The sequence below is a fragment of the Pantherophis guttatus genome, chromosome 1 (assembly GCF_059756535.1).
Source record: "Pantherophis guttatus breed Tessera chromosome 1, ASM5975653v1, whole genome shotgun sequence".
NCBI classification, from domain to species: Eukaryota; Metazoa; Chordata; class Lepidosauria; order Squamata; family Colubridae; genus Pantherophis; species Pantherophis guttatus.
In genome coordinates this window covers 309,889,906-310,034,084 of record NC_142063.1, presented here as the reverse complement: position 1 = coordinate 310,034,084, position 144,179 = coordinate 309,889,906, and the positions used below count along the sequence as shown (strand labels likewise).

The window sequence follows — 144,179 nt, the reverse complement described above, 5'->3', positions numbered from 1 at the left end:
CAATATCCAATCAGCGCTTTTAAGCTCTTTCTTTCTGTGGGGTGCCTTCATTTAAATCTTAGCTTCCTGCAGCCCTAGAAAATTAAAAAAAGACCTCTACATTTAATACTTATAAAAGCACCCACAGTGCAGTTGGTACTCATTATATTCTAAACAAGCATACATTGGTTTGTACCTGAAGGCTCATTACCTAACAAAGATGCCAATTGCTGATTCAGCTTGAGTTCACTCAATAGCAGGAGTGAGCATGACCACAAGATTCAAATCAGACTTTGCTTCTATGATTCTGGAAACAGCCTGATTCATAATCTATCTAATTAGGATAAAATCAAAAGCAGTATTGAAAACCCCTGTAGCTTTGCCTTTAATGCCTATGGGGAAAATCTACAGAGATGTGCCATAAAGCAGATCTTGCTGAGGGAATGAACTCTGCCAAATTTCAGAGATATAGTTGTAGTCATCGTGATGATAAGCTCCTAAAATGTTAATTCAGAGAGAAAGAGAATGAATGTGTTTCAGACAGATAGGTGAAGAGGAATTAAGACAGGATTGAAGTGGATTAAAAAAAAATCTCAGATCTCCCCAATTATTTAAAAGATATTTTCTGTTAAAATTTCAGAGCTGTGCTTCATAAATCAACCTGCCCCATCACAGAATGAGAGATACAGAGGTTTTTACAGTAGTACGGTCAATGTTCATTTTAGGATGAGAAGGGAGAAAGCAAGAAGGGATCTCTGCTTCATATTCTCTTGTCAGAGACAATGGAGAGCAAAAAAAAGGGGGGGGGATGGAGCCTAATGTCAAGCACTACAGCCTGGATAGTCCAACAATAACCAACAACTGAGCATTCAATTGTGACTTCCCCAGGCTGCTTACAGCCTAAGAAATCCTGCCTAAGCACATTGTTTCATGTCATCATATGTCTTGTTTGGGCACAGCAAAGGATGTCCACTGGAGAGGGTGTCAAACAAAAGTGAAGATGACAACCATGATGGCACAATAACTGCATTGTCTGCCTAGTCTTTGTCTGAACACACCCAGTGAGGGGGAACAACCATCTCTCTATTATTTTATTGCAGCACTGCTTTTCCTATAAAGAAGCTATTCTCTAGCATACACTTGTGACATAGGAGATCTCTTGTGCACTAAACAAAATATATATCTTCGTATATAATTAAGTTATTAAATCAGATTACTTAATGCTAGGAAAAAGACAGGAAATTAAGCAGAAATACAACCCAAATTTCCACACAAACTTCAGGTGTAAAGTAAAATATGAGTTTTTCAGATCATGTTCAACTTAAAGGAGTTTTTTTTAAAGGAGTGTGGGGTTTTTTTATTTATTGTATTGTATTTTATTTTATTTGCTTTCCTTTCATTTTATCAGTCAGACAATCCTCGGAAATGTCTTTGCTTTTTTGCATACAATACATGCCAAAATGTTCTTCCATTAAATATCATGCTCTCCGATTCTTTCAAAACCTTTAATATTTTAAATAATGTAATACAAAACAGAAATTCAGAGGGTGGGGGAAGTAGAAGCATAGAGAACAGAATCAACACATTTGGACTCCTAGATAAGGAGTGTTTTAGGCTGTTCTTTTAACATGTTTATTGCTCATTGAAATTTTTTAAAAATGTGACTGTTTAGCCCAATAATCTGGTTAGGAAAATTTGTTCCTCTTCCATGACCTCACTTGCTCTCCTGTAATATTCAATTTCTTAAGTCCCCATGTCTAGTTTGCTTGGGAATGTTTCTTTGGCTTATGGCACTGTATCAATAATAAACAGGACACTTTGGAAGGAAGTAATGAATAAGATATTTCCAGGTTTTTTGGCAGGTAAATTGTTTCCAGTCATGGATTTAATGGAATGGCTTTTCCTGCTTATGCAGCTGATTTATATAAAGCTATCTAACTTCCTACTGAATCTTGTTAATTATTTTCTGTAAACCTAACAGATTCTCCCCAGAAGAGATGCAGGGATATCACAAAAGCCAGCAAAAACCTCAGGGCTGAAAAAAGAAAACAAATCAAGAAATATTTGTTTACAAAATTTACAAGATTATTAGCAGAAAGATAACCCTCTAAAAGTAAATTAAATTGAGGATCTGGTTTCTTAAAAAACCAAAAGCATGGCATGAAGAGGAGAGGGAGACTTTTATTGATGAAATGTAAATTTTTATTTGCAGTGAGTCACAAATAAAACACTTTTAATAAACTTTTCTCCCCTTAGGGGAAAAATGAGGGGGGAAGGATTTGAATACCATATGCTGAGCTGACAAAACAGAGGAGGAGAGAATCCCAGTTGATAAACTGCTTGCTTACAAGGACACAGAATGCATGCCAAATGAAAGATTTTTATGTGTATGTGTACTACTACTACTACTACTACTACTACTACTACTACTACTACACACACACACACACACACACACACACCACTCTTGTGGCAGACATATTTCATGAATTATGAAGGCCGTTTTTTAAAAAAACATTAGATCAGATGGAATCCTCAGGGTCATTTCTTAGCTCCGCAGCTCCTCCTGGCTACTCATTAATAGCCAGGAGGAAAATTGGAAGAATAGCAAAGCATTTGCAACCAGAAATTGCAAAGTGGGACAAACATCTAGCAGGAGTGCAGGGTGGGTGAAGAAACTGACTAATACAGATCATACCTGACTTGACTTCCATTGCTCCCCATTTTATGCACTGATTTCTTTTCAGGTCTAAGCTGCAGATTATAAAATTGTAGAGTTGAAAGGGACTATAAAGGACTTCCAGTCTGACCCTCCACAAGTGGATGCTAGCTGTCACTTTGTGATCCCTTTCTCATAGGTATCCAGTTTCAGTTTGAATAGGTAGCCCATTAGTTCCACCAAAAAAATTATCCTTATCTCTCATTTATCTTCAGATTTTCTATACCTGATTCTTCAACAGTTCCACCAATGATTCATTGTCCAGGACCCAAAGTACCTGATCTGTCCTTCCCTACATACAGTCAAGTTTGTCAGAGACAAATAGCTCAAGCTTAACCAATAAAACTCAGTGCTGCCTAGACTTAGCCAATTAACTTGCGCACACCACAGTGGTATGCTTGTTCCTGTTAGCATTTTTTCATTCATCTAGTCTGCTGAGGGAATTGGTTTCTTCTATTTATTGTTTCTTCCCATCTATACCACTGGTCTCCAACCTTGGCAACTTTAAGACTTGTGGACTTCAACTCTCAGAGTTCCTCAGCCAGTTTGCTGGCTGAGGAACTCTGGGAGTTGAAGTCCACAAGTCTTAAAGTTGCCAAGGTTGGAGATCCCTGATCTATACCATATGTTCATTCCCCCTTTTCTATGTGAAGTTTTGAAAAAATCCATTTAAAATGGTAACCAAAAAAGTGCCCTGATCTTCATAATCTTCATGGTCTTCACTACATCTGAGGCAAGATAAGATCCATAAATTGTCTATGGGGTTTAAAAGGCACTTTCACTGATCCATCTTCATTGTCTTGCAAAATACTTTTACTCAGTGACCGTGACCAGCTTGCTCTGCAGCTAATTTTTCCTTGAGGACTTTGTACTGAATTTACAGAACTAAGCATGTACTTTAGTTATGAGTGACTCAATAGCCACATTTATGAATATATAGTTTTCCTGATTGTTTCTGTACAAAATAATGTAGCTCTTAAAGACAGTGTTATATTGTCTTCAAATATATTTAAGCCATTAGAGTTTCAAAGGTTTTGTTTAATAAGTCCCATCTCTACCACTTATAGTTTAGTATCTTTATTCCAATCGTGTTTTACCATTAGTCAAGGAGTAAAGAAAAATTACTCCTTTAAAAATATCATTTTATTGGATTTTTTAAAAATATATAATTGATGTGGATTAATTCAACCCTTTTAAGTTTGTAAGATTTTATACATAAAAAGCAATTGCACTGAGATTTGCTGTAAATTAAAAAGGCTTTGTAACTAAATGCAATTTAAGTAATTAAATTTTATCAAGAAACTGGCTACAATCAAGGACAGGTAAACCTCACTTAATGGTTGTCCTATTTACCAACCCTTCAAAGTTACAACAGCACTGAAAAAATAACTTGCAACCAGTCCTTGCATTTATGACCATTGCAGATTCCCACAATCACATGATCCACTTCACAACCACCTTCCAACAAAAGCAGAGTCAGTGAAGAAGCCAGCAGTAAAATCACAAATCATGGTGATGTGATGTTTCATTTAACAACCTATGGTGATTTGCTAAACAAACAAATAAATGGGAAGTGATATAAGATTATGATGATCAAGTGATGTGTCACTTAGTGGCCACATCACTTTAGCAATGGAGTTGCCAGTCCCAACTGTGGTTGTTAAGTGAGGGCTCTCTTTATATCAAACCTTTTACTGCAAAAACAATGCAGGATAGATAGAACTATTACCAGATGCATTCATAGCCAGTAATGGATCCCTATCTATGTAAAGGAAAGTTTGCAATGTGGGTATCCTAGGGATCTGTCCTTGAGATGTTTGGGGGGGGGGGAGAGAGAATGGGAGGGAGAGAGACTGGCTCAATGTCACCCAGCTGGCTTTCATGCCTAAAACTGGACAAGAACAAGGTCTCCTGCCCTCTAGCCTGGTGCCTTAATCACTAGATCAAACTTGCTCTCATTAAATCTGCAGACAACACAAATCTGGTGGAGGGGATTGATAGCATCTCAGAAAACAGATTTAAAGCATCATGATAAGCTTGAACATTGGACCTTATCTGACAATATACAGTCCAGTGGAGAGAAATGTAAGACTCTATATTTAGATAAATTTTGATAAAACCAGATATGCAGGCATAAAATAAGTGGCACCTGGCTTGACAGTAGCACTTGCGAGTAAAATCTAGGCATCCTGGTAGACTACAGGTAAAGCATGAGCTACAGGGTAGCAGTTAACAAAAGAGTCAATACAATCTTGAGCTGCATCTAGAGAGCTGTAACATTGAGATCATGGAAAGTAATAATTTCACTCCATCCGGGTCAGACCACATTGTGACTACTATGTCCAATTTTGGTTGCCACAAAAAAGAATGCTGTGGAACTAGAAAGAAAGCAGAGAATAATGAGAAATGTGGAGAAGGGCTTGGAAGCTAAATGTAATACTTGAAGGACCATCACAGGAGAAAGATACGAATTAATTCTCCATAGCATGCAAGGGTAGGACAAGAACCAATAGATGGAAGCTTTACAGAAGAAAATAAGGGATTTTCTGATCAATGGAACAGCCTGCATCTTGAGTATGAGCCATGGTGGTGCAATGTTGAAGGCTAACACTGCTCACATTGCCAGGACTTTGATTCCTTCGATTCTAACCGGCTCAAGATTGACTCAGCCTTCCATCCTTCCAAAGTCGGTAAAATGAGAACCCAGATTGTTGGGGGCAATATGCTGACTCTATAAACCGCTTAGAGAGGGCTGAGAAGTGGTATATAATCCTAAATGCTATTGCTATCTGGCAGCTATGAGTGCTTCATCACTGGAGGTTTTCAATCCAAAATTGTTCAGCTGTTTGTCTGGGATAATATAGGGGATTCCTGCCCTGGAGAAGGGATGGGACTAGAAGACTTCTAAAGTCCCTTCCAGGTTTATACTACTACAAACTTATTGTAGAGCAATGTAGTGAAATATCAAAGAAAAGCATACTCTAATTGCAAAGGCAGCATTTCTTTTCTCTCAGATTAAATTATTCATTTAGGTCTTGGTGAATTCCGCTTAACAGTTGTTGTTAAAGCTTATCCCTTATCCAAATCAAAAGACCAGCAGCAAAGGTATCATGGCAAAAATGTGAGCATTTCCCTTCACATGAAATTATCCCCATAGGAGGTTATCTCTGATTAAATAATTACTTAAAATCTTGCTTTGATACAATTAAAAGGAGGAGCAATGACACTTAATTGAGGGAAATTGGATGTGAACACTTGAGATAAGCTACTTCAGAAGAGGCTCAGATTATTACCTGCCTCAGGCTCCAGTCCCCCCACCCCACCCCCATGTTTACACTAAGACAACTCACACTGATAACAATGGAATTTAATACAAAGCAAGAATGGTTTAGGCAGAGCTGCCAACTGTCCCCATATATCTGATTAGGCATTTACCAGACACTGGTATGTCCTGTGCCCTTACCAACTGCAATAAGGCCAATGGCTAGAAACAAATGCTCTTACAGGTGGCCATGAATGCCACTCCAGAGGTGACCTCTACCTGTGTCCTGGCCTTTGCAGCAATGAAGGTCAATTTCTTATTTCTTTTACAATACCTTCCTGTTTCTAGTTTTATATTGTTCTTAATAATATATTTTTCCACTTTTATATTCTGCATGCATTTATATTTTATTGAAAAAAAATGCATTGTAAACTGTTCAGAGAACTTGTTATGAGTGACAAAACTTCAGAAAATAAAAACAAATATATAAAGGAGCATTAAGAAAATAAAAGCAAATATGTAAAGGAGCATTACTGAATATGAAAGTGTGCGAAAGCCACTAAGCATTTCCTCTTATTTTTCTGCTGCTTGTTTCCTGCCTCCCTGTTCTTTAATTCTTTTTCTATAATCGCTTTAACAGAATTTCCCTCCTTTTTGTTGGCCCTAGTAAGCATGAGAGGAGATTAGGAGTTTTGGGGAACTACTTTCCCTGACAAATTAATCTTTCCATGGACATATAAATGATAATATCAGTTGTTCAATCTCCTGCCTTTGTTTAATCAGTAGAGTAACACCCAGTTTCTCTTGAAAATTAATGTCACGCAACAGGCTTGATTGTGCATACTAATACAGTGAAATGGCTACTAATATCAGAAAACTGATGACTTATTGGAACTAGAAACTGGAATTAGACACAAATTGTTCAGACACTTAAATTTGTAATTGTTATTTAGACACTTTCCCCCCAGTATGTACATATGTAGAACTGAGTTCCAAGAATCACCTGCCAGCACAACTGTCATTGAGAATTGTGGGAAACAATGTGGAGGATACCAGATTAGAGAAAGCTGACTCCCTTGCAACATCATCATACTATCATTTTTGTCAGCTGAAATAGTCTATCCAATCATTGTTTAATATTCAGTTATATCTCATTGCCTGGTTTTTGTTTGTTTGTTTGTTTGTTTTGTTGTTGTTGTTTATTACACATCAGGTGAATGAAGCTCATTGACTATGATCATAGCTAGCCTGGAGCTCCACAAATCTGCTGGTTTCTTTCCTGAGTGGAAGGTTACTGTGTTTCTGACAGGGCAGAATATATGGCAGCTAGATTGTGTGCAGCTAAACAGCTGCACACAGCAAAATGTCTCCTCCTCCCATCCAGCACCCTAGTTTCCTGATATATTTGCAGGTGGAAAATGAAGATAGGTTATTGAGCTGGACATTAAATTACCCTGGGAGTTTACCAATAACAAAAACGAAAGCAGCAGCCTCCCAACCTACCTTAGCATTTATTTGTTTTCAGATCTCTGCCGCTCCTTTTATATCTGAATGGTAATCCTAAATATACGTCTTACAAATTAACATGTAATCCAGGGTACATCTCTTCTGAAATAAACCTCCTTCAGTTCACTAGGTTTTATTCCCCGGATAAATGAGTACAAGACCAAGAGCTGTGAATGGTAATCCTATACCTATGTACCTGAGCTTCAATCCTATTAAGTTCAATGGAGCTTCCTTCTGAGGAGAGATTTATGGGATTCTACTGCTGTGCTGATTTAAGTGGTTTATTGTTCTGAGTGCCTCAAGAATAGCATACTGCTTCAGTATTGTAGAAGTTCCATTTATTTATTGCATCTAGCATTAACAGATCCATCTTAAAGGAATATAAATAAATCCCATGGGAGGGTAGCATAGATATATCTACGAAGGCACTACCAATCAGTGTAAATGGAATTATAGTCCAGAATCAAGTAAAACTCCTGCCTTCTTCAATTGGATCTTCTCTATTTTCAAAAGTTCTGGGCTGCCCAGCCTTTATAAACTGTGCCCTTACATTGACTATTCTTGCTTTGAAAAAGATATATACATATCTCCTATTGCTTTTCTACTCTAGTTTCTCTTTTTTTTCTAATTATTATTCAGGAACAATAACTTAAGATAAAACAAGATACTCAAAAACAATAGATTTCCTAAATTTTCAGCTGTGCAGTCTGTAAAATATTTTCCCACTCAACCTGCAGGAATAGAAGGTCAAATAGTCCACTAGTGATAGACTTGATAATGACATAGACAATGAGCGACCTTGGTGCATTTGCACAGACTAGTTACAAAAATTTAAGAGCATTTTAAAAAGTCAGGAAAAGGAGAAACATTTGCCATTATAAATAGAAATGCAAAACTGACTAGTAGCCACTAAATTAGTGGAGTAAGCTGGCTTTTGGATTTTTTCCCCCATTATAGAAAATGGTTCATTGCATGGCTGTTGGTGAGGAGTCAATACCTTTGAGTCATTGTTGACTCCTGGAGACTGCCATGACAATCCCTGCAGTTTTCTTGGCAAGGTTTTTCAGAAGTGCTTTGCCATTGCCTACTACACAGGGCTAAGAAAGACTGACTGGTCCACGGTCTCCCAAGTAGAATTCACAATGTCCCAGTTTCTAGCTTGATGCCTGAACCTCTACACCAAACTGGCTCTCATTATATGTACCTGATATCAAATAATAATAACAATGAATTATATTGGGGGCCATCCGAGTTCATATCATCTGTACATTCTGTATGGATATCTAGGGAGGGCCTATTGAAAAACTGCTTCCGGCAAAAGGAAAAAAAGACATTGGCCTTCTGTGTGATGATTCCCGCTTTTACAGAATATGAGGCTCCCTGAAGGGCTCATGGGCTCTAGATTGACATTTGACATGATTTTTAAAAATTACCTTTATACAGCCATTAATGCCTATTAATGTTGTTAGGAAATGGTTTTACCTAACTTGTTGGGTTGGCAATATATAAACTATCAATATTGCTTTAAGACTGCTGTATTGCTGTATTGCATCATACTGTGTCCTGATTGGTTAGCTCTGTAGCCAATGTCCTTAAGAGGGAGCTAGAAACATGGTTTGTTCTCTTTGCTGTTCGTGCTCTCTGATATCTCTGTATGCTACTGTTTGCAAATCCAGAAGAACTGTTAATGTGTATGACTACGACAACTGGTAAGAAGACTTTGTTATTGGATTATCCCTGGATTATTGTTTAACCATCTACTGCTTTATATGTGAATGACCTGGACTGTTTATTGAACTGTGCCTTATTACTATTTCCTGAAAGTAAACACAACTCAGTGTATCTGTGTGTTGGCTGTGTTATTTCCTACCTACTCTCAATCACTTTTCATGTGCACACCCTTGCTACTCAAGGGTTGCTCTGTGAATTCCTTAACCAATGTTTTCAATTAATTTTTTATTATTATTTACTTTTACAATTCAGAGAAACAATTTAAGTGTTTTACAGATGGATACTGCTCTGAGTCTTATGAATAGGCTATATAAAAATCTTGCTAATAAAACAACAGAAACAATTATGGCATAGAATTCTGGCTTTCAGTCTTCTTTCCTTCAGGACATCTTACCCATAGAGATCTTTAAACTGGGAAACATGACAGGGATAATCACAGTAGATGATTACATTCTAACCCCCACATTAAGCCAAGAAGGGTAGATGAGGCCAATTCATATTGGAATTCGTGAAGATTGATTTCTCAAGAGCTCTAAGACTAATTGGGCTTTTCTCTCATTTTGAATTCTGTGTAAAATGTCCTAGAAAAGAAATGCTGGATGTGGTACCTAATCTGATTAGCAAAGCTGTGATTTTTTTTTTTTTTAAAGAAATAAAGATAGGCCATATTTAGCGTTTCCAGTGAAACTATATAATGTTATGGAAAACAAGAAAGTAAAAATCAATCAATACCACTTCCATTCTTTTTCATTTTACCTCCAGTCATGTAAGCAAGACCCCATTATAACCAGGCCAATTAAAAGGTCATTTGAAGAAGCCAAGCTGCAGTAAGAAATAGTTTCCTATATAATCTAAATTACGTTTTGTATCAGGTAAATTAAACTACAAATCCAAATCAAATGTCAGTTCAAGAAGATTCCTATGTTCTGTTGGAAAATTACGATAGGTAATTTCCAGTTTAGTTTGCACCTAACACACTCCCAGCCAATCTCTGTATCCAGAATAGAGAAAGCTACCACACTACTCAATTAAGCCAGCAAATATGTATAGCATGATGTTTATCAATTAAACATCAACAAACATCAAAAATAAATAATTGGCAAAAATGAGATAAAAGGCAGCCAAAAGTAGAGAAAGTAAGAGAGATTCTACAGGCAAGAATCTACATTATCTACATATCTTTATATTTATAGGCAATTAAACAATTTTTGGATCATTAGCATGGGAAGTCCCGAAGGGAGGGGGCTTTGATTATTCTAGCCTCTATCTTTTAATTCTGCTGCTGTTATGCAGTAGAAGAGAGATGGGAAGTAAGACATCAGGTGATCTCTTTTATATTCGCATGCGCATGCGCCAAGATGGCAGCTCTCGCGTAATCTCTGTCTGATGGTGGGCAGCTTTGGGTCATTTGGAGGTCCACCGGGGCTGATTTAACTCCCTACAGCCCCAGCACCAACTAGGGGAGCCTTTTCCCAGCTCAACGAGGTTTCTCTCACCCTTTGGATCATCGGAGCTGGGCAGATATTGGCATGTGAAGGCACCATGGGAGGCTAACTCTAGCAGTTCCGTTAATGGCAGTTACATCAGTTCCTCCATTCTTAAAGCAATGGCAGTTGGAACGACAATGGCGGCAGGCGGCAGCGACGAATGGCACCATGGCAGTCCCTGTCGAGCCCTAGACACCCTGTGGGCTCCAAATTGGTTTGGGAACTTGCCGGGAAACCTGAAGCTGCCCTCACCGACGATAGCTGCTGGGGCGGTAATGACTACCTCTTTGAGAGGCCTTAGCTAAGGCCAGTGACAGCTTGCAATGTCATTAGAGGGAATCTAAAAACTATTAACCCCTGGAGTGCCTTGAGTGCCCTGAATCACGCAAAGTGTTTAGACCCTTGCTGGAATTGGGAGACATCATTATAATCTAAAGTCTGGAGCCTGGCAATATATGCAGAGGACTATTCAATATGCCAAGAGTAGGAGAGGCCAGAGGTTGAAAAAGACTATCTACCTGGTCACCTTGGAGGCCTCCCCCACCTTTCTCAATTCTCTGCCTCGGCCAGTCCCTAACCCAGCCACCTCCAGCTTATACATTACCACCTTGATTTGACACTGACCTAGCTGCCTCCAGACTATACTTTCACCACCTAGACAACCTTCCCTCTTTATATACCCCCCCATGGAGCTATTATCATTCTACCTTCACTGTTTGGCTTTATTTCCAACTGAGCCACCCTCTTGTCATATGTTATCTGGGCAGCTACTAATGTGGATGCTGAGGGAGTTTCGAATTACTGACATCATTTGAGCAGCAACAAATTTATTACGACCATCTCATTCAGTACGAGCCGCCGTGAGAGGATGACTAGATTTTTATCCTCTGTCCATCCTGAGATAGCACTAAACTCCTTCCCCCTGCCGTGAGAGGGCAAGGGAGACCAGTTTCTTACCCACACTGAATTTATTACTCGTCTGCCTCAAGACTCTTACATCAGACTGTGGACCAGACCCAAATGCTATACCCATCTGACTTACTAGATGTATTTGGCGACCGAACTCTTGGCATTGCGAGATTCCCCCCTCTCACAAATTTGGCCCTCCACATTATCGAGGGCCTAGCTTGATGACAGATTTTAGAATCCCGAGAGGTGGCACGGTGCTAAGAGGGGATTAAGGGCTTTCTTATTTAATTTTCTAACCAAAATTTTAATGGCTTCTGAAAGGGGGGTGGGTATAAACAGGGTGGATCATGTGGATTTGGGGGGCAATCCACAGAGGGAGGGATTAGCAAATAATTTTCCAAAAGTGAAGCCAAAGTCAACACAAAATTATATCATAGGAAACTCGGAACTGGGAATAGGCAGACTTAATACTGGCATGGAAATGGGCTGTTCCATCAAGGTTATGGTTGGGAGGGGCAGATATGGTGGGAGCAGGAGGCCACATCATGTCAGGGGGGTACGCACCCACTATCTTCAAGCAGTGGCATGCTCCGGCCTCCAAAGCTCTTCTCGTTCCTTGGGTTGCTCAAGGTCTCAGAGCCCGAGTCTTAGACTGATGTTATGCAATGCCAGGTCTGTGGCTAACAAAGCCCCCCTCATTTGTGACCTAATTCAGGAGGACAAAGCGGACCTGGCAGGTATTACAGAGACCTGGTTGGGCAATGAAGGGGGGGTCCCCCTCGTAGAAATGTGCCCACCAGGTTTCCACGCATTCCATCAGCCAAGGACTCAGGGCAGGGGTGGAGGTGTGGCAGTCATTATAAAGGAAGGTCTTGACCCTAGGGAAGTACTGTCTCACAGACAACCGGATGTGAGTCCCTCCTCATGAAGTCGGGTTATGGGTTACAGATGGGCCTGTTGATTGCGTACCTGGCTCCCTGCCACATATCAGCAGCCCTGCCTGAGCTCCTCAATGTAATAGCTGAGGTGGCAGTTGAGACTCCTAAGCTACTGGTTATGGGAGATTTCAACCTGCCATCCATTGGTGAAATGTCTGAAGGGGCTCAGGAGTTTATGGCTTCCATGACGGCCATGGACCTGACCCAATTACACGGGGGGACACACTCTGGATTTGATCTTTATCTCTGACCAGTGGCTGAATGGTCTAGATATAGGGGATATAGTCATCGAACCCTTGTCATGGTCAGACAATTCTCTCCTTAAGCTTGACCTTCTGACCGCTACAACCCACCGCAGGGAGGCGGAATCAATTAAATGGTTCTGCCCCAGGCGCCTGATGGATCCTGATAGGTTCCGGATGGAGCTTGGGCCATTTCCTGAGACCTTGGCTCATGACTCAGCTGAATACCTACTGGCGTCCTGGGATAGGATGGCCGCTGGTGCTTTAGACCGGGTCGTGCCTTTGCGGCCTCTGACCCGGCATCGAACCTACCCAACACCTTGGTTCTCTGATGAGCTGAGGGGGATGAAAGGTCGGAAAAGATGCCTAGAGGGCAGTTGGAGGACCAGCCGTTCCAAATCCGACCGAAACACTAGTGAGATCTTATATTAAGACCTACTTAGTGACGATAAAAGCAGCAAAATGCAACTATTTTTCCGCTCTTATTGCATCGGCAGATAATCGCCCAGCCGCCTTGTTTAGGGTTATCTGCTCTCTACTCCAGCTGAGAACCCGGGAAGACCCTCTGCAAGGACGAGCTGAGGATTTTGCACAATATCTGCATGATAAAATCACTCAGATTCAGGAAGGCTTGGACTCTAACTGGGTTAATTTGGATGAAATGACGAGGGCAGATCTTGAGGACATTATCTGGGATGAGTTTGATACTGTGACTCCTGAGGACATGGACAGGTTACTGGGGAAGCTGAATGCGACCACATGTTTATTGGACCCGTGCCCTTCCTGGCTAGTGCTGGTTACCCGGGAGGTTAATGTAGCTGGCTCCAGAGAATTATTAACGCTTCTCTGAGTGAGGGATTCTTACCTCCCGCCTTGAAAGAGGCGGTGGTGAGACCCCTCCTTAAGAAGCCCTCTCTGGATCCGGCTGTTTTAGCAAACTACCGTCCAGTCTCCAACCTTCACTTTTTAGTGAAGGTTGTCAAAAGTGTGGTGGCACGACAGCTCCCACAGTACCTGGATGAAGCTGTCTATCTAGACTCGTTCCAGTCTGGCTTCAGGCCTGGATACAGCACAGAAACAGCATTGGTCGCGTTGGTTGATGATCTCTGGAGGGCTCAGGATAAGGGATGTTCCTCTATCCTGGTCCTATTAGATCTCTCAGCAGCTTTTGATACCATTGATCATGGTATCATGCTGCATTGGTTGGAGGGGCTGGGAGTGGGAGGCACTGTATTACGGTGGTTCTCATCCTACCTCTCTGACAGGTCACAGTCAGTGTTGACAGGTGGACAGAGATCGACCTCAAGGCACCTTACTTGTGGGGTGCCACAGGGGTTGGTCCTCTCGCCTCTCCTGTTCAATATTTATGTGAAGCCATTGAGGGAGATCATCCGTGGTTTTGGGGTGCGATGTCATCTGTACGCTGATGACACTCAGCTGTACATCTCCACCACAAACCACCCCAATGATGCCCTTGAAGTGATGTCCCAGTGCCTTGAGGCCATACGGGTCTGGATGGGGAGAAACAGGCTTCGACTCAACCCTTCCAAGACTGAGTGGCTGTGGCTGCCGACGTCCCAGTACAGCCAGTTAGTCCACATCACTAATTTTGGGGACGAGTCATTGACCCCCGCAGAGAAAGCTCGCAATTTAGGCATCCTCCTGGATGCACGACTGTCTTTAGAAGATCATATAACAGCCATGGCCAGAGGAGCTTTCTATCAGGTTCGCCTGATTCACCAATTGCATCTCTTTCTAGACTGGGACTCATTACGCACAGTCACTCAAGCCCTCGTCATTTCCCGACTTGACTACTGCAATGCTCTCTACATGGGGCTCTCCTTGAAGTGCACGCGGAAGCTCCAACTGATCCAGAATGCGGCCGCGCGAGTAACTATGGGAGCAACATGGCGCTCACATGTAACACCTCTTCTACACGAGCTGCACTGGCTTCCGGTGGCCTTCCGAGTGCGCTTCAAGGTGTTGGTTCTTACCTTTAAAGTGCTCCATGGCTTAGGACCTGAGTACTTACGTGACCACCTGCTGCAACCGATAACCTCCCACCAACCAATACGCTCTCACAGAGTAGGCCTACTCATAGTACCATCATTAAAACAATGTTGTCTAGTAGTTCCAAGGGAAAGAGCCTTCTCTGTGGGGGCACCTACTCTTTGGAACAAAATACCCCCTGGAATACGAATAATCCCAGATCTTCGCAATTTCCGATGTGCCCTGAAGATCTTTCTGTTTCAACAAGCAGGGCTAGCATAAACATCTAAATTCTATGCCAAGGTCTTAGCAGATACACTAAGTTGACTCAATTTATTATTTACTGTTTATTTTTAAAAAATTATTATATGTGTATGAAATCTTATTCTGTTCACCGCCCTTCTTCGGGAGAAGGGCGTATAGAAATTCAATAAATAATAATAATAATAATAATAATAATAATAATAATAATAATAATAATATTCTGCACCATGAAAGAGACAATTGAGTGGATGGGGAGAATGTATCCAATAAATTTATTTTTTGGATAACAGTAACAATAGAAACATGAACAAGAAAACAAAACTGAAACTGAAAAACAATAACCAAAATCAACTAACAGATCAAGCTCATGGCACAAAACCTCTTTGGAAAAGCCACGTCTCCAGTGCCTTTCTAATATGGACACTCCCAGAGGGGATTGTTCTGACCTCAGCTGAGAGGCTGTTCCAAACAGTAGACACTGCCAATGAAAAGAAGAGACTTTGTACCTCAATGGCCCTCATTTTGTGAATGTGGACTACTAACAATAGCTACAACTGGTATGTTGAAGTCAGTTAGATTGATTCTGGGAATACAGTCTGGAGTTATCTAGTCCCAAACCATAACGGACTAAATAAACCAAAAACAACATTTTGAATTGCATTCAAATATCCACTGGAAACCTAGGGAGAGTCTGCACCAGGGGTGAAATGTTCCGGGTTCGGACCGGATCCCCTGATCCGGTAGCAATGGCAGCGGGTGGTTCAGAGAAACGGTAGCAAACACCCCTGCATCTGCCATGCCCAGCTGAGCCGCACAATCATCAGAGGCTTTTTTTTATTTTTAAAAGCATTTTTTCTACAACCTCTTCCGCCCAAAAAATGCTTTTAAAAGTTTTTTTAAAAAGCCTCTGATGATCACACAGCTCAGCTGGGATAGTCAGAGGCTTTTAAAAGCATATTTTTTTACAACCTCTTCTGCCAAAAAGGTTGTAGAAAAAATGTTTTTAAAAGAAAAAAAAAGCCTCTGCCGATCAGGCAACTCATCTGGGATCGTCAGAAGCTTTTAAAAGCTTTTTTTTTTAACAACCTCTTTGGCCAAAGAGGTTGTAGAAAAAATGTTTTTAAAAGAAAAAAAAACCTCTGCCAATCAGGCAACTCATCTGGGATCGTCAGAGGCTTTTAAAAGCTTTTTTTTTACAACCTCTTCGGCCAAAGAGGTTGTAGAAAAAATGTTTTTAAAAGGCTCTGACGATCCCAGATGAGTTGCCTGATCAGCAGAGGCTTTTAAAAGCATTTTTTTAGAACCACTTCAGCTGAAGAGGTTGTAGAAAAAATGGTTTTAAAAGTTAAAAAAAAAAGTTGGCCACCCCCACCCAGTCACATTACTCCCCCACCAAGCCACGCCCACAGAACCGGTAGTAACAAATTTTACATTTCACCACTGTCTACATCATAGGTGATATGAACTAATTAATAAGCGAGCCACTGAAATTTGAACAACCTGCAACTTCTTGATGGTCTTCAGAGGCAGCCCTTATATTGCAGTAATCCAAACAGATGGTAATGACAGGATGAATTACTGTGACTGAATTCTTTTGCTTCTTATAGGACCACAAGAACACCCATTGTTCAGCAAAGTCATTCCTAGATTCAGTCTTCATACACTCAGCTAATAGTAGCTGTGGGTTTAGGAGAACCCATAAGTTGTAGACCTACTGTTTCAAGGGATAGTGCTACCCTGTGTAGGCACAACACTGAGACAAACAGCAAGCCCATTTTATAAAAATGGACAGGCAAAAATAGCATATAAAAGCACTAATGAGTACTATGTTTTGTCTTCAAATGCAGAACACTGGGTTAGAGCCATTTTTTAAAAGAAGATTAGCCTTATTTATTTCAGTGGATCTATTTTCATTTACCGTAAGTCTGATTCCAACCCACTCACTTTAAGTTTCAGGTATACAATGACTATAGGATCATAGTAGGTTTAGACCTGCGGTCACCAACTTGTGGTCCGTGAGAAAATTTTGGTGGTCCACAGAAAAAATATTTGCATTTTTTATATTGCACTAAATCAGGAGTCCTCAAACTACTGCCCCTGGGCCAGATATGTGCAATAAACGTTTGTGTTGCTGTAGAGAGTCCCCCACCTTCAGGGTCTTTTTGTCCGGGTCGGAGGGGGGGAGAAATTCCAACTTGGGGTCTGCTTCAGCCTCCTGGTGCAGGGCTTTGGCCGAAGGCTGGAGGGAAGTGCTGCTGGTGGCAAAAATCTGGAGGGCCTTGTTCCAGTGAGACTGCATCATAGCCTGGAACTGGCTGACCAGCCTGCTGAGCCTCCAGGCGCCAGTACCTGGCCTTGCACTCCTGCAGGTCTTCCCTCTGCTTGGAAAGCCTATGCTCATAATCCTCAGTGAGGTGCTTCTGCTGAGCCTCCTTCTCAGTCAGATCCAATTTGAATTGAGCTGTTTTTCCAACTCTTTCTTGTGGTGGCTGCTTAGCTCCAACAACTGCTTCCTGTTGGGGCCCTAAGGAGCCTAGGCGGGCAGGCCAGGAGTAGCTGGGATGGGAGTGGCAAGTAGAGGCCGGCGATGCACCCCTTGACGTGGGTGGTCACACCCACCCAGTCACGACCACCTAGCCATGCCTACCGTCATTAGGGAGATCATATTAGTGGTCTGTGGGATTTAAAATTATGAACTTAGTGATCCCTGAGGTCTGAAAGGTTAGTGACCCCTGGTTTAGACCACTGTTTGGATGATCAAACTGAAAGAGGAGATAACAACTCCCCCCAATCTTGAGAGCATGCCAAAGCTCCATGAATGTAAAAAAATGGATCATAGATCAGGTTCTTCCTGCTGTATCTATCTATCTATCTATCTATCTATCTATCTATCATCTCCCTCCCTCCCTCTCTCCCTCCCTCCCTCTCTCTCATATCTTACTCTCCTCAAAACAGTGCTGGAACTTTGTATTCTGTTTGGAGACTTCTGTAGATGTTATATTTCTTTCCCATTTCCCCTTTATGTTTTCTGTTTTAATGAACCATCCAGATTGGCCGCATTTCCCAGAAGGATTCTCTGAATATTTTATGTCTTGGTTCATTTGGAGCAGTTCTTTTTCATATGCAGATCTGGTTTGTCTGAAACCATGCAAGGTCAAGTACAAAGGAGATGTATGTTATTTTTAGACATTACAGAGTGCATGGCATGTGAATGTAGGGAGTACAAACATACAGCAAGATATCAGAAGAAAATATGTGTTTCTTCATACCTACTGCTTTTGCATGATGCAGTAGAAGGGACTGGCTTTATTGCTTTCTTCCTTCTAATCATGTCCCCTCACAATGTTCTGCGAGTACCCCAGAGCAAGGCACTGAGGAGCAAAAGAATCCAGATGGCCTGAGGTTGCATTGAAGAAGCATTGTTCTTTTGCTGCAATGTTAAATTCTGTTAATGGTTGCCCATGTTAAAAGCAATAACAGGAACAATCCTATGGCTGGGTCCAGTTAGGATATTCACATATCCATTCCATAGGGTATTTGTTTAAGGAAGGTATGTTGAAGTTATCAGAATAAGAGCAGACACAGATCAGAATGCTACAGATTGCAATTCCAATGCATCTGGACAGCCTCCCAGGAACAGACATCGTAGGGTATAATAACAATAACAGAACATCTCATCTTCTCTTTTCTACCAAAGTGATTCAAAGTAGGGCGATCTTGAATTTCTTTGTCATGCACCCCTTGTCCTTTTAGATGTCAGCATTTTAAGATATATCAGATAAGAAACAGTATTATGAAAGCTAAACCTATTTTTATCATACAGACTCTTGCAAGTCTGAATGTACTTACCCCTCTCCACCTTCTTATCTTCATGATATCTAGGAAGGGTCATGTCGGAGACACTTTTCAAATTATATTTATGGGTAGGAAGCAGCTTTATTTTGTCTATCTGTTGTTTTGGTAGCAGTTCTTCCTCCTGTTCTTCAAGGTTATTCCTACTGTCCACTACACATCAAACATCAGGCTAAGCTCATGTTTGCATAATGACTCTTGCATTCCTTCTTCAAGGCCATCTCAAGTGGTCTAAGTCCCTCAGTTGCTGTTCTTGTTTGAATTTTCCTATCAAACTAATTATCAGATGATTGGTGGCACAAGCTTGAAGCTCCATTACTAAATTTAAAAAATGCCTACACAAAGATACCTTGGCTCTTAATCTGTCCAAGAGATGATACTATCTTAGTTTTCTAGGACATCACTCTATTGGCTAAAAACATTAGGTTTTTAGTTATATGAGGTTAGTATAAGGTTAGTTAGTTTGTAGTCAATGCTGTATTTCTTACTGGATTAGTCTATGGACCAATCCAGTCCAGCATTTTCCATTATACAGTGGGCACCTGGATAACTTGGGAAATTCAGAAGCGTGCACAGGAGGTTGAATATATTCTTATCACATTTAATTCAAGATTTATCTTTCTCATCTGACATTTTCTCTCACAGATGTTTAGAAAAAATATGCAATGCCAATCTTATAAATTCTCAAAACAAAAAAAAAACTCAAAATAACATAGCCTACATCTTAATGACTATCAACTGATATTTCCATTTCTCCATTAAGCTTCCATAAGCCAAATATTTTCTCACAATGGGTAGCAGCTGATTGTGCCTCTATGTTTTGTTGTTGTTGTTTTATTTCCAATTTCAACCAACAATGAAGCTTGCTACTTCAATTGCCCTCACTAACATCTTCCCATACTTGCCAAGTAATTATGCTTCTTTCACTGCCTTCTGTCAATAGAAATAGTCTTCAATAACGCTGCAACACTTTCATTGTTCTTTTTAAGCAACCAGCAACTGGGATTCCTAATTTACATAGTTTTGAGGAGAATGTAACAAATTTTAATTTGCCATTTCTTTTACTAAGCTTCAAAGGAAGATATAATTGAGGGAAACCTGCTTGGGTCTCCTTCAAGCTCAGATTTTCCCTGTCTTTAATAAACAGTATATATTTAAAGTTCAAAATATGATACAAACTGGAGAAAGATCAGTTATGGCAAAGAATTTTACAAGTCATAGTGAAGAGGGAGATGGGTTGAATTTGTTTCCGCAGCTAAGGTGAGTGATTAGCCTGATTTTTTTTTCTTCCCCATAAGCAGGTAGAAATGGCATGTTTTGATCATATCACATTCAGAAAAGCCCTATTAGATCAAACCAAAAGCCTAACTACTAAAACATCATGGATTCCTCAATAAACAGCTAGACATCTCAAAGAACTAGACATGAGAGCAATAATCTTCCTTGTTCTTGATCCATGTCAGAAACAGGCATTCTATGGTCATAGGATAGCAAGTGACCCTTACTAAAGATTACAAAGATTCATTCTTTCCAAGAAACAAAATACGTAGTATTATCAAATAGAATAACAATACATTTAGAATACATGAGGTAACTGGGGTATGTTGGGGCAGGGGTTAGGTTCAGGGTTGGTATTCACTTACCTTCGCTACCGGTTCACAAATGTAAGCGTGCATACCTCCACACATGTGCAGGGTTTTCTGCGCATGTGCTGATCATCAAAAACGGGACATGATGTCCAGGCGGGTGGGCGGAACCTCCCGCAACCACCGCTACTGGTTCGCCCAAGCTGGGTAGAACCAGCTGAATACCACGACTGGGTTGGTTGCTTATACTAACACTGGATTCTTTGAGAATAAGAAGCTATACGAATGGTCATATAGTATCTCAGGAAGTTCTGAGGAAGAAAATCTCTAACCTTTTTTTAAAATACATTTTTATTAGGTTATAAAGTATTATAAAATACAATATATAAATAAGAAGACAGGGAGAAGGAAGGAGAAAGGACAAAGAAAAGTGAGGAAGGGTAGGGAAAGAAAAAGAAGCATTGACTTCCGACTCTGTTACAGTAGAATAAGGCATTAACAACAATCACAACTTTTTGTTTTACCATAATAGTATGAACCAGTTATTTCTACAAAAGTCTATCAGTCTAATCTGTAATACCCAGAATCAAAGTTTCATTCTTTTCCACCATCAGAAGTGCTTTCCATGTGGAAACAAAAGTACTTATGTTCTTTTCTTTGAGCAGAGTAGTCTATTTTGCCATTTCAGCCAACTCCATCAGCTTCTGCAACCATTCTTCTATAGTAGGAATCGAAGTGTCCTTCCATTTTTGTGTATACAATAATCTTGCTGCTGTCAACATATATAGTAACAAAGTTCCAAACTTTTTCTCCAATTCTTTTTCCATTAGACCCAAGAGGAAAAGTTCTGGTTTCATCTTTATCTCCATTTTCAAGATTTTCTGTATTAAAATATGGATCATAGTCCAAAAATTTTTGCTTTATCACATGTCCACCATAGATGGTAAAAGGTCCCTTCTTTGTTTTTACACTTCCAACATATATTTGACATACCTTTACACATCTTAGATAACTTATCTGGTGTTAAATACCAATGGTGTTAAATCTCTAATCTTGAAGGAGTCCCATGTTATTGTGAGCATGTCAAATTTTTTAACAATTAGGCAGTGATAGAGGAAACAAATGTGCCATCCAGGTCTTGAGTTAGGCTGCATGGAGCCCCACTTTGTCCTGTATTGCATTTTTATTGCTTCTTATATTGTGACCTATTAATTCAGTCTGGACGCAGGTGGCACCTAAACTGAATGAAATAAATAAAATAAATAAGCATATATTTTAAATGCAACTTTCATCTGATACCCAACCCCACAAACACACACAATTTGATCTCATAAACTTTTCACAGCTTTTAATTTAAACTTTGCAATTATTATTATTGTTTGTTTGTTTGTTTAAATTATGTCCCACCCATCTCACTCTTCAAAGTGAGTCTTAATTATAAATCAATGGCTCAAAAACCTGTTTATGATTTAAAAAGAGTCCATCTTCCCTGTTCCATTACCCCAGCTTCTAATATATGCCTATAGCCTATCTATCATTCAACTTCCAAGTGATTTAACTAGAAACATTGCAGAATCTAAATTGCTCCCTGTTTGAATAAACAATGAAAATCCCAATGGTCCAAGATGACCTTCAAACCTATGACCCACAATTGCATTTCAGCCCTGAAAAAATATTTCCTGATTTAATATCTGTTAATCACAGTTGCATCATAACTCCACTCTCTCTTTCTTCAGCCTCAAGTTTCTTTGAATACCACTATGGATTAAATCTTAACTAAACAATCCTTCTTAGCACTTAAGCAACATGAAAGTACTTTTGCCAAGAGTGTACTTTCTTTGTCTAAGAGGAACTAGACCACTTTCAGGTCAGAGAGAAAGAAGGAATTTATTATGTGCCTACAAATTGTTTGTTTATACACATTATCAAAAAACTTGGCAAACTTTGAAATGAATGGCAAACCACATTGTGTCAAAGAATATTTATGGAGCATTTTTCAGTAAGTATGACCTGAAAGCTTCTGTTCCTCAACAAGGGACATCCCACAAATGAAGTATGAGATGATAAACCAGTATGAGTTTGGACTGAATGAATTAAATATAAGGGCAGGTGATAACGAGATGCTTCACATATTTCAGTGTAAACTTATCATACTTTTTAAAAAAAAATAGATTCCAAGGTGATGAATTTCAACCTAGCCCTCTCCTTAACATATTAGTTGTCTACTCCAGTGAATGTTTATTTAATTTCCTTGTTTGGTTCAGAAAAAAACATTCAGTCACAACAGCTCCAAAGTTCCCTATCTTAGCATATTTATGAGAGGCCTGAAGAAACAAGGCCCTCTGGCTTAGATACTTACAGAATAACAGAGTTGGAAGGGACCTTGGAGGTCTTTTAGTCCAACGTCCTGCCCAAGCCCACCAGCTATACCAAGCTATACCATTCTGCACAAATGGCTGTCCAATCTCTTAAAAACCTCCAGTAATGCAGCACCCTCAATTTCTGAAAGCAAGCTGTTCCTTGGCTTTAAAAAATCTGTATCTCCTGATAAAAAGTTTTTTTTTTAATGGTGACAAGAAAAATTTCTGCATGAGATTTGGAGGGGGGGCTTCTACAAATCATAAAATATTGAAATAAATCAGCCTTCCTCAACCTTCCAGATGAATTGGATTACAACTCTCATGGGGGACTGGTGGCCCCTAGGGGAAGAGCCTTCTCTGTGGGGGCACCTACTATCTGGAATGAGCTCCCCCCGGAGATACGGAGGATCCCGGATCTGTGCACCTTCTGCCGCGTTTGAAGACCTTTTTATTCTACCAGGCGGGCCTGGCCTAATCTTTTCCCTCTTTTCTTTTTAATATGCAAATTTTAATCTGTTTTTTAAATAATTGGGGTGTTTTAATTTGTCTGGGCCAAATTGTTTAATTCGATTTTATCCTGTTTTTAAATTTTGTATTTATGTATTTTACTGTTTGGCTGTTCACCGCCCTGAGTCCTTCGGGAGTAGGGCGGTATACAAATCAAATAAAGATAAAGATAAAGAGATGATTCCTGGTTGGATAGGACTAAATAAGTGTAAGGAAGCTTAATAAATTTACAGTACATGAAAAGTAGTTGTTCTTTGTTATTTTCCTTCCTCAATGGCTTTGCTTTGCTTTCTCTTTCACCGTGCTTCTGAGTCCATTGTCTGTTATCATGTCCATAATTTTTTTTTTAGGCTCCTTTTTATTTTCTCTCCTGACATTCATTTTCTTTTGTAGATTTTAAAAACATGAGAAAAACAGAGATGCTTCCATATTCCTTTACAGGACAGAAATCTGACAGCTCACAATAACCTGGTCAGGAAATATGGTGCTCCCATAAAGCAGAGGAGTTCATCCTGGGATCCTAGGGCAACGTGCGGCCCCCATGAGGACTTGGCTGCTCCAAGCTATGAGCATCATCAAAGGTTCCTACTGAATTTTAATTGGTAATGTGACAGCAGGATTCTATATTTAACTCCGTGGGGAATAATCAAATGTACTGCAATTAATTACATGTGGATTTAAATTTAATCAAATTTAATTTTTCGTAAGACCCTACCCACCTTGGAGAGTGTACTTGTGGCAATTCACTTGGCTTAAAAATTGTTTCCTAGTCCTGCCATAAAGAAAGTCAGTCTATACTGGATTATAGGGAGTAAGTACAAATGAATGTCAGCAAACAAAACTACTCTGAATATTGCAGTGTGCTAAGTTCTCTCACTGATGCCAAATACCCAGATCTAGAGTGCAAAAAGTACATGATGAGCACATGAAGCAGAGGCAGACACATCGTAACTCCACCTTTCCTGAAACCCTGATAGACTGAAAACCCTGATGCACAGAGATGTTCTTCCTTGAGCATCACATGACTCACCACAAATCTTGAAGGCGGATCCTCAGGGAAGAGAGTGATGGTGGGAGGCAGGAGGAGCTTATTTCCCAGTTGCTCAGGGAGGCATGGGCAACGTAGAAGCAAGCATGGCTCTGTTTTTCCTCAGCCTGTGGCTCCTCTTGGGGGCTTGCTTTGGGTGCCAGCATCCCCTCTGTCAGTGCTCGGACAGAATGGCATTCATCTGTCAGGAGAGTGAGGTGACCTATGTACCACGGGACATCCCCAGGAATTCCACTGAACTGTGAGTAAAAAAAGAGAAGCAGACAAAAAACAGCCAAGTCAACAGCAGCTTTTGTTCTTGCCTTTCTGGGTCAGCTTCTCATCTGATAGGTCCGGTGAACATTTTCAATGTGTTTGTGTGGGGTGGAAGCTTTCGGGGATTGATGATTCTTCCAGAGCACTGCAGCCCTTGAAGTTCATTCCCATGGTATTTTGCAGCTGCAGAGCAAAGATAAGCCACCTCAGACAGAAGTTTAAAACAAAGTTTCTTTTGATAGCGGTGAATGCTTCCAAAATAATTTATATTAAAACACCCAGTACTTCCTCTCTAAAGCTTGAATTTTAGCGCAGTTGAAACTGAACAGAGCACATCTGCTTGCTAAGAAGCTAGAAATCTGGCAATGGTCACTTCTTCAGGAAGAAGGTATGGGTTTCTTGGCATAAACTTGGTGGTTTGTGTTAGGATCACACAGTACTTTCCAGAGTTTTGTAAAGAGGCAGGGTGACTCTTAAGAAAGTCAGTGGAGCAAATGGTCCTTGTGAAGAACAGCTAATGAGAATAAATGAGACAGTTTCTCCAGCGGAAGAGTTTCTTAAAGTTTTCATTCATTTTCCACAGACCTGAAGCAATTTACAAATTGCTCCCATCCTCTCCTGGAGCACCAATGCTGTGTTGTTACTACATTAAAAACAATGGTATTTTTCCCATCTCAAAAATAAAACAGTTTCTCCATCTGCCTGCTAAAGATGCAGAATACAAAAATGTGCCCATATCTGTGAAGATACAAAATGAGTTCATAGCATTAAATCTTGCTTGATAGAGCTGAAGCCTTTAGATGTCTCAGAGTTCAGTGGAGCTTAGTCCCAAGAAAGTGGGTCTAATGTGACAGTCTTAATGAACCTCATGACATAGCTGTAACTTCAGAAGAGCTGCATTACATCAGTAAAGTTTTTCAGGATTATTGGGATCTTTACAAAGAAGAGACTTTGTAAGTGAATTTGCAGTTTCTTTTTATGAGCAAAGATCAATGCAACCATGTACCAAAAGCAAGAATGTACAAAATTTAGACATGAAGATTTCTTCTCTAAATAAAGATGTAATTTAAAAAAATATTGTATTTCCATGCAAGTAATAGCAAAAAAGTAAATAGCCTGAGAGAGAACTGAAGGTGACTGAGTAGTGAGATCATCTACTAGTAAATTTGTGTCTGGCTAGTGTGCAAGTTGGACTCACCCCTCAAAATGAAAATCCATTTTTATAAAAGTAATATATCAAGGCAAAGGGCAGGCTAGATATTATCTATCATATATATCTTTCTATGTAATGAATAGCATTATTGGAGAAATGTGATACTGGACAGCTCAAATACATTTTCAGTGTATTTCACTTCTTCGTAACCATGGCACAAACATTTCCCAGCAACTTTTGTTTCTAGTGTGTCCTCATAATATTGCCTTTATCTTATCCCACTCTCCATTCTTCATAACTGACACAGTTTAGAGTCAAATATTTATTTATTTAATTGTCAAATTTATATGGCTGCCCATTTGACACAAAAGTAGCAAAGAATAAAATCACCAATTAAAACATTCTACAAAAGCAGTTAGAAATAATAAACACACATACGATCAGGTAAGGGAATGCATCGTTGGGGACCCTCCATAGTTAAGCACAGTCCAAAACAAGCCCATCAGGCAGCTAATATGGACAAGCTCTCCTTTAAAACAGCATTGACTTTTGTGAGGACTGTGAAAAAAAGCAAAAGAGTGGTTAGAATATCCTGAGGAAAGGGCAGGGCTCATGAGTTGATTAACAAAAGTTCCCCAGATTTCAGTGTTTCATTTCAGACCATCTGTATCTATTAACATTTATTTTGTTTTTATGTCACTCTTTTAGACCGTTAGGCAGGAACATTGAAAAAATATCATGGAGGAAGGCACTGCCAAATACCTTGCACTACTGCCAAACTGGATAGTTGTGTTCATGTAAACACTAGGAGTCAGCTTGACAAGGAGTCAGTTTGGCATCTTTACCTTTTCATTTTTTGGCAGTAAACCAATGTCCTGGTTCTATCTCTTAAAAAGTATGTATGTATGTATGTATGTATGTATGTATGTATGTATGTATGTATGTATCCAAAAATTCATATTCTGCTTGACAGAAAATCTTAGTCATATTGTAGAAATAGGCAAAAAAACCCCACCCATTTCTATCCTTGTAGAAATTATGCTATCAATTGCATTTTTAATCTTCCTGCATCTTTTTACCTGAGGAATAATCACAACTCTGCTTTAGATTTTGTTTGAGACTAAATTTCAACAGCAGTGTGCAGTCTGTCTCTTTTATAACATTTATTCTTCTCAGCTGTTCCTCTCAGCTGTTCTTATGCGAAAGTATTCACTCAACAATCCAAATTTGGAAGAAAAGCAGATGGATGAAAGGAAAAGATAAAAAAGTGTCCATTAATCAAACACTTAATAGGCGTTGAACCAAATATTGATTCAGTGTCTTCTTTTGAGAGTTCAAGAACACTGTGAAAAGTCATAATGGCAATGCCTAGATGAGCATGTTAGGCCTAGGGATTTAATAGAAAGATAGGCCATATTCAATATAAAATCAAGAGGTTCAAAAGAATTATTTAATTCAATCAAATCCAATCCCCACTCAATGCAGGAATCAAATAATCATGCAGGGAGGTAGTAGGATTTCTTTCTCTCTTTTCTCCTGAATCACAGAAAATGTTCCCCATAAATATTTTCTAGTTGGGCTCCTTAGTCTCTTGAGCTGAGTCAGATGGCCAGGATGGGCTACAGGAGGCCCCCTTTCTATTTTCAATAATTGTTCCATTTGTGCATGAATATCGATGAAAGCAATTCTTTCCCTGGATTTGTATGATGTGATTAATTATATCATTGAAAGATCTAGCTGGTCCTTTTGTACAACATACTAAGATTGATTAGTTGCAATTGAGGTTGTGGTATTGTGTGTGTCTATGTATATGTGCTTTATAAAATGGGTTCATTTACTAAACAAGTATATTAACCAAATTAAGCAAGTCCAATAATCATATACAGGCTTGCACAGATTTACCTTGGAAAAAATCCCACTGAAGGCAACACTTAAATTAGAGTTCACACACTTCCTTACTCATCAAAGTGTTTAGGTATTCAAAGAATAATGTGGAAATGTAGCAAAAATCTACAACCCCCCATTTTACTCTGATCATTAAATAAGACTTTACTTCTATTAAAGATCAATATGAAGATACTGCTCAAAATATGTATTTCAGAAATTCTATAAATGAAGCAGTTCATTCAGTAACTTTGTGCAGAGTATAACAGAATAACAGAAAAGGAGAGTAGATTATTACAAAATGGGTAGATTAATTTATAGAATACTACCATCTCTTTTAGTGACTTGAGTTTACACATTTGCTAAAATGTAATATGGTCTGATTTTGGCTTACAGTTCTGCAATATTCAGATACATCTATACTCTGATGTGTTTTTATAGATCTCATAACTTGGGTATTCAGATAAAGGAATAATTTCTAATACAGAAACAAGCTCATTTGAAATCATTGCCAGATCACTGCTATCTAGGCATGCTATAAAGTAAAATTTAGATGACCTAGCATTATTATTGCAAAGCTATCGCTTGAGAATATCCACAAGTACAGTGTGCTGTAAATATGATAGTGTATGCATACAAGAGAGAGAATATCGTCGATGTAATAGAGTAATATAATGATAGCATGCCAGATGTTGAATATTAGATATTCAGAAATGCCTTCTGAGCCAAGGAGTTCACTAGATAATCTAAATGAGGCACTATTCTTACTATAGTGAGGATAAAATGAAAAAGGAGATCAAAAGAACATGGGAATCTCTGAGGGTTCCCTTTCAAGAAAAAAATGGGTGAAAAATAAGTAGTAAGAGAAGATAAATAATATATTAAATCTCCCCAACAAAATGCCCTACAAAGGTCCAAGGCAATGCTTCTCAATGTTGGCAACTTTAAGATGTGTGGATTTCCCCAGTCAGCAAATTTTAGCCTTTCATGCAGTCCCCAGAAATGTTTCGTATCTTTCTGGCTGCTCCCCCACACCTCCAATGTCATTAGCTTGTTTTCATTGCTAATAACAAGTACATATGTTAGAACCTTGCTTTTTGGCCAAGATTTACAGGACAGCTTGAGCTAAGTACACTATTTTCACACTGGAAACAATAAAGATAGAGATTACAGAAGTTTCCTGCTCTCACTAGTTTGAAATATTCCTATGAATTTTGCAAGCAATCAAGGTTGCAGAAGATTGTTGCTGCTCTTTGTCTGCTAACTATTGAGTCTAGACAGGGAGGATGAGGAGCCTAAACAAAAAGTTGGAATATAGACATCCAATGCTGATTTGCTCACTCAGTTTTATCTTTGAGAAACAATTCTTTTAAAAATTACTGTCTTTCTGATGACACGTCCTTAAAGTAGATTACACACTGAAAGATCTGAATTTATCTGCCAGGAATTTTCAATCATTTCTGCTGTCTGATCTATGAAATATAAAAATAGGGATGGGGTATATTTAATGTAATTACATTCATCAATAGACTTCTCTACCAACCAAAGGCTTGTAATGCATCGCAGACATCAATAGTAAAACCTTCAGATTAAACAAATGCATGTAGTTTTGAACCCGGAACATTCTATAAATAAACGTACTTAAAAGGTCATCTCCCTAGTCTGCTCCTTGAAACAGCAGTGTTTGGAAGTCACGTATAAGGAGATTTATTACTGGGAAGTTGTACCAACTGTCTCTATTAAGTTCAGGTTGGGACATTTCCTTCCAAAAGACTGAACCTATGAGGAACCCAGCACTTCTTTGGTGAAAGGTGGAAGACTGTCTTGAGTTCTGCTTCAAAAAACCTTGTGTCCTGATTTTTTTTCCCTCCACACTGCTGGCCATTGATAACTATGCTTGGATTTACAGCATCTGCATTGCATTATTTCTAAAATTCACCCTTTATCTTTACTTAATGGTAGAAGATAATTTATGGAGAAAACTAGCTTGCCATTCATTTAGCACCTGCTTCCTATTATTTACTTCAAAACAGAGCAACATATCTGCTAAAATGCATTGCCTAAGCCAGAGGTGTCAAACTCAAATTGTCACATAGTCATGTGACATATCGTGACTTTTCCCTCTTCGCTAAACCGGGGTGGGCGTGGCCAGTGCGTGACACATCCAGCATGCAGGCCGCAAATTTGACACCCCTGGTCTAAGCCAACTGCCTCTCTGTCCAGCTTCTTAATCAGGACTAGTCCATTAGCACTAGGTCAGTCATTCCAGATTACCAGGTATATTTTTTATTATTGAATTTATAAGCCACTTCTCTGTGTATTCCAACATCCAAGTGAGTTTGCAATAGTAACAAAACTGAAGTTTCTTTCTCACATACCTAATAGTCTAACTTCTAAGAGCCAAATCTTCAGAAAGATCTTTTCTGTTGACTGATAGTGGACAGGCTCATAGCAGGTGAGGTAACCCTGGAGATTACCAGAGTCTAAGCCATTTGGGGCTTTAAAGGTCAACAACTTTAAACTGTGCAGGCAGTTATTATCACTTAGTGGTTGCAGGTTTTTTGCTTAGGTAAAGATAGTGAAAATAAGGTGCAACTAACTGATGGTAACTTTAGCCAGCTCAGGTATTCACCTTTGGCACAATAGCAATAGTATTTTGGGAAAATGCAACCTAAGCCTGAGCAAATTTCAAAAGTCCCAAAATTCATTTTTTTCCTAACTCATAGCACCTCTATTTTATCTGTATTGAGTTTCAGCTTGTTCTCCCTCTCCCAGCTCATTTTCAAGTAGGCAACATTCAAGTGTACTAAAAAGCTGGGTATCATCAGCATTCCGACAGTATCCGAAACCAAACTCCAAATGACTTCCTTGTGGTTTCGTGTATATGTTAAACAGCATAAGAAATAACTCAGAGCTTTGTGGAATGGCATGAAATCTTGAGTGATTCTGGACTGGATAGCCTCAGCATGGACTCTGAACTCCTGCAAAAAGTCTAAGACTTAATACTATGGCAAAGAAGAATAGTACACTAAATAGCATTCCTATATTTCCCTGGTCACCCAAATGCAGCAGCATTCAAACTTGGCCGGCTGATGGGTGGCAATCCTGTATAGTCTTGCCACCTCTCTAGGTTAAAGTTGCAGTATACACAAGGAAGTTAGATGAAAGATAAGTTAGACCTCCAATTTTAATTTCTGCTTTTTATGCCACATCAGTTGCTAATAATATTTCTATAGTTGTTGTTTTAACCATTTGGCCATGTCTGACTCTTAGCTCCTTGTCAAGCACAGCTTCTTTCAGTTGTTGGATGTTCATCTTTGTATCAGTTTTGATGTTATCAGGTCGGCATGTACTTTGCTTGCCCCTTCTTGTTCCCCTAACCATTCCCAGCATCACTGATTTCTCCAATGAAGTTGCATGCATGACATGGCCAAAGTAAATTAGACATAGTCTTGTGATTTTGGCTTCTAATGATGTGTCTGGTTTTATATGATTCAGCATCTCTCTGTTGGTTGCTCTGCAAGTCCATGGCATGCATAATAATTTACGCCAGCACCACAGTTCAAAGGTGTCAATTCTTCTTCAATCAGCCATCCTTAGTGTCCAATTCTCATACCCAAACATCATTGTAGGGAAGACTATTCTCTAACTAACCTGCTTTTTATATTTATTTCAATATCTCTGCTTTTCCAGACCTTATACATGTTAACCATTGCACTGTGGCCTAAGGTTATCCTGCATTTGACTTCAGGAGCAGAAGTACCATCGTGAACAATTTTTGATCCAAGGAAAATAAATTCTCGAACTAATTCAATTTCTTCTTTATTGATTTTAAACATTGCATGTCTATGTCATTAACTTTGTTTTCATTACGTTAAAACTCAAACATTTAAATATTCAAATATTTCTATTATCAAGCATTTAATCCTAAATTAAATTGCTAATCTAGTAACTATCACAGGGAAAGAAAGAACCAGCTTCTTCCAGTTTTTCTACCAGGATATTCTGTAATACAGCAGGCTAGGGACTGACAATGAAGAAGTAGCCAAGTTGCAGCTTCCCATCATATTCCCACTTTGACTTGCTGTTTTAATCTTTGACCTCTAGCATTTAATATTCCTGGCCCTTGGCTGCAGTAAATATAATGATGCATGTTTTTTCATTCAACTGTTTTTCCCACCATTTCCCCAATACATTTACTAATGCCAAACAAAGATCAAATAACAAAAAAAGCAGTTCCTGCTGTATTAGAATCTCAAGACACTAGTTATGTAGATGAACATGTTGATTCCACTCAAGGAGCTCTCATCCCCTTTGATGATGACACCATCAGCAGGGAGTGAGGTCTTGTTTAGCCTAAGGAGCAAGCTGAGGAAATCTTTAGGCAGGAAAGCTCCTTATCAGGAATTCTTCAACACCATAATTCTGCAAAGAAAACTGGAAGCAGGAAATAGCTGTTCCCTTCTGCAGAGTCTCCCCCAATGTGTGCTGGAGTAGGACTTCACAAGGAAAGAAAGTGACCTGCTATTAGTGGTTCTTAACCTTGCTGCCTAAGGTAGCTTCTCACTACATTGGTCCTTTGGTAAATTAGTCCTTTGCTAAAGGTTGCCAGGAGACCAACCTCAAAACATTTGTTGTGGCTTGAAGACTATCAGAATGGTCAAAAGAAGAGAACAGTTTAGGGGAAGAGAAAGATTTCAAGTGAAGTCCATAAAACCTGAGAACATATTGAATGCAAGAATCTCACTGCAGTCACCCCATTCCTATTTTTCTCATCTCTCCTTATCATCTTTTTCATATGAGAGGCCACAGAATGATTCAAAGTCTATTACTGAACATTAGAAATGAGATCTAGTTGCCAAGGCAGTTGTTATCATTGGGTAAAGCCATCAAAAAGGTTTTACTGCCAGCATATCCCTGAGGAATATAGAAGATTTACTGCTATTCCTAGAGAAATTTGGTAAGATGTTTTGCCAGGGAAATAACTTGCCAGGGAAATAATTTCAAGAGGTCATTTGTGCACAGCTTTAATAAACCTTATATAAGCTAGATGTCATTACCACTATGCAGATGATTTATTGCTTATATCCCATTCTCAGATAGGCTTGTACAGACAGTTAAGAGCTTTAGTTAGCTATTGCTCTTTAAATTATCTAACTGAATGCAGAAAAATCAAAGGTGTTCCTTTCCCCCCACCCCCCAGCTAGAAAAAAAGGAAAAGATACAAATGGAGAATTGGGGCACATAGAAGTAGAGCAAGTTTTCACTTGCATTAGCACTGTCCACAAGAGTTATTATCACCTGTATAAGTGGTAATCATAATACTTACACATTAAGGGGGGGGTGTTTATTGTGAGTCTATAATTTTACTTGTAAGGCAGGTTTAATGTGAAAGTGTATTCCAATACAGTGAATTATACTGTTCAACTTTAGCAACTCCTGAAATAGCACAATTCCATTCTACAATTGCTCTTATCACAATGAAACACAGGGCTTCTTGAGTTAGTGTCTCTCATGGGTAAACAAACAAGGACTCTGTGTACTTCTGGAAATTCCTTGAAAGAAATACTTAAGGCCAATGGCAAAAAAGGGGAACAAACCGTTATTAAAACACCGATAAAAATGTCTCTACAAACAAAAGTCTGCTTTCATTCTCAGGAATGAAGGGCTATGTTTACTTATTTACACAGTTAACATGAACATTGTTATTTAACATCTTTGTTAAATAGTTAAAACCAGGGATTTGGAGATGTTTTGGCACTTGGTTGTTGTTTCAGTAAGTCAGACATGTTTTCCTTTATTATAAACTGGACTACGCCTCTCTAGTCATTTTCAGAACTCTCCCATAAAAACATTTCTTGGATTTCTCCACTGATTTTATTGATTTATTTAAAGCATTTTATGACCAGGCAAATCAGACAACATGGCAATTGATTTTGATAGGCAATAAATTCTTTCAACTTCATTGATTCATTCAAGAACTTACACACCCAGATGATAAGTGGCTCTCTCTTTCTATTTGTTTAGTTTATACATGTCACATGCTACCTAGCAACCTTATTATATGATCAAAAAATTGTTCTCTTTCTAGAGAGAGAGAGAAAAAAAAGATATTGAGAAAGAGACTGATATATATTCCTATATATTTCTTCACCTCTCCTTCATCAACTCCCTGCTCCATCTTTCTGGAATTGTTCGGGTCTCCCTAGAACCTTTTATTTTTCTATTTCCTATTCCATTTATTATTGTGACTCTCAGCATTATTCTCCATTTGTCAGTGCATAGATGACATGGATGTTGCTGTTTTGGCAACTTAAACCCAGAGACTGACGATCAGAAACAGAATATAAAGAAAAGTTCCCATTTTATATCCCTTCGGAATGCTATGAATTATCTCTGCCTCTCATTCTGTTTTGGGTTTAATTAGAAAAAAATCTGGAATTAGTTTCAGGATTAAAATTAATCCCATCCTGAATTTATTATGCTTCCATGAAAACATGAAAATGTTTACTTTTGAGTAGCCTGTATATGATTTTGCTGGTAATTTGTAGCAACTTTTAGAGCCTTCATTATGTATGCATTCATGTATGTATGTATGTATGTATGTATGTATGTATGTATGTATGTATATGACCGAAGGTGAAGTCTATGCAAAGAGGCTTCAGAGGCACATAGTGGCAAGGTGTAACACGCAGGCAGGAACAACAGACACTGAATGGCACAATAAAATAGCTGACATTATAGCTGACGTATAAAGGAACATCTGTACAGTATGGGACCTTGACCTTCCCAAGTCCAGATGAGAGATCCCAAAAATGTCAGGGGGTATAAGAGGGCTAAGATACTGTGGGACTTTCAGATCCAGGCAGGCAGGCAATTACTTGCCAAATGACCAGTTATTGTGGTAGTAGACAAGGATCAGAGGACAGCAGTGGTGATAGATGTAATAGTGCCAAGAGATAGCAACATCAAGAAGGAGTATGAGAAATTAGAGAAATACCAGAGCGAGAAGGAGAGGATGTGGAAAGTAAAGGCCAAAGTGGCCTTAGTGGTGGTAGGAGCACTTGGAGCTGTGGCTCCAGTAGATCCCAGAAACAACATTAGAGCTATCTGTCCAAAAGAGTGCAGTGTTAGGAATAGCTAAGATACAGTGCAAAACCCTTATTCTCTCATGCCTTTACTAAAAGAACTGAGACTGAGAAAAATACACACCACCCATAGGGGTAAGAACTAAGAAGGGTTGTTGTTGTTGCTGCTGTTGTTGTTGTTGCAAAAGAGCAACCTTCCTTCATATAATCACACTGAGTTTCTTCATATTATATGCATAATCATATTAAGATAATACAAGATAATGCTCATATACATTGGGAATGCTCCTGTATATTGACAAAGCATAAGACGTTCCTGGTATCTTGGCCCATAATTGATCATATCATCACTGCAGTGTCATCCAGTTACACAAAACCATATGCATATCAATAAAATCAATTAATAAATAAATAAAATAAATTAAGAAAGAAATCTTAATGAGGCATTGTATCTGATTTCATAAAATCGTGATCAAGAGGATCCTTTGTGAAAAGGAAAATGCAAATGAGTGAAGAACTCTCTGCACAACATTTAGATATAAAAGAAAAATAAGAGAGGATTTCTAATGCTCTTATGTGATTATGCTTCAAAAATAAAATCAAGTAATTTGGAACATAAAATGTGAATTATTAATTATAGGATAAGAGCATTCATTGGGATAGTTTCAGCTTCCAGAAAAAAAAAAGGAAAGCTAAGTTGTATTCTTTTTTTTATTTCATTAATACCAGAATCAGTGCACTGTTTAATTTCCTATCCAGACCAAGCTCACATTAACATCAACTAGATCAGAGGTAAGCACTGTTTGAAGAGGCGAGAGAGAGTTGCAACATAAACTTCTGATATTCTCGAAGGCTATAGGACAGGGCTGTCAAATTGCCGGCCAGCGGGTCAGATGTATCACACAGTGGCTATGCCCACACCCAGTTTACCGAAGGGGAAAAAAGTCCCAATACATCACGTGACAACACTGTGATGATGTGACTTTGACACCTCTGCTACAGGACATCACCAGCAGGAACATGAACTGTTGGGAGGGAGATTTTTTAAAAGAAAATGTTAAAGAATTAAGAGTAGTTAGAAATAGGAAGCCCACCAATATTAAATCATTTGCCTTCTCAACTATCCAGAGAACAGAAAGAAGCAACAATTCCAAAATTTGGCCATTTTCTACCAGATGTCAGTGGTATAATCTTGAGTTGCCAGGGATGCTGTTTACTTTTTACTATTTGCTATCTTTGAGCTCTACCAACTGTAAATTAGATCCATAGTAGAAAGGAAAATAATATATGAGCAATTATATGAAACAAAATGGCAGCTTGAAAGTATAATCATAGTTGGATAGAAATGAATAGCATCAAATTCCAACAAACAAAAGTCCTTCACTGAATTCATAATCTGCGAATTAAATTCTACTGCTGTGTGAGGGAATGACAGTCACTGGCTTAGATGGCTTTAAAAAGAAATAAGAAATTAATGGAGGTCTACAAAAGGCTATTAGCTAGCTAAATAAATGGTTCACCTCCTGAATGCAATTACATATTAATTGATGCAGGGCAAAAAGGCATTTGCTTGGTCACAATTAGACTCAGGAATAAAGAATTAAATAAGGACAGGATTATATCTCATGGATAGAAATTGCAAGACAGTGTATTTCAGGTAACCTTTTGGGGAAACTTCTTAATGATAAGTGCTATACAGAATGGAAATAGGGTTTCTTGAGAAATGATGGTAATATTTCATTTATATATGAGTATAAACCCAACTTGTTATTCCCTTTTGGGATAAACAATGTTGCACAAAATCAAAAGTACTAACAAATAAAAAATATAGTTAAATGTAGTTACAGCAACACCAGTCTTCTTAACACTCCATATTTTTCTATTCTTCTTTTAAAAAATTCTCACTTCTATCTTTTTTGAGGATCCCATTAACTTCATTCAACCTTGACTTTCTTGGGCACTCCCTTCTTCTGGAGCCATCCATCCTTCATATATTTATGACTATTAAATAATATTTGAATATTTTTGTTATGTGGTCCTCATTCATAATCTCTCTGTAGGAGTAAACTAACTCAATGTGCTGACTTTTATACTGGTCATTTAATATTCAGTCCATATATATTCATTCAGCACTGAGTTATTCTTTATTTTATTGCTTTTTATTTTACTATACACACCATTCCCTTCATTCATGCTATTTTTATGTTTCTCCTGAAATATCCACCTTTCGCTTCTGTACAGTATAACAAAATGAGTAAAAGCTCTCTCTTATTCACAGCCATTTTTGCTTCTCTCAGCAAACATTCATTACTGCCAAAACAGTACATAACTGCCCAGTACCACTCTACTGGTATTTGCATGTCCTAAAATTTGTCCTTCCATTTCTCATCTTTAGTGAACATTATATGAAGGTACACAAATATATCTATGTCTTCAGGTTTTTTTTACTATTTAACTTGCAATTGTTCGTTTCATGTTCACTGTCAAACATAGCTATTTTGGACTTTGGTACATTTCTTTTCAGATCTATACTTCTTATTACGACACACATTCAATCCAACATTTCATTGTAAATCAGTTGTATATTCAGCCAACAATACAGGATTGTCTCTAAACATGCATACATACATACATCTAACACACACATACACATGCTTTACTTTCATTATATAGCATTACTTTGCATTCATGAACTGTCAATTCCATATTCCATATTCCTTTCTGCTAGGGACATCTATCACTTATTAGCCAAATCTGCCCCTATCCAGATAGTGCCAACTTTAATGTTTCCTGATCACATTATACAGTGACAAGAAATTCTGGACTCAGTCAATAAGCTTTAATATCCATTATTTAACTAAGGTCCCTTTTACCCTTTTACCCCACATTGAAGCCTTTCCTCCATTTTCTTTCCTCCATTTAACCTAAATTATATAGAACTTCTAATTTTCTGTTCTGTCTCTTTCTATATACCTTTCATCTACTAGCTCTTGGTGCTCTGTTAAGAGAATTTCACATCTGTACCACCAACAGCAAATTTAAAGATGGGTGAGGACATTTGTTTTTGTTTGCTTGCTTTGGTTTTGTATTCCTGAATTTGTGTTAAATTTACTACAGTCTGTGGGGACTGTGGGGATACTCATTTTAAACTCACAACAGCAGATGGGAGACGCTTCATGTACTAGTATTTCTTGTCCCTCCTTTGCTGTTTCAAAGCAAATGGGCCTCTACAAATATATTTCCAGATTACAATCTCACAAAAGGGAGTGAATTGGCATTCTACAATGATTTGTACCAAGTGCTTTTGAAGAGTCTTCTCTGAAGAAATGTAATTAATTTCCTAAAGACAGAAGCAAGATTTTCTTTTCCATAATGTCTCTAAACTGCTGGAGAAGCTGGGTTTTTTTTCTTATTATTCAATTGTTATTAACATTTCCGTGCCACTGTACTCCCAATGGCTAGAACAGTGCACTTAAAAAAAAAACCCAGAGGATTAAAAGCAACAGGACAGTAATAAATAATATACATTCCACTGATGTTGACCAACAGGGCAGAACATTGAACATTTCCCAAATCATCTCTCCCAGATTTATTTTTTTATAGAAATTCATTAGGAAGAAAGTAGTCTTTATATATGGAAGCCATCTATTCTGTAAAAAGGATCCCACCATTAAGCAAGTCCTGCTATGAAGTTCCTGTAGATGGAATTCTTTCAGAAGTGGACTCCCAGCATGCCCTGCCCTGCCCTGCCCCCTCCCTCCCTCCATCCATCCCTCTCTCTCTCAGATCTTATTGGATGGGGAGATTCACTTCAGGGTAGGCAGTCTTGGAGATAAATCTTATGGATGCCGAGCATCTTTTCTTTTGAGAAGGAGTCTTTTGCCATTCCTCCCCTTTTTTATTCTTCCTTATATAATAGAAATATGGTGATTGGATGAGGGTCAGTGAAAGAATTTTTGTCACTGTGTTGAGCTTTGCACCTTGGTCTCTTAGACACAAACCAAACATTCTAACTAATGCATCACACTGGTTTTCCCCTTCCTAGATCCACCACTGGCCTTGTGAAGGAGGAATTTCTTTCTCAATGCTGCTAATCAGTGGCTTAGGACAAGGCAAGGCAAGGCAAGGCAAGGCATGGATTGGATTTTGTTTTTGCTTTTCTCACTAAATTGCTAAATTTGATGCTTTTCAGAGAGTCTCTGAAACGAGGGTACTTGGATTTGAATAAAAATATGCTTTCCATTGATAACATTTTAAGAATAGTTTTGGATAATGAGACTGGAAGCTTATTGTTTATTTCTATTTTTATTTTAACACAAAGTATCAGTAAACAAAATTTACAGCAAAGAAATGATTTGCAGAGAGCTGGGGTTGTTGATTCCTGCCTTTTGCCTGTAAACTGATATACTCTCACTTACAAATCTGGTTTCCCAACAAAAACTATACGGATGAAAGTGGTCTATTTTTCCTTCTTGGAAGGAAAAGCTTTGAAAAGCTTAAAGTTAAAAAAAAAAGGAAATGCTTTATGAACTTTACATGCTGTGTCTTCTTCCCTCCCTGCTTTTAAACACATACACATTTGCTAATTGTATAGAGTTTGAAATAAAATATATTTGTATTTGCTTTTCTTTGTGAAATATTCAGCATATCTAGATGGAGAAAAATAAGAATGCCGAATTTAAAACAAACTTCTTCAAATAGGAAGACTGATCTTTTTGTCCCTCTAAAAATTTGTGCAAACTCTTTGCAGGTGTTGAAATAAACCTTGGCTTCATTCCTTATTTTTGCTGATAGTGATAACCCAGGTGGCTGCATTCTTTCAGCCTGGAGGACATCAAGCAGCCAAATCTCTCCCTCAAATGAAGGCTGAAGGAATGGCATCAGCCTGCAGCTGGAGAAAGGGGGATAGAAAGAAGTCAAGGGGAGAGAGCTCCCAAAACCTTGAACTAAGTCTGCAAAGAAACAACTATTCATCCAGAGATATAATTGATCCAATCATTTAAGAAAGAACAGATTTGAAAGGCATGCTCCCCTCCCTTCACTTGGTTTCGCTGAACATTAAAAAAAACTGGCAGGCCTTGGGATCTGCCCTTGAATAAAGCTTGTACTTGCTATGCAGAGACAGAGCAGAGGCATTGCTAGTATAAACACCTCCATTTGGGAATACTCTACTTGACATAATGATGGTTGCACAAAGTCTTTTCTGTTGCTAGCATCAGGGTTTCTCCGGGGTTTTTTTGCGGGGGGGGGGCTTCTGCCTCTGCTCTGTTATTCTAGTGTTCTCCAACATGCTTATCTGATGTTCAAGAAAGTTACGTAAACTTTGTAAATATTAATATTCATTTTCATTAATTGTAGCTTACTCTGGAACTATTATTAGTTATAAAAATAGGATAGAACTTTGATAAATAAATTTGTGCTTTTGAGAAAAATATTACAAACAATAAAGTAATGAACCATGAACAATTGGTTTGCATGGTATGGAACATTACAGCTCTGTGTGACTTTATATGCAGGCGTTCATCCATCCACCTGTTTTAATATTTTTCTTTCTTTAGAAATGTATTGAATAATACTGCACCCCTTGAATGAAATGTTTGAGGAACAACTCACCCACTGTGTAAAAGGGTGCAGTTTCCATCAAGATGATTCAGTTCTTATCTACCATAATGATAGCCCTCTCGGGCAAATGCACATTTTCTTTAATAATGGCAGCTACCTGGTTTACATTTGTCTCCATTCAAAAAGCACCTGAAAAAGTTGGAAGAATTGGCAGTTCTATCTACTATTCTCCCCTTCTCTAGCACAAAGAATTTCCCTTTATTCCTGAAATAGAAGCCAACCCACCCCTTCAATTTCAAGTTGGCAATGTTTGTAAAGGTAGAGAAATTTGGGGCTTTGAATTATTTTTAAATCAGAACCTGTAGAAGCACATAGAAGATCAGAAACTGAAAATAATCTATTAATGTAATACTGTTATTTAAAAAGCTACTTCAGTCACTGATTGGTTGATTGATTGACTATGATTATGACTATTAACTATTGATTATGTGCCATCAAGTTGTTGTTGACTTCTAATGACCACATAGATAGATAGATTTGTTCCATGATCAGTTTTTGAGTACAATTGGAAAAACAGAGCATACAAACCATAAGAAGTGTTAGTTCTATCCTATGTTTGTCATGAAGCATCTGTATTTTTTGTTTCCATTTCTAGTTGTCACATTTTAAGGATATTGACAAAAGTGCACTTTTTTTAATTTTGTGATATAGTTTGCAGCTCAAAACAGAAATATGCACATTGATTATTTAATATATGAGAAAGAGAGGGGGGGAGGTGTCAGTGCTAATCATAATTTCCCATTTCAGGAAAAATTAATTTTCAACATTATTTCCACTGTGGCCCTTCATCCTCCACTGGCAATAGTTTAAACATTAGTAGCTAGGCTGGACTTGCTACACATTTCAAACTCTGTACTATTGTTATAACACTTTGGGGAAATTTTAAGAACCTCTATCCATTTAAGATTCTGTGATCTATTTTCATTTGTCCTGCTCTTTTAATAAGGGTGGAATGTTTTGTAATCCAGTTCTTCATGTTGTTATGAACATTGTCCAAGTCAAGAGGCAAAAGCTTCACATCCTCTGTTTTTTATCTTTTTTTCAAAATCTTGCTTTGGAAGAAAACTGTCAAGATAAACTGCTGATATGCATTCCAACTAATTATCCTTTATTTGTTGCACTTTATGAAGTTCTCCAAATAAAATTTTAATATAATTTATATAATGATGCCGTATGTGGACATCTTGGTGCCCTCAAGATTTTTAGAATGTCTACTAATTTGTATGGAATTCATATGAATTGGAACCAGAAATGTGGAGAAGGAGCAGTTCATGTGCTTAAACATGGACTGAAAAAAATGATGCTTTGTCTAGTTCTAGCAAGGATATAAGGATGGGAGAGAATTTGGTACTCTTTATAAAGGGAACTGACCTCCTAGATCAAAATTTGGATTAAATATATTTATCTTTTGATCAATTCACCTTGAATTTTGTAGTGTAGTTTTCAAATAGTTTGAAATCATACACAAACATATATAATTATGAAAACTGGGTGGAAAAGGCACATTTTAGGGGAATAAATGAAAATAAATGTATCTTCGTGTTTGTTTGTGTGTATGTATACATGGGCGCATGCATGCATATGTATACATCTACCTGACTAGTGCAGAAAGAGAATGAAACTGATCCATGTGTTCAGTTTAAATGAATTATACTTGGCTGCTACTGAGCAAATCAGCTCTTCTGGGCTGAAATTAAAGTCCCTTTTTATGCTCTGTGTGAATTACTGAATTGACATTTTAACCATGATACCGTATGATATTTCTACCAAAGGAAACTATTGCATTTCTATTGATTGGGATATTAGTTTGCCTTGGGACATTACAGGACATGCTCCAAAATCCATGAAGTGAACAAAATTTTCTGTTGGGTAATCTCTGTCTCTCAAAGGTTCAATGCTGTGTTCTTGAAATTAAGCCCAAGGCAGGAAGGCAGGAGAGCAACGCTTGCTAGAAACAGAAAGATAAAGACAATCTGTTGAAATGAAGGCTATTCTCTCCCCCTTACCTTGCCTGTTTATCTTCATTTCAGCCACAACACTGATAATAACACTTGTGTACTATAAGCAGTATAGGCCAGTAATTTCTAAGCTCTATTTGACAAGCATTTACCAAGAGAAATCTATTGATTTAATAATAAGTGGTTCCAGTGAGTCCAGATTATGCAAGTGTGCATATCACGGGTGGGTTCTACTTACTTTTACTACCAGTTCACAATGGGGCTGTGCACACACTCTTCTCCGCATATTCTTCTGCGACCTTCTGATGATGTCAGGATCAGTGGGTGGAGCCTCCCTCCGGTTTTACTACCAGTTCTATAGAACCGGTGCGAACTGGGGGCAACTCACCACTGGTGTATATGTAGACTAAATGTCCCATACCAGCAGGATTTCTTATATAACCTGTCTTCAATATGCATTGGGCTAACCTACTCTTAGACTAGTGTTGTTCAAACTTGGCAGCTTTATGATGTGTGGGCTCAGAATTCCTCTGCCACCATGCATTAAAAAAAATCAGGAAGTGGATTTAGACCAGGGCTGTCAAATTCGTGGCCCATGGGCCGGCTGCGTCACATGCTGGCCACACCCACGCCCGGTTTAGCGAAGGGGGAAAAAGTCCCGATACATGACATGATGACGACGTGACGATGTGAGTTTGACACCCCTGATTTAGACTATTCTAAAATAACAGCAAATGAATAGGTATTTGTTTTATTGAAATTAAATATTACTGATATATTTATATCAGCAAAAATATTTTTATACTTTTTCTTCATGGGGAGAAACACTGGCTTGATTTTCTCCTATCAGTTTACAAAAATAAAAAGGCCAATATTGATTACTATATATTTGGATTTCAGGACTCATAAATGGTCTACACCGGAGGTTCTTGGCCCAATATAATTTTCCAAAGGCTTTAAGGACTATTGTGCTGAAATAATATCACATGATGTTTTGTGCGGCCTTTGAAATTTAAAGATGATTTATACAATTGGCACAATCATTTCTAGAGGCTTCTTTTAGTTTATTGGAAAATGTGTGGCTCTAAAGCAGTGGGAACATAGAGGTAATATCAGGGGATGATTTGATACAAAGTCAGCTAGTGGAAATTCCAGGAGTTGTAATTCAACACACATAACTTGAGGAAACATAGTTGGGAATGGCAACTGTAGAGAGGAAGGTGGGGCTTTGCTTCCCAATGATGGCCAAAGTACATAATTGAGTTTGGCCATTTACTAATGGTATGAGACGGATCAAGGGTTAAACACAAGCTGGTTAATCTTTAATTTGGGAGAAGGGCGGTATAGAAATAAAATTATTATTATTATTATTATTATTATTATTATTATTATTATTATTATTATTAATAATAATAATAATAATAATAATAATAATAGCCAGAAAAACTATAGTCTGAGCATACTTCACTATTGGTCATGATGGCTGGAGTTATTAGGAGTTGTAGAAAAGCAAGCAGGTTCCCATTATTACCCTAAAAGGATGGTATAATGTGACAGAATTGTTCAGATTGTTTGTTTGATTATGTGCCACCAAGTAGTTTTCAACTCCTAGTGACCACATAGATACATTTTCTCCATGACAATTTATTTCTAACCTGTTTTCTCAGAACTCCCAATGGTGCACCGATCATCACTGTAACTCAGACCATCCATCTGGTGTTGATCATCCTCTTCTTTACTTTCCTTCCACCTTTCCCAACATTAGAGCCTTGTTCAGAGAGCTAGGTCTTTACATTATGTGTCTAAAGAAGAATCATTTGAGCCTGGTCCTGTGGGCCTTAGGTGAGAACTCTGGATGGATTTGTTCAATGATCCATTGATTTGTGTGTGTCCGCTACAATATTTTCACTAATCTTCTTTCCAACACCAAAGTTCAAAGGCATCAATACTGTTCTTATTTTGCTTCTTCAAAGTCCACCATTTGCTTCCATAGAGTGTCACATGGCCTGAACAATTCTGGGTTTTGTGGGTATAGACACACCACAGCATTTGACTATTTTGTCCAAGGCCTTCACTGCTACTTGGAGTGAAGTGCAATGCTATGGCATATAGTATTTCCTGATTCCTTTACTGTCAATGGTTGATCCTAAAATGCAGAAACTATCCATATTTCAATACTTCCATTGTCAAATCTATGGCTGAGTCTTCTGCCTATTGTCATTAGTTTGTTCTTTATATTTAATTTTATTCCCTTTTTCCACTTTGCTCCTTAACTTTTAGTACTAGGGAGGGTTTCAGATTCTTTGAATTTTTAGCTATCAGGGTAGTGTCAGCATAGCACAGATTATTGATGTTTCTTCCTCCAATGTTTAAAAACAGATTCATCTTCTTCCAATATAACTTTCCTTAAATGTATTTGGCATACACTTGTTGCATTACTTCATTTAGTCCAAAGCATCCTGAATTCAAGAGGACCAGTGAGTTAAAGGCCAACTGGTTGTCAGTTCTGAAGGATACACGAAAAGTTAAAAGACTGATAATCTGCCTGACAAGTGAGTGTGTCTAGTGAGGAATAGCTAACTTGAATATGAGGACATGATAGATTTTAAAGCCATATGTATCCCTATTAAGTATGAGGATAGATCAGTACTAAAATTGGAAGATGGGAGACTTAAACAGGAAGATTAAAAAAAGAACCTTATAAAACCAATAGTCCATCTAATTTTCATTAAACTATAAGTTATACATTAATTTATCTGACATCTCACACAGAAATGAAATGGCCATATCTTACAAGGAATGTTGGGAAGATAACCTCCAGCTCAATGCTGGGGTTCTACTGACTGGAAATACTAGGAATTACGATTTATCAACAATTGTAGGATCCCTGGTATAAATACTGAAGAGTGATGAAACTGAACAGATAATTTTTGATGGATGATGTATAACGGAGGGTGTATAGAAGCCATTAAGTTGCTTAAAACGTTTTTTTAGGGTAGATTTGCTCTCCTTTTCTAACTGTGCAGTGTAGCATTTCCTGGCAATATTTTCTGCTCCTTATTGTTAAAAAATAAGCTTCAATATTGAAAACATATAATTAATCTCCAATTCTAATTCTTAATATAATGAAGCTAAGCTCCTAGAAACATTTTATTTGAGGAGAAGCAGATTATTAACTTTTCTAATAATCATCTGTCCTGAGGTGGGATTTTTGTTGTTGTTATTGTTTTTGTTTTTTGCTAATATTCTATGTCTTGGCAAAAAAAAAAAACAGAATTTTAAGTATTTTATTGGGACAGGAAAAATCTGGTTTCAGCTATAATGCACTTCTTCCCTGAGTTTGAGAAAAGTGAAGATTTAGGACATCAGTAGAAGGCTGCTGAGCTGGAAATACTGATATTCCCATTAATGCTATTTTTCTTGATAGGATCAGCAAGGGACATTGAAAAGAAACTCAGTATAAAAATACCCCACTGAAATAAAACCAAATCTAGCAATAGTTTTTAGAACCTCCTTTTCTCAGCATGGAATGGATTCGTTTTTGTTATCTCATTACACAGCACTGGGATCATGGAGTGACAGCAGATGGATCTCAAGAAGATGAAAGATCACTTGCCAAGGTCAATTATCAAGAAAAAAATTCTAGCCTCAAACACCCTGAATCTCTAAAATACAGCCAAGAAGAAGGCTTTATTGCTTGTTGCTTGTTAATAAAGAGGTGTACTGAATATCGGGTTTTAATGTACCAATCAGTGTATGGCTATGGGTTCAGGAGGTCTGCCATAGATGTGAGTACCTAGATGACCTTACCATGTATTAAAAAACTAAGGACGCTCAAATGCAGTTAGTACTTGATAGATCACTAAACAAAAAACCCTCTAAGCTAAGTTAGAGTTTGAAAACAAAATCTTGCAAAAAGCAATGACAAACATCAGGGAAACTAAGTTAAACTACTCTGGAAAAAGCTGGGGGTATTTTGTCCTATCCAAGAGGAATTTGTGTGTGTGCTGTTTATTTATCAAATTTATATAACTGCACCTATCTCACCAAAGCAATCCTTTGTTGTTGTTGTCATTATCCTCAGCATGAATAAATCCATTGCAGGATGAAGGCCTTTTCACGAGAAATTATGGCCCAATGCTGGCCCAATGTAGATTGGTAGAGCCGTGGTGCCATAGTACTTATAATGCAGTACTGCAGGCTAATTCACTCCTCATTCAATTCTGAACAGCTCAAGGTTGACTCAGCCTTCCATCCTTCCGAGGTCGGTAAAATGAGGACCCAGATTGTTGAGGGCAATATGCTGACTCTGTAAACCACTTAGAGAGGGCTGTAAAGCACTGTGGAGTCGTATATAAGTCTAAGTGCTATTGCTTTGCTATTGCTAGGTAGATGCTTTTTGACTTCCCAGTCTTGCCTAGGTTTGAGAGAGCATGACTATCCCAAAATAACTCATCCAACTTCTAAGCATAAAGGAGCAGTAGAACCCAGAACCTCCAAGTAGACTGTGGCTCTAACTTGGGGGAGAAGATGCTGTTGCATTATTGATATTTATGTGGAGAAAGAGAAAGCATTACATTCTTGCTCTCAGGCAGCAACAGTTTGCCTCCTTTAACTAATATACCTTATCTGAAACCAAGCAAAAGTATTACCCTTTTCAAGGCTGGTCCCATTCTGGCTGCCACCAGGGGTGAAATCCAGCAGGTTCTGACTGGTTCTGGAGAACCGGTAGAGGAAATTTTGAATAGTTCAGAAAACCAGCAAATACCATCTCTGGCTGGCCCCAGAGTGGGGTGGGAATGGAGATTTTGCAATATCCTTCCCCTGCCACGCCCACCAAGCCACACCCACACCATGCCCACCAAGCCATGCACATAAAACTGATAGTAAAAAAATTTGAATTTCACTACTGCCTATAACTGTACAGTAATACAGCAGAACAACAAGACATTCAGTGCCTCTGTTGTTAAAGGACATTGTACTAAAGCTGGGAAAGTGCAAAATCTCAATAGGTACATTTTCAAGAGTTTCAAAAAATAATTTTCCAGATATGACGATGCAATAGCTTAAGAATTGTTTAAAATTAGTCTGTGCATTAGCCCTTAATTTTTTTCAGTCACCTTTCTTTTCCTTGAGGGAGATTGAAAACAAATTATTTATTGCAGACATTAAATTGTGATTGTGGTGCATGAAAAAGTATTTCCATCTTCATTTTTAACGGCTTGCAATTGCAGCCTTGAGCACAGAGTTGTACAGATGAACAGATGAAATAGTTCTGCATGGTGAATGATTAAAACAAACATTGAATTCTTTGTCCTGATAACTCTTTTTTAGGGTATCAGTGTTGAGACTGAGAGCATCATGTTTTCATGACTAAAGCTACTTGCTGAAGGGCAAGTTTCTGAATTATTTTGTGATGTCCCAGATTTTAGCAGAAGTACCAATACAATATTCTGTTTTTATTTGGCTTCCTCTTTCTTTCACATTAATTAATTATTTAACAATTTTTCCCATTATAGTGATGAATAGAATGTATATGAAAAGCAATTTTGTACATTAGAGTGCAAGTATACTTTTGCGTAGGCAATCTGTAGTGACTGAGACAGAGAAACTCTCTGTACTGTCCCTGTTCCCAAGAACCTTTTTTTTTAATCAGACCAGATAACCCAGAATAGATTTCTATACTCACTGCAAGAAGCGTTTTTCTTTTCCCATTCTTGTTTTTGAAGAAAAAGTAAAATGGGGCACTTGGGTAATATGTTTACTGTAGCTAGGTAGATTCTTTTGGTGGAAGCCGTAATTGGTATATATTCCTATTTAATATAGGAATTGATTTCAAATCCTCCCACTTGTTCACCATTTATATACCATTTTCTTTCCAATGTGTATGTAAAACTATAAAACTCTTAAACTCGTGAAAACTCTTTTCAATAATGTCTCCTAAATACACACAGAAACATGTGTGTGTGTGTGAAAATAAACATTCCTTTCTCACCTCTATGTGTAGTGTGTGTCTTCTTCAATCTCAAATCCTCTACCAGAGATGACTGGACGTTTGAGAGTTCTGTGCATTATTTTAGCTGTTCCTAGCACTGCACTCTTACAGAGAACTCTGATGTTCCTGGGATCTGTTGGAGCCACTCTCCTAATTTTGGAGTCACAGCCACATACCACAGTGTCTGATTGATTGGCCAGTACCTGGCTATCCATCTGGATCTGGAAGCCCCACAGTATCTTAGCCCTGTTATTCTCCATAATCTTCCCATCTGGATTTAGGAAAATCTAGACCATACACTGTGCAGATATGCCCGTACACAATGCCAGTGACTTGGTTGTGCCATTCAGTATATGCTGTTCCTGCTTGCATCTTATACCTGGCCACTACGTGTTGTCTCTGAGGCCTCTATATAGTCTGCACCTCAGGTCTTGCCTAGTGGGATAGAGCTCTGCTTCTATTGAGCTGGTGCTTAGTCCCTCTTCTTGTGCTGTTATGATCAGTGCCTCAGTGCTACAATTAGTCCACCCTTTTCCAGCCACTGGCAGGATTCCCCAATATTTGCCACCTCCGCATCTGTCAATTATATTCCATGCAGGGTTTTCTCTTGCCATGGCACATCTTTTGCTTGATCTTTCTCCCATGTCTGCTGCTGCCTCAGGCATTCTTTCAGCAACTCGTCTTTGGGTGCCATCTTACTAATGTACTCCTAAATCAGGGGTGAAATTCAGCAGGTTCTAACAGGTTCTGGAGAACCAGTAGTGGAAATTTTGAACAGTTCAGAGAACTGGTAGTGGAAATTTTGAGTAGTTTGGAGAACCGGCAAATACCACCTCTGACTGGCCCCAGAGGGGGTGGGAATAGAGATTTTGCAATATCGTTCCCCCAGGAGTGGGGAGGGAATGGGGATTTTGCAGTATCCTTTTCCCTGGAGTCAGGTGGGAATGGAAATTTTGCAGTATCCTTCCCATGCCATGCCCACCAAGCCACACCCACCATGCCACACCATGCCCACAGAACTGGTAGTAAAAAAAGTTTAGATTTCACCACTGTCCTAAATCCCCTGAGTCTCAGCCAGGATAGTAGATTTGAACTCAATAGACTCCACCTGCCCTTTTTCTGTCTGGTGTACAGTCTCTGGGTGCTGGACCTGGGGTGGAGATCTCTATACATTGTGGGGAGCTTTTGAGTCTTCATATTGGCAGCTTCCATGTCCTTCATTGGCCAGCTCACTATATCAATGGAATATCTGAAGACTGGTAAAGCATATATGTTGATGGCCTGAATTTTGTTCTTTCTGTTGAACTGGCTCTTCAGAATCTGACTGATCCTGTGGTGCTACTTGAAAGTTACTACCTCCTCATTGTGCTTCCCATGTAACACTCTGGCAGAGTGCTCGGGTCATCGCCCCTGACACTGAGCTGGCCATGCTCACCCTATTCACACCCACACCCATCCCCCAAGGTCAAACACAATGCTGATGTGGCCCTTAATGAAATGGAGTTTGATACCCTGTTCTAAACTGTACTCATGTACTGGTTCATATGAACCTATACCTTGACAGTTACAATACCTGATAGGACTTTCCATTTTGTAAGGAGGCAGGTTATTGGCTGGTAATTGAATGTTGCTGTTCCCTTGTGTGGGTCTTTCATGATTGGCACTGACCTTCCTTGTGCTAACCAGTCTGGGTGGGAGCCTGCTGCTAGCAACTGGTTTGTCTTTTCTGCTAGGAATTTGAGCACAGCATGTATATCTCAAGACACTGTACTCACAGGTTCAGATCCACACTTAGCCCATGGAAATTCACTGGGAAATTTCTCCAGTCATTCTGTCTTTAACCAACCTACTTTCCTACTTCCCAATATTTTTCTGACAATTTTTACGACAGTTAGAACAATTAATCAATGGAACAACATGCCTCCAGGAGATGTGAATGTCCAACACTGGAAGTTTTTAAGAAGAAATTGGATAACCATTTCTCTGAAATGGTATAGGGTTTCTTACCTAAGCAGGGGGTTGGACTAGAAGACCTCCAAGATCCCTTCCAACTCTGTTATTCTAGTCTAGTCTAGTCTAGTCTATTCTATTCTATTCTATTCTATTCTATTCTATTCTATTCTATTCTATTCTATTCTACTCTACTCTACTGTACTTTACTGTACTCTACTGTACTTTACTGTACTCTACTGTACTCTACTCTACTATTTCTGAGAACAAAGTGATGGAAAATTTCATGAAAGCCACAGGAGCTCCTAAAACTGGGGTGGGGGGATAACAAATACAAGTATATTTCTCAGTGTGCACCAATATATTTTAATAAGCATATGCATCATTTATGCATATCTATTTCCTGTTTTTGGCAATGTGCACATGCTGTATCACTCACTGCTCTGAAACCCATGCAACCAGCTAAAAAGAAAAGTTATTTAAAGAATACTGGAAATTATTAAAAACAGAGATATGGCTATCAGAAAGGAATATTAGTTTTTAAAAGATTGAAAAATATAATCAGTCTTAAAGACTTGACTTGAATTTTGATAAGTGAAAATGGTTTTAATCAAAATTCATTTCTCCTGTAATAATCTGGATGAGAGAGAGTTCAGAATAAAAGGAAGCCTGCCTCCAAACTACTGTAACTCCATTATGAACGGGGGGCAGAGGGGAGAGGCTTTTTTGAATATAATGATAAATATTTATTATCAATTTATAAAATAGCCTTGCAGTTTAAATCATGCACTCTTTGTAATAAATAAGCATAAATTAAGTAATAACATTTTTCAGTTTGTATAGAACTCTTGCTGTAAATTACCACAAATGTCATAAAAAGGAACCAGTAATATGAAATATTATTTCTTTCATGGGAAATGAATGCTGCATACATATTAAAAATGTGTTCAACAATCAAAAATAGTTTGGGGAATCCCAGTCCTCTCAAAAGATTATAAATTGGATAAAGGGTCAGGTTGAGAAAAAGCTCAACCTGACCCTGTTCAGAACCTTCCCCTTACATGGATGGATATCTTTTTCTTGGATTAGATTGCTACCCAACATTTGCCATGATACCGAGCAGAACAGCTGAGAGGAAAGATGGGGAAGGTGAAGAAAGCAGTAGGCAGTGGAAGGATTAACTATGCACCCCATCTGCCTTTCTGGGCAAGTATTTCACTACAGAGTATCCTCATGAGAATCAGCTCAGTGTTATTCTATTTATATGAATTAATCTTAGCTTTCTATCCAAAGACTGTTCATGATATCTTTGAATTTTTGAGTTTAATAGACAAGTTGCCCTTTAACCACTACTGATTCAAAATTCAGAACTTTTTTCATTGATTTCAGAGGCAGTCTTCCCATGTTTTAATGAGTATATTTCTGTGTCGTGTTGTTATTTCTGATGTATTGATACTGGGGCAAAGCTCCACATTTCATTTGTATCATGCCTAGCTGAAGGTACTTTTATTTTGGAATGGCAGATAATGCTGGTGGGATGCAAAAGGACTGACTGACTAAGGGAATCTTAGATCTTTTAAAAAATCAATTATGTGTTGGCAGGAATTGTATTTTAGCCCCTTGCTCTCAGAAACAACAGTTATTTCTCAGCACACTCCCTGATTGCTCTCTGTATTGGCAGAAAGCAGTAATATACTTCTTTGATCTCAGTGCAACCAATCTGCCTGAAATCACAGTTTGCTTGGAATCAGCCAAAGGTCCCTGGGCCACTAAGCACACAGAAACAGCTAAGTGACTGATTTTGCAAAACTAAGTGAGGTCAGACCTGGGAAGCAGTTGCACAGGAAACCTCTGGGGAATATCAAGCTAAACTAAGATGAAAAAGATATCTTCCCTGAAGAAAGGAAGGGCCAACAGCATTTGTACTGCTGCCAGGAAAATTAGGCAGAGATGTTAATGAAGTCTCCAGAAGCGAGGGTTGGATCAGGGTACTCTTTACCTAACTAGCGAAGGGATCAAAATTTATCTTCCTCCTTGTGAACCTGTTTTTGGTTTTTTTTTTCGTTAGTGAGATCTGTTTAAATTCCTGCAAAGAACCAAAGAAACTAGTTACCACTGAGTGACAACTTGGGGTTAAACTGTCCCACACATTAGGACTAAATCAAAATCTCATCTTTTCCAGCTGATCCAGACTGGGAAGAAAACTCCCGAGATATCTGGCAAGTGTTGGACTTTGCATGCACAAGCCAGAGCCCCGATTCTTACAGGATCCTCCTCTTCCCCAAGGAAAAAGATGAACTGATGTCTTAACTCCAGAAAACACTGATACTAACAAATGACCTAATTTCTACAGATTCCTTTTTGATAGCAACTTGTTCTGCATAATTGTAGCTTATAGATCAGCCCGCTGGTCACACGCTGGCCATACCCACGCCCGGTTTAGCGAAGGGGGGAAAAGTTCCAATACGTCACGTGACACTGCCGTGACGACGTGAGTTTGACACCCCTGTTATAGATGAAAAAGTCTTCCAATTACTATGTCTATTTAGCTCAGCAGGACATCGAGCAAAAAATTGTTATCACACCACTCCATTCCAAGTAGAAATGAGAGCGGTGGATTTAGGACTGAAGCTCATACTTCTTAGTTAATGCCTTTAAAATTGTTTTAATTATCTGTGTTCTACATCAGCAGTATTTCGAATGGCTAACAACTGAAAAGACAGTGGAAAAAGTTAAAGGCAAAGAGCTCCTTTTAAGCACCCATATTCTTCCCAATATCCACACTCTAGATGGATGTCAAACTGTTTTTCCTTATGTTTCCCATTCTTTGAGTAAAACAGCGAGAACCAAATTTTCTAACATTTTATTATCAACAAATGCTATCCAGCTCAAGGGGGATTCTTTATATGGAAGAATTTTACATTTCAAAATCACTGCATTTTTCAACAGTTCCAAATTAACTTTAGTTAAATTTGATTATTTAGAATAGATGCCTCCATTTATGATCCCATGGTGATAAGAAGGGACATTTATATTAAAATTTTAGAGTTACATGCCATTGCAAAGTTTGAGAACCCATTTTGTTGGCATTATTGGGACCTAGCTCCGCCAACTTTCTTTCATCCACTGACACATATTCAGACATAGTGAAAAATGCCTTTATGTTCTCATCTTCACTTAATTTTCAAATTTTTATACCCCTAACACAGGGACCTACAAGCCTGCCTACACTAGAAGTACAGCTAGACAAATCTGGGGTTCTTGTCCCATGGCTTCTGTGTACCTGAGAAGGGAAAATAGCTTAATAAAATCCATTTTTGGAGCTTCTCTCTCTTCCCTTTCTCCTTTAGAATTGTCCGTGTCCAGCCTCCTGTCATTTCTTTTCTTTTTCTTAAGAGATGTGCATGCTTTTAAGATCCTATTCTTGTCACCACTTGTGAGGGTTCTTTGCTTTCCAAGGACTGGACACACCATATCATAGCAGATTTGTACACTAGCCTTCCCAACAACTGGCTATTGCTCTCCATCCTGCTAGGATTTGCAAAATGATGTCCAAACAAACTCTCAAAGTCTGTAAAGTGACATAGAACCTTTGTCTCCTACCAAAAGTTCTTACTCGTTGGGATGAGGTGCTGCCTCAGTGTGGCTATTTCTTTCCTAGTTGCTCCCAAGCTCCAAGCAGGAATCCCATCATCGTTTGTGGTCCTGGTAGTCCTCTTGTCAGCTTGTAATAGCTGCCAACCTCCAGACATTGCCTCTACTTCCCCATCTGCTTTTCCCCTCACACCTGTACACTCCATCTTAGCATTTGCTTTTGTAAACTAAGGGTCTGGATGGGATGAAGCAACTCTGGACTATAGTGGCCTTGAAATGCAGCATGTAGCTCAATTAGTCAGGCAGCTAGAAGGCTGGTGTGGATACTTATGAGTAAATTTGCGAGTGAGCAAGTGAGCGAATGAATGAATGCATGAGCCCATCTCTCAGGTTTCCGGGTTATAAACTTTTACAGCCTATAAAACAAAAGCAGTGCTGGGCTTTAAGAAAGTGGAGTGGGAACTGTTTCTACTGGCTGCAGCTGCTTTTCCCAAGCACAGACAACAATACCAGTTTCATTTCGTCACAGAACCCTATCTATCTATCTATCTATCTATCTATCTATCTATCTATCATCTATCTATCTATCTATCTATCTATCTATCTATCTATCTATCTATCATCTATCTATCTATCTATCTATCTATCTATCTATCTATATGATTTTTTTTTAAATTAAAAAATGAAGTTATACAGCTTTTTTAAAGACATATTAGCACATGCTGAATATTTACTATAGTCTTTCTCATTTTTAATGGTTTATATAACTAACTATTGCAGGAGTTAATTGTTATCTAATTTAGATAACAGTTCTGAAGTTACCTTTTCTTGTTTAGTAATTTTCAATATGTGCCATTTTTGTATTTGTTGGGTTCAGTTTTTTACTTCCTTTTTTTATGTACCCAAAATCGCATTTTCTGAATTTTGCAGTCATTAAAATACTTTAAAAAGATATATATATATATGTATATATGTATATATGTATATATGTATATATGTATATATGTATATATGTATATATGTATATATGTATATATGTATATATGTATATATATATATGCATACATACATACATACATACATACATACATACATACATACACACATACAGTACCTTGAATCGAGGTAGAAAAATGGTTTATGGGACTCAGTAAATAGCAAAATCTATTATTACAGAGCTCATTACAGGGAATTTTAAGCTTAAGTCAACAGTTTCCTTTTAATAATAAATATTCTTGGGGATATTATTTCATTTAATGTGGATTGCGAAAGCACCAGTATATGACATGTAGATCAGAGATGGGTTTCAGCAGGTTCTGACCAGTTCTGGAAAACCGGTAATGGAAATTTTGAGTAGTTCGGAGAACCAGTAGTAAAAATTCTGACTGGCCCCACCCCCATCTATTCTTTGCTTCCCAAGTCCCAGCTGATCAGGAGGAAATGGGGATTTTGCAGTAACATTCTCCTGGAGTGGGGAGGGAATGGAGATTTTACAGGATCCTTCCCCTGCCACGCCCACCAAGCCACGCTTGTTAAACCATGCCATGCACACCAAATCACACCCACAGAACCGATAGTAAAAAAATGGAAACCCACCACTGATGTAGATGTACAACCTCAAGTCATCAGGACATGCTTCAGAAGAATATGCCACTGCTGCAGACCTATGAATTTTGGCTCTGAGGCTGCAGGCATGATCAGTAACATTATGCAGCAGATAGAATCAAGTCAAGAGTCACTCACCCTATCCAGGGCTAAGTGAGAAATGGATGGAGTAAAAAAAGAAAAAAAAGATTTTAAAACAATATTGCAAAGAAAATTTGATTCACAGTTGCTATTAGAAAAGAAATCTGTGCTCTGAAGAGATAAAAGTGAAGATGCATCTATCAAAGCAAGATTGCTGAGGCAAGAACTGCAGTAATTCAAGAAACAATTAGCTGTCACTCCTAAGGGGAAGCAGACTGTGAAAAGTAGTTAGCCGATGATATCATCTTTATATTATGAGTGGCTTCAGAGGAGAATTCTCACTTCTAGGAACAAAAAATGATAGTGAAACCTGGAGAAGTGGTCTAATCACTGGCTATTCACAGTTGTCAGAATCAACTTGTTTTAATTTTAAACCCTGTCTGTTTCATTCAATCTGCCATAATCACTGGCTGGGTTCACTTATTATATTAAAGTATTAGAATATAAGAACAGCCGTGTTGGATCAGCAAAAGCCCATCCCAGTTTGGCTTTTTGGTTGTATAGTAACCATGTAGATGCCTCTTGGGTGCTTGTGTAGCAGGAAAAAGAAACATATTTCTCACAAAGTTATTTCTCTGCAATTATCTGCAGGCACACCATCCCCAACCCCAAGACAACAATCTAGCAGCCCATAATAGACTTGTCCAGCATGAATTTATCCAATTCTTCTTTAAAGTCATCCAAGGTGGTGTCCAGCACCACATTTTGGACAAGTTAATTATGTGCTATGTGAAGAAAAGCTTGCTTGTGTCTGCACTAAATCTTCTTTCAATCAGTTTGACTGGATGACTGCTGGTCTTAATGTTTGAGAAAGGGAAGAAACTTCTTCCTATCTATCTTCTCCATGTTATGAATGATTTCATCCACCTCACTCGTGTCCTTTCTCACACGTCTTTTTTTTTCCAAGTTAAAGTGTCACAAGTAAATGCCTTATTCTCTAATGTGTAAATAGTATATGAACGGGATGTCAGGGGTTAATTTATTCTTCACTTCTTAATGTATTCATACTTCACCACTCCCATATCTAGCTCCACCCATTGTATATATAAGGAGCTACACACACTCTCTTCTTTGCTTCTATCTGTGAATATTCAGTGAATATAGAATGCCTTATGTAAATAAAAGAAAATATATTTGAACTCTTAACTCTCTCATAACTTATTGAGTCTGATCCAGAAAATATTGCAACAAGCTGGTAGCAGAGGATGGTTAAATTGACTCAATAAAAACTTAAATATGTCTAAGAGAGATAGGCCCAACACCAGGGCATACAGCAAAGAAATGGAAACGGATCAAGAAATAATAGATGAGTCCACAAACGCAATTTCGAGAGAATCCGAAGAATACACAACTGAAGACGAAGAAATAATAGATGAAGATGGTGACCGAGAGGAAATTAAAATAGAAAACAACGAACTCAGGTCAGAAATATTAAAACTGTTAAAGAGCCAGAAAAACGATGAAAGCCTCATCGCGAACCTCCAAGACATATTGAAAAACAGCGGAGCAGCGAGAGAGAAGCACATCGCCACCGAAAAGTCAAAAGACTCCAAAATAGTAAGTGATACGACTAAAGAAAAGAACGCTATAAAGAAGAAAAACGGTGATCCCGCGCAAAATTTTGAATGGCAGCCATCTTGGTTCCAACAGACCTCCAGAATGAGCGAAGCAGAGCCAATCAGAAAACTTGATTCAAAATTTCTGGCGCGAAAGGCACTACTGGATAACGAAAACGAAAAAGAAAAATCAAACACCTCAGAAGAATCAGAATCAGAAAGTGAAGGTGATTCAACAGATACTCAAATAAAGTCAGCAATGAAAACGCTTTTTGCTGCATTTGGACCAAAACTAAAAATTACCAAAAAGTCAACCAGAAAACGAACGAGCAAGCCAACGTCTCAAAATCTACCCGCTCCCATCCTGACGACGAGAGCACCGACGCCTGAACCAAGAGAGCCCTGCAAATACCGTCCCACACCGCAGACCGATGAAAGCACCAACGCACTCAAGAGAAGAAAAAGAACAAACGCCATCGTCAGAACCCCTAAGATCGAGCCAGAGACCGATTCATCTGAGGAGGAGCTGAACGAGCGAGCTGCAACGACGAGAACTTCTCACGACGACTCCAGGATCGAAATGAGCAACGCGCATGCGCGAGACTACGCAGATGGCCCGGGAAGACATGAGTTGCCGAAAGGACCCTGCAGACTCATCGCGAGCATTCCCACGCCGTTTTGTAATTTTCACCATCTACGAGACCACGGACTACCTCCGGTTGTAAGTAATGGACCTAATAATGTCGGAAACTTGCCCAGTGACTTCCCAAAGCTGAGAATAGATGGCATTAATTTACAAGAATGGTATCAGCAGCTCCAGGTGGTCTTTATTTATTTATTTATTTATTTATTTATTGAATTTGTATACCGCCCTTCTCCCTGAGGACTCAGGGCGGTGAACAGCCAAATAAAAACATCAGATACAAATATTAAAATACAGTTTAAAAAAATATATATAAATTTGGCCCCATTAATTAAAACAATAAACCAAACAATTAAAAACACTTAAAAAGAATTAGGCCAGCCCGGCTTGTTGGAAAAGGAAGGTTTTAAGGGCACGGCGGAAGGCACTGAGGTCATGGATTCTCCTTATCTCAGGGGGCAACTGATTCCAGAGGGTGGGAGCCCCCACAGAGAAGGCCCTCCCCCTGGGGGTCACCAGCCTGCATTGTTTGGCTGATGGCACCCCGAGGAGGCCCTCTCTGTGGGAGCGCACGGGTCGATGGGAGGTCGTCGGTGGCAGCAGGCGGTCTCGGAGATAGCTAGGCCCTATGCCATGGAGCGCTTTAAAGGTGATAACCAACACCTTGAAGCGCACCCGGAAGACCACTGGGAGCCAGTGCAGCTTGCGCAGGAGCGGTGTTACATGGGAGCGCCATGCTGCTCCCGTCACTACCCACGCTGCTGCGTTCTGGACCAGTTGGAGCCTCCGGGTGGTCTTCAAGGGGAGCCCCATGTAGAGAGCGTTACAGTAATCAAGGTGAGAGGTCACGAGGGCATGAGTGACTGTGCACAGGGAATCCCGATCAAGAAAGGGCCGCAACTGGCGGATCAGGCGAACCTGATAAAAGGTCCCCCTGGTTACAGCCGTCAGATGTTCCTCCAAGGACAGCTGTGTATCCAGGAGGACTCCCAGATTGCGAGCCCTCTCTGTGGGGGCCAAGGACTCACCCCCAATAGTCAGTGATGGAGTCAACTGACTATATCGGGATGCCGGGAACCACAGCCACTCAGTCTTGGAAGGGTTGAGCTTGAGCCTGTTCCTCCCCATCCAGATCCGTACAGCCTCCAGGCACTGGGACATCACTTCAAGGGCATCATTGGGGTGGCCTGGGGTGGAGATGTACAGCTGAGTATCATCAGCGTACTGATGGTATCTCACCCCAAAGCCACGGATGATCTCGCCCAGCGGCTTCACATAAATGTTGAACAGGAGGGGCGAGAGGACCGACCCCTGAGGCACTCCACATATAAGAGGCCTCGAGGTCGACCTCTGCCCCCCTGTCAACACGAACTGCGACCGGTCGGAGAGAAAGGAGGAGAACCACCGTAACACGGTGCCCCCCATCCCCAACTCTTCCAACCGGTGCAGCATGATACCATGGTCGATGGTATCAAAAGCCGCTGAGAGGTCTAACAGGACCAGAACAGAGGAGCAACCCCTGTCCCGAGCCCTCCAGAGATCATCAACCAACGCGACCAATGCCGTTTCCGTGCTGTGCCCAGGCCTGAAACCAGACTGGAACGGATCCAGATAGGATGTTTCCTCCAGGAATTGCGGAAACTGTCGCGCGACCACATTCTCAACAACCTTCGCCAGAAAGCGAAGGTTGGATACAGGACGATAGTTGGCCAATATTGCCGGATCCAGGGACGGCTTCTTGAGGAGAGGCCTCACCACCGCCTCTTTCAAGGCCGCGGGGAAGTAACCCTCACTCAATGAAGCGTTGATAACACCCTGGAGCCAGCCTCGTGTAACCTCCCGGGAGGCCAGTACCAACCAGAAGGGACACGGGTCCAGTAAACATGTGGCCGCACTAAGTCTCCCCAAAATCCTGTCCACATCATCGGGAGTCACAGCATCAAACTCCTCCCAGATAACATTCTCAAGACTATTCCTTGTCACCCTGCCCTGATCAACCCAGTCAGAGTCCAAGTCCCCCCGGATCTGAGCGATTTTGTCATACAGGTATTGTCCGAAATCCTCCGCCCTGCCTTCCAAGGGATCCTCCCGCGCTCCCAGATGGAGCAGGGAGCGGGTTACCCTGAACAGGGCTGCCGGACGATTCCCTGATGACACAATAGAGGCGGAAAAGTAATTACACTTTGCCGTCTTTATCGCCACTAGGTAGGTCTTAATATGCGACCTTACCAGTGTTCGGTCAGATTCAGCGCGACTGGCCCTCCAACCGCTCTCTAGGCGTCTTTTCCGGCGTTTCATCTCCCTCAGCTCCTCGGTGAACCAAGGAGCCGCGAGGGATCGACAGCGGGTCAGAGGCCACAAAGGCACGACTCGATCCAAGGCCCCACCAGCCGCCTGATCCCAGGCAGCTACCAGGTCCTCGGCCGAGTTGTGTGCCAGATCATCAGGAATTGGCCCAAGCTCCGTCTGGAACCTATCAGGATCCATCAGGCGCCTGGGGCGGACCCATCTAATTGGGACCGCCTCCCTGCGGCGGGGTGTAGCGGTACGAAGGTCCAGACGAAGGAGTGAGTGATCTGACCATGACAAGGGTTCCATGTCTATATCCCCTATAACAAGATCACTCAACCACTGGCCAGAGACAAAAATCAAGTCTAGAGTGTGTCCCCCCCCGTGAGTGGGGCCATGAACTAACTGGGTCAGGTCCATGGCCGTCATGGAAGCCATGAACTCCCGAGCCATCCCAGGCGTTTCACCAACGGATGGCAAGTTGAAATCACCCATGACCATAAGCCTGGGTGTATCAACTGCCACCGTGGCTATCACGTTGAGTAGCTCAGGCAGGGCTGCTGCCACGCGGCAGGGAGCCAGGTACGCAAGCAGCAAGCCCATCTGAACCCCATGACCCCATCTCACGAAGAGGGACTCACATCCGGCAGTCTGAGGCACAGTGGTCTCCCTCGGACCAAGACCTTCTTTAATAATAACCGCTACCCCCCCACCCTTCCCCTGGGCTCTCGGCTGATGGAATGCTCTGAAACCTGGTGGGCACATCTCGACCAGAGGGACTCCTCCCTCCGGTCCCAACCAGGTCTCCGTAATACCAGCCAGGTCCGCTCCCCCCTCCTGGATAAGATCTTCTTTCTTTATGAAAGAAAACTTACTGTTTTTCATCACTAATCCCCCAAAAAGACCTTGGACTTTAAAGTTAGACTGCTTACACCATAGAGCATTTTTCTTATTAATTTCTAGTGTGTCTCCTGCCATGTATCACAGTATTAAGCAAAATCTGACTGTCTCAGAAACTATTCAATGCATGTTCAATTTGTTCCACAGTGATAGTGTAGCTACCACCACAAGAATGTCTAAAGATTTCTTTTCTTCTAGGATAAAACCAGGGGTTTCCATAAGTGAACATTTAATATCTTTAAACAAAATAAGAGCTGAGCTACATTTAAGGGGGGAGGTGATTTCAGACCAAACAATGAAAAGTGTTATCATAAACTCACTTGACCCATCATGGGACAATTATATGTCACATTTAGACACAATCAATCTTGGATATTTATCCATAGAAAGTCTATCCAATAAGTTAATAGCTGAAGACAATTCAAGGAAGAGCCGCTCTAACAATCACATTGAACATAAACCATATAGAAAAGTGGTTTTCCAAGAAAGATATAATGAAACATTCAGATGCCACAATTGTGGATCCAGGGAACACAATAGAAGAGATTGTCCCAAAATTACAAAAGAAAGACATAGGTCAGAACACAGAAACAAATACATCCATAGACAGTCTTCATTTGATAGACATAGATATAGAAGCCCACCAAATTACAAAGAATATAGAGGGGGTAGAGATAATTCAAAGGACAGAAAATCTGGTTCACTAAATGGACTAAACAAGCAAGACAACACTAACATACAGCAAACTGAGGATAATAATTGGCTTATTGATTCTGGAGCAACCAATCATACTACTAATAATAAAAATATACTATCTTCATTTATAGAAGATAAATTTGTAATAAAGGTAGCCAACCAAGAAAAGGTCCAAGTATTAGGAAGAGGAAATGTAACCTTGCCTGGTATAGGAAAAATAGAGGGGGTATTACTGATACCTGAGATACCTCATAACATACTAAGTGCCATAAAACTAAGCAGAGATTCTGATATTAATATTGTGTTTTCAAAAGGAAAAGCAACTTTGGAGAAAAATAAAACAGATATAGGTACAGTAATGATTAAAGGAGGCCTACCTTATTTAATAACTAAAGAGAAATGGTTACACAACATTGATTCAAATATGGAAGATTGTATTGAACTAGATAATGAAAACATTAGCAACAGTGACAATGACGAATGTAAAATAGCTCATGATAACAAGGATGCACATAATGAGAAAAAACCAAAAATAGGTAAGCCAATTCATGATGAGTGTGCTCATGTCTTACATAGGAAGTTAGGACATGCCAGTTTTCCTGTAGTACAGAAAATGACTGAACACGCAGAAGGTATCAAAATAAAAAATTGTGAAAACTATCTGGAATGCTCAGTATGTAAATCTACAAAACTAAAAACTAGTCCCAGGCCTAGAAAATCTACAAGGTCAACTAACAAGATTTTTGATTTAGTACACATGAACCTGGTTGGTCCACTGACTCCATCAATCATTTATAAAAAACGTTACTTCTTAACTATTGTGGATGACTATAGTCGCTATGGATTTGTTTACACATTAAAACACAAAGATGAAACCTTTCAAAAATTTAAAGAGTTTTACAAACGCGTAGAAACACAACACAATATCAAAATAAAACAAATAATGACAGATAGGGGATGTGAATTCATGTCTAAGGAATTCTCCCAAAGGTTGAAGGACAGAGGAATGTTACATTACACATCTAGCCCATTTTCCGCGTTCCAGAACGGAATTGCAGAGAGGAAAAACTCAACATTACAAACCATGATTAGATGCACATTGGAAGATGCTGGCTTAAGTAAACAATTCTGGTCAGAAGCCCTACAATATTCCAATTACACACAAAATAGAACTTGGTCCAGCATTGTGAATAAGACACCATATGAAGTGATGTATAATAGAAAACCAAAACTAGCACACATGCACATTTTTGGAGTCACCGCAGACGTACACATACCTAAACAATTAAGAAGAAAGGGAGAAAATGTGTCTAGAAGACTTAGATTTATGGGATATGAGACAGGTACAAAAGGATACAGATTCATTGATAATAATAACAAATTTATAGTTTCCAGAACAGCTGTGTTTCATGAACAGGCCAACTGGTCTAGAATACATCTTAATGAAATATTCCCAAACAACAACACAGATACTAAATCCCAAGAGAAAAGAACTGTAGAAAAGCAAAAAGACAACAAATATAAAAACAAAACCAAAACATGGACAAACAGTCAACACAAAATAAAGACAGATACATTAACAAAAAAGGAAGCAAGATATTTGCATGACAATAATAGTAAACCTGAGAAGCCAATTAGAAACACTAGAAACCAAATGCCAAATAAATATAAAGATTATATAATGCATATGGATGGAGAAACTATGACACCTAGCACATATGAGGAAGTGTTAAAACTTCCTCCTAAAGAAAAAGAAAAGTGGGAATTAGCAATGAAAAAAGAGATGGAAAGCTTACAAGGATTAAATGTATTTACACCTGTGATTGCACCAAAGGACAAAACAATTATTGGCACTAGGTGGATATATAAAATTAAAAATTTAGAGGGAGGCAATACTCTATACAAGGCTAGATTAGTTGCATAAGGTTATGCACAGAAATATCCAGAGGACTATACTGACACTTACTCCCCCACAGTAAGAACTGAAAGTGTAAAAACGGCTCTAGTTGTAGCATCAGCACTCAATCTCGATGTATTCCAGTATGACATACAGACTGCGTATTTACACGCAAAATTAGATAAGGAAATATATGTAAGGGCACCTCACAGTCAATATACAAATAAGAATGAGATTTGGTTATTAAACAAAAGTCTATATGGGCTAAAACAATCTGGTAAACGATGGTATGATTGTTTAGTAAAAGTACTAAGAACTATGGAATTCAATGCTACCACTGCTGATAATTGTTTCTTTGTTAAAAAGGGTAATGATTACATAGAATTTGTATTGATCTATGTGGACGACATTTTATATATAGGTAATCACAAAGAAAGAAGAGAAACATTTGTAACAAAGTTAAATGAACATTTCTCATTGAAATCCTTAGGTAAAGTAAATAAGTATCTTGGTGTTCAAATTAGTAAGACTAAAAGGGGATTCAAGCTTTCTCAGAAAGATAAGATCACAGAACTTTTGAACAAATGTAACCTAAATGATGCTAAACCCTGTGACACTCCAATGCAAACTGATTTCCTAAGAAATGCTGATGAATCATCCCCTGAATTCAAAGATAACACGTTCTATAGATCAATCATAGGTTCACTTCTTTACATTTCTAATTGGACAAGACCTGACATCACTTTACCCCTTAATTTATTGTCCAGACATGTCAGCAAACCAACTATGTATCATTGGGAAGCTGTTAAAAGAATATTAAGATATTTAAAAAATACATTAGACTTTTGCTTAATGTTAGAACCTAATAATGTCAAGGAACCGAAACTCACATGTTACGCAGATGCAGATTGGGCTGGAGACACTTCATGCAGAAAAAGTACATCTGGTTACTTATTTCTCCTAAACGATTGTCCAGTTTACTGGTACACTGGCAAACAAGATTTAGTGGCCACTTCAACAACAGAAGCGGAATATGTTTGTTTATCTAAAGCAGCAAATAACCTTGTATGGTTTAATGATCTGATTTCTGATGTTTGGAAAAAACCTGCACTACCTTTTGTCATGCACGAAGACAATAAAGCAGCCATTGAAATATCTAGATCCGACGCCATTGGACAGAGATCTAGACATATAGACATAAAATTTAAACATGTGAGACAATTATCTCAAGATGGATTTATTAAGGCAGTACATTGTGAGACATCGGAACAGTTAGCTGACATATTGACAAAGCCTTTGCCATCTAAGCAACATAAATATTTGACTTCCAAATTATATGTATTATATTGTTCTGAATCTGAATGTAATAAATGTAGCATATCGAATCGGCATTTAGAGGGGGATTTGTCACAAGTAAATGCCTTATTCTCTAATGTGTAAATAGTATATGAACGGGATGTCAGGGGTTAATTTATTCTTCACTTCTTAATGTATTCATACTTCACCACTCCCATATCTAGCTCCACCCATTGTATATATAAGGAGCTACACACACTCTCTTCTTTGCTTCTATCTGTGAATATTCAGTGAATATAGAATGCCTTATGTAAATAAAAGAAAATATATTTGAACTCTTAACTCTCTCATAACTTATTGAGTCTGATCCAGAAAATATTGCAACATAAAGAATCACAAATATTGTAGCTAATTTCTTGCCAGGAAAATTTTCAAACTCCCTTAATAATTTTGGTTTTTCTCAGCAGCACTTTTTCCACCCATATTTTTTTCCCTTTTTCAAGCATAGAGATCTGAAATACAGACAGTTCTTCAGTTACAGACATACTGTACTGTAGATTTGTATAAGGATATTATAGTGGTAGCACTTTCCATCCCTTATAACTGAGATTGTTTGAAACAGGCACAATGTTCTGATTCATACATATTTGAGCCCTGTTTTTCAACGTTATATAGGTCAGGGTCTCTTTATTTCAATACACCAAAATGAAGCAAAGCACATTACTAATATAATAAATCTAGCTGTTGCACTATTAAACATCCTTAAAAAACATAAAATTAGTAAAAAGAATTAGTAAATTTTTAACAAATTTAAAATTAAAGCAAAAAAGAAAATTGTAGAATCTAAGGTTTATGCAAATAAAACTAAACCCATATTTTGAGATGGATAAGCTGTGTTTTAAAACATTGCTTTGATCCATATTCTGAAAATTAACATTTTCAAAGTTAGCGAACAGTAAGCATGATATTAGAATATTAGCATCATCTAATGAATGAATTATTTTGATGAATCAGACAAAAATGTCATCTTATTCATCAGTCTATTTCAAGGAGTGAAATGAATTCCCCCTGAGAATGGCTCTGGAAAGGTCATTTAATAGTGTTCCCCTGAATCATGTGATATAAATATAATGTATTTAAAGGATTATTAATTATTATGGCTGGAATCATTAAAAATCCCATCTTCCATTTAGTTGCCTACAGATGTTTTACAGTTGAATTAGGCTTTTGGTTTTGGTTTTTTGTTATCGTTCACTTATTGTTTTATTTATAGAACACCCAAAATCTCTAAACTGAGCAATGTTCAAGGTCTCTAATTTGGCCTAGTCGATTTTCATGGACACCAAACTCAAAACAAGCAACCGATATGCCTTTTTACAAATAAATGTAAGCAGCAGGCACAAAACCAATCAGATTTTTAATTTTTAATTCTTCATGCTGCTGTTGAATTTTTGGAAATTGTAGATCCTGATCAACTCTTTCACATCCTTCAGATGATAAGTATGTTCCAGCCTGTCTGTTTGCAGTTTCTGCTTCTAAACCATCACAAAAACATCTAAAACAATACCCTGTGAATTTTGCTTGCTAATTACTGTGTGCATTTTATACAGAATATTTTCTTTTGCTTATGTTTTTTTGTAAAGGACTCGCATAACATTGCTATATTATTAACTTGCTAAGTATTTCATTTTTATTATGGTTTATTATTTTTTTATCCTGCCCATTCTCTCATCTTCATGGTTGAGCAGAGTCTTTTACTCATGTCTTTTCATTTCTTCTGAATTCTGCATTCTGACAGCTACATCACACTGGAGCCATGGTCTACTAGCTATATTTCTTCTGCCTATGATTCATTTAACCCACTCTGTTTCTATTACTGAAGTAAAAAAAAAAAAAGGTGCACATTTTTCAGAATCTCACTATCAGATTTAGGAGAAAGCCCAAACTGAATAAATTTTATAGCATCTCAATAACTTACTATATTTTGGCATGTAATTCTAGTTTCTTTTTAGTCAAAAAATGAATCAAAATTAAATATTATGCAGTACTTAATAAAATATGCATCTTCTTGTGCTTTTGGGATATTTTATTATGCAGTACTTAATAAATAAAATATGCATCTTCTTGTGCTTTCAGGATATTTTTCCTCACCAAAATAAGAATCATCCCCAAAGGAGCTTTCTCGGGATTTGGAGAAGTGGAAAAAATGTATGTATTTTCAAATATACTCAGTATGTCTAGTTTATATATCTTCGTGCCTTGGTCCCTTGTATGCCTTCTCTTCCCTGACCCACAATGTTTTAATCGAACCAGCCTAGAGCAACTTCATGCCTTCTAGATATGCTCAACATCAGTTCCTATTATTCTCAGCCAATATACAGAGCAGACACTTATAAGAGTGACAATCCAATTATAAGAGCTATCAAATTGGTACAGATTGAATTAAACTGGAATACTGATGTGGATTTAGTGAATGATCTGCAGAGAGCAAAACAGAAGTAGCCTTCCAAAGCAGTGTTATCTAGCAACTCGAAAGATAGGGATAGAGATAGGGATAGGGATAGGGATAGGGATAGGGATAGGGATAGGGATAGGGATAGGGATAGGGATAGGGATAGGGATAGGGATAGATGGAGATGATAGAGATACACATACACACACATATGGGGTTTTATTATAACTCAGTTGAGCACCAAAACCAATGACAGAATAGACATTTGCAATGTTAGTTCAAGACTAAGCAGCAGCATCCATCAGGAGTCAGAATCCTATATAAGGCTTGGGGATGGCATCACAACATTGTGCTTGCCATCTTGCAGATTGGGGCATCCCAAATCTACAAAATGGCAGACATCCTTGCTCTTACTAGTTTGTTCAGAAAGGGCTTCTGAATTGAGCTTCAAATCTCTGCCCCAAAGTCCTGTCCTGATAGCATCAAGAACAACAGCAATTGTTATTGAGGACAATAAATTTCTCTTTTCTAAAATATGAATCATCAGTATCAAAAGTGCTTTTTCAAAAGGCAACTGGAGTTTCTTGTTTTTCTTTGAAGACATTTCGCTTCTCACCCAAGAAGCTTCTTCAGCTCTGACTGGATGGTGGGTCACTTGAATAGCCCTCTCTCAACAGAGGGGGAGGGATATAACATCATCTATTTCCAGTCTACAACACAGTCCTTTCAGGAGTTCCACAGAAGGCTCCACACCCATTTGCATTACTCAGGTGACCTTGAGGACACAGATAAGCCTTCAAGTGGTCTCAACATCTCTCTAAAAGAATGCAAATGACCAGCTGTCTGCAAAGAATATAAATCTTTCCATTCCCCATCATCCAGTCAAATCTGAAGAAGCTTCTTGGATGAGAAGCAAGATGCCGTCAAAGAAAAACAAGAAAGTCTAGTTGCCTCTTGAAAAAGCACCTTTGGGACAACCATGACCTGGATGATTGAGAATCTCTATAGACATCAGTAGAGGAACTTTCTCAAGAAGGAAAGTGGAGTGGGATTGGTTCCTTCACCCAAAACAAAATAATTATATACTTGAAGTCTTTATGTCTGCTTTTTGATTTTATCAATATGCTAAGACAAAGCCAAACAAGGCAAATTACATATCAGCCAATTCCTAATTATTCACAAATCATAATTAAGGATACCATGGCTTATCTCATCAGAGCATAGTGTACAAATCCAGCTAAACATAATAAATATACCATATGGTAACACAAGAAATCTGCAACCAATAATTCCATTTAACGCAAATAGAACTTCTTGCAATTCAAAATATTCCTTTGGCCACCAATTGAAAGTTGCTTCTCAGTAGATAACATTAAATCCTGATTCCTGGAAAAACAGCACACATGGCACATATGTAAATTGCAGTGTGAAGGTCATATCCATCAAGCAATTTGATAAGAGCCCATATTTATTATTTAATTCTGTAGCAGAGAAAGAAATACCCAGACTCTCTCATGATCCCAACTCAGCGAAGCTCAATCATCTATTTCAGAGAATACACTTATTCAACGACTTAATGTTTCTCCTAAGACACCTGTCCACCAAGCTCTTCATTCAGACATGCATTTTCACTACCAGCAGAGACTTTGGAGGGATTGGCCTGAATCTAGTGTGAAAATGAAAGGATGGATGAATTTTTAATTCATGAAATCTCTGTGGGAAATATATATTTATTGTGAGATTTATTTATTTATTTAAGCAGATTGGCAGGTTGCTAGCATGCCATATGTGTATTGAAGTATCTAATTTGTATACTGCAGACGAAATGAATTTTATCACCTAGAAGCATTACATTATTAATAGTTGTTTCCTTCAAACAGCATACTATTCATTTTAATACTGGTGCGCATGTGTGTGCATATGTACAACCATGATGTTATAGAGGGGGAGGAAGAAGCTCACACAAGGAGTTTCTTGTTCTATGTGCAGATATATCACTTGATTATTTAGTTTGTGTCCAACAATTATCGTGACTACTGCCGATAAATGTTTTAAGGCTTATATGTTTGATTTGTGAGCTATTTCATATTTCATTGCTACTTCTCATCTGCAGATGCTGCTGATGCTGATTGCTCTCATTTGCATATTCATTACACACCCCTGTTTTCAGAGCAATTTCCCCACAGAGTTGCCATAGCACATTGGTGTATTTTCAAAAGAAAGTCACTCTTTAGCATTTAGAGTTTTGTCTTTCGATTAACAGTATCTGTCCCTTGTATCACCTCCCCAATCAACACTCTTTCACATATTATACAAAGTGGGCAGCTCGTTTCCAGGTAATGAAAGATGATGTAAACATTTTACAGATAGATTCATCAGTTGTCCCTACTCTCTAAGGAATCTTGGTAATTTGCTTAAACTGCCCACTCCAAGTAAGCTCACATAGAGCCTGCTTTATTTTCTGTCTTAGTTCCCCCTCAAGGCTCAGAAGAGACACCAAGTGGGAGAATTGCAATCTCCCAAGAAATCATTATTTAGCCTACTGCAACACTCTACACAAGGTTGTCCCTGAAGAGCATTTATAAATTTACTTGGTGCAGAAAGCGGCTGTGCAGGTAGTAAATGGTGCCAGATATATATGGCGCATTTGACACCACTTTTGTGTGACCTGCATTGGTTACCATATGCTTCTGGGTGAAATTCATGGGGCTGGTTGTCACCTTTAAAGTTCAGGTTACTTGAGGGATTGCCTTTTTCCAAGAGTTTCTACTCATCTACCCATTCAACATGATCTAGTAGATCAGCCAAAGAATGTCAGTTGGCAGAGAAAACATGCTTTTTTTCTGCAGAGGCCCCTGGTCTATAGAACATTATCTCTTTAGAGATTACAATGGCCCCAACCCAGTCAGTCTTTCATGAGGTCCTATAACCCTGGCTAGGTTTACAAGCCTGGAATACTGAATTTGTTAAGGGCCCCATTTGCTGGCTTTATTGCTAACTGGTCAGGTAACTCAACTGCTATGAATATTTGTTTTGGATGTTTTTACTGTTTTAAAATGTTTTAGTGTTTTCATTGTAATATACAGTATGTTTTAAACTGTAAGCCACCCAGAGTCATTGGCTGAAATAAACATCTATAGAAATTGAATAAATAAATAAATCAACACACACATATCTTGACTTTCCAGACTACAAGATACCACTTTATTGACTGTTTTAAACTCAAAATATTTCAATAACACCTGCACCCATGTCATAGAAATGAACAACTCCAAAGAAAACTTTTGAAGGCTTCTTTATCTCACTGAACCTGAAGTTCTCCTTTATTGAAGGGGAACATCCCATCCCTCATCTTCCACACTATCTCCTTAAGGTTCAGAAAAATTCTACCCTGTCTGAGAATAACAATGAATTTGGTCCATCCCATGCAAGATTTGCCCTAGCAAGAATACTTCTGCTCCAGTCAGCTTCTCAAATGAATCTGGATGAGACTGGACATCACGCAAGTCTAGCTTGCAAGTAAGGCAGAAAAGCCCATAGCCATTTCTTGCTCCTCCTAACATTAAAAATCACAAGTTCTGAAATAAATATAAGGTACTTGGTTGCCCTTTCATGATATCCAACATCAGTTGTCTAAAACCGCTGCCATCTCTAATACAAGTGTCAATCCAGCTTTATTAAACTACTTATCCCCTTGTTGGTCAAAGTATGAAAGAATGCATCTCCATACCCACCCATGATCCTGTACAGCTTTGCTTTTAGCCTTGTGAGCTGAGAGAGTAGCATAATACTGCAGAAACAAGCAGTGAAGTCCAGATTTTGCTATTTTCCAGAACCATTTATATGCAGTGAACCTAAAAATACAGGCATAGTTTTTGCAGCATGGGATTCTCTTAAATCTTACACTTACTTGGAGAACATGGGGAAATCACTTTCCCCACTTCAAATGGGGAAATCTAGCAATTAGAAGTTTTATTTTTTAAATTTTATTTTAACATAAACATATTCAAAAACAAAAATTATCAATCCACAGCACTCGACTGTCTGATTATTCCTTACAAATCCAAAATCAAATCTGGAACATACAGCTTGCAAAAAAAATATATTTTTAGAATTTAACTACTCTATGAATAATAACAAAAATGAAACAGACCATAACTTAGACTACGACAGGCTAGGGAAGCGAATTCTTCATTTCATTCCAAGAGTGAAAGAGTGGACATGTTATGCAAGAGTTACAAGACCACTAAGCAAGTGAGCAGGTGGTTCCATGACATTATGCATTTGTCCAGAAGGAGAGAAAGACCCATGAAGTTGCTTGGGTGGAGTGGAGGTATTGGCTGGGAATCAGGAATGGGCAAATTTTCTAATTCCAACCTAGGACGTCAGTCTAAAGCAAACCTTGTTTGGTGAAAAATGCAATTCTTTTCCAATTCTTTGGTAGGTTCCACTGCATGGAACACTAGGCTGTCGGGTTTGCACTTACAAACCTTTTCAGAACTAAGAAAACAGGTTCTAGCCCCATGGCATCTGTACTTCCATCAGTTGCTAATAAGTATTGCTCTGAACCCATTAACTTCCGCCTCTAAGTTACCAGACACCTCAAAATGTGAGTTTACAGAAGATGCAATAAATGTAAGTTAGAAGAAAGGTCCTGTTCTCCACAGATTTATACAATCAAGGGACTTTGGAATAATGGAAAGACAGGCAACAAAAAACAACCTCAATGATAACATTCAAAACCCACCAGGAGAAACTTAAAAGACATTCTCAGGTATTCTGGGGAAAGGATAGAATGGGCGTTGAACTTACCTGATATGCCCTTTCTATGTCAGGCAGGCATGGCAGTCATGCCTGGGAGTGACACAGCCTTCATCCAATGGGACCAGATCTGCTGAAAATTCTTAAGTCCCGCCTCTTCCTGTGTAGTCCAGTTTTGAGACGAGGTAGATCAGCAGACTGATGTGTCTGTAAAGGCATTGTAGATACGAGTCATAGAATGGCGGCGAGAAGCCTGGATGGTAGTGATTACCTCTGGAGGAACTAGAGCTTCCGTTAAGAGGAACTGCTCAATTTCCAGATGGCTAGCTGGAAGGACTGAGGATCGGGATGAATCAGTCATCCTTTTTTTTTTTTATTGCAAAAGTTTTACAATTACATTTTCACCCCTTTTTTCACCCCCCCACCTCCCTCCCCAAACTTCCCGTCCTCCCTAACCCTCCCTAACCCTCCCCCCCCCAGACTTCCCTATTATGTACTCATAACTAATAACACTGATATATATACCTGAACCCATCCCTCCCCCTACATAATTTTCCCTCTTTGTCTCTTTATATTAAAATATTTCTAATACATTGTTTTCAAATAAAAGCTATTTGATACTTTCTAATTTGGTATTTGTTCTGAACATATTCTATCCACCTTTTCCATTCCCATTCATAAGTCTCTTGTGAACAATCTTTTAAATATGCTGAAATCTTCGCCATCTCTGCAAAACTGGCCATCTTCGAAGTCCATTCCTCGATAGTAGGCAAAGCTTCATTCTTCCAATATTTACCTATCAACAATCTTGCTGCTGTTATCATATACAATATTAATTTTGTTTCATCCCGTGTAAAACCCTTAACTATGCCCAATAAAAACAATTGTGGAGAAAATTGAATTTTTTTCTTCAAAACATTCTGCATGACCCACCATATTTTTATCCAAAAAGCCTTAACTTTCCTACAGGTCCACCAAACATGATAATACGTAGCATCCAAACATTCACATCTCCAACATTTTGGCTGAACATTAGGGTACATACATGACAACTTTTTAGGATCTAAATGCCATCTATAAAACATTTTATAAAAATTTTCCCTCAGATTCTGCGACTGTGTAAATTTAACATTCTGAACCCAAATTTTTTCCCATGTTTCCAACATCACTGGTTCTTCAAAATTTTGTGCCCACTTAATCATGCAATCTTTAACTAATTCCGTTTCTGAATCCCTTTCTAGCAAAACATTATAAAGCCTTTTAATATGCATTGGACCTTTCTCTCTTATATGTCTAACCAATTCTTCCTCATGCAACATAATACCAGTTTTTTGGTCCTCTTTCCATCTCAATTGTAATTGATTATATTGTAACCAGGTTAAATTAATCCCTTCATCCAACAGTGTCTGCAATGTCTTCAGCTGCCATCTGCCCGCATCTGTAAAAAGAACCTCTTTGTATAAAAACCCCCCGAGTGACATTATATTTGTATTCCACAAGGTATGACCAAGATCCAGCCATAGCGGTATTTTATAATCCCATTTGAGTCGGTGCTTCTTCCAAACTCTCATCAAAGAGTCTCTAAGTATATGACTTTTAAATACTTTATCAACTTTGTCATCATAAAATAGGTAAGCATGCCATCCAAATTCAAGATCAAAACTTTCTGCATTCAATATTCCAGCCTTTTTACCCCCAAACCAATCACTTGTTAAAGTTAAAGCTGCTGCATCATAATATAACTGTAGGTTTGGAAGTTTAAGGCCTCCTCTTTCTGGAACATCTTGCATAATTTTCAATTTCACTCTCGGCTTTTTCTCGTTCCAGACGAACTTATTAAGTCCAGTTTGCCAAACTTTCAGTTGTTTATCACTTTTAAGCACCGGAATCATTTGAAACAAAAACAGAAATCTTGGCAAAATGTTCATCTTAACTGCTGCTATTCTTCCAAGTAAAGACAGTTGCAGCTTTTTCCAAGTCTCCATGTCTTTCTGAACCTCTCGCCACAACACCTCATAGTTATTTTGAAACAATTTCATGTTTGATTCTGCAACCTGAACTCCAAGATATTTTACCTTAGGTACAATTTCAAAACCTGCCCTCCTTTCAAGCTCATGTTTACGATCTTGTGTCATATTTTTGACTATCATTTTAGTCTTTTTTGAATTCAGTCTAAAACCTGAAACTCTACCATAGTCTTGTATAATGTCATTCATCAGGATTGTTGATTCCATTGGTTGTGATAGGGTAACCACCAGATCATCTGCAAATGCCTTTATTCTATAATCCTCTTGCCTTATCATTATGCCTTTCAAAATTTTTGAGTCCCGTATTGTATTTAGCAAGACTTCCAATGTTAAAATAAATAAAAGTGGGGACAACGGACATCCCTGTCTTGTTCCTTTTTCAATTTTAAACTCTGTCGTCAAACTTCCATTAATAATAATCTGTGCTTTTTGCTCTTGATAAATTGCTGAGATCGCCTGTGTGAATTGGTCCCCAAAGCCCATCTTTTTTAAAGTCTTTAGTAGAAAATTCCAATCCACTCTATCAAAGGCCTTCTCCGCATCCAAAAAGACCAGCACTGCAGAAATCTGTTTATTCTTATCAAGATATTCCAATAAGTCTATTACTTGCCTTACATTGTCCTTCATGTATCTGCCCTCAATAAATCCCGCTTGGTCCTCATGAATCACCTTTTGGATTACTGGCATCAACCTGTTGGCTAATACCTTCGCATAAATTTTATAGTCTGTGTTCAAAAGAGATATTGGTCTGTAGTTCTCTGGTTTTTTAGGACCAACTTGTTCCTTTGGTATCAAAGATATATAAGCAGTTGTCCATGATGGGGGTATTTTACCCCCTTGTTGAATATTGCAAAATAAATCTCTAAGTTGTCCCACCATTTCAGCTTGTAAAGTTTTGTAATACACTGCAGTCAAACCATCCGTGCCAGGAGCTTTAGCTGTTTTTAGCTGTTTAATTGCTGCTATTATCTCCTCCTCTGTTATAAGATAATTCATTCTTTCCTTTTGTTGATCAGTAATTTTTGTAACTCTCTTATCCTTTAAATATTTTTCTATAAGTCCATTCTGCACCTCTTCTTTAGCATATAGTTTAGTATAATAATCCACAAAAGCTTCTTTAATTAATTTTTGTTGAAAAATTTCTTTCCCTCCAATATCGATACTGTCAATAGTCCGCATACTTTGTTTTTTCCTCAATGTGTAGGCCAACCATCTGCCCGGTTTATTAGCATTGCAAAATGTATTATGCTTCGCGTATTGTAAACTTGTTGCAACTTGTTCCGCCATAAGCATTTGGAATTGGTCTTTCAAAAGTTTTATAGCACTTCGTATTCTTTCATCTGTTGGGTTTTTAATAAGTAACTGTTCTTTATTCTTTATTTCCATTTCCAACTCAGATCTTTTCTTTTGTCGGAACAGTCTATGTTTAGAATTCATGTAGATAAGTACCCCTCTCATATAAGCTTTACTTGCATCCCAAACAATTTCAACTGGGGTACCTTTATTCAAATTTATTTCAAAAAATTCTTTCAAATGCTTTTTAAGTTCTATTATATTTTTTTCATATCTAAACAAGTTCTCATTTAATCTCCAAGAGCGTCTCTCAACCTTATCCATCTCGATTTCTATCCATACAGGACTATGATCAGTCAAAGTTCTTGGAAAAATCTTTGTTCTTTTTGTCTTAACAAATAGATCATTTGACAACAAGATAAAATCAATCCTAGAAAAGGATCTATGTCTATCAGAAAAAAAAGTGTAATCCAATTCATTTGGATTATGTATTCTCCAAACATCTTTTAGTTCCATATCTTCTTTCATATCAAAAAAGGTCTGTGGTAATCTAATTCTAGACTTTGCCAAGCTCTTTTTATCTAATTTAGAATCAATTACTCCATTCCAATCTCCCATAATTAAAATAGATCTGTAGTCCCATTGCAATATTTTAGTATGTAACATCTTGTAAAAATAATCCTGTTGTTGGTTGGGAGCATAAATTCCAATCAAAAGAATTTGACCATTTGCTGTAAACAATTCAATTGCTACAAATCTACCATCTTGATCTACTTCTATAACTTTTGCTGTTAATTTTTTATTTACATAAATAACCACACCATTCTTTTTCTGCGAAGTTGAAGATATATAATGTGCTCCTAGTTTTGAGTTTATCAAATATTTTTGATCTTGAGTTGTAATATGCGTTTCTTGTAAACATATTATATCATTATTAAATTGTTTCAAATATGTAAATAATTTTTTCCTTTTCTATGCTGAATTCAACCCATTGACATTCCAAGATAAACACTTAAAGGTCATTAGCCTCTTTCTGGAGCGCAGAGCAATATGCTTGAAGTTCATCCGAGAGCTTCGATCTCGCTCCTCCCATAGCGCCAATCTCTTGTGCAGTGCTCTTAACTGCCTTCTTGTCTTGTCTTTCCTGTTGTTGTTGTTGCTTTTGTTTAAGTAGCTTGGATTGAGCTCTAGTTATACGTTGATCTTTAACTTCAGTCAACTGAATCAAATCCAAAATTGGAGAAGAATCCAGCGATGGCTCACTCAGAATACCTCCTTCTGCACCTTGCACGTTTTCTAATTCCTGCTTAGACTGTTCTTTCAATTGCCTCTCTTCACTCTCCTTAATCTCCAGAACTGTAGATGTACGTGGAGATGGTGTTCTTTCCTTAAGAATAGTACTGTAAAAGTGTTGCGCCTTCTCCACGGTATTCAACCGATATCCTTCTCCCTTATATCTGAAAATTACCCCAGCTGGTGCATCCCACCGGAAGGGTATCTGTAAATTTTTCAATTCCTTAACAAGAAAACCAAATTCTTTTCTAGCTTTCAGCATTTTAGGAGGTAATTCTTTAAAAATTACAAGCCGTGAGCCCCCCACTTGTATAGAAGTGTGAAAAGATTTTTGCAGGATATCATTTCTAATTTCTCTCTCAGTAAAGTATATGACCACATCTCTGGGTAGTTGTCTTTGCCTGGCCACCCAAGAGTTCACTCTGTAAATTTTATCTATTTTATGAAATACCAAATCAGGATTAACTTGTAAAATCTTAGCCAGGGCTTCAGAGCAAACTTGTCTCAAGTCCTGTCTTTCCTCCTCTCGAATTCCCCGAAGCCGTATGGCAAATTCCATCGCCCGGAATTGTATCATAACAATCTCATCTTCAATTCTCTGCATTTTATTGTCAACTTCATCAATTTTATAATCATTGTCTTTCATCCTAACATTAACTTCTGATTTAAATTCTTCAACTTTAAAATCAACTTTCCCAATAAAATCTGCCAGGCCAGACGCCACTTCTGATATTTTTTTGGTCACCATAATTTGATTCTGTTTCACCAGTCATCCTTGAAGGAGCGCTATCTGGCCATTGGGAATCCTCCAGGGAGGGGCAACGGACAGGGACACCAGGTCCACGAACCATGGATGTCGAGGCCAGTGAGGAGCCAAGAGGACGAATTCTGCCCTTTCCTTTATGAGTTTCCAGATTACTTTGGCTATGAGAGGAAATGGAGGGAATGCATAGAGTAGCACCCCTGGAGGCCACGGGTTGTGTAAGGTGTCCACAGATTCCGCCCCCGGAGAGGGAAATCAGGAGAAGAAACGCAGTTGATGATTTTGTTCTGAGGCGAACAGTTTTATCAGAGAGGTGCCGTACCATCTGGTCAGTTCCTGAAATAGAAGAGGGTGCAGGCTCCACTCTGCCGGGTCTATTGGATTGCGGCTGAGAGAGTCTGCCTGAACATTGGCCACCCCCGATATATGTTCTACACGAAGAGACGTCAGATGGGACTCGGCCCAGAGCCCCAAACGAAGAGCTTCTTGTAGAAGAACCCGCGAACGGGTCTCCCTTGTCTGTTGATGTGCACTTTGGCAGTGATGTTGTCTGTGAGGACTAGGACATCCCTGCCGAGAACATGGAGCTTGAAATTCTGAAGAGCGAGATAAACTGCCCTTAGCTCCAGAAGGTTGATGTTGAGGGTGCTCTCCAGCGGGGACCACCTGCCCTGAGCCATGTGAGGTCCTAGGTGAGCCCCCCAACCTACTAGGCTCGTATCCATCGTGATGACTACTCTGTGAGGTTCTTGGAAGATGCAGCCCTTGGAGACTGCTGTGGGAGTCCACCATTTGAGAGACTCGATGATGGTCGAGGGAAGAGAAATAGTGAAGGTCGAGGGATTGCTGAGGGTCTGTTGATATGGAAGAAGAAGCCACTGTAATTCCCTGCTATGAAGATGAGACCAGGGTACTCTACCATAAGCGGACACCATTTTTCCTAATTAACTTGACAAACCCAGGAGAGAGGCCAACTTCTGGTGAACAAAATGGAGGGCAAGACCAGTGAGACTATCTTGGAGATCCTGGGACAGGAAAACTTTGGAGACAACTGTATCAATTACCGACCCCAGATGTTGGAGACGGGTAGAAGGGGTTAAATGGCTCTTCTTCCAATTAATGGAGAAACCATGATCCCTCAAAATCTGAATGGATGTGTGGCAACATCCCAACGAGCCTTAATCTCAGTTTGGGAAAGGATGAGAATATCATCCAGGTAAAAAAGTATCCTAACCTGGATGAATGAAATATGACCGATGAGAGCAGCCATAACTTTTGTAAATACCCAAGGCGCTGAGGATAGTCCAAATGGAAGGGCCCTGTATTGAAAATGTCTACCATTGTAACAAAAACAGAGGAATTTACAGTGTGCAGGAAGAGTAGGGATATGCAATTAAGTCTCCGTTAAATCAATAGATGACATGAAATCTCCAGGTCTGATGGCTAAAAGGATCGTTTGGAGTGATTGCATTTTGAACCGGCGGTAAATTACATACCAGTTCAAGGATTTCAGATCTAGAATAGCCCTCCAATCCCCTGAAGATTTCTGCACTAGGAACAAACGGGAATAAAATCTCTGTCCCCGTTGGGGGGAGGGGACCGGTTGAATGGCCTTGATTTGTAGGAGGTGATCAATAGCCGCATCTAACGGGCATGTTTAGATCTGTCCAAAGACAGAGGGCAATGCAGAAAATGGTCGGGGGGATTGGAGCAAAACTCGAGAGCTAGGCCGAATCGAATAGTGTCCTTAACCCAGGAATCACAAATGGTGACACCCCACTTGTCAGCAAAAAAGGACAATCTGCCACCAATCATGGAATCAGATGGAGAATTAGCGGTTTCAGCGAAAGGACCAGCCCCTGGAGCCTCTAAACGGTCTCCTGGAGGAGAACCTGTACCCCTTTCTAACCTGAGTGTTGTGTGGTTGAGATCCCCTCGAATGGAAAGAACGCTGGGAATGTTGCTGGTAGAAGCTAAAGTCTTGGCCACGAAAGGATCCCAAATGAAAGGAACTCTGTGGACAGGCCTCCGACCTTCTAGACAGGGCAGGCAAGATCTTTCAATGATCCTTAGTCTCGACCAGGAGGAGTTCCAGAAAGGCCCCAAACAGCTTGTCACCCTGAAAAGGAGAGGAAGCCAGACGCCATTTAGCCCTTTGATCAGCATGCCAATTTCTGAGCCAGAGGAGGCGTCTAGAGGTCACCGAAGAACCAATTGGTTTGGCCGAAAACTGAGCTGCATTGAGAATGGCATCCGCTGAGAATTCCACAGTCACCAAAATCTTATTTAAGTCCTGATGTGACCTAAGATTGGCTGCTGGAATCTTCTCCTGGAGTTGTTTAAGCCACAGTATACTGTAGTTGCGTGATTGAAAAATGAGGCCGCAGAGGAAGCTTGAACAGACCATGCAGAGGACTGATGTCCCTTAATAATGTCTCTGCCCTCTTATCCTCTGGGTGCAAGGCTTCTTCCGCGGGACCTGAAACCAGAGATGATGATGACAAGGCTACTATAGGAGCATCCACAGCTGGAACCTGTAATATATGAGAGAACTCAGTTGCCAAATGTAGAAATGTTTGAATTAGGCAAGGGACCTGTACTAGGAAAAGACCATTGTCGTTGGATTACATCTGAGAACAATTTAGGTGCTGGAACGACCTCTGTGTGAACTGTGGGTTCCAGAAAAACTGACGTAGTTGGGTCAGAAGACGAAGATGTTGGAGCAGACCTAGGGCTGGGTGCACCAAGACGAGTAGTAGTTTGAGCTTTAAACAACAACGATCTAAACATCTGAGGTCTAAATAGCCCCACAAAGGAAGGTTGATCTGGTTCTAAACCCTCATCCTCAGAATGTTCTTGATCAGGAATTATCTCTCCCTCTGATAGAGAATCTTGGCTTCAGATTCCCTGGATACCTGAGGCCTATGTGAATGGCTATGGTGACTTTCTAAGTCAGAGGCGTCAGAAGGGGCCCGTTGATAAAGACCTTCAGCAATGCCTTGGCGAATGGCATTAGATATAAGCAAGGCCAGAGCCGGAGAAATCTCTGGAATCAATTGGTCTGCTTTGGAATGGTCTCCCCCTTCAGAGGCCGAAGCTGCATGAATTGGCTCAGCTTGAGAAATAACTTGAGCCTCAGTAATGTGGTTAGATTCTGTAGCAGAAATAGGAAACACTGATGAAGCATCAGCTGCACCTGAACACTCATGTAGAGACCTATCTGGTGACAGAGCAGGAATATGAGAGGGCTGAAGGACAGAAGGTTGGATTCCTGTGGCTGAGCTTGCAGAGCTTCGTGGGAAGAGTAGAAATCGCTAGCCGTCCAGCCTGGCGCAATCGTAAATGGTGCGGCAATGACTTCACACCAAATTGGCTGCAGGGTAAAATCCCTATAAGCAGCTGCCTGCCTACGCCGAAATATCCAATTTTTAGGCCCGGGGGTTCAGCCACGCGCCACGGACCAAGCTCGTGGGCACTGTTCAAAGGACCTGCCGGCTGGCAGTCCGAAGCCGCTCCAGTGGCTCCGAGCAGTTTCAGGCAAAAGCCCTTCTCGCTCTCGATAAAAGAAACCAATTGAGAAATAAAATTAAAGTAAAATTAAAATAAAACAAAATCTGGAGAAACTACAGACATGACTGTCCCAGAGAAGACTGAGTCAAAAAACTGGACTACACAGGAAGAGGCAGGATTTAAGAATTTTCAGCAGACCCGGTCCCATTGGATGAAGGCTGTGTCACTCCCAGGCATGACTGCCATGCCCGCCGTTATGAGAAAAGCAGAAGCCTCCTCTATTTGACAAATGTGGAGGCAGATTTTTGTACAGTTTATGACATTATTTCAGCTATTTGTGTGGTTTAAAAAGATCTTTCAGGTATCTTAATTAAATTACAATTCATAAAATGTTCCTCTTGAATAGCATCTATATGAGTTAAATATCAAAATGCACAATGAAGTGCATGTAGATTAGGTGGTCTGTACTCTCCAGGGTACACTCTCAGAGAGCAACAATGTAGCTGTTATGCATAATCTCTACTAATGTAAATTAAGAGTATTTAACTCCCTCTTTGTCCTAGGGCCAATGTGCACACTGCTGAATTTTCATAATCATATGCATTTCTTCTCAAGCACTGGAGAACAGCCTTTAATATGCTTTTCTTATTCTTAAAAAATTGGCATGTGAAAAAAAAATCCATTTGAATGCCAGAAACTAGATAAAATATGCCACAAATAGTTTGGATGTTCAACCAGTAGTTTGTGGGTTATATTTCATCATCGAAGTACTTTTAGTTGAGCCTAAAGGACTTTTATGGCATGTGTTTATTCTGTTGCCTACTGAGGATCCAGCAGCAAAACTGCACATACCTCTTCCCGACGTAGATTATTGCTTAGAAGAAGAATGTGCAATCCTGTCAACCCAGGGGCCACAACCAAATAGCTGACTATAAAATATAAAATCAGTTATTTGCCACTGGATATCTGCAACCTCCAAAACACAGACTGATCACAATATAGATACTCGGCAGCAAATAACTGATCTTTAACAATATGATTTGGGAGTTAAAATAAAGTGGCAATTATCAAATCTATTTTCCATTTCAATCATCCACCTAAAACAGTCCAAAAGGCAAAAAAATATGTTGAGTTCCTCACTCTTACAACTCCTTTCTATTGCTTGTTTTGCTCTATCCACCTAACTAGGAGAGCATATGGCAGACTGCTATTTACCATCAAGGTCTATCAGCGTGAGTGACCTTGACAACTATGTTGTTTTCAGTTTCTTGAAGAAGTAACAAAAAGGAGTTGATCATTTATGTTATTCCTGCCAATAACCTACTGGCTATCAAAGAGCAGGTCTTTTCCTAGATATATTTTAAAATGTTTGGAATCAATGGGCCAAGAGCAATATTCTATAAAACCCGAATTTATGAGACAACCAGAGTGCTAAATATTTATAAGCTTAGGCTATATACCTAGGTCAACCATTATTTATACATACCTGGTTACATATGAACCATTATATGGGAAAATGGTGCACAGAGGAAAAGTGATATTTCCTTCTCGGTTGGGTACCAAATTGTAGCTATTGACTTATCTGCAGAACTCAATGGGGCTATTTGCAGCCTGCACAATGCTTTCTCAAAAATTGCTGAAGCCTTGCAACAAGGCCACTACAAAGAGTTGGCTCAAAATGATGGCATTGATTTCAGCAACCCTAATTTAGTTTACAATGCAGAGAAAGAATGATAAAGTTCTGCACTTTTTAAGTGCGTGCAACATATTTTTCCCATTTATGTAGTAATTACATCCTGTTGTACATTATTATGTTTTGCTTTTATTTCTCTACAGTAAAAGATGTGTATGCTTTTGCATTTTAATTTGCATTTTAATTTATAGCAACCTCCTATGCCAAAACCTTAAAACATAGATGAGTTTAGAACTTTGCTTCTTAATTGGCGATCTGCAGCTATTCTGCCATTTCTGTATAATCAGAAAATACAAAAAGAAATATTTAAATGCACTGATTTTAAAGTTGTGGGGTAATGTGTAACAGGAGAAGTTTTGGACATTTAAAAAAATCGTATTCATGCCTAAGAAGAAAAACAAAATGAAGTCTATTCCTTAATTCTGTTATTCTTTGGCATCGCTTTTTAAGAAAATCCATAGTATTTTATTTGAAGCTGACTTTACTTAATCATACTGATTGTGAGAAGCTGAAGGCTAATTAGAAGACAAGTTGCTACAGTAATTTCTGGGTCATGGACCAAAAGAAAGAATATTTGGTAGTTTTACCCAGAATTGTTTATAGAGAGTAGCTGAGGCTTTCAAAATTAAAAGATAATTCATTCAAATCAATTCTGGAACACAAGTGAGTATGTGACCTATCACAATGAATGTTTTACTGCTGTTTATTTTCTTTTCACAATTTCTAAGTTATATGCCACTTTAAAATCAGTTACTTAAGAAATAATAGTGTCCATGAGTGCACGTACAAGTAGATACATAGATGGATGAACTGGCAGAGTGGGCAGCAATTTTCTATGGGATTGAGGCAGCAATGGAGTAGCTGCAAAATTCTGTTTTAAGACATAAGAACCTGAACCAGAGCTAAAACTTACAATATATTAGAATTAAACAGAACAAACATGTCTTTGTTGCTAAGGTTTATGTCAGGTTCATAGGCCTGGAGAAGAAGGATGAAAGGGAATCAAATAATCCATCTACAACGGTAATTGACAAGATGCAACTGGATCTATGCCAACAGATATCTTAGCTGGTATTTACAAAAACCTCCATCTACAGTTTATCTTTATTTGTATATTCCTTTTTTTAGATTCTTTAATTATTTTAAAAATGAGAACCCATCAATCCATGATATACTAGCCTTCCACATCTTTATTTTTAAGAGTACCAGTGTTGTTTTTCTGTAAACATTCTTATGAAATAAGCATTGTAAGTGGCTGCCAATTAGTATATCCCACTGCCAAGAAAAAATGCACAGGTAAGCTAGGATGGTACAGAACCATCTGACAGGTTACAGGGGATGACAAAACAATCATGAAATGTTGTTTTCTGGTAAATGAGTGCAACGTGACCAGGTCACATCCATCATATTAGATATTTTATGAGAGCATCCACAACAAAATTGCAAAATTCAAATATGCTCATCAGCAGAACAATTTTATTGAACACACACACACACACACACACACACACACACACACACATATATATATATATATATATATGCGAACCTTAAAAACAATATAAGTGGTAACCATATAAAATTGGTGCTATGTATTTATGTAGCAGTTAACATATGATAATAAAAGAAATGAAGTATAGCAAAAATAGGACAAATAAAGATTACCGTATTTTTCGGAGTATAAAACGCACCTTTTTTCCCCAAAAGTATGTAGCCCTGCCCATTTCACGGAGGTTTCAGAGGCTGAAAAAAGCATCAGAAACGAAGCTTCAGAAAAAAAAGCCCCCTTCTTACAAGGACCCTGAAAACCAAAGCAGAGATCATCCTTCTAACTTCTTTGAAACATTTTGTCAGTGTGTGTTTGTTTAATAAATAAGTATGATTCTGTTGTTGTCCTCATTGGATAGGATGGTGGGTTTAAATCGTGGCTTTTTAACTGTAGATTTTAGACATTTGTGCTGTCAAAAGACATTGTGTGTGAGCTGGACGACTGTATAAATGTGTTTAGTAAACAAATAAAATAAGACCAAAAAAAAAAAGAAAAGAAAGAAAAAAAGCCCCCAAACAGAGCTTCAGAAAAGAAGCTCTCAAACAGAGCTTCAGAGGCCTTTTTTCTGAAGCTGTTTCTGAAGTTTCAGAGGCAGAAAAAAAAGAAAAAAAAGCAAGTCACAGAGCTCACAACCAAGGAACCTGTTGCTAAAATTCACCTCTGGGAACATCTGATTGGGGGTATTCCGGGAGACCGATCCACCTGCCAATCAACTTTTTTCTTATTTTCCTCCCCAAAAACTAAGGTGCGTCTTATACTCCGAAAAAAACAGTAAAATGTTTTTAAATTTTGCTTTTCCTATTTTTAACAGTAGATACTCATAAATATTTATTTGATTTGAATAGTAGAATAGTAGAAATACAGTAGAAATTCATACATCTCACTATAAAGGAAAAGATAGAACTCTGTCTGGATATTAACAATGCAGCCATTTCTAAAATCTGATTTTGATCTTTTATTTATTTATTTATTTCAATTTGTATACCGCCCTTCTCCTAGTGGACTCAGGGTGGTGAACAGCCAGAACTAAAACACATGCCAATACAAAATTTAAAATTATTTAAAAAATTACATAACTGGCCCAATTTAAAACAATTCAATTAAAACCCAATGACAGTTTAAAAACTAAAAAACTAAAAAAGACTAAAAAAGGGGGAGGGGGTTCACGCCAGCCCTGCTTGATGGAAAAGAAAAGTTTTCAGGGCACGGCGAAAGACCCGGAGATCCAATATCCTTTGTATCTCTGGGGGCAAATCGTTCCAGAGGGCAGGAGCTGCCACAGAGAAGGCCCTCCCCCTGGGGGTCGCCAGCTGACATTGCCTGGCTGATGGCACCCTGAGGAGTCCCTCTCTATGGGCGCGTACTGGTCGGTGGGAAGCTATCGGCGGCAGAAGGCGGTCTTGCAAATACCCAGGTCCTATGCCATGGAGCGCTTTAAAGGTGGTAACCAACACCTTGAAGCACACCCAGAAGACAACTGGAAGCCAATGCAGCTCACGCAGGAAAGGTGTCACATGGGAGCGCCCCCTTGCTCCCATAATCTCCCACGCGGCCGCATTCTGCACCAGTTGGAGCCTCCGGGTGCTCCTCAAGGGGAGCCCCATGTAGAGAGCATTGCAGTAATCCAGGCGGGAGGTGACGAGTGCCTGAGTGACTGTGCATAAGGAGTCCCGATCCAGAAAGGGATGCAACTGGTGAATCAGGCGGACCTGATAAAAAGCCCCCTGGCCACGGCTGTCATATGCTCTTCTAAAGACAGCCGTGCATCCAGGAGGATGCCCAAGTTGCAAGCCCTATCCGTGGGGGCCAATAACTCGCCCCCAATAGCCATCGATGGCACCAGCTGGCTATATTGGGACGGCGTAAGCCACAGCCACTTGGTCTTGGAAGGGTTGAGTCAAAGCCTGTTACTCCCCATCCAGATCCACACGGCCTCCAGGCACCGGGACATCACTTCCAGGGCATCGTTGGGATGGCCTGGGGTGGAGATATACAGCTGAGTGTCATCAGCGTACTGATGGAACTCCACCCCAAAGCCACAGATGATCTCGCCCAGCGGCTTCACATAAATGTTGAACAGAAGGGGCAAGAAGACCAACCCCTGAGGCACCCCACAAACAAGGCACCTCGGGGTCGACCTCTGCCCCCCCTGCCAACACCAACTGCAACCGGTCGGAGAGATAGGAGGAGAACCACCGCAGGACGGTGCCTCCCACTCCCAACCCCTCCAACCGGCGCAGCAGGATACCATGGTCGATGGTATCAAAAGCTGCTGAGAAATCTAACAGGACCAGGATAGAGGAGCAACCCCTATCCCGAGCCCTCCAGAGATCATCCACCAACGCGACCAATGCCGTTTCCATGCTGTGCCCAGGCCTGAAGCCGGACTGGAGCGGATCCAGATAGACAGCTTCATCCAGGTACCCAGGAAGCTGTCGCACCACCACACTCTCAACAACCTTCACCAAGAAGGGAAGGTTGGAGACCGGATGATAGCCAAAACAGCCGGATCCAGAGCAGGCTTCTTGAGGAGGGGCCTCACCACCACCTCTTTCAAGGCAGATGGCAAGACACCTTCACTCAAGGAAGCGTTGATAGTCTCCTGGAGCCAGCCTAGCGTAACCTCCCAGGAGGCCAGCACCAACCAGGAGGGACACGGGTCCAATAAACATGTGGTCGCGTTCAGCCGCCTGAGTATCCTGTCCACGTCCTTGGGAGCAACAGGGTCGAACTCCTCCCAAATGACAGTCTCAAGACCGGCACCCATCATCCCGTCTGTACCTACCTAGTCAGAGACTAAGCCTTCCCGAATCTGAGTGATTTTATCGTGCAGATACTGAACAAAATCCTCAGCACGACCCTGCAAGGGATCCTCCCACGCTCCCAGATGGAGGAGGGAGTGGGTCACCCTAAACAGGGCGGCTGGGCGATTATCTGCCGATGCGATGAATGGAAAAATAGTTACATTTTGCCACTTTTATCACCACTAGCTAAGTCTTAATATGAGATCTTACCAGTGTTCGGTCGGGTTCGGAGTGACTAGATCTCCAATTGCTCTCTAGGCATCTTTTCTGGTGCTTCATCTCCCTCAACTCCTCGGAGAACCAAGGAGCCAGGTAGACTCAGCGACAGGTCAGAGGCCGCACAGACACGACTCAGTCCAAAGCATCAGTGGCTGCCCTATCCCAGGTGGCCACCAGCTCCTCAGCCAAGCCATGAGTCAGAGCCTCAGGAAATGGCCCAAGCTCCATCTGGAACCTATCAGGATCTATCAGGCACCTGGGGCGGAACCATCTGGTCTGTTCCGCCTCCCTGTGGCGGGGTGTGGCGGTTAGAAAGTCAAGCCTAAGAAGGGAATGATCTGACCATGACAAGGGCTCAGTCACTAACTCCTCTATCTCAAGATCATTCATCCACTGTCCAGAGACAAAAATCAAATCCAGAGTGTGTCCTCCCGTGTGAGTGGGTCCATGAATTAATTGGGTCAGGTCCATGGCCATCATGGAAGCCATGAACTCCCGAGCCGCCTCAGACGCTTCGCCGACAGACGGCAGGTTAAAGTCCCCCATGACCATAAGCCTGGGGGTCTCCATCGCCACCTCGGCAATCACATTGAGGAGCTTGGGCAGGGCCGCCGACATGTGGCAGGGAGCCAGGTACGTAATCAGCAAGCCCATCTGCCTCCCTTGTCCCCACTTCACAAGGAGGGACTCACATCCGGCTATCTGAGGTACAGTGGCCTCCCTTGGGGCGAGACCTTCCTTTACCAGAACCACTACCTCCCCACCCCTCCCCTGGGACCTCGGCTGATGAAATGCATAGAAGCCCGGAGGGCACATATCAACGAGGGGGACACCCCCCTCCTGGCCCAACCAGGTCTCCGTAATACCTACCAGGTCCGCATCCCCCTCCTGAATCAGATCACACATGAGGGGGCTTTATTTACCACGGATCTTCATAATTAACTTGGACCAGAAAGGACAGCATAAGGCAACTTTAAGAATAACATCTGGGGTCATGGCACTTTACAAAGCACAAAATTTGCAGATCCTTCCCAAAGAGATTTGCAAAATATAACAGAGGGGAACACAGAATATGACAAAGTGAAGAAAAAAATATAAACAAGAGATCAGCTTGTAACAATTACATTCCTTGGAGGCGTGCTATATATGGTCGTTTTGGTGAAGACAGCTCTCAGTTGCTTAATTCTACTGGAAATTTCCATTCAAGATAAAATAAGATAACAAGAAAATACAGGAATTAAGGAACTGCAGTATTGTAGCCATTTGGAGATGAACTAGTTCATCTAAACTGAAGGTTTAGAGAAATAGCCAGGGAAAAAACTAGGCAAAGTAGTAGAAGGCTAGCAAGATCTAAATAGAGACCAAATATTAGAATGATTAATTTAGATCTTCTTGAGACTCAAACCTATCTGACTAATTGTCTGCCAGAACATGAGAGGAGAAAGAGGAAGAGAAGGTGGTGAGAGCAGAAAAGCTTAAAATTTAAGCAGCATAAGCCTGACTATTGTTTTTCCTCAGCTCACTTCTGAATTGCTAGACCTGCCAAAATAGTAACTTCCTCCTCTGCTCCTTTCTGCATGCTGTATAAATTAGAAGATAAATATTACAATTATTTTAAACCTGTTGTGTTCTCAAATAAAAAACAATCCCTTTGAGAGGGAGCTAGTATTCACGGAGGTAGAAGCTGCATCTAGTTGTTCAGCTTGGCTGAATTGCAAGTGACAGCTCATAAACCTAAAAGACACATTTTTATAGAAGATGGGTTGGTTTGTTTAATTCACAATTTGATTTTTTTTTAAAGTGAAATATACAGTGTCACTGTAAAGCACCTGCTGTTCCCAGCTTCATCATAATGTGTAATGTAGTGGAATTAGCAATAGAAATGCAGTTAATCGCATTTCTCATTATGAGTGGATAATTTATATAAGGGTGGATATAAATTTTGGTGTTTGCATTTTCTAAGTTGTTTATAAGGTTAATTAAATTTGTTCTTTCTCTACTGTCTCACTCCTGGGGGAGAAAAATAATACTTACCAGTCCAATTTATTCTAAGAACCTTGTCAAATGCCCTAAGTGGATGCAAAGAAGGTGTGAAGAAAGGAAGATATTAACATTTATAGTACATATCTCAGCTTCAGCCTCCAAAAGTTCACCTGAAAACCTGAACTGACTCCCCATATTTACATATTGTATTTCTGAACCTGTCCAGTCTGCCTTTAATATACACTGATTGTCAATCAGATCAGTAGAAAATTGGCTTTTTCTGTGAAGATTTCATGTTTAATGGAAATCCTTTCTCATGGAAGATATATCTGGAATCATCAATCAACCTTTTAAACAGACCTTAAAAAGTCATCCGTTTTGAATTGTTTTTCACAAAGTGGCTAGGGAGATTTTTTTTTAAATTTCTTCATTCATAAAGCTGATGGTTTTAAATTCTATTAATTGTTCAATATAATATTTATGAGTGTATTTCTAGTCAATGAAGCCTTCAAATAGCTAAATCCTGTGTGATATTACCAATTTCTCATTCTCCACTTTTAAGTGCTAGAACCATTAAGGCAGGTCTTTCCTCTTTCTTTCATTGACTATTAAACAATTGTGGGCTCCTGCCTCTTTTGTCTGGTGGTTTTCTAAGCAATATTGCTTCTCTCTTTCCTCAAGCATTGTCCATGCATTCCATTACATCATGTTAGACAGGCTACATTGAGAATATGGATTAGGTACAAATCCAAGTTCTGCTCAAAAACACCTTTGTGGCTCTTGGCACCAGAAGCATTTTAAAGGCAAGAAATAACAAGCAAATACAAATGGTTAACATATTGTGAGATACTAGAATTTTGTCACAAGGAATACAAAATAAAATCAAGAGAAGAACTGGTAGCAAAGGAACATAGCTGTCAATGGTTTCCTTACTTACAGTTATTAGAAAGATTTAAAGGAGGCAAAAGAATTTATGGTTCTGAAGATTGTAAAACTGGGTTTGGAATGTATTTATTTATTTATTTAGTGCATTTATACACTTTCACTTCACTATTGAAGTGAATCTTTGCTTACAGATTTAAAAAATCTATAAAATCTATACCAAAAAACCCCAAAAAATCAAAAGATGATTAAATAAACATGTTTATTGCTGTGATATTGCACATTCTTGCAAGTTATTACATATGACATTAATGACAATATGAACAAGCGAAGTTACACGGACAGCAGAATGACCTGCATTACTTTAGTTTCCAGGCAATCATGTCAATACAAGTGATGAAGGTATAAACAAACTCAAAATCAAGAAGAAAGTTTTTAAGCAAGTCTCTTTCTTGCTGATGGTTGATCACAAGTACAGTACTATATCTGAAAAGAAAACTAGGTTCTTTTTCCTAAACATTAACCTTTAAATTGAGAAGATTATGTCTCATTTATGGAGAACAGTTTGGTGCTAAAAAAAATCTCTTGGAGATATGATTTTAAAAGCAATAGTGTGTTTTAATGGACTCCAGTTTACAGCTATTTAATTCTTGAAAATTATCAAATTTTTGAATTATTGGTTTTCATACATACAGTATTGGCCCTATTAACATTTCCAGTCATTTTATTTCCATTTCATTGACAGAGAAGTCTCTCAAAATGATGCACTGGAAACTATAGAATCAGATGTTTTCTCCCACCTACCCAAGCTTTATGAAATGTAAGTAATAAATGGAATTAAAAATAAAAAATTTCATTAAAAATGTAATGAACTAATTGATGAAATGATATAAATGTTATTTATATTTGTCAAAAGGGGGCAAAAGTCTATTTCTATTCCACCATTGGTAACTACCATGACCTCTTTTCTTTGCAGCCTGAAAAAATGTACTATTATTTTTATTTTAAAAAATAGAAATTAGCCCTTGGCTGCCATTTCTTCACCACTAGACTGAGTAAAATCATTATAAGGCATCATCCACCATACATTCTCGTGGAGAGTATTATGAAGATGTGGTGCCATCATTGAAAAGGTTGCCTTTTTTTCCTACTTGCCTAAAATTGAAAATGGTGGCACTTGGGAGAAGCTTCAAATAATAATCTAAGACAAAAAAAAGTTTCAAAAGGGAAATATTGAAGCACTGACTTACTCAATGAGTTGTAAGAAGTGATGCATTTGGAGTAAAGGAAGGAATTGCCAGATGGATCATAATCCTTGGTAAGTTTTCAAAATAAGCTCTGGCCAAAATCAAATTCATAAAATAAATTTATGATTAACTTATCATGTTATAAATTAGTCCTTTGTTAAGAACAGATCAATAGAAAGATACTGTGATAATAAACATCTAATAGTTGATTTACAATAAGCTTGTACTTGGGCTACAGTTATCATATGTTGATATACACATTGATTACACTGACATCAGAAAAGTATTTTCTGTAGGGTAATGGTCCTCAGGAGATGGTGGTGACTTTCTTAGTGTGCCTTTCTGTAAACATATAACTTGATATCAAGGTTATAGTGAAATTTTATATTTGGCAAGCTACATACAGCTTGGTAGGTAAATATTGCTTACCCATTCTGTTCATTCTCAAAGAGCAAGTCTTGACTCTTTACAATACATATTCTTTTTTCCCTACAGAAGGATTGAGAAAGCAAACAATCTTGTGTATATTGATAGACATGCATTCCAGAATCTTCCCAGTCTCAGATATTTGTAAGTTTATGATTTATGGAACTGTTTCAAATCAAGTTATTTTTACATAAGGTATTCTTTTTATTTCGATTTCCCTGCACAATAACCATCCATGTAAATTTCTTTCATGTAATTAACACAACTGCTCCTGTTATGAAAACTGTTCCTATTCCCAGTTCAAAAATGAAAGTTTTCATGATGGTAATATTATTTTATTTCAGGTTCTGCAGCTTATGCATTTACTGCTATATTTTTTAGTGTTTGCGGAATGTAACTGTGGGGATTGTTCCTTGATAAGTGTGGCAGCTTCTTCCTTCTCCCATTTCCATATATGAAACATGTTGTGAGCTTCTAAAGCCTTTTGGGAAAAAGTAAACTGTATAATTCTAAGAACTGCAAGTCACTATCAGAAATATATTTCTAATTCTGTTATGTTTCAGGAGCAAAGGGCAATTCTGCTCTTCCCTTTGCTGCCATAATGATCCATATAATGATCCAGAAGAGCATTCTGGTTCTAAGAGTGTTTGTTTTTAATGTACTCCATTGACTTAATTGAAACCATAGTGCTCTTCTGTCTAGGATAGATATTTGCAGTGAAGGGATAGTCAACAGGAAAAAGTCTACCAGCCCCCACCCCCTATCTTCTTACCACTCTGTGATTGCCATCAGATATTGGAATAGGAATTAGCACTTTTCATGTGCATCAAAGATTCATTCATGCAGCACTGCCTACAACAGATGTTCTCTTTTTCCCAAATAGCTCATATATTCTTTGAATATATGTATATCATATTAAACTTGGAAACAGGCAAATGTTAATGATAGAAAACAAAGACTTTACATCCTTATGGTTGAAGAAACAAGCTTAAGGATATAATGGCCTTTTTTGTTGTTATTGTTTCGCTTTTCACAACCAAAGGCCTTTTTTTTAAACCGTTGTTGCCTTAATTTGTGATGGAGATACAAGAAGTCAGGCTCAGTTTGATTTGGGGAATTGTGACCCATTTGATACTATGCTACCATTCCTTATGTGAATTTCTAAAAACTGTGGTCTACACCTGAGGCGAATTCTACAATTTGTATTGTTGTTGTTTTAATTATTTTTGGCACTGCAATGTATTCACAAATGCTATGCCAGACCAGTTCCTTCCCAGTTTTATTTCACACTGATCAGTTGATGAGATATAATGGAAAGGCAAAAGAACCTCAGCATTTCATCACAGCATTACACACTCCACTGAGAAAACTTGAGTGGCTTTTTAAAAACTTAATGAATAAAGAAAAGGGACAGAGCGGCAGATACCGGTGTACATTTAATTTTCCATTTATTTCAGGCACCACATTATTTATTATACACTATGCCATATCTTCAGACTTTTATGTTAGGAGGAAGGGTGCCAAAAAGGGGGATTATTTGCTTATTGTTTCTTGCAGAGTCATACAATAGCCTTCTCTTATAGGTTGCAGTACGTCCTTGATCACAATTGGGATTGGAATTTCAGTTGCTAAATGATATGGTCATTAAGATGAATCCGATTTTTATGAACATTTTCACTGCAGTCGTTAAGCAAATCTCATGGTCATTAACTGACTCACATCGTCATAAGCAAATCGAGCTTCCCTTACCGGCTTTGCCTTTTGGAATCTCGTGATCATATGACCACAAGACACTGCAACAGTCGTAAATGCAAGTCACCTGTATAGTGATCTCATAACTGTGGGGGTGGTGAATCTTAACTTCAAAGTCATTTTTGCCCATGCCATTGTAACTCTGAATCCTTGTTAACGAAATGGTCATAATAGTAACATCCTACCTTCTTGGTACTGATAAATCATAACCAGCTTTATATTCAGGTAGTCCTCAATTTACCATGATTCATTTAGTGACCGTTCAAAGTTACAACAGCACTAAAAAAAAGTGACTTATATTTATTGGAGTTGGTTGGTTTGAAACTAAAGCAGCATATAAGCTGAACAAGCAAGCAAGCAAATAAATAAGTACAATCAGCCTTTATCAAATCATGTTTTTCACACTTATGACCTTTACAACATCTCCAGGGTCATGGGATTAAAATTCAAATACTTGGCAACTGGACAGTTGCAGTGTCCCAGGGTCAACTGATCACCTTTTGTGACCTTCTGATGAGCAAAGTCAATGGGATTCACTTAACAATTGTGTCACTAAATTAACAACTGCATTGATTCACTTAACAACTGTAGCAAGAAAGGTTGTAAAATGGGGCAAAAATTCACTTAGCAACTGACTCACTTAAACAATATAAATGTTGGGTTGAATTGTGGTTGTAAGTCAAAGACTACCTGTACTGAGTCATACACAATTAGGAAACTAAGTTGATGGCATGATTTTTGGGCAAATAATATTATTGACATCTCTCATTTAGTAAAGAAGCCGTGCACTTTTATATACATCTCTGAACTACAGGAGTAACTTCTGAGTAAGCATAGACAGAATTTAGCTTCACATCACATTTTATTTCTATTAATACATGTTTCAATCGGGAAAAAGAAATTGCAGTTACTTGGTGTCTCTCTTCCACATGTTAATTTTTAAACTCTCTACTTAACTTTAAAATCTTAATCAGGCATCCATATGGATTAAGTAGTTCAAACTAAAATGCTGGTCAATAACTACTTTATGCATTTGTTGTTGAATTGTAAAAGAGAATTAACATGATTAGGGCCCAATTAAGTTTGTTAAGGGCTCTTTCAGTCATTCTTTCTCCATCTCTCTCCCATTTTTTTTTAAGGAAAGTGTGCCCTTGACTTGCTTCCAAAGATTTTTCATACAGAACATAAAATTGTTAATTGCTTCTTTCCAGCAGGCGAAATGGACAATCTGTTTCCAAATGGTAACTTGTTGCCTTTTTCAATACTGTAGATATAAACTTTATTAAAAGGAAAGAGTAAGGGGAATCATTATCTGTATGATAGTGTTTTGGATTTTTAAATTGCACCGTTGGGTTCTTTTGTTTCCAGAATTGCTTTACATTTATAATCTGGAGTCTGGAATGCTGTGTCATTTCAAGAGATGAGAAAGAAATCCATCATAAATTCCATTGTCAGGTTCAATGGCAGGAGACACCAACACGGAATCTTCCAGAACAGATGAAAACACAGTGTGTTGAGTTGGCTAGCTTAGGTCTGAATGTTTCTTTCACTGGAATAAACATTTGGGAAAGCTGCGTGAAGAAAAGCATACCTTGGATAGCTTTAAAATGTGTATGAGTGTATGTATAAAAAGTATACATTGTGGAAAGTGGGATATAAATGTATGTTTATTACAAAAAGATTAGTAAAATTTATACAACAATTCAGGAGGCAATTTTAAAATATTTACAGGACTTATTTTTACAGAGCAGTACTTGAAAATGTCACATTGGACATAGACTGTATTTATGTATTTATTTGCTTGCTTGCTTGTTCAGGCTTAGATGCTGCTTTAATCACAAACCAACAAACTCTGATGACTATAATCCCTTCATACATTTTTACTTTTAACAGATTTGATGGTTCCTGTCCTAACCTACATATAGTTCAAATTTGAAAGGGAATGGGATTTCCCTGGCACTGAAATCCATGTTGGGTTTGGTTTATTTATTTATTTATTTATTTATTTATTTATTTATTTATTTATTTATTTATTTATTTATTTATTTATTATATTTCTATACCGCCTTTCTCCCGTAGGACTCAAGGCAGTGTACAGTCAAGAAAAACATAGACACACAAACACCACAAAATTGCTAATTAAAATTGCCACTTAGTTTGGTCAATTAAATAAAACCCAGAATTAGATAACATTTAAAAAATCATTCGCATGTTTGTATGTTTAGCCCTGCCTGTTGGAACATCAGGGTCTTGAGGGCATGGCGGAAAGCACGGAGATCAGGGATATTCCATATCTCCGGGGGCAGTTCATTCCAAAGGGTTGGAGCCCCCACAGAGAAGGCCCTCCCCCTGGGAGTCACCAGTCAACATAATTTGGCTGACGGTACCCTGAGTAGTCCCTCCCTGTGAGAACGAACTAGTCGGTGGGAGGCTATTGGTGGCAAAAGACGGTCTCGTAGGTACCCAGGTCCTAAGCCATGGAGCGCTTTAAAGGTGATAACTAACACCTTGAATCGCACCCGGAAGACCACCGGGAGCCAGTGCAGCTCGCGTAGAAGAGGTGTTACATGGGCGTAACGAGCTGCGCCCATAATCACCCACGCGGCTACGTTCTGGACCAGTTGGAGCCTCCGGGTGCTTTTCAAGGGGAGCCCCATGTAGAGAGCATTACAGTAGTCCATACGGGAGGTAACTAGGGCATGAGTGACTGTGCGCAAGGCATCCCGATCCAGAAAGGGACGCAACTGGCGAATCAGGCGAACCTGATAAAAGGCACCCCTGGCCACGGCCGTCAAATGATCTTCTAAAGATAACCGTGAATCCAGGAGGACACCCAAGTTGCGGGCCCTCTCTGTGGGGAGAAAGATCTCATCCCCTATTGTCAGTGATGGTACCAGCTGACTATACCGGGACGCTGGAAGCCACAGCCACTCGGTCTTGGAGGGGTTGAGTCTGAGCTTGTTTCTCCCCATCCAGATCCGCACGGCCTCCAGGCAACGGGACATCACAGCAAGGGCATCATTGGGGTGGTCTGGGGTGGAGATGTATAGCTGTGTGTCATCAGCATACTGATGAACACTCACCCCAAAACCACGGATGATCTCACCTAGCGGTTTTACATAAATGTTGAACAGAAGAGGTGAGAGGACTGACCCTTGCGGCACCCCACAAATAAGGTGCCTCGAGGTCGACCTCTGCCCCCCTGCCAACACAAACTGCGAACGGTCAGAGAGGAAGGAGGAGAACCACCGAAGCACAGTGCCCCCTATTCCTAACCCCTCCAGCCGGTGCAGTAAGATACCATGATCAATGGTATCAAAAGCCGCTGAGAGATCTAATAGGACCAGGATAGAGGAGCAACCTCTGTCCCGAGCCCTCCAGAGATCATCCACCAATGCGACCAATGCCGTTTCTGTGCTGTATCGTGACCTGAAGCCCGACTGGAACGGATCCAGATAGACAACTTCATCCAGGTATCGGGGTAGTTGTCGCGCCACCACACTCTCAACAACCTTCGCAACAAAGCGAATTATAATTGTACATCCTTAGGGGCTGAAAAGGTGGCAAGGTCCTAGCACCAGGGGAGAAGCACTGGCAGGGGTTCAAGCCTGACAATTCATGCTGCAGTAAAAGTGTTCTCTTTTGTTCCACTTCAGAATTCAAAAACATCCCCTTGTTGCAACATGGCCATATTTAACAGTGTTGTACAAACATACAGTTACATCTCTGAAACATGTGAACCATAATCCTGGAGAAAATCTATGTGATTGCCAAGAATTTTATTTTGAATTGTTTACTTTACAAATAAATATAATCTAGTCACGTTCAGAAACACTGCAGGTAGTCCTCAACTTATGATCACAATTGAGCCGAAAATTTAGGTTGTTAAGTGAGAAACTTGTTAAGTGAGTTTTGTCCCATTTTACAACTTTTCTTGCCAACTTGTTAAGCGAATTGCTGCAGTTGTTAAATTAGTAACACCATTGTTAAGTGAATCTGACTTCCCCATTGACTTTGCTTGTCAGAAGGTCACAAAAGGGGATCACATGATCCGGGACGCCCGGGACATTATAAATATGAACCAGTTACCAAGCATCCAAATTTTGATCCTGTGACCATGGAGATGCTGCAATGGTCATAAGTGTGAAAAATTCTCATTAGTGATTTTTTTCAGTGCCGTTGTAACTTTGAACAGTCACTAAATGAACTGTTTGTCAAGTTTCGAGGTCATCTCAAATAAATTGCATTTCAAACAAAATCTTTGACGAAAATCTACCATTTATTAAGCACGACATTCTAACTCCGACTCCATCGAAGCCAACACTGACTTTCTGACCCCAAACCCTCCTTTTCCTTTCCCCACTCCTCTGCACTCATTGGCCATCTTCCAAGTCACTCTGCCCCTAATCTACTGCTCCAGCTCAAAGGAATTTCCCCCCTTCCGTCCATCTCCTAGGGGATATTATATCCAGGGAAAATAAGTAGGTGAAAAGTCAAACGTCCCTTTCTAGACACCTCCGCTTCTCCTTCTTATGTCAGCACTAGAGTAAATGCAGCTTGAAGTGCTGACACTGTTGTGAGTTGAGGACTACCTGTAGTCATTCAGTCCACAGACCTAATAACTGTATGTGAAATAGGGAGAGCTGAAAAACCTAAAAGAAACACAAGCAGCTTCACCATTGGATAGATATTCTCAGGAAGTCACTCAGCCTGGCCACATTCTGGCATACTGAGAGTAAGGACAAGGACAGATTTGCCACCCCTCCTTCTGAGATGCAAAGAGCAGAATGTCATCAGTATTCACAGGCTCTTGGATGTAAAAGCCTTCCTTTGCATGCTGTTTGCTCTCAAGCAAATGCTGTGAGGATATGAAATAAGTCAGATAATAAACCGTTATTAGACTGTGAATGGCAAGAATGATGGAAACAGTGCAGAGAATTATGATACTGATTTGAAGGTTGGCTTTGGAATGGAACTAGTTGTTCCTTATGTTGGATATGTGACTTACTGCCACATACTCATTAGTCCCTCTGTGTTCTGCCCCAGCTACGGACCTCAAAGAACGCAGCACACACAAAGTCTGTACAAACCTTAGTTTACTAAATTAAATCAGGTTTTTTTTCAAACAAAGGCTGTTAATTAACTTTCTTAACAGCCTACAAGAATCCAAAGAATAAATAATCTTAATCTTACTATGGTTGGCAAAAAGCCCAGAAGCAATTTGCAGAGAACCAAGATCAAGGCACAAAGGTATGTGAACTAAGTTGTTCCCTGCAAATTGCTTCAGTCAGCATTCCTCCTTAAATAGGCTAAGGGAGTGGCCAATTAGCCCCAAGCCTTACTCTCAAGGAGACCTCCTCCTGAGGAGCCACTCCTGCCTTTTGGCAGCTCTGCGCGCCCGTGCATCGAGAAGAGGCTCCTCCTCTTCGTCCTCTTCACTTAAGGGAGCTTCTGGAGGTTCTGAAGGCCCTGGCTGAATCCCAGCCTCTGGCACCACATTTTCTCCAGCCTCATTGTCCAACTCGAGTGCCAGCTGCACAGGCTGCTGGCGCAGCACCACACCAGCCTCCTCGCTGTCCGAATCAGCCACCAGCCACATAGGCCGTGTATGGGCCACAACACTCTGCAACACAAGTTCTTTGTTGCTTCTTTTCATATTTCAGAATCCCTTCAGAATTCTCATAAGTGTGAAGACAAAACTTGTTTTTCCTCTTTTACTGTCACATATTGTAGCTGAGAACTATGCAGCATATCTGTATAAAGTTGTTTACTGGAGTCAGAAATAATGTCAGTGGCAAATTCACAAGATCATCCTGGGACAGCCTTCTTCAGTCTAGTACTCTCTGGTTCTGTGAGATTATAAATTCCATTGTTTTTAACTATTTTTGCTATCCTCCAAATATATTGAATTAACAGTGAACATTCTGGCTTGCAGTGACACAACTAGAGAACATCCATGTTGAGAAGGCATTTCTCATGAGTCCCTCTTTCCTCCCATAGCTAATTATGACTATATATTTTCTCTTCTTTTAGGTTGATATCGAATACTGCCATCAGATTTTTGCCTGTTGTTAACCAAGTACATGCTTTGCACAAAGTTGTGTTGTAAGTTTTTCCTGGATATTTTTTCCAGTTTTAATTTTAGGAACATATATTATGTATATGCATGTGTGCGTGTGTGTGTGTGAAAGAGAGAGAGAGTGGGTGGGGGAGAGTAAAGTGAAGAGAAATAGATGTCTAAGGAGATTCTCAGTCATCCAGGGAAAAGCCCCAAAGGTGCTTTTTCAAGAGGCAATTGGACTTTCTTGTTTTTCTTTGAAGATGTTTCACTGGAAACATCACTGGAAGCTTTCAAGAAGAGATTGCCATCTGTCAGAAATGGTGGAGGATCTCCTGCTTGGGCAGAGGGTTGGACTAGATGACCTACAAGGTCCCTTCCAACTCTATTATTCTGTCCTATACTTTTCATCCAAGAAGCTTCTTCAGCTCTAACTGAACAGTGGGGAATGGAAGGATTTATACTCCTATTATACTCAAGGAATATAAATCCTTCCATTTCCCCACCATCTAGTCAGAGTTGAAGAAGCTTCTTGGATGAAAAGCAAAACATCCTCAAAGAAAAACAAGAAAGTCCAGTTGCCTCTTGAAAAAGCACCTTTGGGAAAGAGAAATAGGAGACATAAATTAAAATGGATTCCATCCAGATTACAGTTTAGCTCATACAAATCTTCAACAGAGTAAAATCTCAGATTTCAAACTTGCAACACAAAGATGAAAATAGAAATTGTTAGGGGATAATACATATTTTATTTCTGGAAACTCTTGAGTACTGTACATCCATATAGCGGACAATTACAAAAGTTTAAAAGTGAATATACCTTCAGAATTGAACAATAGATCAAATTAAAATGATCTGGCCATGTAAAATTCTTTCTAGTAAGATGCGGACATACTTCCTGTTATGCACATGACATACTTCATTTGAATATACTTCGAGTTATGCAGTTATGCAGAGACTTCCCCTCCATCTCTTTCACATGTACCTACATGCCCTTCCCCAGATCTGCTTTGGAGAGCTCCTAGCCGTCTCCAGAACAAGCACTGGGACAAGATAAAAAGCTGCAGAGGAAGGAGCCATTCATTCTCCTTATATCTGTGATAGCAGTAAATGCACACCACTGGAATTCATTCGTAAAATACTTCTGAAGACAACAAAGCCATTTTGTGCATGGAAACTACATAACACTGGCATTTACACAAGAATAGGTTCCCAGAAGAAAATAGGATTTACCTTCAAACTCTCTCTTTAAAATCAGACTTTGACCTTTCCTTGTGAATTTCAAATTCTGTTATGCTGATAGTGATTCACAGCAGAAAGAGCATTATGTGTGGTGATTGCTGGTTGGAGGTTCAGCCACCATGAAAAAGAACTTTGGTACATACCAGAATTTGGCCCTCAATAAAATATTATTAGTTGCTTTGTAAAGTACTTATTATATATTTGCATGTTTATATGATCGTACTTATGCTCTCACTTCATTTTTACTTTGGTATCTACTACTATAAAATCTTAACCCCACCCCCCACTCCCCAAAAAACTGCTAGTTTAAAGAATGAGAAAAAGAGAGGTACTGCCTTGTATTTCAATAACACAGCACGAAAATCCATGTTTGTATCCCTTCCCTTGTTTTTTCTTTTAATCTCAGAGATATTCAAGACAACATAAATATTCGCAAAATTGAAAGAAATTCATTTCTGGGCCTAAGTTCTGATCGTGTTGATATGTAAGTTAACATCTGATTTTATACATATACATGTTATTTATTTTTTGCCTATTTGCATGTATGTCAATCTTTCATTATCTCAGAAGTTTTAAAATTGAGATTTATGAACCATTATTCAGATGTATTATACTAAAATAGTGCTGCCTTGGAAAAAAAAGGAAACAAGAAAATGCAAATTTCCTTGACAAATAAGGACAGATTGACACCTGAGCAATAAAAATCTTATTAGAAACCTTGGTTTCTATTGTTGCTGATTTATCCAACTCAATCTCTTTTCTCATGGCATTTCCAGTTTCTGCTTACAGCATGTCCTATATAGTGCTCCCTTTTCCATCTCCTCGTTTTCTCAAGTTTATACTGCTTAACCTACATTTTTTTAAAAAATGCAGATGCTATAGTGGGCTTTGGATTTACTACAGTTTTCCAACTGATTAAATTTCATGGAGGCTTCAGTGCTGACAGAATTGAATTGCTTTACTCCTTTTGCATTCAGTTCCCCCCCCCTCTTTTTCTCAATATGAAGCACATTTAAAAATTAATGAGGCTCCATTCCTTCCCCCTTTCACATGCCAAGACACTCTCATATCATTCAAGTGCCACTCAAAGTCAGCGGGATGGCTTCTTATTTCCTGTCAGCTCCCAACATTCCCTTCCTTCATTAAACGATGGGGAGAGCAGCTGATTATTTGATACACTTGTGCATAATGTTAATATATCATTACTGGCTACTTCACAGGGCGGTGTCATGCTGCCTGCTTGGAACCTTTTGCATTGTGCAGGAGCAATCATGTCTTTTAGTAAATCAGCATGCAGCCTTGACACTTCTGTCTGTTGGGCATAACTGAATATATACCGTATTTTTCGGAGTATAAGACGCTCCGGAGTATAAGACGCACCTACCTTTTTTGGTTGTTTTTTTTTAAGTTTTTTTTTATTTTTTAGACAAACACACATATAAACATACAATGTATTTTCTTTGAACAGAGTATTTGGCTGGTTCACAAATTTAAACAGTGTTTAGTCATTTCAATTAAATTTACAATTTCTATATTTCCTTTTTGCCATATTTATTCCTCATCTATTTTTTTAAAAAAACCAATATTACCCTTCACCCTCATCTCTAATCTTAATCAAATTCAATTTTTTCCTTGTATTCTATATTATACCCCTTCCCATTGTCATCTATTTTTATATCCATCCTCACATTGGTTAATTATTTAATATTACAATTGCTTAATACAAATTCAACATTTTTATATAAATCAATTAGTTATAACTATCTTTTTTGTATATTAATCAATATGAACATGAATATTCCAATTATTTCCATGCAATCCAATTTCTTACAAATCAATTAATTATATTTACCAATAATAATAAACCAAATAATTTTCCCCATATATTCCTCCAAACCACAACTTAACCATTTCTGCTTTCAACACAATATACAATTAATAGTATCTCAATTATTACAATTCCCTAGTTAAATAGAGCTTTTTTTCTTTGTGTTTTAAAATCTTGAACTCTCCTCTTTTTCCCTAAATTTCCCATTGTTTGCACCTACCTTTTTTGGTGAGGAAAAAGAAAAAGAAATCTCTCCCTGCCTCATTTTGTCACGTTGCAGCAAAGAGCCTGCTTTACTTTCAGTTTCATTTTTTCAGCATAGCTAGGGGAAAAAAATCTGCTCCAGCACTCTTTGCAGCAAGCTGGAGAGCCCTGCGCAAAACAGCTGAGAGCAAATCAGCTGAGAGTCGCGAGGCCGATCTAATCAACTTGTGCTAATTAACCTAAGCTGAAGCTGAAGGGGGCTGTTTTTTCTTGCTGTTTGCTTGCAAGAAAATAACTGCTGCGAGGCACAGGCCAAAGGGTGGGGGCCAGTGGGTGGGCAGGGCTACATTTGGTGTATAAGACGCACCTAAATTTTCACCCCCTTTTGGGGGGTAAAAAGGTGTGTCTTATACTCCGAAAAATACGGTATATATATATTCAGTTCACCTCGGCATGAGCCCAGGTGGTGCAGTGGTTAGAGTGCAGTACTGCAGCTACTTCAGCTGACTGCTAGTTCAGCAGATCAGCAGATCAAATCTCACCGGCTCAAGGTTGACTCAGCCTTCCATCCTTCCGAGGTGGGTAAAATGAAGACCCAGATTGTTGGGGGCAATATGCTATTTAGTATACTGTCTTTGGTGTAAGCCGCCCAGAGTCCTCGGAGAGTGGGCGGCATAGAAATATGACTAATAATAAATAATTATATACATATACATACACACACACACACACACACACACACACATATATATATATATATATATAGTTTTCGTAGATTTTCACGGGTAGAGGTATGCAAGTTTTGGTGTATTCGGGTCTTTTCCCATGTAGGATTGAGAGTATCTTGGCAACGTTTCGACAAGGTTCCACTCGTTATCTTCAGGTTGGTGCCTTCAGCTTCGTGCTTGTGCGAGCAAAGCAAAGCAAACGAGTGGGATCTCATCGAAACGTCGCCAAGATACTCTCAATTTCACACGGGAAAAGACCCGAATACACCAAAACTTTGCTTGTGCCACTTCCAGAAGCTCCATTCGGAGATGCTTTCTGACCAAGATCAAGTTAAATAGAATTCAATCTGGGCGGTTTGGGAACCTCTCTGTCCCTCTTTTCCAACATATTACATGTTCCTATCTCTGTTTTATATCCACTTGCATAAAACAGTGGGTGGGGGGAGGATTCCTTATGACTGTTCTCTAAGCTGCTAAAATAATGGATTCTTCTGAGTTGGTCAGAATGACCTTCTGCAAGATCCTGTCCAATTCTGTACTACTGAACTCTAAGATTCTGGTAAGATATTGCTGTGAGCAGTGCCTCTTAAAACCAGGCAAAAGGCAGCTGATTGCAGGCAAAATTCAAGTGTGTGGTCTAATAAGGTGCACATAATGAGCAGCGATAAATCTCCCATTTTCCTTACTGAAAAGAAGGAAGATTAAGAAAGGCCCATGTGTGTAGTAAGAAGTTCATTTGCATTGCAACTGGTTCTAAAAACAAGCCTTAACAATTTACCTGGCTCACTGCAAGAAATCCTATGATACCGTAGATTTCTGGAAATCTTGTAAGAGGCATGAATCAAGTGTTAATGCTGGAACTCAAGTTTCCATCTTAATTGGTTCATTCATGTATTTATTCATTTTATATACTGTCTTTCTGTTCTTTGAACACTCAGTAGATTTAACAATATAGAAACACAAGATGGAAATAATGTAATCGTAAGGCAATTAAAACAGCAAGTGCTAAAATCGTCTACATTTGGTGGGCTATGCTAAAGAGATACATTTTTATTGCTCTTTTAATGGTGAAAAAGGTGCTTCAAATGCAATTCCTGAATTCCATCACAAGCAGGCAAAGGTCTCCCACGTGCTTACAATATCTTCCTGGGCACCATCCAGCTCTCCCGCCCTACCTAAATATTTTTAAAGTTATTTTAATTAAATAAAATTAAATGCATGCCATAAACAGTCTTAGAAAATAAAAATAATGGATGGCTGCAGCTGAGCGTAAGCAGGACCTCCTGCTCAGGAAATGAAAAAAAAAACCCAAAAACCGAAGTGAAACATAAAGCAATAAAGAGCATCCTGGGAACTAGAGCGAATGGTTCATCTTATTTTAGAACCTCTTCTTTGAAGATCCCAGACAGCCATCAATATGATCTCAAAATTTCATACTTGCCTGCTAACATTGGAAAGGCAGTATAGTGCAATCTAAAGCCATGTTCATATTTTTAGCTATCATACCGCAGACTAAATTAGCATCTTCTGTATTCTTTCGTCCATATTATTTATAAAGATGTTAAGCAAGAAGGCCCAAGAGAAAAACCTCAGCAGATTCTCTTTCCCTGATCTCTAACCTATAGAAGAGCTGCCAATGAGCATTATTCTAGCCTTCCAAGAGCCTCCTGCCAGGAAGTAATTATCTATTGGATGACTTCTCAATCTGAATTTTCCCTCAAAAACAGGAGTTTGTTGTTTGGAGGTCCACCTCACAATTAGGTCTTCTCTCCACTGCCACAAGAGCTTATGTCAGGGCACCTGACAGTGAAGCTCTTTCTCTCTGGTTTGTCACCTCCAAAGGCATTATGGAAGGTTTTTTTGGTAAGCTGTGATAGGTTCTGACATGTATTGAAGATGTGACACCAAAGGGCGCATGCCTTTCACTGTCAAAAGGGTAATCTCCCCTACCAAGAACATAATTGATTTCCACATCAACCTTCACACTCCCTCTCGGACCTTAGATAAGTGTATCGCTTGAATGGGCAGGTTTCGCTCTGGATTAGAGACCAAGTGTGAAGGATTTCTGACAGTTTAATTAAATGATTCATTGTTAACCCATCACTCAGGCCTGCCACTTTGGGTTAAGAGTGAATGAGCCTTACCAAGTCACAATAAGAGCAGAGAAGAAAGCAAATTATGCGGGAGGAATGATAAATATAGCTGACTGTAGATTGTTTGGGTCTAAGCAAGGAGCAAAGAGAGGGAAAGGCATATTAACTTCATTGTATCCTGAGGAACAAATTCTCAGCAGGTTTTGAGATTCCATGGGCGGGCTCCTCGAGTTTTACTATCATTCCATTATTTTGCTAGCACATTCCATATTCAAAGAAATAATATATTCTAACATATTAAATGCTTGCATAGAGGAGTGGTTGCAGAATGAGGATTGAGATTGTAAAATGGTAAATTCAGACGACCAAGAGCTAGCTTGAATAGCAAGGGCTGAGAAGAGGGCTCACTAAACTAGTTTAGTTTAAAGATGGCGCAAGATGGCGACTTGCCTGTGATCCCGGTAATCCTGGGGGGCGATTATGGCTCCAGGGGGCCTTTGGAGGGCTGAATTTCGATCGTTGCAGCCCTGGCCCAGCTGGAGGAGTGTTGGGGCTCTCCGTTGAGGGGTCTCCGGCTTCTGTGAGTGTCCTTGAGGCTCGCGGAGACCGTAGGACGGCGAGAGCGGCCCGAAGGAGGAGGGGCGGCAGCAGACTCTCCTGGCGAAGGTAGCAGGGCCAGGATGACGGCGTCAGCGCCGCGGCGGTGGCGGCGGTACAGCACCCTCGCCGGGATCCTCGCCAGCCCAATCTGCCCTGGACATGTACTAGGGGCGGAAGGGGGGGCGAGGTGAGGGCGGGGAGGCTGGCAGCGGCAGCGACGGCGGTGCTGGCGGCATGGAAATGGCGGCTGCCGGGTCAGGGAAGAAGCTGCCACAGTTTGGAGCGTGGGAGCGTCGGAGAGGTTGGCAGTTGCTGGCTTGCTTTGTTGGATCTCCTGGGCGACCGTGGGGCGTTATTTGGCCCCTCGGTCGTCCCAGAGGCCTCCATGAGGATTTGTGGAGGCTGGGCAAGGCTGGACGAGGCAAGCAGCATGGTCCCAAGGAAGATCCGGGAGGGGTTGGGGAGAGCTGGACTATGACTGAGGGGTTTTCCCCCCTATGGCATTTGTTGCCTCTGCTCTCCTTTTTCACCCCCATCCCCCTGAATGTGGTGATGCCATGCCGTGTATGCCTGCTGAACAATCATCTCCGGGTCTAGATGCCATCTTGACCTCCCCGGAGGTAATGACGGTTATGATCTCCGCTGTCTGAGCCTGTCTGGACTATGTGGACTGACCTGACCCCATTCTTCCCCTCCGTTGAATGGAGGTTTACATCTGGGGATTCAAGTCTTGGTGGAGTGGGTCTATAGCTGCTGTCTCAACTCCGGCTTTTTGGACGATCGTGGTTGACCAGCCCCCGTGAGAGGAGGGCTGGGTCACCCTCTGCCGGACCGAAACAGCATTTTACTCCCGCCATTGCCGTGAGAGGGCACTGAGGTCTCACATGCTCCATTGGAACTCTATTGAAGCCTTGCATTGCACTCCTTCTGACTGTGATAACATCAAATTGGCCCCTTGTTATTGGCCATGGACTATCACCTCCCTTTGATCTTTGATGTACTCGGTGAATGACCTTCGTGCCCTGCGAGACTCCCCCCTCTCGCAGGTCTGGCCCTCTTCGTTATCGAGGGCCTATCTTGATGACGGGCGTTGGAGCCCCGAGAGATGGCATGCGGCTAAGAAGAGTTTGAGGGGTTTTTTAAGTGGGTTTTTTAGTGAGTTTTTAACAAAAATTTTAAGGGGTTCGGGGGGGATTAGGGTGGGTTCTGGGGGAAATCCACCGGGTTCAAGACCAGCCTTAGCGAAGGGCTGCGACATTAGGGACGTAGAACCGGAGGTCGGGGAGGGGGTTGGAGTTCGATTTGAAGAGGGCTGTTCCATCAGCACAGTGAGTGGGAGGGGCAGATATGGCGGAAGCTGGGGACCATATCATGTGCGGGGAATGCGCACTCGCTATCTTAGAGCGATTGCGCATTCTGGTCCCCAATGCTTTTCTTGTTCCCCAGGTTGTTCAGATTCTCAGGGCCAGAGCCTCCGGCTGATGTTGTGCAACGCCAGGTCCGTTGTTAATAAAGCCCCCCTCATCCACGATCTTATTCAGGAGGGGGAGGCGGACCTGGCGGGCATTACGGAGACCTGGTTGGGCCAGGAGGGGGGAGTCCCCCTCGTGGATATATGCCCACCAGGCTTCCGTGCATTTCATCAGCCGAGGGCTCAGGGCAGGGGTGGGGGGGTGGCAGTTATTATAAAGGAAGGTCTGGATCCAAGGGAGACCACTGTTCCACAGATAGCCGGATGTGAGTCCCTCTTTGTGAAGTGGGGTCGTGGAGTACAGATGGGCCTGTTGGTCACGTACCTGGCTCCCTGCCACGTGGCAGCGGCCCTGCCCGAGCTCCTTAACGTTATAGCCGAGGTGGCGGTGGGCACCCCCAGACTTGCCATCATGGGGGATTTCAACCTGCCATCTATCGGTGAAACGTCTGAGGTGGCTCGAGAGTTCATGGCTTCCATGACGGCCATGGACCTTACTCAGTTAATTCACGACCCCACTCACACAGGAGGACACACTCTGGACTTAGTTTTTGTCTCTGGTCAGTGGTTGAGTGGCCTTGATATAGGGGATATAGCCATCGAACCCTTGTCATGGTCTGACCACTCGCTCCTTCGACTGGACTTTCTAACCGCTGCACCCTGCCGCAGGGAGGCAGGACCGACCAGGTGGTTCCGCCCCAGGCGCCTGATGGACCCTGATAGGTTCCAGATGGAGCTTGGGCCATTTCCTGAGATTCTGGCTCATGACTCGGCCGAAGACCTGGTGGCCGCCTGGGATAGTGCGGCTGCCGGGGCCTTGGACCGAGTCGTGCCTTTGCGGCCTCTGACCCGGCACCGAACTCACCTAGCTCCTTGGTTTTCCGAGGAGCTTAGGGAGATGAAGCGCCGGAAAAGACGCCTGGAGAGTAGTTGGAGGACCAGCCGCTCCGAACCTGACCGAACACTGGTGAGGTCTCATATTAAGACCTACCTAGTGGCGATAAAAGCAGCGAAAACTAATTATTTTGCCGCTCTTATCGCGTCATCAGATAATCGCCCGGCCGCCCTGTTTAGGGTGACCCGCTCCCTCCTCCATCTGGAAGTGCGGGATGACCCCTTGCAGGGTCGAGCTGAGGATTTTGTGCAGTATCTGTATGACAAAATCGCTCAGATTCGGGAAGGGCTGGCCTCTGACTGGGTATGTCCAGATGGGATGACTGAGGCAGGTCTTGAGAGTGTTATCTGGGGGGAGTTCGATCCTGTGGCTCCCGAGGACATGGACAGGGTCCTGGGACGGCTGAACGCGACCATATGTTTATTGGACCCGTGTCCCTCCTGGTTGGTACTGGCTTCCCGGGAGGTGACACGAGGCTGGCTCCAGAAGATTGTTAATGCTTCTTTGAGTGAGGGAGTCCTGCCGGCCGCTTTGAAAGAAGCGGTGGTGAGGCCCCTCCTCAAGAAGCCTTCTCTGGATCCGGCTGTTTTGGCTAACTATCGTCCAGTCTCCAACCTTCGCTTCATTGCGAAGGTTGTTGAGAGTGTGGTGGCGCAACAGCTTCCCCGGTACCTGGATGAAGCTGTCTATCTAGACCCGCTCCAGTCCGGCTTCCGGCCTGGGCACAGCACAGAAACGGCATTGGTCGCATTGGTGGATGATCTCTGGAGGGCCCGGGATAGGGGTTGCTCCTCTATCCTGGTCCTGTTAGACCTCTCAGCGGCTTTTGATACCATCGACCATGGTATCATGTTGCACCGGTTGGCGGGGTTGGGGGTGGGAGGCACCGTTTTGCGGTGGTTCTCCTCCTACCTCTCTGACCGGTCGCAATCTGTGTTGACAGGGGGGCAGCGGTCGACCCCGAGGCACCTTGCTTGTGGGGTGCCACAAGGGTCGGTCCTCTCGCCCCTTCTGTTCAACATTTATGTAAAGCCGCTGGGTGAGATCATCCGTGGCTTCGGGGTGGAGTTCCATCAGTACGCTGATGACACCCAGCTGTACATCTCCACCCCAGGCCACCCCAATGATGCCCTTAAAGTGATGTCCCAGTGCCTGGAGGCCGTGCGGGCCTGGATGGGGAGAAACAGGCTCCAACTCAACCCCTCCAAGACCGAGTGGCTGTGGCTTCCGGCGTCCCGATATAGCCAGCTGACGCCATCGCTGGCTATTGGGGGCGAATCACTCGCCCCCACGGAGAGGGCTCGTAACTTGGGCGTCCTCCTGGACGCACGGCTGTCGTTAGAAGATCATTTGGCGGCCGTGGCCAGGGGGGCTTTTTATCAGGTCCGCCTGATACGCCAGTTGCGCCCCTTTCTAGATCGGGACTCCCTACGCACAGTCACTCAGGCACTCGTCACTTCCCTCCTGGACTACTGCAACGCTCTCTACATGGGGCTCCCCCTGGGGTGCACCCGGAGGCTCCAGCTGGTCCAGAACGCGGCCGCGCGGGGGATTTTGGGGGCGACGAGGCGCTCCCACGTGACATCTCTCCTGCGCGAGCTGCACTGGCTCCCGGTGGTCTTCCGGGTGCGCTTCAAGGTGTTGGTGACCACCTTTAAAGCGCTCCATGGCTTAGGGCCGGGGTACTTACGAGACCGCCTTCTGCCACCAATAGCCTCCCACCGGCCAGTACGCTCCCACAGAGTGGGCCTCCTCAGGGTGCCGTCCGCCAGACAATGTCGGCTGGCGACCCCCAGGGGGAGAGCCTTCTCTGTGGCGGCGCCCACCCTCTGGAACAACCTCCCCCCAGAGCTACGTACAATAACAGACCTCCGGATTTTTCGTCGGGCCCTAAAAACCCATTTATTTCAACTAGCTGGGCTGGCTTGAGTCAAATTTTAAACGGATTTTAAATTGGAATGTTTTAATTACGGCCAAAATTATTTAATTATTTTAAACAGATTTTAGATTTTGTATGTTTTGTATGTATGTCTTGTTTTTACTTTGGCTGTTCACCGCCCTGAGTCCTACATTGGAGAAGGGCGGTATAGAAATTTAAACAAATAAATAAATAAATAAATAAATAATAATTATCTTTGAATGCTCTTATTGGGGACGATGTAACTGAAATATAAAAAGAACATATCCCTATTCCAATATGTTTACAATCTAAAATTTGCCCCAGGAAAGGGAGACGAAAGCAGGGATAAGCAGGTGAACAATGCATGTCCATTCATTTATATCTATTCATACTGTATCTGTAATACATATTATAGTCCTATCTTCATATTCTACTATAAGGAAGTGCGAGTAGGTATAAATTATTTAAAACATTCTGCCATTATTTATCCCTCTTTCCATTTCTTTCTCCCATCTCTGTGACAATGTGAGGACAATTCTGGCAAGCAACTAACCTTTTTATATTATGTTATGCACTGTTAGTGGATGGTGATGATGTGCTAAACAGAACACAGACATTTGATATTTGAAAAAAATGTAAGATCTATATAATCAAATTTTACTGTAGGATAAATCTGAAAATTTTAAGTTAGTATTCTTACTGGTGAATTGCAAGTTAATTAAATTAATTAATAAAACAATTTACATTGAGAAAACCAAACAAATCCAACAATACAAACAGAAAAAATTAACTTAAAACATAATTTGAAGTAGAATAAATAGCAAATAGTTAAGAATCTCTTAAGAATCAACAGACAGAGGAAGCAATCCTACATCCTTTTAACCAGAGCATGGAGATATCCCACAAAATGTTTATAAAAAATACATCCTCGTGATTTGCTTTTATTTCATCTCTAATCTGCCACATAAAGTCACATTTATCTGTTTCAGTTTAAACTATCATTGACATCCTCTTTTCCCATGATTTTTTTATTTTTTATTTATACCCACCTTTATTATTTTTTATAAAGAACGCAAGGCATCAAACAATCTAATACTCTTCCTTCCTCCTATTTTCTTCACAACAACAACACTTTGAGGTGGATTGGGTTGAGAGAGAGAGAGAGAGCGAGAGAGAGAGAGAGAGAGAGAGAGAGAGAGAGAGAGAGAGAGAGAGAGAGAGAGAGAGAGAGAGAGAGTGGTATGGGTGTTGAAGGCATGCCCTCTCCCCTTCATCACATGGCCATTTTCCTTGAGCTGCTGGAAAAAAATAGATACCTAATTTCTGCAGTAGTATCTGCTGTAGTAACCAATTGGTGTTTCAGAAAGTGCCAACTAGACACTTCGTGGTCTTCTTGAATTCATGGGTTTGTTTTTAAGAGAAGGGGACCTGTTTTTTTAAAATGTGAGTTTAATGCTCTTTTGAAAGATCAATAACTTTTGTTTAAAAATAAGGTCTACAGCAGGGCTGTCAAACTTGCAGCCCATGGACTGGACGCATCATGCGCTGGTTTAGCAAAAGGGGGGGAGCCGCAATATGTCATGTGATGCCACCGTGACAATGCACATTTGACAGCCCTGGTCTAGAGTATAGATATTTAAATTAGAAGAACACTAGACCTCTGTTCATGAATAGCCTGATTGAAGTACAAATTTGCCTCTTACCTGACACTCAGGAGACTTTAAGGACAGCTACATTCTTTGCCCCAGGCACCCATCTGCACTCTTAAGTGCTTTAACACACATTAAAGAGAGTGGTTGATCCTTATTTTCCAGGTAGTATTCAGTGGGAAAGTCCCGGAATTCCCCCAATCTTTTTCTTCAACTTTTTCCTCATTAAGAACAGGGAGGAAAAGGAGGGAGACTGGAAGAATACATCAAGTTGATGCAAGTGTGTTTGAGAAAAATGTAGTTATTTAACTAACTGTTTGAACAACAGTTTGTACTAAAAGTTTTTTAGAGATTAAAAAACAACTTTTTTTTCTTGCAGAAGACTGAATAAAAATGGAATATGTGAAATTGAAAACCATGCCTTCAATGGGACTATCTTGTCTGAGCTGTGCGTATATTTGTATTGTATTGTATTGTATTGTATTGTATTGTATTGTATTGTATTGTATTGTATTGTATTGTCACATTATGTTACATTATGTTACTTTATATGGAATTTTTTAAAAATTTCCTGTGAAATAGTTACTGCAGCAAAAACTTTCATTTCACTTTCTCACTGTTTAAAAATATAGTATGTTCTCTAAACTATGGTTACATTAGCAGTGTGTGGGAAAATATTTTTGTCCTATGTAGTGGTGAAATCCATTTTTTTTACTACGGGTTCTGTGGGCGTGGCTTGGTGGGCGTGGTGTGGCTTGGTGGGCGTGGCAGCGGAAGGATACTTCAAAATCCCCATTCCCTCCCCACTCCTGGGGGAAGGATATTGCAAAATCTCCATTCCCACCCCACTCTGGGGCCAGCCAGTGGTGGTTTCGACCAGTTCTCCGAAATGCTCAAAATTTCCGCTACCGGTTCTCCAGAACCTGTCAAAACCTGCTGGATTGCACCCCTGGTCCTATGTCAGTGGCATAAGGGAGAGGAAGAATGAATTTTACCAAAGCTTTGTACTTTATATATCCTCTCTGCCCAATATCTGGAATGGAACTTATATACTTGCTTAAAGGACTGTCATGTTAATTTGTTGCATCAAAGCTTTTGCCAGGCTTTCTAAATCCAGGGCTCTATCAAAAGGCATCTAGAAGGCACCAATAAGAAAAACATATAATTATGAATAAATAATTTAAAAGTAATATTCTTTTGAACAGAAAGTGTTAAGTAAGTTAGATACCAAAGACAAACTCTCAAAGTTCTTAACTTTTGAAATATTCCGCAAGAATTCAAATGCTACCTACATACCTGAATATTGGAATCAGCTGACAGTATTCCAAATGGGAGGTCATTCTTGATTTTCAGAATGGAACTGTAGACTGTAGAATAACCTTTGACTTAAAAGAACATTCTCCAAGATGGCATCTTCAGTTGTATGGAAACTGCCATACCAGAATTCCCAGTAAACATGGCCAAGAGAAATCTAAATTAAATGAAATCATTTAAGCAATGCAATTAGCTGAATGAAGGGATGAAATTAAATCAGAATTTTCCAAACTTGTAAACCAGGATTCTCAGACCTTTCTGAAACCATATATTGCTGACATGGAATGGCTCTCATGATGAAACTGTCATGAAATTAAATGGTTATGGTCATGTCCTAAAATGATCAGATCCAAAATAGTCATTTACCAAATGCAACTGGTAAAGATCTCCCCTTTTTTTTTCTAGCTTTCCCAGGATACATGCTAGCATAGCTCTCTCTATTATAGGGACCGATGGATACATTTCCAAGTGTCACACAGCAATGCAGCAATATTTATTTTCTGAAGGAAGCCTGTGAACCTGCATGAAGCTCATTTTTTTTCTTGGGAAAAATATTGTTGGATGGCCTTTTGTTTTTCAGAAGTTTTTCATCATAAAGCAACCTTGTCAAATGTCACAGGGAATCTGTGAGCAATTAGAGTGGTCGCTAAAGATATATGAATATGTGGATATCTTCTTGAAGTACCTAGCTTTAAACAATTGTTGTTTATTTTTTGTGTCTCTAACAGAAATCTGAGTGATAATTATAACCTAGAAAAGTTACCTAATGAAGTTTTCCAAGGAGCTCATGGACCAGGTTATTTGTAAGTAATAATTCTTGTTATATGCTTACTATTGCTGATGCTTATATAATCTCAGATAAGTAGATGTTAAGATACCATCACGGCTCATATTAAAAAAAATGCATGTGGCTTTATGAAATTTAAGAAGCATTTAAATTTCATCACTGCATGAATCTCTTCATTCCGCACTGTATATTTACTTTTGATTCTTTGCTCCCCTAAAGAGCATAAAATAATTAACACATAATTCCCAATTTATGATTCATTTAAGGAGCTTTGGGTATATAAAAAACTAAGGAATATATTTCCTCATGAACTGGCAATGGCTTCCAATTTAGATAAGCTAAAAGGAAGTGAGAAAAATTCATAGTCAATAGAGTTACAGATTGTAGGGATTAAAAGGAATCTTGGAGGTCAGAGGTGGATTTCAGCAGGTTCTGACCAGTTCTGGAGAACCAGTAGCAGAAATTTTCAGTACTTCAGAGAACTGGTAATAAAAATTCTAACTGGCCCCGCCCTCATCTATTCTCTGCCTCCCAAGTCCCAGCTGATTGAGAGGAAATGGGGATTTTGCAGTAACCTTCCCCTGGATTGGGGTAGGAATGGAGATTTTACAATATCCTTCGCCTGCCACCCCCACCAAGCCATGCCCACCAAGCCATGCCACACCCACCAAGCTACACCCACAGAACCGGTAGTAAAAATTTTTGAAACCCACCACTGTTAGAGGTCATCTAGTTCAAACTCCTACTCATTTCAAGAATCCATCAGAATCTCCATTGCTGATAGCCATTCAACATCCTTTCAGAAGTATCCACCAAGACAGAGTCCCATTTTTCTAAGCAGACTGTTTCACTACTTAATTTATCCAAATATTCCACCTGAATCATGTTCTTTTAGTTTTCAACCATTGATTCTGCCTTGATCTGACAGGCTTATAGGCATTTGTAGTATGTTGCTACATCTGCCTTTTTATTTAGTTTTATAAACATGCCCATCTCCTTTAAGATTTAGCCTCTGGGGTCCTTCATTTAAGAGATAGATGCTCCAGTCTCTTCATATCTTTTTGAAGCTGTGGTGCCCAGAATGGGACCCAGTACTCCAGTTCACTATAACCAGTACAAAGTATAATGGATAAACTAAATGAAAACTCCATATTCAGAGGCAAAAACAGGGAAGTATTTCAGCATTTTATGTGTGTGTATATGTATGCTATTTGGCGCCATATTGTAATACGTTATGGATAGATGCACCAATGTCATCTTGTTATGCTATTCTTCATCGGACAGTCAGCCAGATGTTCAGACTGAATTTGGCATTTTTGTCCACCTATCAAGTCCTTTCCAAGGGCTTGGAATAGGGCAGATGTGGATGTTTGATAGTCTTTAAGGTATGACCGCAGTATGTAAGCTGTCCCAAGTAAAACTGCCTTTTGCAATTAACTGATGGTGATTTTTTCAATTCCAGTGATGTTCAAGTAGTGCTCCAGTTGTTTTGGGATTGCACCCAAAATGCCTATATTATTATTATCAAATTTATTTGCTGCCCATCTAGTGTTTCAAGGAAACACTGATATGATAAAGGTTCATATCACCTTTATCATTTTGGGATTATTATGATTCTGATTATTATTAGTAGTAGTAATAGTATCCCTCAAATCAAAAGCAATGGAATAGATCAGGGTAGCCCCAAAGAGGAAGAGAAGCAGGAAGTCCTAAGTACCATGTTGGCAAACTCTAACATACCATATTGTACGGTATATACAATAAATTTCCACACATTCTGATCTTTTTCAATAACTTGTTGGAAAGCAAAATTCTACTCTGCCCATCACAAAGCCAACTTATTCTACTCATTTTTATTTAATTTTGATTGCTACTTTTGCCCTTTTAATCTATCTTCCCAGGCAGGAGGGCCAATTAATCCCTCTACAGTTTTTGTATTTACTGTATCATTCACTTATATAGGGGAATAGTAACAGATTCTTCCAATTGGCCAAGCATAAATACACAGGTTTAATATACTGTACAACCAATTCATATGAAAACCACATAATTTGTTTTAACATTTCTCTATTTACACCATCAGTATCAGCAATTTTACAATGTTTCCATATTCTCGTGTATTTATTATTTGCTTTTCATCATTGGGTGGATGTTAAATTGGATAGCATTTTCTTCAAATTCATTCTTCAACCTATGAATTTTAATTCCCATGCAAATCTCTAAAATATACTTTCTATCATTCCTTCACTTCAATTTCAGCCCAAATCATTTCATCATTTTTATTTTTAATTCCTTTCACTCTCCTGCAGGCACCTTTTTATTCATCTCCACCTATTTCCAAAATAATGTTATTTCAATCAAAATCACTCTACATTTTCTCTGCCTCTTTTAATCTTAATTGTGCTTTGTTTTTACTTTTTATAAGCAGAATACAATATTTTTCTCTCACCTTTTTTTTCGCAGCACTAATTCTTTTACATGCATTTTTATCCACGTGTACATTTCATCATTCTCCAAAAATCCTTCTTACTTTTTACTTACTTTATATACAGCAATTTAATTGCTATTTGCAATCTGGGAGTCCTTCTGGATACGCAGCTGTCCTTGGAGGAACATCTGACGGCTGTGGCCAGGGGGACTTTTTGTCAGGTTCGCCTGATATGCCAGTTGCGCCCCTTTCTTGATCAGGATTCCCTAAGGACAGTCACTCATGCCCTCATCACCTCTCACCTGGACTACTGCAATGCTCTCTACATGGGGCTCCCCTTGAGGGGCACCCAGAGGCTCCAACTGGTCCAGAATGCGGCCACGCGGGTAGTTACAGGAACTGCATGGCGCTCCCATACAACACCTCTCCTGCATGAGCTGCACTGGCTCCCAGTGGTCTTCCGGGTGAGCTTCAAGATGTTGGTTATCACCTTTAAAGCGCTCCATGGCATAGGACCTAGATATCTTCGAGACCGCCTGCTGTTACCGACGGCCTCCCATCAACCTGAGCACTCCCACAGAGAGGGCCTCCTCGGGGTGCCATCAGCCAAACAATGTAGGCTGGTGACCCCCAGTGGGAGGGCCTTCTCTGTGGGGGCACCTACCCTCTGGAACCAGCTGCCCCCAGAGATAAGGAGAATCCAAGACCTCGGTGCCTTCCGCCGTGCCCTTAAAACCTTTTTCCAGCAAGCCGGGCTGGCTTAGCACTCTTAAATGTTTTTAATTGGTTTGTCATTGTTTTTTAATTACGGGGCCAAATTTATATATATCTTTTTAATAGTATTTTAATGTTTGTAGTCTATGTTTTTATTTGGCTGTACACCGCCCTGAGTCCTCAGGGAGAAGGGCGGTATATAAATTTGATATAAAATAAAATAAATAAAATAAATTCGGAATTCAAGACTTAAGAGAGTCAACCATGCTATTTAATAAAAGGCTATTCATTATGCTGGAAAAAGAACAAGAGCAAAAATATTGATTTATCTGGCAATTCTGTTTTTGCCAAGCAAAAATGTTACTTCAAGCCAATCGCTCTTGTAATTGAAAATATATTTAGTGTAAGGTGACAGATCTCTAGAAGAACACTGTTCCATGAAGTTGGCGAGGATCAAAAAAGGCAATTCATCATCTATGATACAATGGTAATAAAACAAAATAATTCTCATAAAAATAACTCAATGTTTGAATTTAAACAATTGGATGAAACTGAATTGCAGTGAAATCAATTTGATAATCTTTTAGTACATATTTGTATTCGGCTCCTGCTTACAAAAGTATTGCATTAACATTGTCCTAAAGCAGGGGTGAAATCCAGCAGGTTCTGACAGGTTCTGGAGAACCGATAGTGGAAATTTTGAGCAGTTTGGAGAACCGGCAGCAGAAATTTTGAGTAGTCCAGAGAACCGGCCAATACCACCTCTGGCTGGCCCCAGAGTGGGGTGGGAATGGAGATTTTGCAATATCCTTCCCCCAGGAGTGGGGTGGGAATGGGGATTTTGCAGTATCCTTCCCCTGGAGTGGAGTGGGAATGGAGATTTTGCAGTATCCTTCCCCTGCCATGCCCACCAAGCCACGTCCACCAAGGCACACCATGCCCACCAAGCCATGCCCACAGAACCAGTAGTTAAAAAAAATTGATTTCACCACTGTCCTAAAGGAAATATATAACCACACACACACACACACACACACACACACACACACACACGCATCTCATCCCACGTCTCATCCCCAGAGAAACATTTATTGTTTAAATGGAGCTCTAGTAACTGTATATCCAAATGTGAAGTAGAATTGGCATCCTGTACAGAAAATAGAGTAGAATAGAATTCTTTATTGGCCAAGCGTGATTGAACACAAGGAATTTGTCTTTGGTGTATATGCTCTCAGTGTACATAAGGAGAATAAAATACATTCATCGAGAATAAAAAGAATAAAAAGAAAATAACGTCTAAGGGTTTTCCAAAGAGGTAAATGAGGACACATTTGGAAATTTGAGGATCATGTGAGACTAATAGTGTTATGACAAGCAGACGAGCTTTTACCATGAAACAGTAAAAAAACCCTAACAAAAATAAAACTCCTATTCTTCACTGCATAATTAGATTTAATTGTCTAGGTGTAAATAGCATATTTAAACAAGAGGTTGAAGAATCACTTATTTGAATTATTTTCCATATAACAACAAAATGGAAACTTGAATAGATGTGGAATTTCAAATAAATTGTGTATGGTTAATAGCATTTTGTCAAAAAAGGATCTAATTTTCCAAAGAAAAAGTGATGCAACACCTACCTTTGGAGATACAAACTTCCTGAAGAACAGAGAAATTGTTCAGCTTCATGCTGCACACAGATAGAGCCTTAAATGCTGGAAACTCTGCAACTGGCTCTTATCAATTCTGATAAGTCAAGATGTTCTCTCATGCAACGTGTTCTTGCCTTCTAGCTTCCGTCTTCCCTCTAGGCATGATATTGAGAAACTAGTGCAGGATCTAAGTTTGCAGAGGGAGAGTCTGAAGCAAGGGGATTTAATTCTGCCTCAGCACCAGGGCTAGGACCTGCTCCCTCAACAGGAAGTTTGTCTGTTGTTGTGTCCTGTTTCATTGTTCTCTCATGGGGCATGATAAAGGATCCTTCCAATGATGAGAATCACAGCAGACCACAAGGCTTCCTTGGTACAGGAGGAGAACATGTGGTTAAAAGGATTGAAATGTACATTGTATTAAAAACTTAAAGCAATTTTTTAATAAAATGATGTATCTTTGTCACCAGAAAAATTGTCTAGAATGCATAAATGTATTTCAAGTTTATGTTAGAAACATGAACAACATGAAGGGACATTTTATCATGCTTGGTGGAAACTTAAAAAGCCAGAAAGTTTTGGATTCAGTAATTCAGAAGATTTTAAAGATTAATATACAATTGGATCCAGAGGTTTTTCTTTTGGAACTTATCAATAAACAATTGGGGGGGAAAGTCATGGAACTTTATTTTATCTATATGAAAACTGTAGCAAGATTATTACACGAATGAAACAAAAAAACATAAGATTTATGGATTTAATGATTAGAAAAGAGATTATTAACAAGTGAGAGAGTCATTGTAAGAGATAAATTTATATTTATAACTGCTGTAAAGAAAATCAGAAACTATTTCTTTATAGTTTCTTTCTTTTCTTTTTTTTTCTGCACTTTTGGCTTTGTTTTCTTTTTGCTGTCTTCTTCTGTCTTAATATTAGTTTCTATTAGTTTTTACCTTTTTTTAATTTTAATAAAATTATGTGGATAAAACCCCTCTTCCTTCGAACCAATTAGTTGAGCTCTTGGCCTTTCAATATGAGCAACTTCTATCTAGTTGCCTTCCAATGTGGATGTGTTTGTGCACTCAAAACCATAAACACATAAAATAATAATGCCAGGATGAAAGGTTCTTTTCCAGCAATAGGTATTGCTGATGACAAACTACGTTTTTCTTAATATTTTTTTTTTTATTTTTAGATAATTAGCACCAACGTGGCCCAAATTCTTCAAAACAACAATGTTGTGAGCCAGAAATGGCCTTCTTGATTCTTGGCAGGACTCCGTAGTCATTTTTTTCTCTTAGTGGTCATATTGATTTTGTCCTAATTGTCAATTTTCTGCAATGAACACAGACTATTCCCTCCAATCCCTTTTCAGCCACAGCTTCTCCCTCAATCAGTTTTTCTCACTTCATCAGTTTTCTGTTATCATCCAACCTTCGCTCTTTTGGGTTTCTTTTCTCCTTTAGGCCACTCATGTAAAATGAAAAGAATTCTGCCCCAACTGCTAATCCTGCAGGATATTTTCCTCCCTCAGTGATTTAAATCTATCTATTTTCCTCTTTCAGCTGTACTGATTCATTCTGAAACATGCACACAGAACTTCTTCATCAAGCCCAGATTGCCATTTCTGAAAAAAAAAAAAGAAAATCCTATCTTTTTCTAGCCTAGACCTCAAAGAGATTGCTTGCTCTTGGTACCTTTATTTATTTACAAGCTTCTCTTGAAAATGAAAAGTTAACTATTTTCTACTTCTGCAGCTAATTTCTACTTCAAATGCTAATCTGTGATAATAAAGGAGGGTCATGAACATTCTAATTTCTCAAGAAAATGTGTCAGCTCAAGCAGAACTTTGGCAAACCCTGTGAATTCTGAGAAGGCAAGAGAAGAAGAAAAAATAAGCCGTGATCTAAAATCAAAAGAGGCAAAGTGTTAAAGTATCAAGGGAAAAAATAGCCAATACGTAAATGGGTTTTAGAGACACTCCATCCTGAGGGTCAGAGGGTGGAGGGGAACTGCCAATGACAGTAAGATTATAATTAGAGCAGGCTAAGGAAATTTCAGTGCCTGTTTCTTTAACAACTGTGTGACAATTTTAATTTTGTAATTAGCCAAAGTGAAAAAGCTGCTCATGGTGAAATCCCATCTTCATAAAAAATAATAAAAGTATGAAGTCTTTGGGGTATTTTAGCTCAAAGTTTACACTTTTAAGGAGAAAGTAGGCATTCAGCTCAAGTATTAGGAGCTCTGGTAGCGCAGCAGACTAAAGCACTGTTATTAACATCAGCTGCCTGCAATTACTGTAAATTCAAATCTCACCAGGCTCAAGGTTGACTCAGCCTTCCATCCTTTCTAAGGTAGGTAAAATGAGGACCCAGACTGTGGGGGAAATAAGCTGACTTTGTATAAATATACAAAAGTATGAAGGCTATTGCTTAACGCATTGTAAGCCGCCCTGAGTCTTCGGAGAAGGGCAGCATATAAATCAATTTTTTTTAAAAAAAAAAAGTGCAGTATGTCTACTGCAGGTAAGACCCAGTCATTTCACAGGAAAGTGCTCCCAATTTTTGGACAGGATTGTACAACCTATATTTTTTTCATTTCTTTATCAGAAATGAAACTGCTAACAAAGATGACATTGAAGTATTTCCAACATTGCAGAGAAATCATTAATGAAACTGTGTAGCATCTGAAATTCTCATTATCTTTTCTTACAGGGATATTTCTGAGACAAAAATCAGTCAACTACCAAACATTGGTCTAGAGCACATTAACAAGTTGGTAGCGAAATCTACATACAACTTAAAAAAGCTCCCTCCCTTGGACAAGTTCCATGCTTTGATTGAGGCAAACCTCACATATCCAAGCCATTGCTGTGCATTTGAAAATCGGACTAAACAAAAGTGAGTAGCTTATTTGTTTTCCATGTAGGGTTTTGATGCATTTGTGACTGCCACAGTCTGCTTTGATTTTCATGACTAGCCTAAGTAACATGCAATTTGTTTAATCTGCCAGGCAGGAGGGAAAAAAATCATGCAGTCAGCCCTTAGGTTTCTCAGCCCACCAAAAAATATAAATGTTACAGACTTTCCTTCTCTCAACAAATTGGATACTGATTCTAGTGGCCAAGTTTCTTCCTGATTAACCAGTCACAAGAGATGGACATGTGGCCCTCTAAAATATGGTTACATTCTATTTTTTAATAGTCCTAACTAGAAGGCAATAACATCTGGAAGACGTTTAAAAGAAGCTCTGCTCCTTTCTGGCTTTTGGGGGTGTAACAGAGAGTTCAAATGGTAGCTATATCAACAAGGATTTTTTTTGTAAGAATTAATGAGGATTGGGTTAAATATTTTATTTCTGAAACTTATATAGCACCCATCTAATGAAAATAAATGATTTTGCATGGTGTACAAGACTATAAAACAGCTAACATATACAAAATGATTAGTATTTTTTTAAAAAAGTAACTGAGGTTCATTGGGCTAAAATAACATTTCTTCCTTAGAATGAGTGTTTCCTTTCAAATGTGTAGAAAGGACTGGATGGCAAAGGCTAAATATATTTCATGGTATTTAAAACTCAGATATTTTATTTACTCTAACATTGAATATTTTGTATATAGCTCTAAATAACTCTTAAGTTTATTAAAAATGTAATAAAAAAGCCCTCTAGATTTGAATAAAATTGGTTTCTTGGTCATATTTGAGCCTAATAAGCTAGTAGCTCCTCCACATATTCCCATCAGGAGCTCAAAAACATAACTGGACTACTTTGACTGTCACCAAGAAAGATCAAAGAGTCTTCAATTTTTGATGGTAGTTTAAAGACAAACAGGAAGCATTTTACATGAAGAGATTAATATTCTTTTAAAGCTAACATTCTCTGTTTGTATGCCTACCTGCCCCTCCTGAATTCAGCAGCTATGTAAAGAAATTCCCTTTCTACCCAAAGTATCATCAGCTCTAGCCCTCTTCTCAAGAGAATGGCTCCTGTGAAAAAATATTTCTGCAACTTTCCCTCATTTAGAAACACAAGAAGGATAAAGCAGGCCTTGGCATTTGGACGGCCTTCAGGCAGGAGAAAAATGAAAACAGTGAAATAGATATCACCACTGTGTTCATTTTAATAACTCCAGTTTTCAGATATAATCATTAGCACAACCCCCCATGGAGTTTCACTGGTGCTAATCATCAGGTCTTCTCATCGTCTTAAATCAGACTTCCTTCATGTTGATTTGTCATTCCTGTAAAACTTAGGCCTTCAAGCATCAAGAGACCCCCTCATTTATTTCTGTCATTTCAAGTATTCTTTGAGATGTGCACAATGACCAGTTTAATTAACCCTTAAGCTATTTCAGTTGCTTTGCTGATTATGTTTCTAACTTTTCCACAAATGTATGTTTCACATCAGAAGTGGGCTGTTCTCAGTCTTTGATATTTTAGCTTTCTTTGAAATAACACCTATCTTCAGCATTTGATATTTGTTAACCAGGACTCCATACATATGGATGTCTTGAAGACTGCAGCAAGGCTATACAATCTTTTCAAGCCAACATTCATATTTGAATACTATGATATGAGAAAAGTCCACCCCAAAAGTAGTTAGGGACAGATAAATAATTATATTGATTTGATTTGATTTAAATGATTGAATAGTTATTTAAATTAAATAATTAATTTAAATAATTGAATAGTTTATAGGATTATAACCTATATATTTAATAATTTTGATACTTTTCTCCATAGAATAAAATTATAGGGGTGAAAGGGAGCTTAAAGATCTTCTAGTTCAATTCTCTGCCCAAGGCAGGAATCCTTATACCACCTTAGGCAAATGGTTATCCATTTGTTCTTGAAAACCTCCAGCAATGGAGCACCCAATACTCCGTGGGGCAAGCTGTTCCATTGATTAATCCTTTTCACTGTTAGAAAAGTCCTCCTTGTTTCCAAAGTGGATCTGCTTCTGATGAGCTTCCAGCCCTATTTCTTGTAAAATATTTTACAAGACCATGTTTTAATTTAATTTTAAACAATTTTAACATAGTTTTAAAAATTACCATTTGCTGAAAATTTTTGAAAGGCCTTTGTGGGAACTTTTATAAAAGAGTTTCAGAAAATATATACAACACAAGCTACTGATCATTGGCATATATAGATTATGTTAGAAGCAAATGTTTATTTTTTCTGAGCAAAAAATAATTATTGCTTTCTCCTACACATTCATAATCTTTGTGATACTAAAACTCTTCTCATTAATGCCCCATCCACAACAGCTAGTGAGATGTCACTACATATATGGCTATTTTATTATTTAGGATAAATTAACCTCCAGAATCACATGAAGGTTACAGAGATACTATACATAAATAAGAGAGCAAGTAATATAGTTACAGACTGTTTGAAAGGTAACCAATGGCATGTCTACACCAGTGTTTTGCCTTAGTTAAGGATTGGCTCTAGATTTCACAGACATAACCACAGTTTGTCTTGGGGAACTGAGTTCATTTATTGGAGAATTCTGCTAGTTTGTTTGAAACAGTGGCAATGCTGGTATTTTCTTCTGGATTGCTACCAACCTTGTAGAAGGTTTGTTTTCCCATTGGCAGACCTAAAGCTTCAGCCTCCCTTGCATTCCTAACGTGAAATTAGTTATTACTGTTCTGTCTCTGAAGCTTAACTCTTCCAGTACATATTCTTAAGAATTTATTTCCTCTCTCCCCCATTCCAGCCACATGCAATCACGATGGACTTAAATATCAACATTCTCCAAATGTTACATCATTTTTACCATTTGTAAGGGCTTTTAAAACAAAACTGAGTAATCAGTTGCAAGGCAGTATTTTGGGGGATGCTTTTGCTTTTTATTTTTTTTTTAAAGTTAAACTTCCCTTGCTTTATAACTGGACTGCAAGATTCTGGACAACCACTATGTATATAGTAGCAAATAGTATTCTCTGCCACTGTGACCTAGAAGCCATCCAGACTTTTGCAGCCTAGATATATTACTCCTAATCATAACACCACTCAATTTTGTATTTGTGTGTATGTGTAATTACAAAGTGATGGGAACTTCATTTTTTTTTTTTTTTGAAGTGCAGACTGAAAACACAAACAAATTTCATGAGTGGGAGGCCTTACCATATGACCAGTTATAGCTCAAGCAAGTAGCTGCTGGTATACATTTTTTTTCTGCCTGGCATGCAAATAAGTTCATAATCCAATCTGTACTTCATGCCCTCCTGACTTCTTTCCTATCAGACTAAACATAACATATCAAACTAAAAAAAAAAAAAAGTGGGGAATTTTGTTTTATTTCACTGACTAGCACTAAAGAACACTTGAATTCAATCCAAGTTTCCCACTCACCCACTCTACCCACGAGAAAAAAAAGACCAGAAATCAAGTTTATTCATGATGACGATGATGATGATGCCCCTATACCCTTCTGGTCGTACATGGCCCCAGTAAAATCCACAGCAGAAAAGTGGCATAGAATAAAGTGGGGGAGGGAGTATTCACTGCCACTGCTGCCCCTCCATCTCCATCCTTTGCTGCCACTCCTGAATTAGCCTCAATCACCAGCAGCACTTTCATCAGAGTCCTCTCCCTCATCCCTTCAGCTGGCAAAGGGATGCTTTGCAATGACAGAGAAGGTGGGTGTGTATTTTATGCCACTGTAGCCATGTGACTTTTATTTTCCCTTTTTCCCACACATTTTAAATACCTGCAGCCTGAGTAGGCTAGGTATTTCACTCTCACCATTAACAGCCTCTTCTCTGGCCTTGCAGAGCGAGGTCACTTAATGATGCTTCTGGAGACTGCAAATTCCATCTCTGATTTTCTTACCTCTGTTAGCCATCACTCTTTGTTTTAAATGTTGCCTACTGCTGAAGGAATTACCTGCTTAAGCTTCCACACAACTTAAAGAAAAACATCTGCCAGGTGTCCTCCAAACTTGGTAGCCAGTTATGATGTCTTCTGACATCATAATTTTTATTTTTAAAAAATAAAAATTTGTTGACATTATTAGTATTTTCCCAGAATTCATAATTAGTATTTCTGTTAATATTGGCACTGTATATCCCAGGTTCTGACTATACTATTTTCATCTTTTTCAGTTCTGTGATCCACCCTATATGCAATAAATCTGCACTTTCAGAAGAGTCTGATGAGCTCAGTTTTGAGCTGGATGAAAATGATTACTATCAAGCTCTATGTAGAGAAGAATTTAAAGTGGCTTGCTTCCCAGAGCCTGATGCCTTCAACCCATGTGAAGACATAATGGGCCACATAATTCTCCGAGTTCTCATATGGTTCATCAATATCTTGGCCATCATGGGGAACCTTGTTGTGCTCATCATTTTAGTTAGCAGCCAATACAAGCTCACTGTCCCTCGATTCCTTATGTGTAATCTTGCATTTGCTGATCTTTGCACAGGTATTTATTTACTATTGATTGCCATCAAAGACATGCAGAGTAGAACTCAGTATTATAACTATGCTATTGACTGGCAAACTGGGGCTGGTTGCAATACAGCCGGTTTTTTCACTGTGTTTGCAAGTGAACTCTCCGTATACACTTTAACCGTCATCACATTAGAACGATGGCATACCATCACCTATGCTATGGAACTAGACCGCAAAGTCCGCTTCCGACATGCAGTGGTAATTATGTTGGTAGGATGGGTCTTTGCCTTCACAGTGGCCCTCCTTCCCATATTTGAAGTCAGCAGCTACATGAAAGTTAGCATCTGCCTACCTATGGATATCGAAACGCTGCTTGCCCAAACCTACGTCATGTTTTTGCTGATATTAAATATTCTTGCATTTGTTATCATCTGCTCCTGCTACATCAGCATCTACTTCACGGTGAGGAATCCCAATGTTTTCTCATCCAATAGTGACACCAAGATTGCCAAACGCATGGCCATACTGATCTTCACAGATTTCCTTTGCATGGCACCAATCTCCTTTTTTGCCATTTCAGCATCACTCAAGGTCCCTCTGATCACTGTGTCCAATTCAAAGATCCTCCTTGTTTTGTTCTACCCCATTAATTCATGTGCCAATCCATTTCTTTATGCTATCTTCACAAAGACATTTCGCAGGGATTTCTTCATCCTACTAAGTAAGTTTGGCTGCTGTGAAATGTACGCTCAGATTTATAGAACGGAAACTTCCTCTTCTGTTCATACCTCCCATATGAAAAATGGGCATTGTACACCAGCTTCTAAAACCAGCAATGGAACCATTTATTCATTAGTGCCTCTGAATCATGTGAACTGAAGCAGAATGGCTGTAAATTTATGTCAAAGGTTATCAAATGGTGATCCTTGCTTCCTTGGGAAGATGAAGGCAATTACAAGAAATGACAAATATTTTCCATAATCTCAAATTGCTATTTAGCTGTTTAGTTCTCAGGCATACCACACAGATATAAAATTCAGCTGATGGGGTTAAATGTATCCTGTTTCCCCCAAAATAAGACATCCCCTGATAATAAGCCCAATCGGGCTTTTGAGCGCATGGCAATAAGGCCAAGCGCTTATTTCAGGGTTCAATAAAATATAAGACAGGGTTTTATTTTTGGGGAAACACGATAGTTATTAACATGTGATATTATTGCTGAAATATTTTGATTTAGCCAACTTGATAAAGCACATAGTGTTAGCTGCAAACTTAGCTATATTTAAAATAGATTTATTCAGATCAATGAGAATTATGTTCATCAGTAACTTTAAAAAGTTCTCTACTTACTATGACTAGCTCTGGATCGAAGCTATTTGTGAATGTACTCTCCAAACTAAACTGATTTTTTTTTTCATGATAGAGATCCAAGTAATAATATACTTTTGCTTACTATGGACTTCTTTAATGAGCAGATAAAATAAATTTACACCAAGTTGACACTGGTGTAATCTAGATCAGAACTATCTGCTACAACTAACATCTTCAAAATCTTGGGCAAGTTCATTTCCCAGTAATTTTCCTATCTGAAATCTCATTAAAGAATCTAACAAGCCAGAAACCAAACCTTTATGTATAAAATGCATGCTGTGTCACTCTTTTAGTAAGATCTTCCTACATTTACCTTAGCAATAAATGTCAAATGCTCTGAGACTTAATAAAATTAGGTGATCAAATATTGTACATTGTTGGAACCATAGATCCTTGCTTCCCTTTTTTTACCATTCTTCAGATCAAAGAAACATGAAAGCCATCAAATCCATATAATGCAAAGGTCAGGAATCTCCAATTCAAAAGCAGAAATCTCAATCCAGATCTTTGTGAATTGTCAAAAATATATCCCCTTTATAGTCCATTCTAAGTTACTTTTTCTGGTCTGTTCCTTGATTACAAAGCTGATGGAAGAAACGTCTATAAGTTATGAAAGGGATTCCTGGCTACAGATGGTTTGTTTGCTGTTGTTGGGTACTAAATAAAAGATTTGTCAAATCCTTTTTTGCCTGCAAGAATAGCAAAGGAACACTGCTTAACTAAGTACATGTTCCCCCACACGACAGACCAAGGTAGGAAGAGGAGAGATTACAGTTAGAAAAATTATATAATAAGTTATCTTCCCCCTCCTTTCACAGTTAAATGATGGGTTCAGTAAACATGATAACATGTGCGTATTGCTAGGCCTGGACGAAATGTTGAATAATTTGTTAATGTTTAACTAAATTATTATAGCTTATAATTTTGCCTTAATGTGATCTTAGTAATCATAATAAATGTAGATAATGGTTGGTAGCTGGAGAAGGCTCCTGCATATTCCTGGGACAGCAAAGATGACTGGCAAGCAAGTGCTGGAATGCATAATACCAGACATGTCACTAGAAGGCAAAATCACAAAACCTCATCTTATTTACTTTGGCCATGACGTGGGGGAATTCATTGGAGAAAGCATTTATGTTTGGAAGTGTTAGCAGTAAAAGGAAACCAGGCCATCAAAGAACAAGGTGGCTGGACACCATCAAAGCTGACACCAACCAGAGCATAGAAAAACTGAAAGAACTAGTGCAAGATCAGAAGATGTGGAGACACCTGGCCCACAGAATTACCAAGAATCAGATTTGATTGAATGGATAATATCATCATCATCAAGAAAGCAGAACCTCTTAACTCCTATTTTGCACATATCTTCTCAGAATGGAAATGGATTATAGTTAAGCCATTGGAGAAAGAATGGATTATCAAGGGCAGTTGTGATAGCATGGACTTCTTTTCTTGCCCCAGACTGTAGGACCAGAACCAATGAATTAAAGCTACAAGGAAAGAGTAGAAAAGACTTTTACATGAAGTGATGACCTGTCCTTCTCTGGAGGTGCTCAGACAGAAGTTGAAAGGCTATCTGGCAGAGATGCTATAATGGATACTACAATGGATTGGACTAGATCTTCTCAACCTCAGCAACTTTAAGATGTTCAAAAGAATTGTGGGCTAGACAATGTTAAGGTCCCTTACAATCCTATGATTTAGGAAACTAGATTTTTTTTTAATTGTGGACAGTCAGCATGGATTCCATATTTTTAAATAGACTGTTTTTGATATCTCCTGCTCAAAGAATAAGTCAGAAAACATTTTTCTTTGCAATAATAATAAAAATTCCAAAAATGTTGTTAAGTCTCCATTTTGTATCATTTTTGAATGATAAAGAACAGGAATTAAATTTATGATGTAAGAAGATCTTGCTCAACATCCTCACCCATTTGAACAAAAATACACAGAAAACGTATTAATCCAGCACCATTTTGCAGATAATACAAAAAGCATTCAGTAAGATCTGGATAAAATATAGCATAACAAGAAAAATCAAATAACCAAATATAGGCTGAAGACTAACAAGCTAAGGAAAAACACTTTCAGTAAAGTTTTAGGGGAATTGATAGAAAATCGATTGAGTAGTACAGTACAGATTGTTTTTAAATTCTTTCTCCCAAATTATTTTTGCATTTGGAGTTCCAAATTCTCTTATCTTGTTTCCCTCTTGAACCAACTATATAATTAGGTCTGAGCTAAATTTTCTCAAATCATTTAAGAGGAGGGAAAAAACGTATTCTTTTCCTTTCTCTTCACTTGATAGATACAAAAAATTTAGTAGATATTCAGTGTACACTGGACTCCCTCATCCAGTTTTTTCTCTACAATAGTCCTCTGAAGTCAGTTGATCTGAGTGTAAGTGACTAGCCAAGTCATCCAGTAAATTTCCAAACCCATTTTATGCCATCTCAAGAAAAAGAAAACAGGGTCACTGTATTTAAATGTAAAAGATGGCTGCTAACAGTAACACAGGCAAATAAAGGTAAGGGAATGTGGAAGAAAGAGGGAATGGGGGGGGGGAAAGATTCTATAAATCAGGGGTGTCAAATGTCATCGCATCATCCTCACGTAACGTATCGGGACTTTTTTCCCCTTTGCTAAACCAGGGGTGGGCGTGGCCAGCACGTGACACATCCAGCCCGTGGGCCATGAGTTTGATACCCCTGCTATAAATCATTGCTGGAGTTGTGCCTTTGCCCTAAGAATCTGTTGGGGAAATTCTCCTTTTCCTGGAGAAATTGTGATGGAAGAGTTTGCAGTTTTCTTACTAGATAAGGGATAACTTATCCTTACAGCAGTCATTTGGTTTAATTTAACTCTCCACCACCACTAATACATTTAGTAAAGAAAAAAAATAGTTGTGAAGCTTCCACCTGTATATAACTTTCTATAACCCTAACAACTAAGAGGGTGGAACAGACCTAGAAGTTGTGGATACTGTGTGCTGGGAAACACATTTGAAGCATGAGTGACCATTAGACTTGGCTTTCCTCAAGTATATTTCATGGTATAATAACTCTGAAAGGCAAGGTACTGTTACAATCACTGTATTTCAGGTGAGCTATGCCAAGGCAATGCAAATTCTAGAGGTCTGCTTACAGTAAAGCTTATTCTGAAAGCTGACCAAAGACTTCTTATTCTCCAGTCTCATTTTAGGAGGTTCTCAGTCATTTGAATAACTGCACCATTTAAGGCACATATTTTGCCATTTAAAACCTCTGCCCACCCCCCCAACCCAAAGTACATCCAAAGGACCCCAAATTTTTGACTCGCCAATAAGGGAGGAGCCCTTGCCTGGAAAGAATGCAAGCAGCCACACTTTTTGCACTCCCTATGACATTGCAATGCAATGCCCCATTCACATCAAAAATAGTTTTTTCCCTTTTCTGTATTTGTTAGTTGAAGCAGTGGTGAAATCCAAATTATTTTACTACCGGTTCTGTGGCCATGGCTTGGTGGGCATAGTGTGGCTTGGTGGGCGTGGCAGGAGAAGGATACTGCAAAATCTCCATTCCCATTCTGGGGCCAGCCAGAGGTTGTATTTGCCAGTTCTCCAAACTACAACTAGTTTCCGCTACTAGTTCTCCGAACTGCTCAAGTTTCTGCTATCAGTTCTCCAAAACCTTTCAGAACCTGCTGGATTTCACCCCTGAATTGAAGCCAATGGAGAAGTCTTTGTGTCAACAGGAGATGTTTCACTAAGTGAGAGCATTCCTCCCACCTTCCAAGTTCAATAAGTTTTTTTTTCCCTTCAGCCCACCTGCAACTTTAGACAGACAATGTTGATCTCTACCTTTTCATTTAGATGGAATGTTGGCTCGGTCATAGAAAATTCTAACCTAAAACTTTCATTCAGAGAAATAAAATGTACCCACATATCTTCTCTGAAGCCGCTGATGGCAGTGACAAATGTTCTCCACAGCACTATCAGAAGCCTTATTGATGCCTTTCAATTATACCATGTTCATACATTCCCAATTTGTTACTGCCCAAACTAATAACAGAGAAATAATAAATAACCTCACGGGAGAAGAATGGGAGGAATTTGTTAGTGAAGTCCCGAATAAGTGTTATCCTTATCTGCAGCTCCAGTTATCTGACCCACAGTCTACAACCAGGGTCGAAGTGACCTTTAGGTGGAATTGGCCCACAGCAAATTGAAAAGAGCAAATAAAAAACAGTCACTGAACACTCAGAAGGACATAATAGAAGTATGCAACTGAGAGAACAAAGTTAATGAACCTTTTTGTTCACCTGAAATAAGAAATGAGAATAAAAAAATTTCAGAGTTATCTTTTGCAAATAATAATTGTCTGGAGGGAGAAATAAAAAGTAATCTTAATCTTTCTCACTAACCCATTTTAGATGGTTGGTTAGGATGTAGCATATTGGATTACCTATGTGAGTTTCAGTGTTACATATGTGAACACTTTCTAATATCAGGCTTGCATATTCTTTTTTAAAAAATAGTTTATGTGACCTATGAAAAGTTTGAGAGTCCCTAGTATAGAGCATCTGCCCACCATTATTCCAGAGAGGAGCATTTGAAGTTGGGGATGGGGGGTGTAAGAGGTATGATTGAATACTTTCTCCTGTTTAAAAACAATTAAGTAAAATTCCCTGACACATAAAACTAGTATTCTTCCTCCAGTATTTTTAGACATACAGCAGCAGCATACTTTATTGTGGTCATAGACCAAAAAACCAAAACATCCAAGGCACGTAGCTGGCACAACATACGACATACAAATGTGGGTGCAATCTGTGTGCAGGGATTTCTTTCTCTAGAGAGTAAGCATGCATGGTGCATTCCTCTACTTGGAGCACTTCCCCACCAGTGGTGGGTTGCCCCCGGTTCGCACCGGTTCGCAAGAACCAGTTGTAAAACTGGCAGGAGGCCCGGCCCACCACCCCAGATATCATTATCGGTGATCTGTGCATGCGTAGAATCAAGGCACATGTGCAGAAGCAAGGCACGTGCACAATCTCGTTGCGAACTGGTAGTAAAAGTAAGTAGAACCCACCACTGTTCCCCACACACATTTGCACTCATCCCAAATAAGAGGAGCAACATGATAACAACCAAACCCCTCTTTTCATCTTTTCCCACTGTATTTTAAGATCTTCAGTTCTTTGTGCACTCCAACTATTCCCAAAAGCATTTCTGTGCTTCATTAGAAATTGTTTTGTTTTTTACTGCCTTGGCTTTTCTTTGTTTAGAGTTTCTCTGCTCAAAGCTGATTTTGGGAGGGGGAGACATTCTGGGGCACACATGGATTGAGTTGGACATTGGAATACTGCAGTGATAATTAACAGAATAACAGAATAACAGGGTTGGAAGGCACCTTGGAGGTCTTCTAGTCCACCCTCCTGTTCAAGCAAGAAACCCTATATCATTTCAGACAAATGATTGTCCAATCTCTTCTTAAAAACCTCCAGTGTTGGAACACCCACAATTTCTGGAGGCAAATCATTCCACTGATTATCCTGGTAAGAATTGGCAATAAGAAAGACCAGTGGAGTTGTCCAAGTCAGAATGGACCCAAAGCTGGGAAACATCATAAGGTGGATCAGTGTTTTTTTTACATAAAGAGTCTGAGAGCATTGACATTACGTTTTCAACAATAAATGTTTTCTCTGTTCTCAGATCAGCCATGTGATCCAAACCATTATGTCTGTTGCGTAGTTGAGCCAGTGTATTTCCAACTGAACTGCACTGTACAAGAATCACACTGGATTCATTCTTGTAATAGAAGCACTATTGGGAATGGGAACGCCACAGTTCCCACAGTTCCCATTATCTCAACTTTTGTCTCACATCCTCAGGTTCCTGATTCTCCTTTTTCCTATAAAGGCTAAACTCCCATACTTTTCTGCTGTGATATTAACTACAAATTAGCAAATAACTGATAACTTGTTTCTCCTAGAGCAATGATGGTTAACCTTTTTGGTGCCGAGTGCCCAAAGTGTGTATGCACGTGAATGCACAAAATGAACCCCCAAAATGCAATGTGAGTGCCCCCATGCATGCACCCCCATGCATGCACCACTCCACGCATGCACTCCACGCATGCATGCGCCACCCCACACGCCCTGTTTTGGCTTCCAGGTTGCTGCTGGAGGCTTTCCAGACCCAAAATGGGATGCGGGGGGCCTCATGCAGCACCCCCACACCCTGTTTTGGCTTCTAGGTTGGTGTGGGTGGCAGAAATGGAGTAGAAAGGTAGGGCACACTGGGGGGTAACCTGCAGAGATCAGGGAAGGCATAGGTGGCAGAAATGGAGGAGAACGGTAGGGCGCGCTAGGGGAAACCTGCAGAGATCAGGGAAGGCCCCGTCCCCTGCACATGCATGGCAGAGACCTGAAGACGAGCTGGCTGGCGGGAGGCGTGCATGCATGTGTGGTGGAGCTGGGCTGGGGTGACAGCTGGCGTGCTTGCAAAGGGGACTCTGCATGCCACCTGTGGCATGCATGCCATAGGTTCGCCATCACGGTCCTAGAGCATGATCATCTAATCATAAACAGCTTGAGATGGATCCACATCGATTGAAAAGGGAGCTCTCAAAAATGTTTATCATGAGGCCTTTTAATCAGGATCATTCCTCACCTTCAAGAAGGACAGTTTTTAACAGAAGTCATGTTTCCACCTGATAAAACTGTAATAACAAGAAAAATCCAGTTTACTGAATGTGGAAGAAAAAGGTGAAGTTACTCAACTTCAGCAACTTTAAGATGTGTGGATTTCATCTCCCAGCATGCTGGCTGCAGAATGCTGGGAATAGGACTGATGTCTATGCATCTTAAAGTTGTTGAGGTTGGTTTAGGCTCCGAAAGAGGTTAAGTCAAAAGGAAGGTTTGGGGTACTAGATTATTAAAGTTTGGTGTAATTTATTTATTTTTTCTGTTAAATTCCTGCCTTTTAATTTGTATAAACTCTCAGAGCAGTTTAATAATTTTTGCTTGTCATATACTAATACTGAAACTCCACCAAGCTGCAGCAAGAAAAGCAAAAAGAATTCTAAGTCACACCATTTTTCTCCAAAGCAACATTTGGCATCTCTTCTTGGCCTTTTTTTATTCTTGCTGGTTCTTATAACACTCTCATAAACTAAAGGTTAAGCCTAGGTTGCTCGTTTTTCCATCCTATCTTCCAAGCTTTTCCTTTTATTTGTGCTGGCGTTGCTTTGCCCAGCACTAGTGAACTGTAGAAATCAAGATAACCTCTAGATCAGGGGTCTCCAACCTTGGCAACTTTAAGCCTGGCGGACTTCAACTTCCAGAATTCCCCAGCCAGCTTTGCTGACTGGGCAATTTTGGGAGTTGAAGTCCGCCAGGCTTAAAGTTGCCAAGGTTGGCGACCCCTGATCTAGATGGCAGCCAGAATTAAGAGACTCTACTGGTGGTTAGCTAAAGTTTTGCAGCCCAGATCTGATAACTCTAGCAGTTACCAACCAAATATTACAGTAGAATGGATTATCTGAAGGAGAAAATCAGACTTAGCTAGTGTTTTTTTTTTTTTTTTAATGTAGATAAGGCATCCAGTATCTTGGGCTTTGTCCATGTGTATGCATAATTGCTTTGCTTTTCAGACAGTAGAAGTGTTGTCTGCTTCTGAGAATCCCCTTGGCATTTGTTATTTACAAAGCATTCAATTGATTGGTTACCCCCAAGCAAGACCAAAGACATGAACCTGCACTGAACAAGAGAGAGAACACCCATTTCTGGTATGTGAGATATGTTGCCAGGCACTTCTTTCCCACCTTTGACTCCCCTGCTGAGCAGACATCTGTGTCACATGTTTTCTCAGATGAAAACCTCTTTTCCTTGAATACAACATATGCACTTTTCTCAGCAGTGTTGTTCCCTGACAATCCAGAGGGAATGAAACAGTGCTGCCAGACAATTTTCTCCCACACACAGCTGCAGAATCAGTTGAGTTGCATTTAGCAACGTAGGAGTAAAAACTGCATATAGAACAAAGGTATTTTTTCAAAAGGCAGCTGGACTTTCTGGTTTTTCTTTGAAGGCATTTTGCTTCTCATCCAAGAAGCTTCTTCAGCTCTGACTTTCTGGACAGAAAGTCCAGCTGCCTCTTGAAAAAGCACCTTTGGGACAACCATGACCTGGATGACTGAGAATCTCCATAGACATTTGTATACGGGACAGTTTGAACAATATCCATGTACATGGAGATACTGGATAAGAGGAAATCATGTTATTAATGTATGAATTGTTTTCTATGAAACAGAATAAAATTACACAGATTCTCACTTGTTTACTGGCAAGTACTTAAAAAGCATTTTGACCTCTTCAGAGGTTGTAGAAAAAATGCTTTCAAAAGGCTCTGATGATCCCAGCTGAGTTGCCTGATCTGCAGAGGCTTTTTTTCTTTTAAATGCCTCTGACAATCAGGCAACTCAGCTTGCATCGTCAGAGGCTTTTAAAAGAAAAGATACCTCTGCCGATCAGCTGGGATCATCAGAGCCTTTTGAAAGCATTTTTTTACAACCTCTTTGCCAAAAAGGTTGTAGAAAAAATGGTTGTAAAAGTTTTTTAAAAATGGCCACGCTCACCCAGTCACATTACCCACCACCACCAAGCCACGCCCACAGAACCGGTAGTAACAAATTTTAGATTTCACCACTGCTATATATGTAAAAAAGATGTTGAGACTCTAGAAAGAGTGCAGAGAAGAGCAACAAAGATGATTAAGGGACTGGAGGATAAAATATATAAAGAACGGTTGCTGGAACTGGATATGTCTAGTCTTATGAAAAGAAGGACTAGGAGTGACATTATAGCAGTGTTCCAATATCTCAGGGGTTGCCACAAAGAAGAGGGAGTGAAACTATTCTCCAAAGCACCTGAAGGCAGGACAAGAAGCAGTGGATGGAAACTAATTGAGGAGAGAAGCAACCTAGAACTAAGGAGAAATTTCCTGACAGTTAGAACAATTAATCAGTGGAACAACTTGCCTCCAGAAGTTGTGAATGCTCCAACACTGGAAGTTTTTAAGAAGATATTGGATAACCATTTGTCTGAAGTGGCGTAGGGTTTCCTGCCTAAGCAGGGGGTTAGACTAGAAGATCTCCAAGATCCCTTCCAACTCTGATATTCTATTTCTTTCTCTTCAAATCCAGCCCATTATAAACATTTTTCTGGTTTTTCTTCTCTCACCAAACTTGGTTCTGTTCTATCCCATTGTCTTACCAAGAGAGTTTTCTTACTGATGGACAGATAGATTGAAAGTCCTGGGCCATTTTACATAATTTCTTTCAAAATTTCATGGAGATGAAAAGAATAAAAAGTGAACAAAAAAGGGAATGTGTTGCACTCAAATTCTCTTTTTTCCCCTTTTCTGAGAACTGTGTAGATTTTATCAGACTACTAATATTTTCCTCACAGAGGATTTGTTCTTGGTGTCACCTCTTTGAGCCAAAATAGGATAATATAGTGGCAGCCTTATATTTAAATTCACAGGAATAAATCACATTCAAATCTGATAGTGATGAATGCCCTTTCCAAATTTTTCTTTGTTTCTCCTATTTAGCTCTAATGGTTTTTGTAACAATAGCAACATCCAAGTGCATTTCAATGGCACTTTAAAGTCAATCATTCTTAAAACAACTCCACAAGGTTAAGTCAATATTATTATCTTTCATATTTTAGATTGGGAGATTGAAGGTGGGAGAAAGTTGTTCGCCTAAGGCCATCTAATGAATATATGGCAGAAATGGGATTCAAACCAGGGATTTTCTGATTTGTAGCTCAGTCATAATGCTTCACCTACACCCAGTGAAGAATAAAAAATAGTGTTCACTCTAGCAAGACAACCAAGGAAAAATTTTCCATGTCTGTCTATGTGTGTGGGTATATATGGGTGTGGGTTTGTGCAGGCGTACATCGTACAGCAAATGCAGAAAACATTCAGATCAACAGGAGAAAAATATTGTCTTATTCTTACAGTGAATAATGATAAAAGTATATCTCCTTTGACTTTTTCTAATGAGAAATCTTAGAGCAGCAATCTTTATAAATTACTACCTAGGAGTGAAGGGCACCATACTGTAGAACCCAGAATGATGCTGAGTAACTGGATTTTCTACCAAACAGATGAACTGTGATGATAAAACATGCAGTTGGCCCAGGATAACTGAGCAATTATCTGCAGATGCTGACAGCCAGAGAAGTCAATCTGGAGAAAAGTGCTAATATTTCAAACCCCTTCCCAAAATACCCTGCATAAATAACCATTTACAGGTGGTCATTGTTATTTTGTTTAGCTACATTTCCATGCCATCTCGTTCTGTGACTGTAGATAACATTACTGGTACTTAAAGTTGCTTAATGACTACAATTGGGATTGACAATTCTGTTGCTAAATAATGTGGTCGTTAAGTAAGAGATTACATGATCACAATGGATTTATGACCTCCCTCTGTCCACAGTTATTAAGTGAATCAGCATAGGTTGCAAGCAATTCATGTGACCACGACTTCTATGTGACAGAAACCAGTTTTGAAGCATGCAAGTTGTGGTCATGTGATGTCTCACTGTGGTGATCACATGACTGCAGAATGCTGCAACTATCATAAACATCTCCCCATTTCAAACTATCCAAATCGTGACTAGGTATGCTTTGACAGTCATAACTGCCAGAACTGGTCATAAATTACGTTTTCAGCACAGTTGTAATTTCAAACAGTTATTAAACAGGCAGTCATTAAGTGACAATTACCTGTATTCCAATATTTGTTGTCTATCAACTACTCTACTGCCAAGCCCGTGAAGAAATATCAATTTGGATTAAAGTTAATTAGGAAAATTAACAGCTAGAATAATCATGTCTTGATCCAATTCTTAGTAAACCTAAATGGAAATCTAGGATACAATTCTGTATTCACTTAACTGCAAATGTTCTCCATCGAACTGAATGGGATTTTGAATAAACAGGTCTAATCATGCCAATAATAAACAGTATTTTTAATAAGAGAATAGATTCTAGTCCCTAGATGAACATTATTTTTGTGCAAAACAAAGATTAGAGAGAGTAGAATTTCTCAAGTGCATTTGGACTCTGGCTCCCCATTTATGTATAACAATATTATACAATGTGTCTTTACTCATAGTTAGTTACAATGAGTTCAGTATAATTTCATCAGATTGGTAGTAGTATTTTTAAGATTGTTCCTTAACAAGTTGAGGGAGGCTTTGAAATCAGCTCTGTCACTAATTATTCCTTTTGCTAGTCATTCCCAAGCTACTTTAAAGCCAATTTATAACTTCCACCCTTGTCCTTACTACATGTTGATCTCCTACTACATGTAGGTCTCAAAACACTTTCACTTTGTTTTAGTCTCTATACTTATGAGCAATGAGTATTGCTGAGAGTACTTTCATCAGTGGTGGGTTGCTACCGGTTCACACCGGATTGGGCAAACCAGTAGTGGCAGCAGGAGGAGGCTCCGCCCACCCGCCCAGATGCTTCTGCGTATGCACAGAAGTGCTGCGTGCAACCACGCACGCAGGCACGAGCGAACCGGTAGCAATGGGATTTGGAACCCACCCCTGACTTTCATCCAATCATTACTCAGCCCAATTTTGAGCTTGTTCCAAAAAGTAGCAAATACGTTTCTAGCATTTCTTCTTCACATACATACAGTCTTACGTATTTCTCCACATGTATTTGCATAGATTTGTCTAGTGGTTTTCCAAACATTCATCACTGTAGAATATTATGGAGGAGATTATAGAGGAAGTTTGCTTTTTGAAACTATTGACAAATGCATTAAGAGCCTTCTGTTTGCTATGGTTCTAGATCTATAATGTTGGGCATGCCCTGGGGTGAGTATTAACTCAACAGTTCCTCAGTGTTGCACATCAGAAAATCCTATGAAAATAACTAGGTAGCAAAATCGCTTTAGGTGGTTTTTCCCCAAACTGGCTAGAATGAAATGGTAGCTATGAGCTGCGATGTAGAGGCATGCAGGAACTTCCTCCAATTGGAAAACAATCCCAGAGACATGAAATGAATTTGTTGGAATGTGAGTTGTATCTGTCTCTGCCACAAACAACCCCCAAAAATGCAAGCACGTTTTCTGAAGGCAGTGAGGAGCCACCCACTTGAAAATATAAATTTGTAGCAATGCACTATTTGCAAGCAACAATGGACAATGGTGTACGCAACCCAAGAGATGAAGAAAAATCAGCATGTACCTCGGAAAACAAATCCAGATCAGATTCCCATTCTAGTCACATAGCCAGCTTTGTAACTAGTTATTTCAAAAACAAAGCACCAACATTGGAAGTCTGTTCAGAAAAGCTTCAGTGCAGGAATTGGTCAGGATAAGAAGAGCTTTCTTTACAAATGATCCAACGTTCTTTTTGCCCTCCAACCCAATCTGAACCTCTGAGAATTCTTTTCTTTGCTCAGAAAAAGAAATCATTTCCCCAAAACTTAGGAAAGCCAGGAAGAGTAACAAGTATCTCCCTTTCCTTTTTCCTGCTAGCCTCTAGTCTAAGTGGTTTACCGGTGAGTGCCCTGGACTGCTTGGGGACCCTGTTTACCTAATGTGTAAGTGCCTACTGAAAATTTGCAGGATTTATTTTGAGGAGAAAGACAGAAGAACAAGCTGGTTGTTCTTTCATAGCATTTCTAAGCCTTCCTGACACATAAAAATCATGGAAGCTGCAAATACTTAGAATTCAAAACAGATCAAATATGATAGCCTAGTTATCAAAAAAGCTGAGCCCCTGTTGAATTATTATCATTTCATCCGAATGAGAAAGGATCAGGGAAATACAGTTTCAGATTGATTGCAGGCAAATGAGCTGCCTGCTTCAGAAATGCCAGAAAGGAGATGCTGACAAACCCTATTGTGGCAGCCACTGCCATAAAAACTCTCCACTGCTGTTCTTCTCCCTAAAAGAAAGACATTTAAAGTCTGGTGCAACCTTTGCCCAGGAGTTATATCATTGTTTAAAAAAACTGGGCAGGTTCTCTTTGTAAGGCACAAAATATTATTGCAATGACCCCAAAATTTGAACCAGTCCAATAAGATAAGCGGTGAGGCTGGAGTGAAGACGTACGGTCTGCTCACAATTATGATAACAAAACAGCCATTGTTTGCTCCTAGGAAGGGGGTGCGGGGGGTATAAATCCTCTTACTGCAATCTTGGGGAAAGAAATCCTGCAGGAGGATGCGCTAAGGAAAGGGAGCATTAATTATTCATTAGCAGACCTAAGAATGCTGTTTTTCTCGGGACACACAGTTCTGTCTTGGTTTTGAACATTAAAGCAGCTGCAGGAGCCTTATGCTGCCTCTGAGGAGTTATGCAAGGATTCGTTTTCTTAGTCGCTTCAAATATGGATTTAAAAGTATTAAATGCCATTCTGTTTCTTATTATTTGCAATTATCTCCAAAGAGGGAAAACTGTGGGATTAACCGGAGAGTTTCTGGGGGGACCAGATTGTTTTGTGACTCTCAAAATTTGAAAGAATTACGTCATGCAACCACCCAGACACACAAAGAATTAGCGGCAATGTACATTTGTATGTGACTGCAGGCTGCAGCTCCTAGTTAAAAAGAAAATAAAAACTGAAAGCTTCTAGTTAACAATAGCATTATTTTGGACAAAAGATTGTTCAAAAGTATATAAGAAGTAAAAAAAAAATCAAATGCAAAGAACACAGCCATATACTATATTCTTGGCACTTCCAAAAGATTGTAAGATCCATGGCAACATTATTGAGTCCAGTTTCCTTTAAATAAAACAGCATGGAAAATGTCTAGACTCTTGTTTTATTTATAAATATGCAAGTACAAGAGCAAAATAACAGCTCTTCAACAAGCAGTGAAAAACGAAGGATAAGGGGGAATTTAATTCACATGCATTTCAACAAGAACGTTTCATGGACACATTTTCCATTTAAAAAAACATTTTTAAAAGAAAGCTTGGCACATTCGAATATCAACTTACATGTCAAAGGCGTAGCTAAACAAAACATGTTAACTATCAGCATGAAGTTACTACAAGGAGAAATTGCCTAGCCTTACTTAGTAGATTACTGTAAATGTAGAGACGCTTTTAAAAAAGTCCTCTCTTTCATCCCTGATGGTGGTGCGTTGGGGGCATTTTCTAAAACATATGAAGAACAGTTTTAGAAATTGGGTTTGTCTAGTCTAGTGAAAAGAAGGACTAGGGATGACATGATAGCAGTGTTCTAATATTTGAGAGGCTGCCATAAAGAAGAGGGAGTCAAGCTATTCTCCAAAGCACCGGAAGGCTGAACAAGAAGCAACTGATGGAAGTTAATCAAGGTGAGAAACAACCTAGAACTAAGGAGAAATTTCCTGACAGTGAACAATTAACCAGTGGAATGACTTGCCTTCAGAAGTTGTGAGTGCTCCATCACTGGAGGCTTTTAAGAAGAGATTGGACAGCCATTTGTCTGGAATGGCTGTGATGGTGAACCTATGGCACACTGCAGGCACACCAGCCATCACCCCAGTCCAGCTCCATCATGCATGCGCAAGCACCTCCTGCCAGCCAGCTGGTCTTTGGGTCTCTGTCATGCATGTACAGGGGGCGGGGCCTTTCCCGATCTCCGCTGATTCCCTCCAGCACGCCCTACCTTACTCCTCCATTTCTGCCTCCAGTGCCTTCCTCTATCTCCGCAGGTCCCCCCAGCATGCCCGACCTTTCTACTCCATTTCTGCCACCCGCACCAACCTGGAAGCCAAAAAGGGCACGTGAGGGTCCCACCTTGCCCCCCATTTTGGGCCTGGAAATCCTCTTGCACCAACCTGGAAGCCAAAATGGGGCATGAGGAGGTGGGATGCATACGCAGGGGTGGGGCGCATGCACGGGGCGCTCGCATTGCAATTTGGGGATTCGGGCACGTGCACATGCATTCGCACAGGAGCGTGCTTTCTTTGGGCACTCGGCACCAAAAAGGTTAACCATCACTGGTATAGGGTCTCCTGCATCTGCAGGGGGTTGGACCAGATGACCTCCAAGATTCCTTCAAACTCTGTTATTATGTTAGTTCCATGTAACCACACCACAAATATGCTCCAATTACACTATGGGAACAACATCTGCCATGTTGGTTCATTCTATCACCAGCCAAGAAGAATCCAGGTTTCAGGTTTCCCTTGCTGTATGGGGTATTAAGTAAGAAGGTAGTACCTCCTTACTTAAATTGATAAGCTTCAGCCTCACTGCATTAGAAGAAAAATCAGGTGACAGATAATAACCAGGATCAGAAAGGTACCTGGTAGCCATTTCAAGCATACTTCCCTTCCCTTCAATTCCCAGTTTAGTTCATATGTCACCATTCTGTTATTGTCTTCTTATAAAGTTTCACACAATAGTACATGAAATACAAAGAAAGCTACATACATAAAACTGAAATGGTAAGATCAGCCTTCCCTCCGGGTATTATCTCCTAAACAAATATGGAGAAATATAGAAACTGACTTTTCTTGTTTATATAAAAAGAGGAGCGAAAGAGAGAGAAATCCTAAATAGATTGCTTGTGATGAAGCTTCATTTTTAATCAACTTGGGTTATAACAAAATAGGCTGTAGGAGAAAGAACATGGGATTGAACCCTGCAATCAGATCTATTCCATTCCTGTTGCAGTGCACATTCTACTCCAGAAAACTTGGTTGGTGGATACATGCATATGCCATGTTACCATTACTCCCATCATGCACTAGTCATTAGCCAAGTTCTGAAGCTTACCAAAAGATGAAATAGATACAATTGTTAGATTTCCAGAATTTGGAAGCTAAAACCAGTTAAATTATAAAGTGGCTTTAGGTTTAATAGATGATATACAGGTAGTTCTCCACTTATAACAGTTCATTTAGTGACTGTTCAAAGTAACAATGGCACTGAAAAAAGTGACTTATGACTAGTTTTCACACTTACAACCGGTGTAGCATCCCCGTGGTCATGTGATCAAAATTCAGATGCTTGGCAATTGACTTATATTTATGACAGTTACAGTGTCCCAGGGTTATGGGATTCCTTTTTGCAACCTTCTGACAAGCAAAGTCATTGGGGAAGCCAGATTCACTTAACAACCATGTTAATAACTTAACAACTGCAATGATTCACTTAACAATTGTGGGAAGAAAATTCATAAACCAGGGAAAACTCACTTAACAAATACTTTACTTAGCAACAGAAATGTTGGGCTCAATTGTGGTCGTAAATTGAGGCCTACCTGTA

General features: G+C 39.5%; 1 protein-coding gene across 2 annotated transcripts; it reads left to right on the top strand.

Annotated features, from left to right (window-relative positions):
- The first annotated feature begins 24,385 nt into the window (after positions 1-24,385).
- FSHR (follicle stimulating hormone receptor) lies at positions 24,386-129,731 on the top strand. Of its 2 annotated transcripts, none has more exons than XM_034427420.3 (10): positions 24,386-24,620; positions 67,038-67,109; positions 90,876-90,950; positions 91,873-91,947; positions 99,589-99,660; positions 101,262-101,339; positions 112,603-112,671; positions 114,266-114,340; positions 121,830-122,015; positions 126,233-129,731. In XM_034427420.3, the coding sequence occupies exons 1-10, from the start codon at positions 24,445-24,447 to the stop codon at positions 127,398-127,400; spliced, it is 2,046 nt and encodes a 681-aa protein (XP_034283311.2). In that variant the 5' UTR covers positions 24,386-24,444; the 3' UTR covers positions 127,401-129,731. The 2 variants fall into 2 exon arrangements, with proteins under 2 accessions (XP_034283311.2, XP_034283312.2); XM_034427421.3 differs by having other exon boundaries at positions 24,387-24,620; positions 91,876-91,947.
- The last annotated feature ends 14,448 nt before the right edge of the window (positions 129,732-144,179 follow it).

Bases quoted from the DNA above. Each gene is read 5' to 3' on its own strand.
- FSHR (XM_034427420.3), top strand. From the start codon at position 24,445: ATGGGCAACGTAGAAGCAAGCATGGCTCTGTTTTTCCTCAGCCTGTGG. The intron at 101,340-112,602 runs GTAAGTTAACAT...TTTTTCTTGCAG, and splicing joins AGTTCTGATCGTGTTGATAT to AAGACTGAATAAAAATGGAA. The intron at 122,016-126,232 runs GTGAGTAGCTTA...CATCTTTTTCAG, and splicing joins GAAAATCGGACTAAACAAAA to TTCTGTGATCCACCCTATAT.